The sequence below is a fragment of the Doryrhamphus excisus genome, linkage group LG5 (assembly GCF_037039965.1).
Source record: "Doryrhamphus excisus strain RoL-2023G ecotype Guam linkage group LG5, RoL_Dexc_Guam_v1.1, whole genome shotgun sequence".
Taxonomy (NCBI): Eukaryota; Metazoa; Chordata; class Actinopteri; order Syngnathiformes; family Syngnathidae; genus Doryrhamphus; species Doryrhamphus excisus.
The window spans coordinates 518068-662246 of NC_136361.1; the positions used below are offsets into that span (position 1 = coordinate 518068).

The 144179-nt window shown below is 45.6% G+C and overlaps 4 protein-coding genes and 1 long non-coding RNA gene across 8 annotated transcripts; 3 read left to right on the top strand and 2 right to left on the bottom strand.

Moving 5' to 3' along the window:
- Window positions 1-28462: 28462 nt before the first annotated feature.
- On the bottom strand, window positions 28463-42219 carry cul2 (cullin 2). The gene is made up of 21 exons (XM_058060567.2): window positions 42046-42219; window positions 40039-40177; window positions 38864-38966; window positions 38688-38782; window positions 37388-37493; window positions 37202-37284; window positions 37028-37124; window positions 36803-36913; window positions 35205-35367; window positions 34972-35096; window positions 33844-33951; window positions 33686-33745; window positions 32432-32560; window positions 32185-32271; window positions 31945-32097; window positions 31793-31870; window positions 31650-31716; window positions 31033-31235; window positions 29946-30047; window positions 29253-29369; window positions 28463-29110 (listed from the first exon to the last, which is right to left on the bottom strand). The coding sequence occupies exons 2-21, from the start codon at window positions 40155-40157 to the stop codon at window positions 28979-28981; spliced, it is 2238 nt and encodes a 745-aa protein (XP_057916550.1). The 5' UTR covers window positions 40158-40177; window positions 42046-42219; the 3' UTR covers window positions 28463-28978.
- Window positions 42220-45088: 2869 nt separating this feature from the next.
- ccny (cyclin Y) lies at window positions 45089-57868 on the top strand. Of its 4 annotated transcripts, XM_058060128.2 has the most exons (11): window positions 45089-45777; window positions 49311-49385; window positions 51668-51702; window positions 51801-51824; window positions 51969-52069; window positions 52174-52209; window positions 52406-52463; window positions 53372-53491; window positions 54066-54232; window positions 55261-55423; window positions 56189-57868. In XM_058060128.2, exons 1-11 carry the CDS (start codon window positions 45624-45626, stop codon window positions 56303-56305), a joined length of 1050 nt encoding a protein of 349 aa, XP_057916111.2. In that variant the 5' UTR covers window positions 45089-45623; the 3' UTR covers window positions 56306-57868. The 4 variants fall into 4 exon arrangements, with proteins under 4 accessions (XP_057916111.2, XP_057916113.2, XP_057916115.2 ...); XM_058060130.2 differs by lacking the exon at window positions 51801-51824; XM_058060131.2 differs by lacking the exon at window positions 45089-45777 and having other exon boundaries at window positions 49312-49385; window positions 52179-52209; window positions 56189-57867.
- A 171-nt stretch (window positions 57869-58039) lies between these two features.
- gjd4 (gap junction protein delta 4) lies at window positions 58040-60563 on the top strand. The gene is made up of 2 exons (XM_078790523.1): window positions 58040-58586; window positions 58663-60563. The coding sequence occupies exons 1-2, from the start codon at window positions 58523-58525 to the stop codon at window positions 59805-59807; spliced, it is 1209 nt and encodes a 402-aa protein (XP_078646649.1). The 5' UTR covers window positions 58040-58522; the 3' UTR covers window positions 59808-60563.
- Window positions 60564-63684: 3121 nt separating this feature from the next.
- Window positions 63685-66178, bottom strand: fzd8a (frizzled class receptor 8a). Its single transcript, XM_058060123.2, has one exon. The coding sequence runs from the start codon at window positions 65874-65876 to the stop codon at window positions 64125-64127; it is 1752 nt and encodes a 583-aa protein (XP_057916106.2). The 5' UTR covers window positions 65877-66178; the 3' UTR covers window positions 63685-64124.
- Window positions 66179-118194: 52016 nt separating this feature from the next.
- LOC131108874 (uncharacterized) lies at window positions 118195-123388 on the top strand. Its single transcript, XR_009120553.2, has 4 exons — window positions 118195-118325; window positions 119217-119307; window positions 119516-119947; window positions 123216-123388. It is a non-coding gene; the product is annotated as an uncharacterized LOC131108874 (long non-coding RNA).
- Window positions 123389-144179: the final 20791 nt, after the last annotated feature.

Genomic DNA, 144179 nt, shown 5'->3' on the forward strand with positions numbered 1-144179 from the left:
GCAAGGACTTTCAAATTGGTACATGTTGGAAACTTTTCTTCTCCCTGAGAAGAACTGAGAAGACATGATTAGATATTCTGTAGGTTCCACCATGGAAAAATGCTCCCTTCTTTTGTAGGTGGAAAGGTGGAAAGAGGAGCAGTATGTCCTAGAGCTAATGTCATTGGCTTAGACTTGCACAGATAGGTCTGTCGCCATCTCTGAGATGATCACATCATCAACTTTTCATCAACAATTATGCCTCTTTAAGCATGACTGTAAAATATCTTTCAAAAGAGGACCTGAAGCTGATGAAGAAATAAAGTGCAGTTCTTCCACTAACTCATGAATACACCTTTGTGGTACATTGAATATGCTTTCCATTTTCAACAGCAGGTGGGCTACATTTTTTTCAATGAAGTTGCAGTGGCAGTTCTCTCATTTCTTCATCTTCAGGATCTTCACTCACTGTAACCTCCATATCCTCGTCAAAAGGATCATATCAAAAGGACCCCTGTATTTGAAAGATGAACATACAGTACCTCTGCAAGAGCTCAGGCTTGAAGTCATCCAGGGAATGAGGAGTGTGTTTCCGGCTCCTATGAGAGGCAAATGTTCCAGAAATGTTTGTTTTGAGAGCAAGAGCAATTTTCAAAAACACAAGACACTGTTTCCTGCTTTTTTAAATGACGGCCAATGTGTTCAAAGTATTCTCTTTCTGTGGAGATGGTGTTTAAAGAGCAACATGAACATTTCAAAGACAGAACTTCTCTGCGTGTCCCTGTCTCACGAGTTGAATGGCTTCTTGACAGACGGGTTCTCAGGCTGCCCCATGTTTTAAACGAGCAATAACGCTCCCAATAACGCTCCCAATGGAGGCAAGGGAGAAGTTCTCCACCATGGCCACCATGGTCTAAGCCTATAATGCTTTCAAAGATCACTTTTTCTTGACACAAGTTTACAGGTCCAATTCATTTTTAAAACTAAACAAAGCTCTATTTAAACGGCTTTGAATTTTTTCATGACATTTGGAATTGTTTAGTGATTCATAGCTTTAGTGCTTACAGCGTGTGCAGCATGACTTGGAAAAATATATTGCCTATGATGTGTTTCTAAATTGAAGATGGAAAAAGTGTGAAAAATGTGCTTGCAACCAACTGCACAAAAATGATCCTTTGTCTTGGGTTCTAAAGGATTTGAAATATGGTTGAACTGCTTCACAATATTTTGGACTTTTAAAGTGAGCTAAATGAGAAAAAAAAAACACTACACACCACTATACACACATTTTGTGTGTATACATTCATTCCTAACTTCAGAAAATGCCACCTGTCTCAATAGCAAAAGAGAAAAATAGCCAGGCCTACTGCAGCCTTACTAAAAGGAAACTTGTTCTATGGCGTATCTACAACTAATGTGGGTGCCTTAACCTCTCATAGACACACACCAACACGTCACTTAAAACAGAAACTACTAGCTGGCCAAACTTCATCAATGTAGTCCAAACTTGGAAAAAATGTGAACAAAACAATACACTCATTTCTCTTACCTTGATAAGAGTGATATACTAACTAACGTTTACCGCTAATTCAAATCGTTCGGCTGCCACAGACGTCTTTGTCTGACGATAAACGGTCGAGGGGCGGCGCTGGGCGAGAGAGCGCGGGCAAAAGGACATTTATGAACAGCTTCAGTTCTAAAGTTTTGTAACATGCAGTTATAGGCAGCTATGAAGCTACCATTTTACAAAATGGCTACATTAGCTTCATTTCAATGATGTCTGCGTTAACACGAATTAGTGCAACATTTGCTGATACAGTTAGTAGCCGTTATGAACAAAATAAAGCAAAAACAGTTACTTACCTCGTATTGCTCCATAGAAACTCTTGTTTTTTTCTTGGGATTTTGGGGATTTTCCAACAGGCATTAATAGCAGTCGCAGTCTGGCTCCTCTCTGTACGTGATTGCAGGATAAAACCAGAAGCAGGAGCAGGAGCAGAGCAGCTTCTGAAAGCTGTTGAACATTTGGCTCTAGCTGTGGGAATATGTCATTTCATCAAGTTTTAACAACCTTTTAAGTGAGAATGTGACCCTGTAGCTTACCTTCATCCAGAAAATTCGGAGAAACGTTTGGTCCTGACATCTCGGAGACATCGTACAATAGAACGTCTTCCCTGTTTTTTTCAAAATAAAAGCTCCCATTACTATGAACATGAAACATGAGCGGTGCTCTTGTTTTGAAACGGCATGTTTAATGTGGCCTTTGAATTACCCCTGGGGACAGATAAAGTTTTTGTATTTGAATTTGTTCAAAAGTTTGCTTCAAAATATACATACATATTTAAGTTAACATTTCTATTTTTCTATTTTCAGCTGGGCCAACTTCTTCAAATAAGTTAACAACTTGTTTTAATAAGTCAGTGACACAAGTTTATCGTTTTATGTTGAAAAAGCTCTTGATTTTAACTCAACTCAACTAACTAAGCCCATATTTTCAGCTGGACCAACTTCTTCAAATAAGTTACCAACTTGTTATAATAAGTCCATGTAACAACCTTATTCTTTTATGTTGAAAAAGCTCTTGATTTTAAGCTCAACTAACTAATCCCATGAATCATTTTTAGAGTCTAGTTCTCTCAGTATTATAAAATGACCATTGTTGGTATTTCATGATTGTAAAATGTTTGGAGAATTGTCAAATGAAAATAGCACTTTACAGCATCTAGTGTGCACTTGGGCAAGTTGCAATATAGTAATACGCATGAAACACATAACCTTGCATGTTTTATGAATAATGTGATTTATATGTTCAAAACCAAGCTGCCAATGGGAAGTGCAAATTAGCCATACGGCTATCATCTCCCATGTCCCATTTTTTCAAAAATCAATCAATCTACACATTTCTTACATATAGTACCTTTAAGACTGACAGCACTCAGTCTGTGACCATCGCTGTCTATGGTCCTGAAGTCTCAGACAGGTCACAGCCCAGAAGGTCCTACAATCAAACACATAGGATTTCTGAACATTTACACCTCTGATCACAACAGTCATAGTACATAGTACATAGTACATAGTACGGCTGACTTGGGGGCGAGAGGCGGGGTACACCCTGGACCGGTGGCCAGTACACCACAACGGTAATGTATTACAGTAAGTATTACAATATCAAATTGCATTTTGTGAAAATGTAGCATATACGTATGAGAAATGCAAGAAAAGGTCAAGATGAATTAAATACAAGTACGGACTAGCTCAGAAGATCTATGCTCGGCTCTAGGGAGGTTGAGGTACAGTAATATCACACAAGACACAAAATGTACTTTTAAGTGGCTTGGTGCCTTATTATTTGCTTTAAGTGCAAACAGTGACAAATTATTGACAATATTTACAAACGGCAGTAAAATGGTATAGAGGTTTTGGGAATTCCTATAGCTGTTTGATGAAGTGCACTTCAGTCTTTCAATCTAGTTCATTTGTTTCTTACAAATAAAGAAATCACAATTCAACAGTGGTTCAGCACAGTCCAGGGTGTAAACGCCCTTCAAATCACACAAAGCACAAAATCACAGTATTCACAATAAAGGGTCAGTGGCCACAACAATGTGTGGAGCGAATGTCCATCTCATAGGAACCCAGAGTCCATGGTATATGTGGAAATTGTCCATGATCGCGCGCAACAGAGTTCATATGTGAACAGATAAAGTGACCAGTGCATAGGTGGGAGAGAACTGGCTGCCAACACCCCTACCAGACCGCAGGAGGATGTTGAAGTGGTTCGGTTCTCTTTGGGTCTAGCTCGCCTCGGGGTCCCCAACCAGGCACACCTGGCCTGTATATCACAGACAGGACCACTATCAGTAAATCAGTCATAATTATCATCAGCTAGCTCAGTGTACACAAATCAATGAATCAGTATGCAAAATCAGAATATAAAAATACATTTTCAATGATCAACCCCGGTTTAGCTTTAAAGAGGATTGTTTTAAAATGCAATTTAAGGTGCATAACATTCAGAATACACAGTAATCAAAAGCAGTGGCTCAATATTTAAACAGTTAATCAAGTTAAAAAGTTTGATTATCGTTTTGGGGGTTAGCATAACAATGAATCGCATTACAGCAGCGAAGTTGGTTGCCGATCGCATTGATATGCTAACGCTACATAAGCTAACCACACGCAACAATAGCATCCAGACTCACCGATTCCCTCGTAATTCAGTCCCCGCTAGAACCCAGATGTCTGCAGCGACGGCACGCGGCTTCTACAAGTTTTATAATGCACAAAGTTTTAGAGAACGATCAACAATATATATAAGTTGAAGTAGTTTGTTCGAGACTAACCGTGTTAGCAGCGTCCTGTAGCCTGTCTCCTCACCAGTGTGTGTGAGGGAGAGCGCACCGGTGTATTTGATTGCGGCCCTGGCGAACCTGATTGGCTGAGACGCAGCGCAAGCGGAAGAACGTTCCGTCTTCCGTCATGTGACTGGGTTGCATTCACGGACGTTATAAAAGACCGGGGAATATTTTTATATGATAGAAATATTCATCATCATCATTTGATTATAAAATATATTTTCATTATTTTCCAAGGATGCATAACTTCCATGTGGGTTACAAAAACAAACTAAATGATGCTGTAAATAGTACAGGCTATAGACATTAAGCAAAACATCACATTAAAACATAACCATCTCAAATGATCCTTACTAATAACAATTCATGATTGGCAATGTTTACAAACATTAGGCCTAGCGTGCTGGAGGCTCCTAGCGTACTGCATAAGAGAGAAAAATGCAACATGGACATGTTTGACAATCTAGCGGACTCAAAGGTAGCACCAAACCAGTGGTATTATATGAATCTTGAGATTTCAACCAATCCATTGACACCAAATACATCATGCTTGCTGACCGGGAAAGGAGTGAAAAGTTGTTGCAAAGTTGAACTGTTTTACCGCGACGTGACCATAGACTTTTATTTCAACTGTATGTGGTGCAGCTAATTGTTTTGGAGTATCATGCTGTATAAGAGGAAAAAAATACAAGAGTGACACTTTTGACAATATAGCGGACTGAGCTTTAAAACTACTGCCAAACCATCATATATCTTGAGATTTCAATGAATTCATCCATACAAAATACATCATGCTGACTTACCGGGAAATGAGTGAAGCTTTACGCAAACCCGGAAGACACCGGACTATTATTATTATTATTATTTACCCCCCCTCAAATCACTGACTAGTGAAACGAGAATGCCTAGTGGGAGAAGCAATACACGGGACAAAGATAAGGACACGGCAGCAGCTGACGACATGGAAGAGATTAAAAAAGCATTGAATTTTATGTCTGGTGAGCTTGCAAAGCTAACATCACAACAGGAACGACTAATTGGACTGGTGGAGGAAGTAAAAACCTTGAAGGCTATGCTAATGGAAAAAGACAGAAGGATTATTGTGCTGGAGCAGAGGGTGGACGAATTGGAACAATACACGAAAAGAGACAACTTGGTACTAACAGGTCTGGAAACGCGACACCGAACTTACGCACGAGCTACAGCTAACTTGGAGACAACAGAAGATGCACCACGGGAAGAACTACTGACACTGGAGCAACAAGTAGTGGGATTTCTGCACAGTAAGAACATAAGCATTCAAAGTGCTGATATATCTATCTGTCACGTATTACCCAGAAAGACAGAGAAGGAGAAACCGGCTATCATCATAAGATTTATCAGTAGAAAGCATAGGAATGAACTGTTAATGCAAGCAAAGAAACTTAAAGGTACAAATGTATACTTAAATGAGCACTTGACAAAGAAAAATGGGGACATTGCACGAGAGGCAAGGATACTAAGAAAACAAAAAAGCATTTTCGCAACATGGACCAGAAATGGCAACATATGGATAAGAGAACAAGAAGGGTCACAGCCGAGGATGATAAGAGACTTGAAAGACCTTGAACAACTTAGAAGAAGGAAATGAACAATTGTTGTTATAATTGATTGAAAGACAGGCTATGGACAATATGTTGTGGTGGGATATAGAAAATGGGCATATATTAGAACATGGATGCATATATAAATATAGATATTGATATTATGAGTGAAATATATGAGGTAAATGAGGGTATGAACAAAAGTGCATTTATCCCAAATTATAACTGTGTTTATATGATACACTATGATGCCAATAATGGAACTGAACAATGAATATAGACTTCCCTTCAGTGATTTAGACGATGATGGACTGATTGAGACTGTGGCAGACAGCGTGAGCAGTGAACATCATGATTTAGAACAGCTGAATTTGGAAACTTTTGCATACACTGAACACAAGATGTATGATATAGACAATAGTATTGATTCAGAAAATCATCATTATAACACAATTAACTGTAGCTGTGACTACTACACAGATGAGACATTTACAGAAAAAAAATTAATGGATGGAACCTTTTCAGTCATACACTTCAACAGCAGAAGTTTGAGTAGAAACTTCACCAAAATCAGGGACTATTTAAAACAAATTCCTACCTTTAACGTGATTGCAATATCAGAGACTTGGTTGGACAGTGAGAAAGAAGCTGATGTTAGTTTAGATGGGTATGAATTATTTACCACAAATCGGAGCAATAAGAAGGGAGGAGGAGTTGCCCTATTTGTGAGCAGTGATTTAAAGTATAAAAAAATTGAGCATATGTCAGTGCAAATAGAAAACATCATGGAATGTGTCACAATAGAAATAGATATGGGGAAAACCAGTAACATAATAATAAGTTGCATCTACAGAACACCAGGATCTTGTATAGATGTATTTAATGATAAACTTATTGAAATGTATCATAAGATGAATGATAGAAAAATGGTAATTGTCTGTGGTGACTTTAACATAGATCTATTAAACCCACATAAACACAATAAGACAAAAAGCTATATTGAATCACTGTACAGTGTAAATTTATTTCCTACCATATTAAAACCTAGTAGAATAACAACAGACACTGCAACACTAATAGATAATATATTTACCAATGCAATGGAGAAAAAAATAGTAAGTGGACTTCTTCTTAATGACATCAGTGACCATTTACCTGTATTCATAACAGTACAATGTTCATATGACACCCAAACACAGGCAAACTCTGATACCTACAACATAAGATATAGAACAACTGAATCCATAGAAGCACTTAAGAAGGACTTAAAAGAGCAAAGATGGACAGGTATTTACTCAAACAATGACCCTAATAAAGCATACGAAGAATTTCTGGCAACTTTTACCAAATTATATGATAAACATTGTCCCATTACAACAAAAAAGAAGAAAATACAATGTGAAAAGCCTTGGATGACAAGGGGTTTGGAAAATGCGTGTAAAAAGAAAAACCTACTTTACAAACAGTTTCTGCAGTCAAGAACAAAGGAAGCTGAGAATAAATATAAAAAATATAAAAATAAATTAATTAGCATATTGAGAACCAATAAGAAGGATTACTATCATAGACAATTAGAAGAGCACAAAAATGACACACAGAGTTTATGGAAAGTGCTTAATACTATTATTAAAAAAGGAGTTACTAAATTATATTATCCTAATTACTTTACTAAAGAGAATCAGCCACATATAACCAAAGCTAATGAAATTACAAATGGCTTTAACAACTATTTTGTGAATATGGGCCATGACTTGTCAAAAGAAATTGTACACCCAACAGCAACTCAAGATGTAGATGAGAATATTATTAAGGTAAATCCAAATACCATCTTCCTCAAGAAAATAACTGAAAGAGAACTTGTGGATGTGGTAAATACATGTAAAAACAAAAAATCAGTTGACTATACTGGCATTGATATGCAATTAGTAAAAGAAGTTGTAGATTGTATAGCTACACCTCTGACCCATATTTGCAACCAGTCATTTCAAACAGGCATATTTCCTAATCAAATGAAAATAGCAAAAGTCATTCCAATATATAAAACCGAAAATAAACATATATTCGCTAATTATAGACCCATCTCTATACTTCCACAATTCTCCAAAATTTTAGAGAAACTTTTTAACCATAGACTTGATCACTTTATAGAAACACAAAAAGTACTAACTGAACATCAATATGGGTTCAGATCAAAGCGATCTACGACATTAGCAGTCATGGAACTTACAGAAAAAATAGCGACAGCAATAGATAATAAGGAATATGCAATTGGTATTTTTATGGACTTACAAAAAGCATTCGATACTATTGACCACAACTTATTAATAAAGAAGCTGGAAAGATATGGGATCAGAGGTATAGCACTAAGGTGGTTACAAGATTATTTAAATAATAGACAACAATATGTGCAACTAAATGATAATAAATCTGATCTACTGAATGTGACATGCGGGGTACCACAAGGTTCTGTGCTGGGTCCTAAATTATTTATTATATATATGAATGACATCTGTAAAGTGTCTAAGCTGTTACATTTTGTTTTGTTTGCCGATGACACAAATGTATTATGTACTGGTGGGGATCTGGAACATCTCCTGGTTACAGTGCAGAGGGAGCTCGGAACCATAAAAAGATGGCTCGCCACAAATAAATTATCATTAAACCTACATAAAACCAAATATATTATATTTGGAAACTATAAAAAAATAAAACAAACACAAATTAAAATAGAGAATACGGAAATTGAACGCGTAAAGGAAAGCAAATTTTTAGGAATTATTGTAGATGACAAACTCAACTGGAAATCACATATAAATCATATAAAAAACAAAATATCAAAAGTAATCGCAATACTATATAAACTAAAGTATATCCTCAATAAACACTCTCTACAATTACTATATCGAACTTTTATAGAGCCATATATTGTCTATGGCATTGAAATCTGGGGACACACCTACAAAACCATTGCAAAACCAATTTACATGATGCAAAAGAGAATAATAAGGATAATCAATCAAGCTGCTTACCAAGCACCAACAAGTAAATTCTATTTACATTCACAAATTGTAAAATTTTATGACCTAGTTGATTTCAAAACTGCGCAAATGATGTTTAAGGTAAATAAAAGCATGCTCCCAAATGTTGTCCAGGGGATGTTTCAGATTCGTACTAGTCAATATGACCTACGAGGAATGAGTGTGTATACAAAAGGGAAAGTACGAACAAATGTAAAGCAAAGATGTATGTCAATCAACGGAGTAGATATATGGAATAATTTAGATTTAAAGATGAAAACTTGTGATACGCTAAATAGATTTAAACAACTATTTATAAACAATCTTATGAGTAAATATGAAAGGGAATCATGAGTACCAGAAAGCAAATTGTAAACCGCATTGTATAGATTACATAACAGTTGCTGTGAGCCAAGTTGCAACAAATCCAGTTGTTATGTTTACATCATGGTAACATCATTTATAGGCAGACAACATGAGGGGGGGGTGATGTCGGGCATCTAGGTGAAGCTCTGGGAAGGGCGGGAGTGTGCTGTGGCCTCGTAAAGTGGACCCTGCCTTGTCTGGCCTCCCCTGGCTACTGGGGGTGTGAGTCTGGGTCTCAGGTGCTTCAGCAGCTGCTTGCTGCTCTCTGGCGGGGCTGGGGCCTCAATAGCCGCAGATGGCGCTGTGGGCGCCCGGGCTTGGTGGGTGCTTCTTATGGGAGCATTCCGTGTGGCCTCACAATAATGAGGTAAATGATGGTTGGACATCGGGTGTCACGTTGACCACATGTTGGTAACATGTCTGTGGCACGAGGAAGAGGTCTGTTGGATAACAGAACAAACAATCCATCCAAATGTAGGCCCGCCCAGGGATCACACATACTTGTGGGTTCAGCCAAAATGGCGTCTTATTGGAGGGCAGCGGGGTGTGCGGGGACTGCTGGGGTGCTGGGCACTCGGTGGGTGCACTCAGGGGCTAGGGGGGTCGGGGCCAGGTGGGTTGACTGGCGGGGTTGGTGGTGTGCTTCAGCAATGTTCTGGGGTTTTGCTGGGGTGTCCGATGTTCCCACTCTTCTTTTGTTGTTTTGTCATAAGTGTGGAATAAAAAAGCAAACAAAAAAAAAAAAAAAACTTATTGAATTGGTAACTGCTATGGCGTGGAGAAGGGGTAGGATTTAATAAGCTTTGCTTCTTCCTGCTCCTTTTCAGACATGTGTAGTAATGAGGTGTTGTGTGTATGCATGTATGTGTATGTGTATATATGTATATATGTATGTATGTAGATATTTGTGTATGTATATGTATGTATATATTTGTGTATGTATATATATATATATATATATATAAATAGATATTGTAAGTGCATATGTGAGAAAGAATAATGTAACATAGTATTCATGTCTGAAATAAATTAAGAAGAAGAAGAAGAAGAAGGGCCAGCTTAAAGGGCCAGCCTTAAAGGGCCAGCTTAAAAGGCCAGCCTTAGAGGGCCAGCTTTACAGGGCCAGCTTAAAGGGCCAGCCTTAAAGGGCCAGCTTAAAGGGCCAGCCTTAAAGGGCCAGCCTTAAAGGGCCAGCCTTAAAGGGCCAGCTTAAAGGGCCAGCCTTAAAGGGCCAGCCTTAAAGGGCCAGCTTACAGGGCCAGCCTTAAAGGGCCAGCTTAAAAGGCCAGCCTTAGAGGGCCAGCTTTACAGGGCCAGCTTAAAGGGCCAGCCTTAAAGGGCCAGCTTAAAGGGCCAGCCTTAAAGGGCCAGCCTTAAAGGGCCAGCCTTAAAGGGCCAGCTTAAAGGGCCAGCCTTAAAGGGCCAGCCTTAAAGGGCCAGCCTTAAAGGGCCAGCCTTAGAGGGCCAGCTTAAAGGGCCAGCCTTAAAGGGCCAGCTTAAAAGGCCAGCCTTAGAGGGCCAGCTTTACAGGGCCAGCTTAAAGGGCCAGCCTTAAAGGGCCAGCTTAAAGGGCCAGCCTTAGAGGGCCAGCCTTAAAGGGCCAGCTTAAAGGGCCAGCCTTAAAGGGCCAGCTTAAAGGGCCAGCCTTAAAGGGCCAGCTTAAAGGGCCAGCCTTAGAGGGCCAGCCTTAAAGGGCCAGCTTAAAGGGCCAGCCTTAAAGGGCCAGCTTAAAGGGCCAGCCTTAAAGGGCCAGCTTAAAGGGCCAGCCTTAGATGGCCAGCCTTAAGGGGCCAGCTTAAAGGGCCAGCCTTAAAGGGCCAGCCTTAAAGGGCCAGCCTTAAAGGGCAAGCCTTAAAGGGCCAGCCTTAGAGGGCCAGCTTAAAGGGCCAGCCTTAGAGGGCCAGCTTAAAGGGCCAGCCTTAAGGGGCCAGCTTAAAGGGCCAGCCTTAGAGGGCCAGCTTAAAGGGCCAGCCTTAAGGGGCCAGCTTAAAGGGCCAGCCTTAAAGGGCCAGCCTTAAAAGGCCAGTCTTAAAGGGCCAGCCTTAGAGGGCCAGCTTAAAGGGCCAGCCTTAAAGGGCCAGCATAAAGGGCCAGCCTTAAAGGGCCAGCTTAAAGGGCCAGCCTTAGATGGCCAGCCTTAAGGGGCCAGCTTAAAGTGCCAGCCTTAAAGGGCCAGCCTTAAAGGGCCAGCCTTAGAGGGCCAGCCTTAAAGGGCCAGCCTTAAAGGGCCAGCCTTAAAGGGCCAGCCTTAGGGGGCCAGCCTTAAAGGGCCAGCTTAAAGGGCCAGCCTTTGAGGTCCAGCCTTAGAGGCCCAGCCTTAAAGGGCCAGTTTAAAGGGCCAGACTTAGATGGCCAGCCTTAAAGGGCCAGCTTAAAGGGCCAGCCTTAAAGGGCCAGCCTTAAAGGGCAAGCCTTAAAGGGCCAGCCTTAGAGGGCCAGCTTAAAGGGCCAGCCTTAGAGGGCCAGCTTAAAGGGCCAGCCTTAAGGGGCCAGCTTAAAGGGCCAGCCTTAGAGGGCCAGCTTAAAGGGCCAGCCTTAAGGGGCCAGCTTAAAGGGCCAGCCTTAAAGGGCCAGCCTTAAAAGGCCAGTCTTAAAGGACCAGCCTTAGAGGGCCAGCCTTAAAGGGCCAGCTTAAAGGGCCAGCCTTAAAGGGCCAGCTTAAAGGGCCAGCCTTAAAGGGCCAGCTTAAAGGGCCAGCCTTAGATGGCCAGCCTTAAGGGGCCAGCTTAAAGGGCCAGCCTTAAAGGGCCAGCCTTAAAGGGCCAGCCTTAGAGGGCCAGCCTTAAAGGGCCAGCCTTAAAGGGCCAGCCTTAAAGGGCCAGCCTTAAAGGGCCAGCCTTAGGGGGCCAGCCTTAAAGGGCCAGCTTAAAGGGCCAGCCTTTGAGGTCCAGCCTTAGAGGCCCAGCCTTAAAGGGCCAGTTTAAAGGGCCAGACTTAGATGGCCAGCCTTAAAGGGCCAGCTTAAAGGGACAGCCTTAAAGGGCAAGCCTTAAAGGGCCAGCCTTAAAGGGCCAGCCTTAGAGGGCCAGCTTAAAGGGCCAGCCTTAGAGGGCCAGCTTAAAGGGCCAGCCTTAAGGGGCCAGCTTAAAGGGCCAGCCTTAAAGGGCCAGTCTTAAAGGGCCAGCCTTAGAGGACCAGCCTTAAAGGGCCAGCTTAAAGGGCCAGCCTTAAAAGGCCAGCTTAAAGGGCCAGCCTTAAAGGGCCAGCTTAAAGGGCCAGCCTTAGATGGCCAGCCTTAAGGGGCCAGCTTAAAGGGCCAGCCTTAAAGGGCCAGCCTTAAAGGGCCAGCTTAAAGGGCCAGCCTTAAGGGGCCAGCTTAAAGGGCCAGCCTTAAAGGGCAAGCCTTAAAGGGCCAGCCTTAGAGGGCCAGCTTAAAGGGCCAGCCTTAGAGGGCCAGCTTAAAGGGCCAGCCTTAAGGGGCCAGCTTAAAGGGCCAGCCTTAAAGGGCCAGCTTTAAAGGGCCAGCTTAAAGGGCCAGCCTTAAAGGGCCAGCTTAAAGGGCCAGCCTTAAGGGGCCAGCTTAAAGGGCCAGCCTTAGAGGGCCAGCTTAAAGGGCCAGCCTTAGAGGGCCTGCTTAAAGGGCCAGCCTTAAGGGGCCAGCTTAAAGGGCCAGCCTTAAAGGGCCAGCCTTAAAGGGCCAGCTTAAAGGGCCAGCCTTAAAGGGCCAGCTTAAAGGGCCAGCCTTAAAGGGCCAGCTTAAAGGACCGGACTTAAAGGGCCAGCCTTAAAGGGCCAGCTTAAAGGGCCAGCCTTAAAGGGCCAGCTTAAAGGGCCAGCCTTAGAGGGCCAGCCTTAAGGGGCCAGCTTAAAGGGCCAGCCTTAAAGGGCCAGCCTTAGAGGGCCAGCTTAAAGGGCCAGCCTTAAAGGGCCAGCTTAAAGGGCCAGCCTTAGAGGGCCAGCTTTACAGGGCCAGCGTAAAGGGCCAGCTTAAAGGGCCAGCCTTAGAGGGCCAGCTTAAAGGGCCAGCCTTAAGGGGCCAGCTTAAAGGGCCAGCCTTAAAGGGCAAGCCTTAAAGGGCCAGCCTTAGAGGGCCAGCCTTAGAGGGCCAGCTTAAAGGGCCAGCCTTAGAGGGCCAGCTTAAAGGGCCAGCCTTAAGGGGCCAGCTTAAAGGGCCAGCCTCAAAGGGCCAGCCTTAAAGGGCCAGCTTAAAGGGCCAGCCTTAAAGGGCCAGCCTTAAAGGGCCAGCCTTAAAGGGCCAGCCTTAAAGGGCCAGCCTTAAAGGGCCAGCTTAAAGGGCCAGCCTTAAGGGGCCAGCTTAAAGGGCCAGCCTTAAAGGGCAAGCCTTAAAGGGCCAGCCTTAGAGGGCCAGCTTAAAGGGCCAGCCTTAGAGGGCCAGCTTAAAGGGCCAGCCTTAAAGGGCCAGCCTTAAAGGGCCAGCTTAAAGGGCCAGCCTTAAAGGGCCAGCCTTAGAGGGCCAGCTTAAAGGGCCAGCTTTAAAGGGCCAGCCTTAAAGGGCCAGCCTTAAAGGGCCAGCCTTAAAGGGCCAGCCTTAAAGGGCCAGCCTTAAAGGGCCAGCTTAAAGGGCCAGCCTTAAAGGGCCAGCTTAAAGGGCCAGCCTTAAAGGGCCAGCCTTAAAGGGCCAGTTTAAAGGGCCGGCCTTAAAGGGCCAGCCTTAAAGGGCCAGCTTAAAGGGCCAGCCTTAAAGGGCCAGCTTAAAGGGCCAGCCTTAGAGGGCCAGCCTTAAGGGGCCAGCTTAAAGGGCCAGCCTTAAAGGGCCAGCCTTAAAGGGCCAGCCTTAGAGGGCCAGCTTAAAGGGCCAGCCTTAAAGGGCCAGCTTAAAGGGCCAGCCTTAGAGGGCCAGCCTTAAGGGGCCAGCTTAAAGGGCCAGCCTTAAAGGGCCAGCCTTAAAGGGCCAGCCTTAAAGGGCCAGCCTTAGATGGCCAGCTTAAAGGGCCAGCTTAAAGGGCCAGCCTTAGAGGGCCAGCTTAAAGGGCCAGCCTTAAGGGGCCAGCTTAAAGGGCCAGCCTTAAAGGGCCAGTCTTAAAGGGCCAGCCTTAGAGGGCCAGCCTTAAAGGGCCAGCTTAAAGGGCCAGCCTTAAAGGGCCAGCTTAAAGGGCCAGCCTTAGATGGCCAGCCTTAAGGGGCCAGCTTAAAGGGCCAGCCTTAAAGGGCCAGCCTTAAAGGGCCAGCTTTAAAGGGCCAGCTTAAAGGGCCAGCCTTAAAGGGCCAGCCTAAAGGGCCAGCCTTAAAGGGCCAGCCTTAAAGGGCCAGCCTTAAAGGGCCAGCTTAAAGGGCCAGCCTTAAAGGGCCAGCCTTAAAGGGCCAGCTTACAGGGCCAGCCTTAAAGGGCCAGCTTAAAGGGCCAGCCTTAGAGGGCCAGCCCTAAGGGGCCAGCTTAAAGGGCCAGCCTTAAAGGGCCAGCCTTAAAGGGCCAGCCTTAGAGGGCCATCTTAAAGGGCCAGCCTTAAAGGGCCAGCTTAAAAGGCCAGCCTTAGAGGGCCAGCTTTACAGGGCCAGCTTAAAGGGCCAGCCTTAAAGGGCCAGCTTAAAGGGCCAGCCTTAGAGGGCCAGCTTAAAGGGCCAGCCTTAAGGGGCCAGCTTAAAGGGCCAGCCTTAAAGGGCAAGCCTTAAAGGGCCAGCCTTAGAGGGCCTGCCTTAAAGGGCAAGCCTTAAAGGGCCAGCCTTAAAGGGCCAGCCTTAGAGGGCCAGCTTAAAGGGCCAGCCTTAGAGGGCCAGCTTAAAGGGCCAGCCTTAGAGGGCCAGCTTAAAAGGCCAGCCTTAAGGGGCCAGCTTAAAGGGCCAGCCTTAAAGGGCCAGCCTTAAAAGGCCAGTCTTAAAGGGCCAGCCTTAGAGGGCCAGCCTTAAAGGGCCAGCTTAAAGGGCCAGCCTTAAAGGGCCAGCTTAAAGGGCCAGCCTTAAAGGGCCAGCTTGAAGGGCCAGCTTAAAGGGCCAGCCTTAAAGGGCCAGCTTAAAGGGCCAGCCTTAAAGGGCCAGCCTTAAAGGGCCAGCCTTAGAGGGCCAGCCTTAAAGGGCCAGCCTTAAAGGGCCAGCCTTAGAGGGCCAGCCTTAAAGGGCCAGCTTAAAGGGCCAGCCTTTGAGGTCCAGCCTTAGAGGCCCAGCCTTAAAGGGCCAGCTTAAAGGGCCAGCCTTAGAGGACCTGCTTAAAGGGCCAGCCTTAAGGGGCCAGCTTAAAGGGCCAGCCTTAAAGGGCCAGCCTTAAAGGGCCAGCTTAAAGGGCCAGCCTTAAAGGGCCAGCTTAAAGGGCCAGCCTTAAAGGGCCAGCCTTAAAGGGCCAGCTTAAATGGCCAGCCTTAAAGGGCCAGCTTAAAGGGCCAGCCTTAAAGGGCAAGCCTTAAAGGGCCAGCCTTAAAGGGCCAGCCTTAGAGGGCCAGCTTAAAGGGCCAGCCTTAGAGGGCCAGCTTAAAGGGCCAGCCTTAAGGGGCCAGCTTAAAGGGCCAGCCTTAAAGGGCCAGCCTTAAAAGGCCAGTCTTAAAGGGCCAGCCTTAGAGGGCCAGCCTTAAAGGGCCAGCTTAAAGGGCCAGCCTTAAAGGGCCAGCTTAAAGGGCCAGCCTTAAAGGGCCAGCTTAAAGGGCCAGCCTTAGAGGGCCAGCCCTAAGGGGCCAGCTTAAAGGGCCAGCCTTAAAGGGCCAGCCTTAAAGGGCCAGCCTTAGAGGGCCAGCTTAAAGGGCCAGCCTTAAAGGGCCAGCTTAAAAGGCCAGCCTTAGAGGGCCAGCTTTACAGGGCCAGCTTAAAGGGCCAGCCTTAGAGGGCCAGCTTAAAGGGCCAGCCTTAAGGGGCCAGCTTAAAGGGCCAGCCTTAAAAGGCAAGCCTTAAAGGGCCAGCCTTAGAGGGCCTGCCTTAAAGGGCAAGCCTTAAAGGGCCAGCCTTAAAGGGCCAGCCTTAGAGGGCCAGCTTAAAGGGCCAGCCTTAGAGGGCCAGCTTAAAGGGCCAGCATTAAGGGGCCAGCTTAAAGGGCCAGCCTTAAAGGGCCAGCCTTAAAAGGCCAGTCTTAAAGGGCCAGCCTTAAAGGGCCAGCCTTAAAGGGCCAGCTTAAAGGGCCAGCCTTAAAGGGCCAGCTTAAAGGGCCAGCCTTAAAGGGCCAGCCTTAAAGGGCCAGCTTAAATGGCCAGCCTTAAAGGGCCAGCTTAAAGGGCCAGCCTTAAAGGGCAAGCCTTAAAGGGCCAGCCTTAAAGGGCCAGCCTTAGAGGGCCAGCTTAAAGGGCCAGCCTTAGAGGGCCAGCTTAAAGGGCCAGCCTTAAGGGGCCAGCTTAAAGGGCCAGCCTTAAAGGGCCAGCCTTAAAAGGCCAGTCTTAAAGGGCCAGCCTTAGAGGGCCAGCCTTAAAGGGCCAGCTTAAAGGGCCAGCCTTAAAGGGCCAGCTTAAAGGGCCAGCCTTAGATGGCCAGCCTTAAGGGGCCAGCTTAAAGGGCCAGCCTTAAAGGGCCAGCCTTAAAGGGCCAGCCTTAGAGGGCCAGCCTTAAAGGGCCAGCCTTAAAGGGCCAGCCTTAAAGGGCCAGCCTTAGGGGGCCAGCCTTAAAGGGCCAGCTTAAAGGGCCAGCCTTTGTGGTCCAGCCTTAGAGGCCCAGCCTTAAAGGGCCAGTTTAAAGGGCCAGACTTAGATGGCCAGCCTTAAAGGGCCAGCTTAAAGGGCCAGCCTTAAAGGGCAAGCCTTAAAGGGCCAGCCTTAAAGGGCCAGCCTTAGAGGGCCAGCTTAAAGGGCCAGCCTTAGAGGGCCAGCTTTAAGGGCCAGCCTTAAGGGGCCAGCTTAAAGGGCCAGCCTTAAAGGGCCAGCCTTAAAGGGCCAGTCTTAAAGGGCCAGCCTTAGAGGACCAGCCTTAAAGGGCCAGCTTAAAGGGCCAGCCTTAAAGGGCCAGCTTAAAGGGCCAGCCTTAGATGGCCAGCCTTAAGGGGCCAGCTTAAAGGGCCAGCCTTAAAGGGCCAGCCTTAAAGGGCCAGCCTTAAAGGGCCAGCCTTAAAGGGCCAGCCTTAAAGGGCCAGCTTAAAGGGCCAGCCTTAAGGGGCCAGCTTAAAGGGCCAGCCTTAAAGGGCAAGCCTTAAAGGGCCAGCCTTAGAGGGCCAGCTTAAAGGGCCAGCCTTAGAGGGCCAGCTTAAAGGGCCAGCCTTAAGGGGCCAGCTTAAAGGGCCAGCCTTAAAGGGCCAGCTTTAAAGGGCCAGCTTAAAGGGCCAGCCTTAAAGGGCCAGCTTAAAGGGCCAGACTTAAGGGGCCAGCTTAAAGGGCCAGCCTTAGAGGGCCAGCTTAAAGGGCCAGCCTTAGAGGGCCTGCTTAAAGGGCCAGCCTTAAGGGGCCAGCTTAAAGGGCCAGCCTTAAAGGGCCAGCCTTAAAGGGCCAGCTTAAAGGGCCAGCCTTAAAGGGCCAGCTTAAAGGGCCAGCCTTAAAGGGCCAGCTTAAAGGGCCGGCCTTAAAGGGCCAGCCTTAAAGGGCCAGCTTAAAGGGCCAGCCTTAAAGGGCCAGCTTAAAGGGCCAGCCTTAGAGGGCCAGCCTTAAGGGGCCAGCTTAAAGGGCCAGCCTTAAAGGGCCAGCCTTAGAGGGCCAGCTTAAAGGGCCAGCTTTAAAGGGCCAGCCTTAAAGGGCCAGCTTAAAGGGCCAGGCTTAAAGGGCCAGCTTAAAGGGCCAGCCTTAAAGGGCCAGCCTTAAAGGGCCAGCCTTAGAGGGCCAGCCTTAAAGGGCCAGCCTTAAAGGGCCAGCCTTAGGGGGCCAGCCTTAAAGGGCCAGCTTAAAGGGCCAGCCTTTGAGGTCCAGCCTTAGAGGCCCAGCCTTAAAGGGCCAGTTTAAAGGGCCAGACTTAGATGGCCAGCCTTAAAGGGCCAGCTTAAAGGGCCAGCCTTAAAGGGCAAGCCTTAAAGGGCCAGCCTTAAAGCGCCAGCCTTAGAGGGCCAGCTTAAAGGGCCAGCCTTAGAGGGCCAGCTTAAAGGGCCAGCCTTAAGGGGCCAGCTTAAAGGGCCAGCCTTAAAGGGCCAGCCTTAAAGGGCCAGTCTTAAAGGGCCAGCCTTAAAGGGCCAGCTTAAAGGGCCAGCCTTAAGGGGCCAGCTTAAAGGGCCAGCCTTAAAGGGCAAGCCTTAAAGGGCCAGCCTTAGAGGGCCAGCTTAAAGGGCCAGCCTTAGAGGGCCAACTTAAAGGGCCAGCCTTAAGGGGCCAGCTTAAAGGGCCAGCCTTAAAGGGCCATTCGATCTTTCGATCCCACAGCCTTACCTGCTAAAAAGCCTTAAAGGGCCAGCTTAAACGGCCAGCCTTAAAGGGCCAGCCTTAAAGGGCCAGCCTTAAAGGGCCAGCTTAAAGGGCCAGCCTTAAAGGGCCAGCCTTAGAGGGCCAGCTTAAAGGGCCAGCTTTAAAGGGCCAGCCTTAAAGGGCCAGCCTTAAAGGGCCAGCCTTAAAGGGCCAGCTTAAAGGGCCAGCCTTAAAGGGCCAACTTAAAGGGCCAGCCTTAAAGGGCCAGCCTTAAAGGGCCAGTTTAAAGGGCCGGCCTTAAAGGGCCAGCCTTAAAGGGCCAGCTTAAAGGGCCAGCCTTAAAGGGCCAGCTTAAAGGGCCAGCCTTAGAGGGCCAGCCTTAAGGGGCCAGCTTAAAGGGCCAGCCTTAAAGGGCCAGCCTTAAAGGGCCAGCCTTAGAGGGCCAGCTTAAAGGGCCAGCCTTAAAGGGCCAGCTTAAAGGGCCAGCCTTAGAGGGCCAGCCTTAAGGGGCCAGCTTAAAGGGCCAGCCTTAAAGGGCCAGCCTTAAAGGGCCAGCCTTAGATGGCCAGCTTAAAGGGCCAGCCTTAGAGGGCCAGCTTAAAGGGCCAGCCTTAGAGGGCCAGCTTAAAGGGCCAGCCTTAAGGGGCCAGCTTAAAGGGCCAGCCTTAAAGGGCCAGTCTTAAAGGGCCAGCCTTAGAGGGCCAGCCTTAAAGGGCCAGCTTAAAGGGCCAGCCTTAAAGGGCCAGCTTAAAGGGCCAGCCTTAGATGGCCAGCCTTAAGGGGCCAGCTTAAAGGGCCAGCCTTAAAGGGCCAGCCTTAAAGGGCCAGCTTTAAAGGGCCAGCTTAAAGGGCCAGCCTTAAAGGGCCAGCCTTAAAGGGCCAGCCTTAAAGGGCCAGCCTTAAAGGGCCAGCCTTAAAGGGCCAGCTTAAAGGGCCAGCCTTAAAGGGCCAGCTTACAGGGCCAGCCTTAAAGGGCCAGCTTAAAGGGCCAGCCTTAGAGGGCCAGCCCTAAGGGGCCAGCTTAAAGGGCCAGCCTTAAAGGGCCAGCCTTAAAGGGCCAGCCTTAGAGGGCCAGCTTAAAGGGCCAGCCTTAAAGGGCCAGCTTAAAAGGCCAGCCTTAGAGGGCCAGCTTTACAGGGCCAGCTTAAAGGGCCAGCCTTAGAGGGCCAGCTTAAAGGGCCAGCCTTAAGGGGCCAGCTTAAAGGGCCAGCCTTAAAAGGCAAGCCTTAAAGGGCCAGCCTTAGAGGGCCTGCCTTAAAGGGCAAGCCTTAAAGGGCCAGCCTTAAAGGGCCAGCCTTAGAGGGCCAGCTTAAAGGGCCAGCCTTAGAGGGCCAGCTTAAAAGGCCAGCATTAAGGGGCCAGCTTAAAGGGCCAGCCTTAAAGGGCCAGCCTTAAAAGGCCAGTCTTAAAGGGCCAGCCTTAAAGGGCCAGCCTTAAAGGGCCAGCTTAAAGGGCCAGCCTTAAAGGGCCAGCTTAAAGGGCCAGCCTTAAAGGGCCAGCCTTAAAGGGCCAGCTTAAATGGCCAGCCTTAAAGGGCCAGCTTAAAGGGCCAGCCTTAAAGGGCAAGCCTTAAAGGGCCAGCCTTAAAGGGCCAGCCTTAGAGGGCCAGCTTAAAGGGCCAGCCTTAGAGGGCCAGCTTAAAGGGCCAGCCTTAAGGGGCCAGCTTAAAGGGCCAGCCTTAAAGGGCCAGCCTTAAAAGGCCAGTCTTAAAGGGCCAGCCTTAGAGGGCCAGCCTTAAAGGGCCAGCTTAAAGGGCCAGCCTTAAAGGGCCAGCTTAAAGGGCCAGCCTTAAAGGGCCAGCTTAAAGGGCCAGCCTTAGATGGCCAGCCTTAAGGGGCCAGCTTAAAGGGCCAGCCTTAAAGGGCCAGCCTTAAAGGGCCAGCCTTAGAGGGCCAGCCTTAAAGGGCCAGCCTTAAAGGGCCAGCCTTAAAGGGCCAGCCTTAGGGGGCCAGCCTTAAAGGGCCAGCTTAAAGGGCCAGCCTTTGTGGTCCAGCCTTAGAGGCCCAGCCTTTAAGGGCCAGTTTAAAGGGCCAGACTTAGATGGCCAGCCTTAAAGGGCCAGCTTAAAGGGCCAGCCTTAAAGGGCAAGCCTTAAAGGGCCAGCCTTAAAGGGCCAGCCTTAGAGGGCCAGCTTAAAGGGCCAGCCTTAGAGGGCCAGCTTTAAGGGCCAGCCTTAAGGGGCCAGCTTAAAGGGCCAGCCTTAAAGGGCCAGCCTTAAAGGGCCAGCTTAAAGGGCCAGCCTTAAAAGGCCAGCTTAAAGGGCCAGCCTTAAAGGGCCAGCTTAAAGGGCCAGCCTTAGATGGCCAGCCTTAAGGGGCCAGCTTAAAGGGCCAGCCTTAAAGGGCCAGCCTTAAAGGGCCAGCCTTAAAGGGCCAGCCTTAAAGGGCCAGCCTTAAAGGGCCAGCCTTAAAGGGCCAGCCTTAAAGGGCCAGCCTTAAGGGGCCAGCTTAAAGGGCCAGCCTTAAAGGGCAAGCCTTAAAGGGCCAGCCTTAGAGGGCCAGCTTAAAGGGCCAGCCTTAGAGGGCCAGCTTAAAGGGCCAGCCTTAAGGGGCCAGCTTAAAGGGCCAGCCTTAAAGGGCCAGCTTTAAAGGGCCAGCTTAAAGGGCCAGCCTTAAAGGGCCAGCTTAAAGGGCCAGCCTTAAGGGGCCAGCTTAAAGGGCCAGCCTTAGAGGGCCAGCTTAAAGGGCCAGCCTTAGAGGGCCTGCTTAAAGGGCCAGTCTTAAGGGGCCAGCTTAAAGGGCCAGCCTTAAAGGGCCAGCCTTAAAGGGCCAGCCTTAAAGGGCCAGCTTAAAGGGCCAGCCTTAAAGGGCCAGCTTAAAGGGCCAGCCTTAAAGGGCCAGCTTAAAGGGCCGGCCTTAAAGGGCCAGCCTTAAAGGGCCAGCTTAAAGGGCCAGCCTTAAAGGGCCAGCTTAAAGGGCCAGCCTTAGAGGGCCAGCCTTAAGGGGCCAGCTTAAAGGGCCAGCCTTAAAGGGCCAGGCTTAGAGGGCCAACTTAAAGGGCCAGCCTTAAAGGGCCAGCTTAAAGGGCCAGCCTTAGAGGGCCAGCTTTACAGGGCCAGCGTAAAGGGCCAGCTTAAAGGGCCAGTCTTAGAGGGCCAGCTTAAAGGGCCAGCCTTAAGGGGCCAGCTTAAAGGGCCAGCCTTAGAGGGCCAGCTTAAAGGGCCAGCCTTAGAGGGCCAGCTTAAAGGGCCAGCCTTAAGGGGCCAGCTTAAAGGGCCAGCCTTAAAGGGCCAGCCTTAAAAGGCCAGTCTTAAAGGGCCAGCCTTAGAGGGCCAGCCTTAAAGGGCCAGCTTAAAGGGCCAGCCTTAAAGGGCCAGCTTAAAGGGCCAGCCTTAAAGGGCCAGCTTAAAGGGCCAGCCTTAGATGGCCAGCCTTAAGGGGCCAGCTTAAAGGGCCAGCCTTAAAGGGCCAGCCTTAAAGGGCCAGCCTTAGAGGGCCAGCCTTAAAGGGCCAGCCTTAAAGGGCCAGCCTTAAAGGGCCAGCCTTAAAGGGCCAGCTTAAAGGGCCAGCCTTAAAGGGCCAGCCTTAAAGGGCCAGCTTACAGGGCCAGCCTTAAAGGGCCAGCTTAAAGGGCCAGCCTTAGAGGGCCAGCCCTAAGGGGCCAGCTTAAAGGGCCAGCCTTAAAGGGCCAGCCTTAAAGGGCCAGCCTTAGAGGGCCAGCTTAAAGGGCCAGCCTTAAAGAGCCAGCTTAAAAGGCCAGCCTTAGAGGGCCAGCTTTACAGGGCCAGCTTAAAGGGCCAGCCTTAGAGGGCCAGCTTAAAGGGCCAGCCTTAAGGGGCCAGCTTAAAGGGCCAGCCTTAAAAGGCAAGCCTTAAAGGGCCAGCCTTAGAGGGCCTGCCTTAAAGGGCAAGCCTTAAAGGGCCAGCCTTAAAGGGCCAGCCTTAGAGGGCCAGCTTAAAGGGCCAGCCTTAGAGGGCCAGCTTAAAGGGCCAGCCTTAAGGGGCCAGCTTAAAGGGCCAGCCTTAAAGGGCCAGCCTTAAAAGGCCAGTCTTAAAGGGCCAGCCTTAAAGGGCCAGCCTTAAAGGGCCAGCTTAAAGGGCCAGCCTTAAAGGGCCAGCTTAAAGGGCCAGCCTTAAAGGGCCAGCCTTAAAGGGCCAGCCTTAAAGGGCCAGCTTAAATGGCCAGCCTTAAAGGGCCAGCTTAAAGGGCCAGCCTTAAAGGGCAAGCCTTAAAGGGCCAGCCTTAAAGGGCCAGCCTTAGAGGGCCAGCTTAAAGGGCCAGCCTTAGAGGGCCAGCTTAAAGGGCCAGCCTTAAGGGGCCAGCTTAAAGGGCCAGCCTTAAAGGGCCAGCCTTAAAAGGCCAGTCTTAAAGGGCCAGCCTTAGAGGGCCAGCCTTAAAGGGCCAGCTTAAAGGGCCAGCCTTAAAGGGCCAGCTTAAAGGGCCAGCCTTAAAGGGCCAGCTTAAAGGGCCAGCCTTAGATGGCCAGCCTTAAGGGGCCAGCTTAAAGGGCCAGCCTTAAAGATCCAGCCTTAAAGGGCCAGCCTTAGAGGGCCAGCCTTAAAGGGCCAGCCTTAAAGGGCCAGCCTTAAAGGGCCAGCCTTAAAGGGCCAGCCTTAAAGGGCCAGCCTTAGGGGGCCAGCCTTAAAGGGCCAGCTTAAAGGGCCAGCCTTTGAGGTCCAGCCTTAGAGGCCCAGCCTTAAAGGGCCAGTTTAAAGGGCCAGACTTAGATGGCCAGCTTAAAGGGCCAGCCTTAAAGGGCCAGCTTAAAGGGCCAGCCTTAGAGGGCCAGCTTTACAGGGCCAGCGTAAAGGGCCAGCCTTAAAGGGCCAGCTTAAAGGGCCAGCCTTAGATGGCCAGCCTTAAGGGGCCAGCTTAAAGGGCCAGCCTTAAAGATCCAGCCTTAAAGGGCCAGCCTTAGAGGGCCAGCCTTAAAGGGCCAGCCTTAGAGGCCCAGCCTTAAAGGGCCAGCTTAAAGGGCCAGCCTTAAAGGGCCAGCTTAAAGGGCCAGCCTTAGAGGGCCAGCCTTAAGGGGCCAGCTTAAAGGGCCAGCCTTAAAGGGCCAGGCTTAGAGGCCCAGCTTAAAGGGCCAGCCTTAAAGGGCCAGCTTAAAGGGCCAGCCTTAGAGGGCCAGCTTTACAGGGCCAGCGTAAAGGGCCAGCTTAAAGGGCCAGCCTTAGAGGGCCAGCTTAAAGGGCCAGCCTTAAGGGGCCAGCTTAAAGGGCCAGCCTTAGAGGGCCAGCTTAAAGGGCCAGCCTTAGAGGGCCAGCTTAAAGGGCCAGCCTTAAGGGGCCAGCTTAAAGGGCCAGCCTTAAAGGGCCAGCCTTAAAAGGCCAGTCTTAAAGGGCCAGCCTTAGAGGGCCAGCCTTAAAGGGCCAGCTTAAAGGGCCAGCCTTAAAGGGCCAGCTTAAAGGGCCAGCCTTAAAGGGCCAGCTTAAAGGGCCAGCCTTAGAGGGCCAGCCTTAAGGGGCCAGCTTAAAGGGCCAGCCTTAAAGGGCCAGCCTTAAAGGGCCAGCCTTAGAGGGCCAGCTTAAAGGGCCAGCCTTAAAGGGCCAGCTTAAAGGGCCAGCCTTAGAGGGCCAGCCTTAAGGGGCCAGCTTAAAGGGCCAGCCTTAAAGGGCCAGCCTTAAAGGGCCAGCCTTAAAGGGCCAGCCTTAGATGGCCAGCTTAAAGGGCCAGCCTTAGAGGGCCAGCTTAAAGGGCCAGCCTTAGAGGGCCAGCTTAAAGGGCCAGCCTTAAGGGGCCAGCTTAAAGGGCCAGCCTTAAAGGGCCAGTCTTAAAGGGCCAGCCTTAGAGGGCCAGCCTTAAAGGGCCAGCTTAAAGGGCCAGCCTTAGATGGCCAGCCTTAAGGGGCCAGCTTAAAGGGCCAGCCTTAAAGGGCCAGCCTTAAAGGGCCAGCTTTAAAGGGCCAGCTTAAAGGGCCAGCCTTAAAGGGCCAGCCTTAAAGGGCCAGCCTTAAAGGGCCAGCTTAAAGGGCCAGCCTTAAAGGGCCAGCCTTAAAGGGCCAGCTTACAGGGCCAGCCTTAAAGGGCCAGCTTAAAGGGCCAGCCTTAGAGGGCCAGCCCTAAGGGGCCAGCTTAAAGGGCCAGCCTTAAAGGGCCAGCCTTAAAGGGCCAGCCTTAGAGGGCCAGCTTAAAGGGCCAGCCTTAAAGGGCCAGCTTAAAAGGCCAGCCTTAGAGGGCCAGCTTTACAGGGCCAGCTTAAAGGGCCAGCCTTAAAGGGCCAGCTTAAAGGGCCAGCCTTAGAGGGCCAGCTTAAAGGGCCAGCCTTAAGGGGCCAGCTTAAAGGGCCAGCCTTAAAAGGCAAGCCTTAAAGGGCCAGCCTTAGAGGGCCTGCCTTAAAGGGCAAGCCTTAAAGGGCCAGCCTTAAAGGGCCAGCCTTAGAGGGCCAGCTTAAAGGGCCAGCCTTAGAGGGCCAGCTTAAAGGGCCAGCCTTAAGGGGCCAGCTTAAAGGGCCAGCCTTAAAGGGCCAGCCTTAAAAGGCCAGTCTTAAAGGGCCAGCCTTAAAGGGCCAGCCTTAAAGGGCCAGCTTAAAGGGCCAGCCTTAAAGGGCCAGCTTAAAGGGCCAGCCTTAGAGGGCCAGCCTTAGAGGGCCAGCTTAGAGGGCAAGCCTTAGAGGGCCAGCCTTAGAGGGCCAGCCTTAGAGGGCCAGCCTTAGAGGGCCAGCCATAGCTAGCCTTAAAGCTCCAGCCTGAAAGGACCAGCCTTAAAGCTCCAGCCTTAAAGGGCCAGCCATAAAGGGCCAGCCTTAAAGGGCCAGCTTAAAGGGCCAGCCTTAAAGGGCCAGCTTAGAGGGCCAGCCTTAGAGGGCCAGCCTTAAAGCTCCAGCCTTAAAGGGCCAGCCCTAACCCGAACCCTAGCCCTAGCCCAAACCCACCCTAACCCTAGCCCTAAACCTAACCCTAACCCTTACCCTAACCCTAGCCCTAACCCTAACCTAGCCCTAACCCATGCCTGCAACCCTAACCCTAACCAACCCTAACACATGCCTGCAACCCTAACCCTAACCCTAGCCCTGCCCCAGCCCTAACCCTAGCCCTCACCATCTAACCCTAGCCCTAACCCTAAGGACCGTGCGTTTCCCTCCTCCTCCTCAGCCAGAAGGGGAGGAGCTTACTCAAAGCCTAACCCTAACCCTAGCCCTAACCCCTCCCCTAGCCCTAACCCGAGCCCTAACCCCTGCCCTAGCCATAGCTTGCCCTCACCCTAGCCCTAACCCCTAAGCCAGGGGTGGGCAAACTTTTTGACTCGCGGGCCGCATTGACATGACAAAATTTACGGGGGGGGGGGGGGCAGACTATATATTTTACACGTAACAGTCCACCTGGTATTATTGTATTGTATTATCTGTAAAATTGTCATGCAATCTGCTATTATTATTTATTATTTTATATTTATATTTAAATATTTTAAAAATAATAAAATATTATAATAATTACAATAAACTTAAAATAATAATTATTATATTATTATTATGTAAAATATGCAAATATAACAATAATATTATATATAATTAATATAATAATTAGCATTAATATAATAATTATAATAATCATAATAGTTCTAATAATAATTATAATAATCTAATAATCATAATAATAATTATTATTATTATGTGCTTGTGTCCCTTTTTTCAGGAGCACTTTGTAAACAACAGACCATGTCAAAAAACGAAATTGATAAAACCATCAAAAGGTTGGCTCAGGCCATGATGTCAGGTTGTACGTTGAGTTTAAATGAAATACTTTGGAAAGATTGGGCGGGCCGTATCCAAACACTTGGCGGGCCAGATGTGGCCCCCGGGCCGTAGCAGTTAGGGCCTAAGCCTTCATCTTGTGGCCACTTAAAATTACTGCTACTCTCCTTGGCTAATTCTGCCATCTAGCGGCCACTTTTAATTACTGCTACTGTACTTGGGAAATTCCACCATCTAGTGGTTATACAAAGTGTGGTATTATTTGTAAGTACTTACAGGACTAAATTCCTGCCAAATAATACTTCCATTGTTGTCGTTCCATTGATTTTCACGTCAACCAAAATATTTCAACATAAACCACTTTTAGCTTCAGTTGTCATTGACTATGATGAGGGTAGAGAACCCCACTTTTAAAAAGTCGGTGTACATTTGTCCCAAAGTCGTTCGCATTATGTTACGGATTGCATATGAACCGGTTGAAACAATTGCTTCCGTCATTTCGAGCATTCTGCGCGCCAATTATGTCCACAAAATGGCGACCTCGGCTTCAGCTCCTCAACTTCGACGTCGTTTATATCCTGTATATTGTCCTACTGTCGGAGCGAAACGCCACTATTTGTGCGTCAACGTGACTTAAAACTTTAAAGTTAGATGGCAACTCCGGGGTTCTCCGTCAGGGTGTTGGAACCGACTCCATACCAAATTAAATTGGCGCCAATGAAAACAATGCTGTTGCAAGACAAACCGTTTACTTCGGCACTTCTTCACGGTGGTGGCGGTGTGAAGTGTCAGTATTTTCAGCCCCAAAGCGTGTTAAGGGGCGGCCTGACTTCGTCAGAGAAAGAAACACGGTTGCCGGCTGCTTCCGGTCAACTTTTTCGACTACCCAGCAACAAGACAACAGCGCGCGCGCGCGCACGAGATCCCCGCACTTCCTGGTTCACGCTCAACCCGCCCCACATAGCTGGCCAAACACATGCCTGCAACAGCGTTGAAAACTTCTAAAAAGCACCTTGGGCACCGTTCGTAGGGTGCTGTAAAAAATGAGGTTTTATTTGATTTGTTGGTTATCACGTATCGTCACCGCTTACTGGCGGATCAGTACGGTGGCCTGTGACGGACATACAAAGATGATATCAGCCTCTATCGCCCTCCTGTGGCCACTTTGAAAACACACAAACGTCTTTTTGAAGTGTACTGTATTTTGGACTAACAAGTATATGTTGAGAGCACACAAATGACACATGATACAAATAACATAGCCAAGAGTTGCTTCAAATTAATTTTTAAGGAGAATAAATTCAAGAATTGAGACCCTTAATTGACATCCTCCCTCGCCCGCATCATAATCAGCAGTTCCTTGTCCTCTTCATAATGTAGCATCGATAGTCGCACATCCCAGCGTGCTTTGTGGTACTGTCTGTGAAAGAAATAGCTGTTAAATTACTTGTTTTAAGCCACGTCAATAGGTTATTCTTGCACACGACGAGCCAAGTCTGTTCTAAATCTATCTTTTGTGTTGATGTTTGATGGGATTTTTTCATGACACCGTGACTGTAATTGTGCTGGGCAATCGTATACTGTGTTTTCTCAACGGTGAAGTGGTGGCTTACGTAAGTTTCGTCTTACTCTGCTGAAGCTTGTGGGACAACGGACTGACGGCGACAGGGCCGTCGTGGGACTGCAGCGGAAGCGGGGCCTGAGGCGAGGCGAGGCGAGGCGAGGCGAGGGGAGGCCGCCAGGTGACAAACAGTCTCATCCATCCAAACAACAGGCTTGCCTCACATTGAATGGCAACGTTTTAAAATCCTTGCAAACCCTCTGCCACAAGAATTGCCGGCTGGCAGATACTAGAGGTAGCCCAGCGACTACGGTGTCCTTTATAGGACAACGGTCTATTTTACTATTTACTTGTATTTTTAGATAACTTATAACCTTTGTGTGACTATGTATTTGTATATGTTAAAACTTTACATTCCATGAGATAAAACTCAACTATTAACCTTTATGTGTGAAAGGCTGACATTACATTGCCCTTTATAAACGAAATTGAAGCCATTATTCTTTTTGGCCACTAGAGGCCGCCAGACTGCTGAGTACAAAAAAGGTTTTATGCTGTGAAATCGTTACGGCTGACTCGACGGGCCTCTATCTCATTGTAGTGTGCGCATCGCCACTTGCCACTGGACCGAACCCCATTTGGCTCAGAAAGGCCTGTAGCTTTTAAGGAACGAACATTTATAAAATAGGACATTTAACAGGACACCAAAATACTATAACCAACCGCTGTAGTTAAGGCGGACAGGCCCTCCCCACATAAAGAGTATATAAGATGATGTCCAGCTCTCAGGAGCTCAGCTGGTATGTGAAAGAACTCAGATCCATTAAGACGTTAAATAAAAAGTCTTAAGTGATTTCATTTATTTGACAAGCAGCAATATCATGTTTGTCATTTTTACATCTGAAAGTTATACTGTTTGATTACAATATTTCTTTCCTAACCAGAACATTAAAAAAAAAAACACACACACACACACACACACACACAAGAACTGCAAACGTGAGAAAGCAAAGCCCGTTTTTAAAATGTGTAGCCATCAATGTCACTGATGCCCCAAGATATTATTTTCAGTCCACTCAGAGCACTTTCCTCACAAATATTTATACAGTATAGGCATTCTCTTCGAGTCATTTAACGCACGTCATGCGCGTGGCACTGGTGATGTTGTAAACAGCTTCAAATCACAAGTTATTGTGGAGGCGGTGGCTGTCATGTAGCTTTCCGCTTCGGTTTTATACAGACAGTGACTGTCCCAAACCAAAAAAACGGATGAGTGAGTCGCTTTTGTTATTGTTTATTTGTCTTTTTAAAACCTGCATCTGCCACAATCCCACAGGTGCGGTGGCATTCCGTCTCAGCCTCTAAGCGACGTAACTGTACTCGTCTGCCGAGGTCTGACTTCGCTCGATGTACTGCTTGTCGATGAGGACCTCGATGCACTTCTTGATCATACTGATACTGGGGTTGAACCTGGCTTTGGATTGATTGATGACCTACACAAAGACAGGTGTTCTTATTTTACAGACAATATTGAAGAGATACTACTGTCATTGGATGTGATACGACCCCAGTCATCAAGTGCGTATTCATATTTGGATCACATACATGCACAAGCTGTTGAAACAAGCCACCCACCTCCTGTATGAGTGCGTTGTGTCGGAGCACCTTACGAGCCTTCATGATTCTCACTATAGCGGCTTGTAAATACATTTTGCGGTCTTCGTCTACAGCACTCCGAGTCTGCTCCATTTCCTACACAGAAAACAGGACATGTTAAAAAAGGTGTACGGCTTCCCAGCCAGCGGTTACGGCAGATAACCGGTACAGGGCGCGCTCACACTAGGCCGTTGGCACCGCACCGGACTTCGCTGCGATTCGTCCTCCCTCTGCTGACCCCTATGGCCTGTGTTCTTCAGGCCGTTACCTTGTGCCGCCGCTTGCACGCTTATTTCACAGTCATTTACTGATTAGTGAATGCTTTCTTTAGTGATTGCGCTCTTTAAATGACAAGCCTACGCACACAGCGCACACAGATGTACTTTTACCGGTGTGCTCTCGGTTTTGACTTTTGGACTTCTTACAGTACTTTTCTTTTTTCCTCTTATTAAATGCCGCACTTGTCATTAAGAGTTCACGAGGAGTGACTGAATTACTCTCATTCTATCACCTGCGCTACATCCGTATGCATGCAGCTGTGCCGCATCCTGGCCCGCCTCTGCAGAGGAAGTAGAATGAACTTGTGACTATGCCGGACTTCAGATGCTAAGTCGGCCATGTGCACAGTATGGTCGGCCTAGTGCGAGCCCAACCCCTAGGGGAGTGTCTGACCTGTGGGGTGTCCTTCTGCATCGATGTTGTGATCTTGAACTTTGTCCTTTTACTGACGAACGTCATATTTAGCGAAAACGTGGATTCAGATTCAATATCCTCCTGTTGGCAGAGGGAACAAGATGGGTGACAGGACACATGGATGATTGCAAACATCTGAAAGGTGCCAAATGCGGCATCACAAAGACGGCATTCTCTCGTTTAGCCCAAACGGACAACAACCATAGCAGAAAGCACAATGGCTGTTATTTTCAAAAGGTATGGCTATTTTTATGGAAAGCCTTTTCTTCAGGATTAGGGCCACATTTAGTCATAGTAACTTTTCCTTGTTGTTTTGGCACAGATGAGAACATCCATCCATCCATCCATCTTCTATGAGGCGGGGTACACCCTGGACCGGTCTCCAGCCAATCACAGACCACACACAGATGAACAACCATTCACACACACACACACACACATTCATACCTATGGACAATTTGGAGTCGTCAATTAACCTAGCATGCATATTCTTGGAATGTGGGAGGAAACAGGAGTACCCGGAGAAAACCCACGCACCCACACACACACACACACACAGAGAGAACATGTAACTCCACACAGAGATGCCCGAGGGGGGAATCAGACCCGGGTCTACTTTACAATCCTAATCAGACAGACATGCAAAAAAGCTGTAACATGTATGCCAAACCACTAGATGGTGATATCACTTTGTAAAGAAGGATATGGGCACCAACTGTTTGATGCTGAAGGTCTAAGCCAAAACCATATTTTCAGTACATGTACTATGCGGGGCTTAAAGTGAACCCGTTATGCTTTTTCAGTTTTTCGGACCTATAAGCTGTAGTTGCAATGAGCCCTGAATGAAGTTTGGGATGGCTCAAAAACCCCTCTCTGCCCTCCCCCGAGCTCTGCTTCTCCGTTTACGAGGCAAGCTCAAGCAAAAGTTATTGGAGCGACAGAAATAATATTTTCATCTGTCAACGGCATTTCACACGGGACTTTTTGTCAACATGAACTGGAAATATCGAAATTACGGCTTGAATTTCTAAGCTCCTGTTCATCTATGTCATACGTGACCTCTGACCTTTTCAGAGTTGTGGTTGAGCATCTTCACGTCCAACAGGGACTTGATGGTTTTCTGCAGCTCCTTCTCATTCATCTGGGTACCGTCCTGCAGCTCTTTGTACGTCACTGTCTGGCTGTTGTTGAAGGTGAGGAGCACGGCCATCTGATAGGTGCTCACGATGGGGACGTAGGGTTTGGACAAGTAGTTCATCTTCACTTCGCCTTTGGACAGGGGGTGGGGGCAGTCAATAGATAAATGACACTTACTCATTCAATCTAATGACATCCATGGCTCTTTTTCATTCAGCATCAAATATTGTATGTTGCACATGTGTATGTGTATGTGCATGTGCATGTGCATGTGTATGTGTATATGTATGTGCATGTGCATGTGCATGTGCATGTGTGGACATCACAGTGAAAGCAAAAGACTAGAGATGGTCTTGGGAAAAGACTTGGGAAAAGGTGGTCACGTTTTGATGAAAATGAGCTTTTGGCCTCAATCGTTTCCTGAAAGTCGATGGATCTTCTCGAGTATCAGACCAGGCAAAAATCAGTAGACTTCAATTGAGCCCCAATGGCAAAGTCTAGTTCAAGCTATCCTCCCCCCCCGATGGTCCATGCATTTAAAGTTACCTGTACAAAGGTTGTGCAGCCAGGTCAACTTCCTCCCACTGAAGTGCTGATTATAGAACAACTCAAACTGGAAGCCAAAGTGAAAACAATGCTTACCAATCGGCCACGCTCCTTCAAGCGTTTGCTAAATTAACCGCACTCACCATCTGCACACTCTTCTCCAACTCTTGTGGGATGGCGAATGTGGACGAGGGGACGTGTGTGAGTGGCCACGCACCCGCCTGTAAACACATCTTGTGCTGTTTATTCATTGCGGTAGCTTGATATAGGAAACAAACTTGAAACAACCTTTCACCTGTAGTACGTATATCTGGAAGCTGATACCCAGGTCCACGACGGCCTCCTGCGTCTTGATGAAATTGTTGAACTTGTTGTTGAGGTCGGCGCTTACGCTCATGTCTGTGTACATTCTGTGGAGTTTGCTTGTGAATTCATAGCCACACGCTTGCTGTGGGGATTCAGGAGGAACCAAGGTTTGTGCCTCATTGATGACCGAGTATAACAGGATAGCCAAAGAGGAAGAAGCGAGATTCACCTTGAGTTTGTTGATCATGGCTTCTTCTGAGTCCATTGACAAAGACAACCCATGTATTAATCGCTTTGCTAGCATTCTGGCATAAAACTGGAAACCAGACCAAAACAACACTTCAACTTCTCAAGTCGTTCAAAATGGACACACGGATCTATTTTTAATCACAACTTTCAGCTTAGTCGAGTCAATATAAAAATAGTGTGGGAAGTAGAAAAATTGGAAAAGTCCGTTCTAAGTTTCAGCTTTTTACCTTTTGAAAGATGTCTTTGTCATCAATGTACTTAAAGACTGTAATGAAGCTGGTCAGCTTGTCCTCCACCTCATTCTCTGTCATTCCCTTTGCGGACTTCTTTAGCAGATTGTCACAGTATTTAGCCAGCTGCACAGAGACACCGGGAGAGGAATTGCCCGGTCAAAACATGATATGATATACAACAGGGGTGCCCTGAGTGCAGCCCACAGCTTATTTTTGTATTGTGTTATTGGTCATGCATATTGTACAAATACAACTCATTCATTGTTCATCAGATACAACACTCCTCTTACATTGTCATCTATATGTGGATGTACTGTCTTGGTTGTTTTATTTCTGTATTTATAATGATGTGTGCTGTTGACCTCTTGACCAGGTGGCCCTTGTAAATGAGATTATTGAATTGATTTCACCAGATAAATCTCACACAGTTATTATGCTTCCATGACATGCAAATAGTGACCGACTGGCCTGCTTTGGATTGGTTTTAAAAGGGGACCTATTATGCTTTTTCCACTTTTCTGACCTTTAAACGTACCGCTTACCCTCACGAGGGTCGCGGCGTGCTGGAGCCTATCCCAGCTGTCTTCAGCGAGAGGCGGGGTGCACTCTGAACTGGTGGCCAGCCAATCCAAGGGCACATATAGACAATATAGACAAACAACCATTCCCACCCACATTCATACCTATAGACAATTTGGAGTGGCCAATTGACTTAGCATGTTTTTGGAATGTGGGGGGGAAACTGGAGTTCCCGGAGAAAACCCACACATGCACAGGGAGAACGTGCCAACTACACACAGAGATGGCCGAGGGTGGAATTGAACTCGTGTCTCCTAGCCGTGTGGCCTGCGCGCTGTTAGAATGTTGTATTTGTGTTAAATGATGCCAAAGTTTCAGATAATGATGTTTGCGCATTTTCAAGTGAGTCGTGAAAGAAGTGAGGGACGGCTCTGATCGCTTGCTTTCAGAGAACAGGAAGTCCGGCTCACGGTGACGTCCTCATATGGCCGTTGAAAACAGCGCGATTTGGAAATCCAACTGGAATAGGTGCAGATTCTGGAAGATCTACAAAGCTTTGTGTGCAGGTAATTGTGTGTAGCTGCTCTATAGAAGTCAACAACTCAATACAAAAGGTCCAAAGTTGACCCGAACCAGTTAACCTTCGTAAAATGTACAAAAACTATGAAAGTGCCCCCCTGCATCCTTAATCTCTAATTTTTCTGTATTTGTGTGTGAGCGTACACTGACCAGTTCTGGGGCTTTACAGATGGACTTGGGTTCCCGGAAGTTCACTACAGACGTCAAGGCCTTTGAAAAAAAGTCAATAGAAAAACAATCTAAGCACTTGGGTACTTATTTGTATGGCGGTGACAACCTGGAGCAGGAGCCGAGGTGAGGTCTGTTACCTTATCCAGTGCATTCATGAAGTGCTGGTCTCCATTCAGAACTGTGTTAATGAGCTGAACAAATTTACTGTGAACCTCAAGCACTGACTCCACGAATAACGTTGGCATCTGTACAAAAACAAAAACAAAATATGTCTCTTTAGTGATGATCCGTTATCACACAAGTCAGTAGCTCCTATATAAAGTATAGAAAGTGAACACAATGCTATCATGTGACCACTGACCTCTTCTATTCAACTGCATAGAAGCAAAGGGGAAAGTGGTGGAGTAAAACAATGAAACAATAATTACTGCTGTAAAAACAGCGTACGGTACGCAGCAACAGTAAAGTTAAAGTGACACTTTGCACAACAGTGCAATCAATGTTTGTTTATATTCCTGTCTGCAAAATACACATAATGTGAATGCGCTGGCAGGTAGGCTAATACAGTAGTGAGGGGCGGAAAGTTCTAAACATGATAACCCTTTTAAAATTGTTTGAAGAAGCCAACTGCGCTCTGCTGTTATAATGTCACCTGCTGTGCTGAGCACTCGTTCAGAGGGGACACTTGTCCGAGTTGTGGTGTTGCGAAGCCCTAGTGTTTCCAAACATACCGTTTAAACGTCGCGGGGGGGTTGAAAGATAAAAAAAAAACCTTGCTTCTGTTTGCGTGCGAACCTTCATGCCGTTTTACTAGTAGTTGTATGTGCTTCACGGCTTGCGTCCGTATTCAATACAAAACACGAAATAATGATGGTGCATTGGTTGCACCTGGGGAACAGCATATGGGTGAAGTTGAACATTCATAACATGGCGCTTGCATCGGATTTTACAGATACCCACAAACGCATCGAGATGAATCTAGATGTCACCCGTCAATTGCATCCATACCCGGTGAATGGGCCGATGCACTCGCATCACGCACATGCGTCGATGTATCGATTAATATTGATTATTTCCCACACCCATGCATGGAGTATTTCTATCTACAAATAACATAGAAATAACAACTTGCAAATAAACTATGACAACATGTCGGTCGTCATGTGCTTGCCGATTCCATTTTGATTTGATTTGATTTTCAATGTCCACATTATGGGAAAGCACATTAGATGCTCTTACAGTACAGGTAGTGTTGGAATACTAACGTTTTCCAGAGAGAGATTACTGGTGCCTCGGATGCCTTCGTTGTGGATATGGATCTGCAGCTCCTGGATCATGTGAGGAAAACCGTTGGACACAGCTCGCAGCAGCGTGTACATGTTGGCCATGTCTGGGGAGAAACGCACAAACATTTCTTTCCTCCATAACGCATTCAGGTGTGTCCTTTGCCAAATAATGTAGTATGCATAGTGAAAAGACTGAAATGACAAAAGCCGACCATCTCTTTTCTCTTGTCGAATAATGTTCTGGCACTCTGCATGGAGGAACTGCAGATGGTCAGCCACCATTCTCTGCTGGCATTCATTGATGACTTTGGCGTAGGAGCTCGGGTGCAAATACTTCCGACATCGCATCTCTTCATCTTTCAACCGCCCCAAAACCTGGACAAAAGGAGTCACGTAAAATTGGTGTCCGTGGTCTGAAACGTGCCCATTGTTTTTCCTCATCTTTCCTTGCTGCATGACCGTCTTAACCAGGAGTAAAGACAAGGTCAAATAATAAAGCAATGTAGAATAACAGCCGCATTTAAACAACAGTGCCTTGTGTCGTGGTTGGGGGCCTGTGGCTCCACCTTCGCTATCTTCAGCAAACACTGCCAGCAACATCTGGCCAAGCTTTCAGGAAAAGTCTATTAGAAGGACTGAATGGCCGAATGAGAAAATGGCTCAGCCGGGCCGATTGTCACGCCACAGATTCATCGATTTCGGTGAAAATTGACAGACACAAGCAGCTCTCCCTCTCTCCAGCTGACACCAGAGGAGCTGCGAAACAAACTCCATTTTTTCATACCATGGTACCATGTGACTTTGTAAAACAATATAGCGTGACACTTAGAGAGTATTCAGGCATTTTTAGTGAAATAAAAAAAGATCGATGCAGCTGTTAATTCACATGTCCACCGTTATCCAAGACTATTGCGGCGTTTTAAGGTGAACATGCAAGTGTTAACGCTCATGACCGTCATGAATATAAGATACACAGCGTCCCGCTTCGCTTCCGTGCATGAGTTAGAGAGGGACTCATACATTAACACTAAAGTTCATGTCTTCATTGTAGTCATTTGGAAAATGCTCCAAGTGGTGTATTGACTTGTGATATGATATATTGCATGTTTTCAAATTGTAACATGCACAACAAATGTAGTTTAGTCCTGTGTATTAAGCCTAGTCACGTGACGCATGTTTTGATGATTTCTTATTTAGTTTCTCCTCAGCTTGCTTCAGCATTTGTTTTAGGCTGTTTGTAAATAATCGGTGGCTGCAGATGGAACTTTTCAGTAGTCGATGAGTAAGGTGTGGAGACACTTCACCAACGACTCAACAGGCGTTCGATGCATCATCAGCAGTGCGCAAGGTAGCCAGGGCTCCAGCACCAATAAAAAACATGACAAATTTGCAACGCCTACAAATGAATCACAAAGAGGCATTTAATGACGCACAGGCTGCAATGGCATAGGCCAACGCCTCAAAAACACAGTATTTTTATTTCATATTTTGGGTTATGTTCATGTACAGCATGATATCTTGCGTAGTATATTAATGGTCTTATTTCATGTATCGGCCGATATATCAGATATCGTTTTTTCCTCAACAACAAATATCGGTATCGGCCCTAGAAATCCCATATCGGTCAGACAGTTGATTGACACCCTAAGCTGACTGAAACGCCCCAGGGTGTCTGACAACCAGCAAAGCTCATGATTTCTGTGCACCACAAAGACAGCAGTAAAAGAATGCCAAGGCAAGAGAGGGTTACGTGTTCTCAAACACAAGCTGATGCAGTATTCTCTTGTTAAAAGGTGCGAGTGCAGCCTACCTTCTCCATGTATTGTGAGCAGTTGGATTCTTGGAGTAAATTTGAAGCTTCCTGTTTGTAATAATCTCCCGTTTCAATGACAAACTCTCCTTCGAAGATTTCCTGATAAAACTGCAACACGAGAACAGACTCATTCACAGGCCGATGAGTGCCCACAAAAGCAGACCGTCCAATTGATAGCAAGACATACAAAGGTTGAACTCGCAGCACACCTCGCATCCATACCTTAAGTGGAAACTTGTTCTTGTACTGTTCCACATGGACAAAAGAGTTGATGACCCCGTGGATGACTTTCTGGTTAGGATTCTCACCACAGCGGTCACTAGTGGGAAAATGATCAGAATTTGGTATGAACCGAGAGTGTATATGTCCAGTGGTGAGTTGGCATGGCAACCATACTTTTGGATTTCATTCAGCAACATTCTGATGAGAATGGCTTGAAGAGGCTCAATCATGAGCTTCCTCCACATGTCGAGTGCCAACTGTAGGGACAAGTCAAGAAAAAAAAAAGTCATTATGGGAGCAAAAACTAAATCAAACCTGAGCCCAAATAATATGCACTGGTATGCCTTCATCAGTTAATACCTCCCCGATCTCCATGAGGGGTTCGTTCATGTCCACTCCCCCGTAGCCGTACTGTAGGTCTGCCTCTGTAAGTTTGTTCTTCTTGATGAATTGAGTGTTGAGATACCTAGAGAGGGCAGAGTTAGGAAGAACACCCTTCCGACTTTCATGTATTTCTACACTGTGTTGACAGCCAGTTGATTTCCCATGACGCACCATGCAGTTCTTCGCATAAATACGCCAAGTTTACATACTGCAGTTTCATGCCCAGGTTTTGGGGTTTGTAATAGGTCCGTCTCCATTATCGACTTCAATGAACTTATGACGTTCTTTCCAAATATATGAACCAAATTCAAACACAGCTGTAACATTTCAATTAACTTACCACAAACACTCGGAATCATAAACACTTAAGACGGTGCTCGGTGGGATGTGCTGTATGATATATTGAGCTGTTGTAATATTTAACCCTACAATGTATTATTGATACCGTGTCTCATATCTCATCCGTGGATATAAACGGTTTGATGAAGGACTTTGCAGGATGTTCGAAGGGGCGGCGCAACAAACGCGCACAGCCTCCTGGATGGTCACCAAGGTCGAGGTAAGAGAAATGTTGATTATTCTATGCAAAGACTAAATGTGTTGTTCAATTAAAAGACGTTTAATCGACATCTTGAATCTTTAATTCAATAATGTGTTGGTGCGGCTCCATCTTAGTATTTAGGTCACTCGCTGTCTCTTTGCAGTGAACGACTACTGTCCTATGCTACATATACACTGTCGTGCTGAAAGCTTTTCTTGTTGTCAAATGGCAAAGTATTTTATGCTTTCAGCCTTTCATCCGCACAAAAATGGCACTCTGGGTGCCCTGACGGCGATTTTTGGAAAACAGCTGTACAGAGTTTACTAAAACTATGACGTGATCAACCCGTTATCGTCAAGTTACCAGAAGTGAGCTTTTACAACAAGTTAACTTGAGATGTAAATATTTCGACTGACATGACCCCAGTCCACATTCTCCTGATATTTGTTTGTCTTGCTCTCCAAAATGACTCACGCATGTAATTCCACTTGGTTGGCTGAGCCTTGAAAGCGGAAGACGATGGACTTATGCGCATGTGTTCTTTCTTCATCTACAGTTTGGGGTATCACGTGTATCACCCCCTCTGTGTCTGTGCACAGTGCCATGTGGTGGTGTGCCTTGTGTATGACGTCATCGTCACACAGTGGTCCCTTCCTGTCTGCATGCAGGTATCTGGCCTTTCTGTGACAGGGCTGTTTTCCAAAAACACGTGGAAACACGGTGAACAAGTGTTACCTGTACAAACAGTCCATGTAGTCAGCCCCTTTGCTGTATTCTTCCCAGTATCTGTGGTACATCACTAAAACTTTTTCCTCTGACTCCAGAACCTTCTACAATGCAAGCACAAGCAGGAATAATGTCAGTAAAAGATGCATGTAGAAAAACAATCATGTGTGCAAATGTTCATTCACCTTGTACAAATTCCGCACATGGTTCTCGAGAAATACCTTAGTTTCGGTGTATAATCTCTCACCTAAAGGCTCTGGGTATGCGACGCACAGGGCATAAATGTCACTGGAGTCAAAGTTTAGGCAATGTATATGTCTATATGCTGTATGAAGTACAATTAGGACAACGACGGTGAAAGAAAATATACAAGATGAATCTTTAGGGGTGTCACAATTTACTCGAGATGAGACACGATACTGGCTTCACGACAAGACGAGACAATATTTTAATACGGCTTTTAGGAACGCTACAATGACAAAATATAGGACAGGACCGGCAGGCATTTAGATTTAACAAATCAATGCAGGTACATTTGGAAATGTTTCATAACTTTGCATGCATGACCGAAGCATGATGCTTTTAAATGTTGAAAGTTATTTCCACAAATGCAAAGACAAACTATCATTTAAGCTGATGTGTAGATAGCTACACATAAAGGCTGACTCAAAAGTTCAATCAGATTCTTCTTCTTCTTCTTCCTCTTTCGGCTTTTCCCTTCAGGGGTCGCCACAGGAAATCAACCGCCTCCATCCGACCCCGACTACTCTCCTAGACACTTCCATACCTCCACAGGTATACCATCAGGACAGGACAAGTGCCTTCCCGCTCTTCATCCTTTTCGATGCTCTTCTCGCTTCCTCTTTACCTATATTTGCTACTTCCTGGTCCACAACAGACACCAACTTGGCTTAAATTTAGAATTACTACAACTCCTGCTTGGCCGCACACAAACACTGCGGCGGCTGTAAACTTATGACAAAAATAAAACACAGTCACATGTGGCGAGCGAGTGACACTGGGAACGCTGAGTGCAGGTAGGATTGCAGGGTTTATAGTATGCATAAAGCACCTAATATGCAGTTCCAATCCTACCTTGTGCACTGCTACTTCCATATTACGAGTATCACCTTCATGATTGACATTCTCACAGACCTCTGGCTGTCCTTTTCCTGCCAGACAGCTCATGTCCTCACATTTTAATCTTGCGAGATCTTGTGACACCCCTGAATTACAACTTTTTGGAAAAGTGTTTCTCAGCTTGTGCTCTGGTTTTTGTTACAGTTCATGCTTAAAAAAAAACGGTGGATGAAAAGATTCATCCACCAGGACGGTACCAAACAAATTTAGCACAGGATACGAGAAGCGGTCGTTCCATGTGGCTCTCTCCACATAGTCCAGCATCACAACAGCCTTGATTGTCGTTAGTAACTTGTTCCATGTTTCGTCAAAATCCACCACCCGTGGCTTCAAGGACATTGTGTCGCTTCTCTCTTGGCCTGAGAGACAAAAAGTAAAGTCATTAAAGAGAATCCATGCATGCATTGCTCATCTGTATGTTAGCGCTATCCACCGGTTTGACGGAAATACCACAGTGGAACCTGTTGACCTCCATGCCCCTTCAACATGAGTGGTCCTTGAATGATGGGAAGCAACCACAGTCTTTTGCCAGAGACATGAGGAGAATGGGTGATAATACAGAATTCGTCAATCTGAAGCGGTTCATTTTCATTTGTAGTCTTTGGCTTTCATATGCTATTTTACACTCTTATCAAACAGGGCTGCTGCTGTCATTTCATTGTGTGTCTTGACAACAATGACAATAAGACTTTTGTACATGCACAAATCTTCCTTCACACCAATCTAAAAAAAGGGGGCGAGAATCCATGTTAATCCTGCCATGCTGGTATTTTCAAGCTTCCTTTGCACTGAACATGAAGCTCATCCAGTTCCCAAGCTAACTGGTCCGTCTCCAATTTATTTCTTGTAAATTTAATGACTGATTTCAAACATAGTGGGGATGGAGGACAAAGTTTGTTTGTTTCTTTCAGCTTTTTCACGATTACGGAGTCGCCACACCGGATCTCATATTGATTTTTGGCTTGAGCACTTTATATTCCAGATGCCCTTCATGACGAATAGCAATGATGTTTACTGGTGGAGAGTTGAACCTGGGGCGTTTGTTCCAAAGTCCATAATGCTAGCCACTACACCACGGCAGCGCAGATGAAGGACAAAGGAAGAAGGCAAAACCTATTACGTCCACATGGAATGGGAAGATCACTTTTTTCACTCCATCATAGGACCATATATTGATTAAAATATCGATATTTCTTTCAAGCACGTTATCAAAATCCAACATATGGTTCATATTGATATATACCAGGCCGCATGGTGGCCAAGTGGTTAGCATGTTGGCCACACAGTCAAGACCTGGGTTCAATTCTACACTTGGATATGGAGATCGCATGTTCTCCCCATTCTTGTTTTTTTTCCCCGTGTACTCCCATATTACAAAAACATGCATGTTAGGTTAATTGTCCATAGGTATGAATGTAAGTGTCTATATGTGCTCTGTGATTGGCTGGCGACCAGTCCAGGGACCATTCCCACAGTCAGCTGGGATAGGCCCCAGCGTCCCCCCCTACCCTTGTGAGGATAAGTCATGCCTTTGAATCCTTTAAATCCTTTGTATCCTCGGACTTGGGGACTATAGGAAGGATTGAATCCATCCAGGGATGAAAAATATACGGAAATTGGAACAACTTTCTGAAGAGATGCCAGAGTGGAGATGTCAAAGTGTCTTTGAGCAAGCCACTACGGTAATTCTCTCAGGGGCGTCTTAGCTGCCCCGTCATCTCTCCTCCTTGTCTTGCATATGTGTACGCTGGTTTGTGTGTGAGACATCATGCATGCGATGTACTGTAAATAAGCGAATTTCTCTTCTTGGATGAAACCGTATGCTGCACACTGCTGCTCCCTTTGCTATGACCCACTTCATAACTGTTGTTTATTATGAACGTTACTACGACATGACGTGTGTCGTTAGTAGGTAACTTTATGGAAATAATGAAAGGGTGAGCAGCCAAGTTAAAGTTATCGGGTACCGGAATGTCAATCCCAAAATAGGATGGCTAGCGACACGCTAACTAGCATCTTCTTAGCATGCTACTTCTCCCTGATCGTGTCCACTCAGGCGCCCGCTAATGGCTAGTTGCCTAGCAGGAGGCTACTGGTAGCTCAGCTACCGCTAGCAAATGCTCATCTTCTTTTGCGATTTCCGCGTTTAAGCACTGACAGCCCGCTAAAACATGTTACTAAAGATACACAAAACATGCCAAAGGACTTAAGTGTGAATTGTACCTACCGCCGTACAGAAAATCCTTGTTCTAGAAGTCAGGTTACGCAGTAACAGGCTTGCTGGGTCTGCTGCTCTTCCCTGCCGCTTGGATTGTTCCATTATTTTAAATCGGGGAGTGTCATCAAGTTCTGCTAATTTATTTTAAGGCAGGTCACACATTTAAATACTTTCTAAAATAACCCAATTGACTAGTATATTTACCTAAAATATACCAAAACGCCAATACCACACTGTGTCAATGCGTTAGAGGAAAATGTATTTATGGTATCGTCCAAAACTACGGAAACTGAAAGGTATCAAGAAAAACCAATGTGTCTACGTATATTTCGATGTGACATAATGTGCAACTTGAATATTTGTGTTGGACGCCAATCAATGTAAATGTCCTTCTTAGTGCAAATATTATCCCTGCAATTCTGTGTAAAATTGGAACAGAAGTCTGTGGGATTTTTCTTTTGCATGGAAAATAAAGTGTGTAGAAAATATGTTTTCGATAGATGACTTAGCTGGACCTCCTGGACCATTACATTACTTAATTAAACATACTTAATTAAGCATAATTATTGTGTTCTGCTGCTTCGGGGTTGCGGAAAGCAGGAGCCGATATCCCAGCTGACATAGAATGACATAGTTGCCAGCCAATCACGGGGCAAATATAGATAAGACAACATTTGACACGGTCCCTGTTTTCTAAATTCTGTCCTGTGATTTTGTAAATGTATCACACTCTTGAGCACATACAGTAGGAGTAAACTTGAAGAATACTTAACCCTAACCCTAAGTACATAAACAGTAAGCTACAAGGAACATGCCAAGAAAAGTATACTTTTTATAAACTTAAAATGTTCCAATTTAGTCTGAAGAAGTATAAAATTTGTATACTTTCTAGTACACTAAAAGTACATCATCTGTAATATACTTTTATACTCAAGTATACTTAATAAAAATGAACTTCATGTATACTACTTTTTGCTAAGGGATCACAGCAGCGTGATGCAGGTTTCAGGCATATGCTAACTAGAAATGATGACAATTAAGATGAAATATGAATTATTGTTTGCAGCAACAAACACCTTAACTGTGTAGATAAAGTACAAACAGCTGAGTAAGGAAAAGGCACTTGGCTAAACAAGACTAAAATAATGTTTATGGGTTTTTTTCTTTCCTTCGTGTGTCTTTGGTATCAAACCCTTGTCAAAGTGGGATGTGCCTGGTAGGTAGTGGCCATGGTAAGGTTTTTGTGACAAAGAATGAACAAAAAAAGAGTATTAAAAAAGACGAATCAACTATTAAATGAGTTGCTGACTATTTCAATAGTCGACATAATTGCAATTTGTGGACTAACCATGGTAGCACTACTTGGAATAGGAAATCAATACTGCAATACAAGCTGTACATGGACTACTCCAGAGTGTAGCCTTTAGTTTGATTTCTATTGTATTGTCGCTAGTTGTCTTTCAGCTTCTCCTATCTGAGGATGACAGAGCCAGTCACAGATACATGATTTTTATTGGACAAAAACTGCTTTCACAGTTCAAGTGACAGTTTACAAAAGAACACACAAGCCGACAGAAGAAAAAAGTTGAAAAAGGGGAATGGAAATTGTGCAAAAGAGACAAGAAACAGCATTAACGCCATTGTACAAACTTAAAGTAATAGCCATGTCAATGCTTCTAATCTTGACTTCCACAGCTCTGCCGCTGACCATAGTTATACTGCACTCTAGTCAGAGTGGAAACTTGGGAAAGGGCCGTATTTCTAGGAAATCCTGGGATATAGGGAAAGTATGACTGTAACTGATGATGAGGGGGATACAGGTATGTTTCCTCATCTTCATTTTATGACTATAGGACACTTGTTTACCTCAAAGTAAACTATGATAGAATATTTGTACTTGATAGCAACAATAACAATGAAAGTGTATTCCTCTTGGATCGTTGAACACAAAAACCATTGTTGCTATACTTGTACTTATTTCAGTCGTAGGGAAAGATGGGTTTAGGCCGTCAGCCTTGCATTCATTCCTCCACTGTATTGCATGCTCCTTCTGTGAAACACTTATACGCCCACGTAAAGCCAATAGCGGCAGTAGCTGACGTCCCTGCTGCAGCTACATTTTTTGTACTTGCACTGTCCAGTCCCGTCTTTTGTGCTGTGGTTTATCGCCCGCTGGTTAAGCAAAGACCTCACGAATGAATTCTCTGAGTTTTTTTTTTTTTTTTTTTTTACAGAAATGATGCTAAAGTTTGATCTGTGGTGACTTTAACATCCATGTCCGACGCACCTCTGAGGAATTGCAGAGATGCTTTCATTCTCTCACCCAGTCCTTGTCATCCCCCATGGACTATCTGTGTCAGTTACTGACATATACGTAGTCTTCCTATTTCCCATCATCCCTCATCTGCTTCCAGGCCCAGGCCGCTCGGTTCTCGCCTCCTCAACAGCCGATGACTTTGCTGCTTTGCTCCACACCTAAGCCCTATAACCGTCCGCTCCTCCTTCCACGCCACATGTCCCCAGATCCTGGACTCTGTAAAAGTATTTAAGGGAAAAGCTGTGCGTCCTGGATTGCGTTAATTACAAGAAAATACAGTATAATGCATGCATATTATACAGCATACAGTATGCAATCCGGCAATACAGACTTTGGGGACACTGTGCATGAAGGTTTATAGTCCTGGTCAAAAGGTGGCGCTGCTGCAATGTAAGATATGGATGCCTGCCGTTACCAATGAAAAAGAAGAGGCAGTGCCGCCCAAGACCTTAAAAAAGATGATTAACCACCGCGTCCGTAGTACGCCATAGCCGGGACGGCCCGCCATGTTAGTAAGCAGAATCCAGGCAATTGTGTGCGTGTCATAAAATCACTAGATTTCTAACACTTGTATATAGTTGCGTGAATAAAATAAAACTAAATGCATTTGTAAAACAAATGTGTTTTAGAAATTCACTGTCAAACTGTGCCCGGCTCGTTTGCTTACCAACATGCCCCCCATCCAATGTTACGTCACACTCTGTAACACGCATTTGGGTTAAAAGTGGGCAATCTCATTATTGTAGGGGCTTCGGTAGCAAAGACGAACATCCCAAATGCGTTACAGAGCAACACGGTAGCACTGTAACATGTCAGCTACAATCTGGCCCTTCTCAAACGATAGAAATATCTGCCAATCGAGCGACATTTGTTGCTATTCGCATGGGCTGCCATAGCGTGATTAAATGTTGTGGTGAAAAAGGAGTAGACGCTCGCTCCGGAATAACAAGACGAGGAGAGTCGTCAGAGAAAGCTAAGTGTTTTACATGGAGGCACCTATCTGCCATCGCCTGAAGGTTTTGAAGGGAGCGCGGGGCGACGCGTCACCTCAGTTATCTTAACAAGAATCTTGGCCTCACCATGGCTCCGAGTCCGCAGCTAAGCTCATCCTAGACCGGGGAAAGGGCGTGCAACGCGAACGGATAACGGGTCCAGTTTGTGCCTTGTCGATCTATCCGCGTTACCGCCCAGCTTTCCGTCTCTCCCGCACAAAGAAAACCAGGAAATACAAGTTTAGTCCCGCTGCTCCCACTCATTCCCTGCTGCGGACATGGGTAATACACCCTCCTGCTGCGTGGCGTCGAGCCCCAAGCACCGGCGGAACAATCACTCCAGGCTGGAACCCTACCGACCAGAGCCTGAGCTGAGCCGAGAGGACACGGGCTGCAACCTCCAGCACATCAGCGACAGGGAAAATTTGGACGGTAAGTACACGTTGATTCTAAGAAATGGTTCTTGTTGCTTAACGCTTGTAACATCTGTGCAAGGCAGGGGGTGGGCGGGTCGATTCAAATGTCGATGCCGAGGGTAGAATCGGTATCCCCTCGACACCAGCGTCTGTGTTTATTGCCACAAATGTATGTATGTATGTATGTGTGTGTGTGTGTGTTTTGGTCATTTAGTTAATGATTTTACATCATCTATATTGTTAATTGAAAGTCCACTTTACAAATTCAGGGAGTCAAATGATGGCCGATAGTACCTGTTGCCTGTGACGAGTTTTGAACCATTGACTTAATTTTGCTCAGACAAATGTAGAAGGGAATAATGTTATTTTGTTGAAATTATTCACTAACTTATATATAATGTTTTTTATATATGTTTTTTGCCCAATACATTTATTCAGATTATAATCATGATCAACAAATGAAAGGCGATAATTGAAAGATTTTGAAACCCATCCATCCGTTTTCTATATCGCTTATCCTCACAAGGGTCACAGGTATGCTGGAGCCTATCCCAGCTGTCTTCGGGCGAGAGGCGGGGTACACCCCTGACTGGTGGCCTGTCTCTATCCAAACGGGTGCTGTGTGTGTGTGTGTACGCTGGAATGAGCATGTGATGAAAAATTAAAATTAGCCATGAAAACTGCTGACACCGGTGACGCCACAAGTGCACAAGAAAAGAAAAGAAATCACATGGTCTTGACCACAAATCAGAAATAATGGAAGGAAGGGGGTTGGTGAAAAATTCATCATTTGGACTTTGTTGGAGCTGTCCGACCATCAGCAAAAAATCACACTACGGTGTGTGTGTGGTGTAACAATTCCAGCAAAGAGTATTGGAGAGTAATAGCACCAATTGGTATTACAAGCGGAGAAGACACCACCTTGACCTTCTTTGAATTTTGCCTTCTGTACTCTCATACACAGCATTCTGTCTATTCAATGGCTTTATTCTCGAGTAAAAGTATGTCTGCCATCTGTAACTGTCATGCCTGCCACCATCAAGTCGCCTTTCTGACCATGGCCGTAAAGGGCAAGTCAAGGATTGCCACAGGAAATGGAATGTGAAGCACCCCCCCTTAGATGGGAAGCTCCTGTCACTGAGCACCTCCTACAAGATCAATACCAGCCATGGTGTCTGTATACAGGAATTCAACGGATTCCCAATTGAAGAGACATCTTTTTCAGTGGTTGGAAAAGATACTAATTGCATACTAATTGCTAGGATGGCTACAATTCCACCCAGTAACATACTCCTATGTAATATTTGCTTCATGAATTCCGCAGCTTTGTAAATGGAATGCACATCATAGAAATTAAGTCGTTTTTTTCCTTTTGAGAATAAGATCAACATAGCAGCGCAAGAAGGCTAATCTTTAACTGACTGGACTTGCAGTAGACGCTAGCAGCTCAGGGCTATTTTTTTAAAGGACCGATTGTATCGCTGTGTAGTAGCAGGATACCTCATGGTACACCAACAATCAATGGTGTCCAGTAATACAGACAAAAGCCTCTCACAGTTAACGTTGACGTCTGTAAATGAGGAATGGCTGCAGGCCCCGACTTTCCCCTCTGTCTTTCTGGTGTTAAAGTTCATTTGGGGCGCACAGACACACACATATTGATTGATGTTGCTGGCTGGCTAATTGAAATCTGCATATGGATTATTCATGCCTGGGGACTCTCCAAATATGAGTTCCAGACGGGTTGACCTACATCTACAATATACATGGGTATACTTTGATCTCCATTTTACCACATTACTGTATTACCTTATCATTTTTTGATGTTTCTATGAGCAAAGAGTACATTTGTTATACAGGAGGTGAACAAATGTATTGAAATTGATGAAATGAGCTTTGATCCTTCCTACTCCTTTTTGGAAATGTACAACGGTGAATTGTACCATGTGATGTACTCCAGTGTAACTTGGATGCATGTTAAAAATAAACTCATTTACTGGTTGTTAAGTAACTTAATGCTGGCACAATCAAGGTGGAGCATTAAAGGGCAGCACCTGTGGGAGGGTCGCGTCACGTGGGAACGACGTGAGGTCTCACGATAGTGGCCCTTTTTATATTGACAATAATTACAATAAACATACAATAGGGAATGTACATATGGAATGGTAAAGGGATACAATACAGAAATATAATCTATATATAAAATATAAGTGTAATAAATACGCTGGGTTACAATATACATACACACACATATGTGTGTGTATATGCATATAAATGTACGTTTTAGATTCGCTAGCTTTGCCACTACATAACAGTTTGGTAGTCTTCTTGCTTCATGCTCTGCTGGCTGATGGAAAAACATGAAATTAATGATTTCATCAATGAACTGCAACCGAATATTCTTAGATGGCCAACAAGTGTTTCTCCCTCACTCTTGGTTGAGTCTGCAACTCTAACAGTGTCTTTTCATCACGCTAAAATGTCATTTCCTTTCTACTTCCTGAAATGCAGGAAGTTGTAGGAAACTTGACCTGCAGTTGGAGGAAGGGTATAACCTTGTGGGGTGTAGCCACAGCAAAGGTCACTGGGACCAGCGTCCATAGACGCTTCCTGTCTGAAAGAATCCAGCCATTGATTTACACTGTCAAAACAATGTTGTAATTATTCAGGCATCATTTGCTCACTGCCTCTTCCTACGCACCCAGTTTTGTTGCAGCATCGTGTCACTTCCTCCTATATTGTGTGTGAGTTGGTGTGTGTGTGTGTGTGTGTGTGTGTACTTGCATCCTTTGAGGCCCTTCAAGTGCCTCTGGAACACAAAAAGACAGCAGTTCAAAAGAGTTTGGCACAATAGCTGTGGCTCGCATGGATAACCTGTTGTGTGATCTTGGCTGTGTTATTGTTAGCGTTACAGCAAGTTCTCGTTGATTCTACAAAGGAGCTGATAATCATTCTACCATATTCCCTTTCGGTGAGCCCCCTGCTTGCTGCAGGAGTGTTGCAAGTTGTAGTGGTTTCCTTTTGCTTTTGTTCTTTAGATGATGTCCATCCCCTTGCCTGTCAGCGCACATGACTTCTTCATGCTTGATTTAAACTGGAACGCAAGAAACATTTTTTCAGGAAGTCCAGAAACCACCATGAAACAACGGTAATGCCAATCATCATGCCTGTGTGAAGAAAACTTGCATCTGCTAGAAACTAGGGCACAAGATGGGGGCTCATTTGTTTATCAGCTCTAAGGCCATCTCCCATTGAGAAATGAATCTATGAATCTATGATTACAAAAGACCCAATGGCCTTTTTCTTTTACTATGCTACCTCCTGTGGTTCCAACCTGGCCTGCAGCCCTAGTGACATTTTGATAGGTTGTACCCCAGGTTGTATCCTGCCATTGCAAAGCATGAAGCATAGAAGCTTGTCAAAACAAGAGCACTGTGCTAACTTTAAGAGCAATCCCAGGAGGGGCCTATCCCACTATTTGAGAAGCACTGGTGTACTGCTAATCCTTTGTTGTGTGTTGATAGTTTGAAGTTTCCTCTTTATTTTCAGACCTGCCAATGGAGTACAATCCCTCTGACCATCCTCGGGCCAGCACCATCTTCCTTAGCAAGTCTCAGACTGATGGTGAGTTCTGCTGGATTGGTCGCAACCATTGTCTTGTTTACTTGGGAGCTCCTTCATATGTAGTAAAGAAAGTGCTGTGGCCAGTCTTAAGTTATAGGGTATGCAAAGGAACTTTTAATCAAATGGTTTCTATTAGGGCTGTCAAAGTTTACGCAGTCGTTTGACCCTCCACCGTAGTTTGGTTGAAGCACGGTAACTCTGTAGCCCCGAACTGGAACAAATATTGATGGGAAATGGAGAAAGAAAAGAGTATTTAGATTGGTAAAGTTAGCTTCAAAGCCCTGGCAGGTGGGTCTTGTAGCAAAACCAAAGTTATTTGGGTCTACGTACTGTCGCTGTGTTTGACTTATGGCGGATTCCATGGTTTGCCAGAGACTGGAGCAGTGCAGCTATTATTTTTAATGTCATATACAGTGATACCTTGGCATAAGAGTGTATTTGCTGAACGTTTGCGGGCGAGTTTAAGAGCTAATATGCTAATAATAAAGAAAAATAGTAATACAAAAATATGCTTGCTGACTGTATTTTTTAAAAATAATGTCCTAAAGTTCCCAAATTGATATCTCCTACAAGATATAAGTCCTACAAGTGAATGTCATTTTGAGGTGGTCATGATGCATGAGATACTCACAAGATGTACACTCTCCAGTGGCAGCGTGATGTTCTGCATACGCTGAGCATTGTTTGGTCTGCTGACAAAACAAGCGCGAACGCAAACCAAAATGCACAAAAGTGACAACCAACTATCTTTTTGACATTTTTGGTCCGGACCAGAGTACCGGACTACAAGCATGAAGGCATGCCATGTTCCATGCTAGTTTGTTATCGAGCAGGTAGATGGTGCTATATCAAGATTTGCCATAGCAGACATGGCGGTGTTCATCTTTACACTGCAGCGCTTCTGAAAGGTGGGAGCAAAAACAAGAGTTCTTGGTGGGGGCTTATATTTAACACTGCAGATAGAATTCTGACACTGTGTAAATTTCAGAAATTCAAATTGTGCTTTCAATTCTGATTTTTCTAAATCATTAAACATGTTGTATTGTAATTTCATTCCTAAAAAAAAAATCCATTCAATTAAATCACAAAGAGTCCCAAATGAAAAAGACCTTCAAGCGCATGAACATCTGAATGGAACTGTATGTCAAGACAAACATGGCCACAACTTAGACTTTTGTTTTCACAGTCGCTGTGCACAACAGGCGAGGTAAGCGCGACTGTATCGCAGAAGCCTCTTGCTCCTTGTGCTTTGCTTCATGGTTGCTTCTTGTTGTCTCCTCGGCTAGACTTTGTGCTCAAATGTATCATGCAACTGTTTGACTGTATTTGTGCATGTTTGGTCTATTGTGAAGTGGGATTTCCTGTGTCATTTGAACACACTTTTACTTGGAGAGATGGTTGAGATTTTTTGACATGAAGTTGGACTGTTATCACCGTTGATGAAATGGACTGCACTTGTCACAAGGGGGTGGCGAGAGTCGGTCTGGAACCCAAACACAGAGACACTTTCGTGTAAGAAAAAATGCTTTATTAACAAAGGTAGTGTGCTTGGGGAAATGACAACACAGGGCGAAAGTAAGGACCAAAAACTGAGCTGCACAGACTCCAAAAAGTACAACACAGCAGAGAAAAAAAACACGTCACACAGGCAAAAGACAGGAAGCAACAAAAATCCCCAGAGTCCAAAACTAACGGGCAGGTACTTCCAAAAGGTTGCTAAAAGCCAGAAGGCTAGGACACAAAGGACGAACACGTTGCAGAGCAAGCGTAGGCCGTGTAGGATGAGGAAGGTAGAAGTACGATCTGGTGACCCTAACCGTCTCCTACCAGCCGGAGGTGCAGTGCAAAGAAAGGACAGAAGGTGGCAGCAGAGCGACAACACGGATGCTGACAGCACTGCTGGTGTCATACAACTAAATGACAAGTATGATCACATGAAAAACGGTCTCATTCTTTTGCAAGTGTTTACAGATAGGGACTCAAAGAACAAGATGTGTGTGCTGCGGCCTCATTTCTACAACAACTCCAAAGAAAGAGGTGACATTAGCAGAGTATGAAATAGCTGTGCTCATTACGCCGGGTGTCATAAAAAGGTTATTTACGGAGGGCTAAGTAGTGGCATATCTAATCGACAGGAAACAAATGTAATAGCAAGATTTGACCAATCCAGTTCATACTGTCAGCTTCACTGAGAGAACTGTTGCTAAGATGAAGAAATGGCACTTGTGCCACCCCCAAGTTGCACTTTTCCTTTCATCTTTTCCTCTTTTTTTACCTCTCAGTTCGAGAAAAGAGGAAGAGCCTTTACATCAATCATGTAAGTATGCTGAAACAACTGCTTTTTCTTAATTGCCGATACAAAGTGGAAAATGGATGAGTGCAAATGGTAACTGTTTTCTCCTATGTTTTTGCAAGTTTACACACATTTGGGAAAACAAGGTAAAGATGAGAAAAGTAGCATTGCCATTATTCAAACTCCACGATTTCTTGTGTGCTTCTTCAGACAGCAACAATTCCATCTATGTAGCCGTTTGTGGGTCTTGGAATTCCCTGTATGATTATTATTGATTTCCTTTTTGTCAGCGTCATCCAGCCCCGCTGAGACGAAAGTACAGCTCCTGTTCCACCATATTCCTTGATGACAGCACCGTCAGTCAGCCCAACCTCAAATACACCATTAAATGGTAACTCCTTCAATAGTTCTTTCAAATGGATTTCATTACCTTTGAATACATTTGACCTCCAAGTGAATGGACTTTGCTGTGTGTACTGTGTGCCTTTTTTGCAGTGTAGCCCTGGCAGTATTCTATCACATACGCAACAGGTAAGAAAGCTCTCTCTGTCCTAGTTCCTTGCCAGCATTAGCAAAAAGTCCACCTGTGTCACACTTAAGAAGACAACAGCTGACTTTGTTTGTGTCTTTTAGTGCCAAGCTAGGCTATTATTCGACGTGCAACGTGATAGAACTTGGAGGCATTTATTGGATGTAGTTTGTCTTCTTGCTCTCTCTGTCGTTCCAGAGAGGTTGATGGAAGAATGACCTTGGACATATTCGATGAGAAGCTGCATCCGCTCTCGGTAAGACAGTAACTGCATATATATTTTCCTCATATTTCAATCCAAATTCAGCCCAATTATTTTTCATCGAGGTTGAATGGGGAGGTACGTCCAAATAACATGTAAGTACAAAGCTCTGAACTGGTGATATGAGAATCTCTAGTTGTTTAGAAATAGCTCCAAAAGATTCAGATATTGACACACGGGTCTGTGCGATTGTAGGTCCCTTTCACAAAGCCCAAAGTTTGTACAGTCAAACTTATTATTGATGTGAAATTTGCTCCGGTTTTCTTTGAAATGTAATTTCAGTGGCAAAATAATCCTGGACTCACACGGAATCCGTTGCCGCTCGGTTGCAGCTCAGGGTGGCTACCAAAAGCATTCCACAAAATAGAAATCCCCGGTGTAGGCTCACACTCGCTCCTGAGTCTGTGTGGGGTCTGTCTTTTTTCTCCCAGATGCCGCTGCTGAAGCACTGTCTCGTCAAGCTAACAGGAATATTGCGAGCTAAACAGGAAGTCAGATGCCTGGAGGTTGAAACTCCTGGTGAATTCCAAAATAAAATCAGTGTGAATCCAGGCGTTAAATCTTTTTATTGCCTGTGCACCGGTGTTACGTCGGAAATGTAAACATGACACATAAAGTGTGCGGCAGGCCATCAAATATTCAACATTGGATGACGAGAGGGACATCTTGGTAATGGAAAAGCACAGCACTTCCCACACCGTGGCTGTGCAGGCAAATACGGCCATTGTTTACTGTATACGAACGTACTGTCTAAGGGACTAGTTATCATGTCATCATCTGCTGATGCTGATGTGAGCCCGGCGTAAGCGTGTTGTAGGGCAGTGGTTCTCTACTTTCTGTCATGCCCACACTTGGGGACAGAAGCCATCCCTGATGCCATCTGCTTCATGTCTTCCTTGCAGAAGTCTGAAGTTCCTCTGGACTACGATAAGCACGACCCTGAGCAGAAGCAGATTTATCGCTTCGTTAGGACTCTCTTCAGCGCGGCACAGCTCACAGCTGAGTGTGCGATTGTGACATTGGTGAGAGCACTGTACAAGTGTGTGTGCTTGTGTGTGTGTGTGTGTGAGTGTTTCAGTGCTGACCCATTGCTATGTTATGATACTAATTGCTGCCCACTCCTTCATGCCATTCATTCATATGTGTGTAGTAAGGATCCACCTACACATCAGCCGGCTGATATATCGGGCCCATATTTGTGTTTTATCCTTGAATCCGTATCGGCCGACATGTGTGTGGATTCTCCAAATTTATAAAAAAAATTATTTTATAATTAAATTTATAAATTTATCCACCGCATGATGTACAGTCAGGCATTTGTCGGGGCAGCTCTGTGTCGCCCCAAGGGCGGAGGACCCCACCCCCACTGTTGAATCACGTCTAGGGCTAGTATGAAATCTGCTGTGTTTCTTCCTGCTCCTTTTTGGACATGTGGAACTGCAAATTGTACTATGTGATGTATTCCAATGTAAGTAGTATGCGCGTTGGAAATAAATTCATTCATTAGCATCTAAATGTTTCACTTCTTAGGCTGCTGTTCTGAAACGGGGTCATTGTCTTACCTTAGGGCTTTTGTGCCTGTCTTTTGTGAAAAAGGTGTATTTGGAGAGGCTCTTGACCTACGGTGAGATTGACATTTGCCCGGCCAACTGGAAGCGTATCGTGTTAGGAGCCATCCTCCTGGCATCCAAAGTCTGGGATGACCAGGCAGTGTGGAACGTTGACTACTGCCAGATTCTCAAGGATATCACGGTGGAAGACATGTGAGTTACTCTGCAAATACTATATGCCGTATATATTATGATAGTGTACTCTGAATTGTATTGAAATATGTCCATAGAGAAATGAGATATTTCCACTATGCAGAAAGGAAATGGAACATCGTTCTAAATCCACATGCCATCTATTTTAGTTGTGGGCCACTTCTGTGTATTCTTCATTCATAACTATATACAGTATCGCTGTATGGACCACAGCTGCATCCGTTCCCACCACATTACTGTATGAACCACAAGTGCTTGTCAATCATAGATAGATCGATGGACTTCCTTTATTGTCATTGCAAAGTAACACAGCAGTGAAATTATAATAATAATAATAATAATAATAATAATAATAATAATAATAATAATAATAATAATAATAATAATAATAATAACAATGTGGAGAATAAATAGATGACATCAAATATGAACAACAATGTACATCAGCTTTCATCAACGGTTGGTGTGAAGCACCGCCTTGATTTTAGTCGATAACTGATAGAAGAAACTTCTCTTGAAGGGTCTGGAGCCCATCCACCGACCTACGTATATTCCGTATGGGTCTTAATGGGAGGGAATGATGAATGTATTTTCTGAGATGGAACATGATACAGCAGACGTGTTGGCACGCTAACCCTTGCTGTACTCCCACACCCACATCCCTCATGTGCACGGGTGGGTCTGTGTGTCCGTCCTTGGCCTCAGAAATCTGTCAGCAATGTCTGTAAAACAGCATCATATAGACTATATACTCTTTGGGGATCAGTTTCCCAACAGATGGTGAGGACCAGATCTAACCTCAGCTTGTCTTGGTAAAGAAATACTCTGGGACACAAATAGCTGGGTGAGGGTCACAGTTACAGTTGTCATGGACTCTGAATTTAGCTTGTGTGTTGCTGCACAGCAGTAAAGGACTGTGGGCAGCAATTAAAGAGAGCAGAAATGCATTTAACAACACAAGTCAAAAAGCTTCTCCTGCAGCCAAAGGTGTGTTCCATTGCACATTATCTTGTCTTTTTCCCTTCAAGGAACGAGCTGGAGCGGCAGTTTCTGGAGCTGCTGCAGTTCAACATCAATGTGCCATCCAGCGTCTACGCCAAGTATTACTTTGACCTGCGTTCTCTGGCTGAGGCCAACAACCTCAGCTTTCCTCTGGAGCCCCTCAGCAGGGACAAGGCACAGAAACTGGAGGCGAGTAATATCAAGTTTAACACATGAGACTCACTTCCCTTCCTGCCCTGTCACAATTGTCGCTCTCTGAAAAGTATTTTATCTGGACACTGGCACAGACATTGCATGTACAGTAATCCATGAAACGCCATAGTGGGATTATCCTGCTTTGCTTGGGTGGCACGTCAAGGTCGTGAGCTTCATTCTTTGTATCTTTCGCTACAACTGCTCAAAGGTGCTTACGTCCTGCATGGGGGTGCTATCCCATTGCTCCAATGCTGCATGCACACCCCCACAAACTCCTCATGTAAACGTGGCTAGTGATGCTATCACCCTCCCAGCAGCTTGAGCTCATTGCTAGCGCTAGATCACCAACTGATGTTGAGTAGTTCACCATAAATAACTTTAGAAATATCAAAATATCAATCAAAATAAAAAAAAGTTCATTCATAAATAAGTGAAAGGCCAGCTTCAAAAACTCCTGGAGGGAACCCTGTGTCTGTCCACTTTCATGTCTATTTTCCCTTCACCTTCTTTTACTTGACACCTTGCCAGCGGAAGAGCCTGCGTCACGCGGGGAGACATGATGAAGGGAATAATGTTGAAGAAAAGATTCCTCAGTGAAGCGACGCCCATGTATTCCACCAATGTTACGTTCCACAGCGTGTAAATAGAGGTCTGCCTTGGCAGCGTCACAACTGCTCATTTTAGTTTTGGACGTAGTTAAGACACTGAGGTGGCTGTGCACGTTCCTTCTGCTCATCTGTCATTCTGTTTTGATTCCAGGCTATCTCTAGGTTGTGTGATGATAAATACAAGGACCTGAAGAGGCTAGCCAAGAAGCGGACAGTGAGTGCAGACAACCTGGCAGGCGTGCACTGGTGTCCGGCCATCATTTCGTAATGGCAGCTGACCAAGGAAAGCGGCCGTCCAGTGAATGTGGGGGTTTGTGTGTGCCTGGTCAGACGCACACAAACAAACCCGACACTTTTATGAAGCAAGATTGCACACCTCTCTGGTTGTAAATAAATGAACTGCGCTGCACTGAACCAGACTGAGCCGGGCAGAACCAAACTGAGGTGTGTGAGCGCAACAAAATGAAGGATGAAGGAACTACAATGTGAGATGTTAATGTTGGAAGGGAAAACTAGCTCAAGGGAAAGTGCACTTTTTTGGAGTTTATCCCATCATCCACAAGCCTTATGTGAAACATGAACACATATTTCCCTCCCTTTTCTGTGCGTTCTAGCGAGAGAAAACAAGTCACTATGAGCTAGCTAACAATGCGCGTCACAGGGAGCTACCTATTTCAACTGCAAAGCCCTGATAAAAACCAACAAGGTTTTATAGTTTGATATCCATGCTGTGACCATGCATGAACATGCACATGTTTCCTAGTGCATTGATTTAGCCCAGGAGCCCACGCATAGAAACATGGACAACACTTCAAATGGGATGTCCGTGTCTGCCAGCACGAGACGTGTGCTCCGGGCCTCGGGTCAAACATGCTGACAGCAAAGCAGCATCTTGGTGAGCGTTGGTCACCAAATGGAGAGCTAGGTATTCGCTCTTCCGTCTGTGAGTGATGCCGAGACGAGCGGCGGGCCAGGCGTCGTGTTACTCGGACAGATCAATGTATATTTTTGGTGTAGAATAGCTTGATTAATATACTGGTCACTGATGGAAAATGGGACACTTTTGCCGTTTTGAGTTTTTTTTGTCAGGGCCCTGGCATCAAAATAGGTACCTCTCATAATGTTTATTGTTAGCTAGCTCGTACCGACTCCTCTTCTCTCGAAAGAAGGCACAGAAAGGGGAAAGAAATTTGTTCATGGTTCACATAAGTATTGTGCATGAAAAGTAGCAGCTTTGCTACATTTCTAAACTTCCTGCTATCTTTCTAAGCTTCATTTGAAGAGTTTACAGACACATTTTTAATTGCTCACGCTCTTCCATTCCCAATTCTATTATTGCATATCAGCACACTGTTGTTGATGATTTAACAGCCTTATACCTGACATTCCTGCTCAGTGAGCCAAAGAAAATCAGTCTTGGTATACTGCAGTTCACTTCAAGCAATATTCAGTCTGATGTGAAACGTACCGGAGGTCATGTTGTACTTTTTTCACTGCCGTTGTCTGACCCGTGGTCCTTGTTCTGAGCCACTTCAACACTTGACACTGGAGAAAACCACTCACTGACAGATAACGTCTTTTTTTCTATTTCTGGCGACTAAAAACGTGACTCTTCAGGTCGTATGTCCTGGGGAGAGGCTGAATGAATGATTACACAACACTGCTCACACCAGATTGTATACCTTTTGCTCATGTGTGTCTGTATAGTGTACATACAGTGCCAGTGTGCAACATCTGCTTGTGCTCTTTCTTAGAATATTTTTATTCCTTTCTACTGTACATGAGGTATTCAGAGAAGTATAAAGATTTCAAATGGGCAACGATACCCTCAATTACTTGTTTCTCCATGTCGGCATCCTACTAGAATGTACATAGGTACTACATGCAGTCACACAAACATACACGGCCACCCGTTAAGCTGATGGAGGTACATGGATGTGCTTCTCTAGAGACACTGGTTCCACGGATCCCACCTGTGGGGGAATGAGGAACAGGTGGACAGTCACACAGTACCTTGGACTTCTGTTTGTATTTATAAAACCGATTAAGTGTTGCATCCTTCAGCATGCAGTCACCATTAACGGGTCTGCTTTACCACACCAAATGTTTTCATTCCCATTACTACTCTCTTCCTTGATCAAACATGCTTGACATGTGCTTGAATTTAGAACTCGTTAGCCCTGAAGACTTGTTCTCCTGCAAGGACGTCCTGCAGCCCCCTAAAATATCTCTGCAATGCCACGCAGGACGGCAGTATGCCTTTGCAAGTGTGTTAAGAATAGATCCACAATAGGGCTCGCGCCCATCTTCTGTTGTCTGCAGGGGGGCTCAGGGAAAGGGAGCATTGCCCCTCATTGTCACTCCTGTCCTGATTTTAGTGACCAGAACCTTGACCGTGGTCCACCTGTATGAGGTCTACTGTGGGACTTAACCGGCTGGAGGTTATTTGGTGTTACTTAAGGTTCTGCTTGTGGGATCAGCAAACATGATGGGATCAAGTCCTTTGGAAATCATTTTTATCTCTGTCAATCACAGCATAACCTTACTGGGTGAGTGGAGTCCCTGACCCCTGAAGGTTCTATCTAAAAGGCGGCATTTCCAATACAGTTTCTGCTTCCTTTTCAGGAAAGGTGTGGCTCATTGTGATGATCTTTCTACGCGTCCTCATCCTCCTTTTTGCTGGTTACCCTCTTTACCAGGACGAACAGGAGCGATTCATTTGCAACACCATTCAACCCGGATGCACCAACGTGTGCTACGATATTTTTTCTCCCATCTCTCTTTTCCGCTTCTGGCTGGTGCAGCTTGTCACTTTATGTCTGCCCTATGTTGTCTTTACCATCTATGTGGTCCATAGGGTGTCAAACGGACTCACTGTGGTCATGGGGTCCTCCAATCAAAGTAAAGACGTAGAGCTTTACAAAATCCAGCAGGAGCTATCCGCAAAGAAGATACCTCCAGGAGTGGAGAAAGGGTGGCTGCGATGCTTCACAGGAGCCTACATCCTACAGTTGATATTTCGGACGTTGCTTGAAGCTGGATTTGGGGCGGCTCACTACTATATGTTTGGTTTCTACATCCCCAGGAGGTATCTGTGCCAGAACCCCCCATGTACCACCCAAGTGGATTGCTACATCTCTAGACCCACGGAGAAGACTGTGATGCTCAACTTCATGCTCGGTGTGGCGGCTCTGTCCCTTTTCCTCAACGTTCTGGATTTCATTTGTGCCATTAAGCGATCTGTGGAGCAGAAAAGTAAGGCAAAGATGATGGAGGATCTTTATGAGGATTGCTATGGAGACTTAAATACCTCCCTGGATCAACAAGCTGGACAATCTGAGGCTGGTCGAAAAGGAAGTTTCGGGAAGAGGCAAGGCAGCAGGGGTTCTAACAGAGGGATTGGATCAAGTCAGGATGCAACCTCTATGCCTTGTTCCTTGGAAGCTCCGGGCTGCAACACCAACGGGAACAACGGCTACTCTGCCCCCCAAGAGGAGACTCCAGAGACGGAAGGCAGTGAGGTGGCTCTCTGTCCCACGGGATCTCCAAAAGCTATTTGTGTCGATAATCGCAGCAGGCTCAAGCCTCCGCCGCCCCCAAGACGAGGCTCGGGTTATCACGCTGCGGCGTCACCAAGGCCTCTTCGACATGATTCCATGACAACCGCAGCCTGCACCAGGAGGATTGGTCAGTACACGTTGGTGGAGCTGGGTGGTGGGGCCGAGCTCTCCAATGATGAAAGTCGTGAAAAAAGGTCAGAGTGGGTGTGACTTGCTTCTTTTATTGGAGACGTTGCCATGCAAGAGCAACATGAGAGCCAGCTCACGTAGGAACAACTGTCAGAGTGTCGCCCAGCTACCTTGTCATGCTTAGTCAGCGCATTTGCCTCCTGATATTTGCCAGCAGATCACATTGCCTCGGTTTCATGTGAAGTGACAATGTCCCGGCGTGAAAAGAAGCCTTAACCGCCCTTGAGCGCATGTTAACCTTGAGTTGAATCTAAACCTGCAGGCCACCTGTTTCCACGCCTCACTGTCCACAAACAAGGAGAGGCCTTGACCTGTCCCACGTATCTCACCTCATGTGGTCAAAGTTGATCTAATGAGCCTTTGGGCCTCTGCTGGGCTGCTTGTTTGACCGTTTGGTTGGTGTGGAAAAGAAAAACAATGTACAGGCTGAGCTGTTGAGACCAGTTTGATCTTTCATGCTGGTGGCATCTTTTTTTTGAAGGTGGAAACCAAAGCTCCAGGCCTTCTGGATTCCCAATGCTGCTCTCTGGTTGACTCGAGTGACTGAGCAGGAGGGACGACTGTCAGTGTGTCACGACACACCTTCTACCTGCTTCAGTTACAAAAGACTCCCTCTTCGTTTGCTCAAAACTGTAGATGTGTTGTTCACCTGAAAGGCCATCATTGCCTTCTTAATGCAACTATATATTTAGTATTTGTTACTTTTGAAGCATTCAGCACCTTTAGATAAAGGCTCCTTTCTGTGCAACCTCTGACGGACTGGTGTGCTCCAGATGTAATAGTAAAGCACATTGTCCAATGAAAATACTGTACAAAACACGCGGGGAACACCAACTCACCATCAGTGTGAGCCTGGACTTGAACAGAGAAAAATGATAACGTCTATTTTGCTGCAGAGTATTGTTTTGGTAGTAGTATACAGAACACGCACTAGCATGTATTATTATACAAGTCGCTTCCCATTAGCCTGGGATGGTTCTCAGCCGTTAACGACATGGTTTGTCTCTTCTACACTCACTAAGCAGTTGTGATCGAGTGTGTGCCCAACTTTGAATTTGAGGTGACGTCGCTGTGCAATTTATTCATGATTATTATTTCAGGCAGAAAATACAATCCCTTTATCTATTTATTGTTTATCTATGTACAATGTGTTTATTAGCAATGCATGCTGATATAACATATACACTCCTGATCAAAAGGTTAAGACCACTGTGAGCATGTACATTTTCCACCGTAAGGAGGTTCCAAGTAGAGATTCAGAATGCAAAAAGAAGAAATGGCCTTCGATTGCAAAGAAGCATTCAGGTGGAATGGGCTTTTCATCACCAGGCGCTGAAGATGGCGTCCATGAAAATGAAGTGGATCAGTATAATCAACATATTACCGTGTGCGTATGTGTCTGTTTTCTCCTCTCTCGTCTCCCAACAGGCAGGAAGGGGGTTCACCTCGGCACATTTGTTCCACAGAACAAGGGCATGAACAGAGTGAGCCCTGTTGTCGCTGGCTTGGGCTTGGTGGGTGGAGGCGGGGCCTTGAGCATACACACGGTGCTGAAGGGTGTAAGCGTGTAGAAATTAAATGATGGTGACATCTGGCTTAATACTCATACTGAACTCACCATAATTCTTCTAGTGTACTGATTGTACAAATACTGCATCTGACAAAGGTGTATGCATGATGTCCCGTTTCTCAGCATATGCAGGGCTGCTAATGTGTCTTTTTCACATGCAAAGCAGGTCCTTAGGACAAGCAGGACCAGCTCTACCTGGATGTGCCACATATTGTTGGGTGAGTACCATGTTTACTTGTAGTCTAAAAGTCCTGACATAACATGATATGGCTTTCTTGTGCTTTGAAGGGTTGACAGGTCTTTTTCCTGTCATTTAGATACAGCATCCTGCTACGATGGTCTTTATTGACACGTACAAGACATTTTCCATTGACTGTTATCTTGGCTGCTTTGTTGTGTTGCAAACCTGCATACATTCTCGAGTTTGATAACCTGTTTTATACTGTTCCACCTCAGCAATGGTTTGTCTTTGCAAAACAGTTAGAGCCTTTTCAATTTCAACTTTTAAATGACAAACAATACAAATCTGACTTTTTTCAATCTTAAAAAGCCCATGACGAAATACGTACTTGGAGTTCATGAAAGCAAGGTAATTAGGCTTTAAGCGCCGTTCTTCTTTAGTCACAGCAGCGCAGAAACTTCAGTAGCAAGGGCGTCCTCTGGTGGACAAAAATGTCAGCCACTTCAACCAAAACAATTGTCCCATTCAGAAATCTGTCATATGGGTGGGTAGCACCCTCTTATGGTGAATACATGTCATAGCAATTCGTAGAGCTCAACAGCATGGCTTGTGACTGCCTGGGCGGGGCGGACCTGCCCACACAAAATGCAGAATACGTGTATTAATGTTCACCATATTACAAGACTCCAGTGAAAGTCGCTAGATTTGTTGCTGGTCGCGTTTAGGTTTAGAATGTGGCCAATGTGGCCAGATCCAGCAAAAAATCGCCAAGCTGGCAACACTGCTTCTTCCTTGCACATGCCACCCTTTACCAGTAGCAGGCGCTGTTGCAACACTTCTGCCATAATTGAACATAGCACAGCTACATTCTTATTGTATGATAGATGGACTTTCTTTATTGTCATTGCACAAAAACACAGCACAGAAATTGCCAACGAAATGTGGATTACAATCGTTATTAGTACTCGTCTTTCCTGCATGTATTTGGGTGCAGAAACGCAAGTTTGGAAAAGGTCAACAAATACATAAAAAATAACGACAGTAAAAAAAAGAATAGAATCATAAAACATATCCTGACACCAGAAATGACCTGCATCTTTATGGCTGCGTGAAACAAACCAACATCCGCAATTTCATAAAAGACATGTTAAGTTTAAAATCCAGAATGAACCGAGAGACTATAAGAGAGACTGCTATCTTATTATTATGAGAACATTTCCAAGGCGTGGAGTGTAAAGAGCCCGGTTCCTACAAACTGCAGCAACAAACACGCTGCTCTGCTTTCGAGGACTTTACGGATGGCAGAATAACAGCTGTACTGCGGCGTTTTCAACACTAGGTGGTGCTCATAGCTAGAGCTGAATTGCAAGGTGCTGCGGCGGTCATTTCAAATCATGCATGCAAACAGGGTGATTTTGTGTGAGCTCCACTTCCAGAAAAGCTGCCACTGTAGAGCAGATGTTGCATTTCTAGGCATGTTACACAATATCATCTTCTAAAAGCACTTGGGCTTCCTTGGGGACCACCAGGAGATACATTTGTTGCATTAAAAGGCCTTGATTAGAAGGTGCAACATGTGAGATCATCTGTACAGACCACCTGTGGCTCCTTCTTTGCAATTTCACAATCATTCATGAAAAGGTCTCTGCTCTCGCTGGCGCAGCTTGAGCTCCATGGAGTGATGTTTCAATTCAGGCCTGGAGAAAAAGAGGATGGAAAAAAAACCCCCTAAACACAAGATCCAGGGCCACTGGCGGGTTTCAGTCCTGACAATCGCCCAAAATGCAAGGCTTCCAAAAACGCTCTTTCAACGGCCATCAAAGCCTGCAAATGGGACATTTAGGGACCTCTGGCACATCCTCACACACGGCACCTTCATTGGCTGCTGTTAGGAAAGAAAGATCAAAGTTTGCCCAGATGAAAAGGGTCCATTCCCTGCATTTCCACCACATTCACCCAGTGCCCCCCCCCCATCCCCCTCGCCTTTTTTTCACTAAACGAAGAAAGTGGGCTTCTGCAGGCATGTGAAGAGGACTGGAACAATTATGGAGATGCTCCAGCTCAACCCCGACCTCTAATTACAAGTTCCTGGTGATGAAAAGGAACTCCAAAAAGCAAGCATACAACGCACTGAAATTTATCACGTTTTATTGTCAAAATAAAAGTCTTTTTTTTTTGGCTCTTCCACAAAAAAACATCTACACTTTGTACAAATATACAATACTTATAAACTTTTCTTTTATACACAAATATACACAAGCTTTATATAAATAATTGTTTGTTTTTTTCAATCACAAAATGAATGACCCGTAAAATCATCCCGAAAAGCCACAGGGGGCGTTATTAAGGCTTAATTGATCTTTGACAATGTGACCTGTTACCAAGATGGGTGAAAACATCAAAAAGCTTGTTTCGAATGGTCTTTGTGTGACGCTAGCTAAGAAGCTACAAGAAGTAATGCCCCCAAGCTGGAGATGAGCTAGACCGTTTCAGTCTCCTCCTCACACTTCATTCCGATGCAAATGGCTTAAGACGGGGCGTGATGGGTTATTAGCAGTCCTCATAAGCTGCTTCTGGCCTTCTCCATTCAAACCTGTGACAAAGGCATCTGCTTGGGGCAAGACACAGAGCTGGCCGTGCCAGACCGCCACGTCAGGCCCGTGCTCACGTCGCTGTACATGGAACCACCGGTGGGCTTGCTTCCCCAGCAGCACCTGGTGCAGAAAGTCCTCCAAGAGTCCAAAGTCTTTCCTGACCAGATCCACACTCCGGATGTGATGCCCACCAGAAGGCACATGAAGTACTTCAACATGAAGACAGCGTAGTCTGGCCTGCTGTGGTCCCGCTCGTGTAAACAGTTGGAGCAGTTGTGGGTGGTCTCCCACTTCTGCCTGTTGTGCTGCTCATAGAAGAAACAAGCTACGATAACGGTGGCTGGAACCGTGTAGAGCACCGTGAAAATACCGATTCTGATCATCAGCCTTTCCAGTTTGTCAGTCTTAGTGCCACCTTGCTTGATGACGTTCCGGATCCTGAACAGAGACACAAATCCGGCCAAAAGGAACATGGTTCCAATGAATAAATAAATGACCAACGGGGCCAGGACGAACCCGCGCAGGTTGTCAAGGTTCTGGTTGCCCACATAGCAAATCCCAGCCACCGAGTCCCCATCCACAGAGCTCAGGGCCAGAACGGCGATGGACTTCATGCTGGGAATGAGCCATGCGGCCAAGTGGAAGTACTGGGAGTAGCTGGCAATGGCTTCGTTGCCCCATTTCATCCCAGCGGCAAGGAACCAAGTCAGGGACAAGATGACCCACCAGATGGAGCTGGCCATGCCAAAGAAGTAGATGAGCAGGAAGACCACCGTGCACAGTGCCGGTCCGGTTGTCTCATAGTGGATGTGCTCCACGTCGTACTCCCGGCTGCAGGCCACCTTCTCGTGGCCGGCGATCAGCCGCACGATGTAGCCGACGGACACAAACATGTAGCAGGCAGAGAGGAAGATGATGGGTCTCTCTGGGTACTTGAAGCGCTCCATGTCGATGAGGAAGGTGGCCACCGTGGCGAACGTCGAGACAAAACACAAAACGGACCACAGCCCAATCCAAAAGGCGGTGAAGGCCCGCTCGTCGTGGGTGAAGTAGGGGCTGTGGCACGGCATGGCACAGTTGGTGATCAGTCCGGTTTTGACGCGGTTGTGAAGTGGGTGGCGCTCTGTGCTGACAAGCACCATGGGATCCAAACAGGTGCAGCCAGGCTCGCAGGCTGCTGCGGGCGGCTTGTACTTCCGAGGAGCACCGGGTCTTCCCGGCTTCATCTTGGGGGGCTGGTACCCTTTCCCGGGGTGGTTGGTGGGCTTGGAGAGAACAGGTGACGCGGTGGTGGCGTCGGTTCTGTTGTAGTCCATGCACAGTGTGTCGGGGTTACCCTGTGTCGGCAGCAGGTCACACTTCATCCGGTCCGGCCATGGGAAGCCATACTGCCTCATGAGGGGAGCACAGCCAGCCCGGGCTCTCTCGCACACGCTCCTGCACGGCGGGAGCGGCTTCTTGTAGTCCTCCAGACAGATTGGTGTGTACATGCTGCACAGGAAAAACTTAAGATCGGGGGAGCACTGGATCTCGACCAGGGGCCAGAACTGGTGAACCTCCAACCCAGCCTCGTCCTGCGTGTCGTGATTGAACTGATTGGGCATGTAGGTGTAATTGTAGCCGATGCCTCTGCATAGGGGCACGGCTATTTCCTGGCAGGTGATCTCCTTGGCGGTGGTGCAGCTGGATCTGGGCAGGAGCGCGAGTGAGAGGAGCAGGTAAATCCCGATCAGATCTGGTTCCATCTCTCAGAACAGCGTGGCCTGTCGTGCCGCAAAATCCTCCTTCCGCTCGGGTCAGATTCCACGCAGCGAGCCCATGCCGCGTCTCCGTGGAGCTTGCATGGAGTTGCGAGGCTGTGTTTACCAAGATGGCTGAGAGGAGAGTCCGCCGTCTTCTATCGCGTCTCAAACTATCCTCTCAAACAACGATCTGCTGCTGTCGTGACACATACACAAAAGATGGTGTCTTTTCCTGCTCGTATTTCTTCAAACAACATTCACCGGGCTCGTTAAATCCTTTTTAGGCGGCTTCTCATTCAAATCGGTCGCTGCCTGACCAAGTGGCGCATTTATACACAAGAGGCAGGCGGGTCACACCCCCGAGCTGTTCCACCAATCGCAACGCGACAAGGGCGGGGTCTCAGGCAAATCACTCAAGGTTGGACAGGCCGGAAATGTTTTGGTGCAAACAAACCAATAAAACAACACAGTTGTACTTTAGTCGAAGCGAACAATACTTCTTTTTTGTTTTGTTTTGTTTTTTATTATGGTTGGTGTGGCGATCATAATTATAATTCGTTTTATTCATATAGCGCTTTAAAGACATTAAACTAAAGACACCAAATTAAATAAGAGTGAACAATACAAGGGTAGCCTATATTTAAATAACACACCAAAAAACATTAAAAGCAGCAATATGGGACCATCATATTAGAACACCACCATAATAACTATATTATTAGTCTATTGCTATTGTAAATGAACAGTCCATATTACATAGTGTACTAGCAAGCAAATTGTGTGTGTGTGAGAGAGAGAGAGAGAGGGAGAGAGGGAGAGAGGGAGAGGTAAATTGGCTCATTTGTGCATGATAAGACTACCCAGGGAGCTGTCTGTCCTTGTGAAAAGCTGTTTTATTTTTCAAATGGGGTGCTAATGTTTCGTTTAGCGCTTGCAAAGATCTCCACAGGAGGCGTAATTGCAAGCTTTAACAGAGGACCTCATATCTGTGTTAACATGCTCTGTGCTGCACTAATATTTAGTCTTTGCATGATTTCTTATTCATGATTTCATTTTGTTAACTTGGGTCTACTTGATCACAGCTTTAGTTAATATTAACACATTTCACAAAAGCAAATGACAAACATGACCCACATACTTCTTCAGGAACACCTCTCTTCCAGCAGTATTTTTCATATTATATTATAAACTATTAACATGATTAGAACATGGTAGCCAGCAGTTGGACGATACTGCTTTTAGGACAAAAAAAGGGTCATGTTAAAAAATAAAAAGGGATGGCCGGACGTGATTTTTCTTCAATGGGGTCAGCTGGGAGAGCAGCTGGTGTGAATATCAAATGCAATGAAGCAATGCTCCTTCAAGAGGAAAGGGTAAATTATGGGAGTGATGTTGTAACATGAATGTTATGAAAACTATTTACTAAAGCTTTTTTTATATATAGATGTATGTATATGTCTCATTCTAGTCATTTCTATGAATAAGGATTTTATAGCAGTAAGATAACTGCAATACCACAAATTAGGGAGGGGGGGTTGATCCACTTATCGATACCACTGATAGCAAGGGTAGTGCAATGCGGCGTAAACAAAGCTATGGCAGTATTGTGGGCGTGTACTCTGTATGGCAGCCATCACCAAATGGCGGATTGGGACCCAGTCTAATAATAATAATAATATAATAACGTGTAACCATGCTCGATTGCAGCGGCCGTTATTACTTCAGTTGTTAGGGCAAAGTTGAGGTTACAGTTGTTGAGGGCAAACAATGTGACGTCAAAATGAGCCAATGAAACGTTAGTTTGTTTACTTGGCTCGCGAATGACAACCATCCATCCATTTCCTATCCTGCGTAATCCTCCAAGGCTTGCTCAAAAGTAAAACAGTTGATGGAGAAAAGCCAACATTTCAAAGTGAAAGGACGGACCCATATGTCTTCATTCTTCCAGAATCCAGTGCCAAAGCGCTGTGTCTCATGTGCTGTGAAACTGGAGAGCCCAGTGTGACAACTGGAGGAGAGTCGTAGCACATTCACCAACGATTGGATGGGTATTTCAGCAAAACATCTTTTGCTGACAGGAGAGTGCTGCTGCTGCAGAGCCCTTACTCATAGGTACACACATGTAGGTACACACACGTGTACACACGTGTACATGTACTGCAGCATTTCTGTTCAAGATACACAATTATTATTTCCTATTATTATATCAGCGTAACGGTGCATTTTCATTTAACTTCATAGTAAGCTGCTTGTGTTCATTCATTGTTTGTACAGTCAGACGTTTTACTATTGATGTGAAATTTGGTACTGTTTTCTTCAAAGGCAATTTGGTTGACAAAATAAGTGTGTTGTTGGTCTCAATTCCTTTGTGTCATGTCCCCAATGGGACCCCCCCCCCCTGCCTCTTCCACCCCCTAATATCAGCGTAATATTCCAAGTGATGTGACATGATTGCGCCAAATCGTCTCGCTAATGTCTTTGATACTGTAAGTCATAACCCAGAACAAAACCAGAATGCTTTGGTGTAAATCAGCTTTTTATTGAATCAAGTCCCTGCCGAGGTGTTCAGGGCGCGTCTGACCGGTAGCAGTTATATGCTGGGAGGTGAATTGAGCGAGCCAGCGCTGTGCTGGTTTATGCATACAAGGGATGGTGTTAAATCGCCCATTATGTGTAAATAATACCATATCTGCTCATCAGCTGTTGGCCTCATGCTGTGAGAAAATATGAGCTCGACCAACATCGGGATCCAATGTTAATGTGTTCCACTCAAACGGCAATTCCGCCTGGCAGAATGAAGAGTTCCAAGAGGAAGCCCATCAAGTGTGACTGCTTCCTAGAGCCGCGACTATATGAGAAGGCGAGATGGAGTTGTGCTAATGCCACTTTATCTTGTAAAGGGGAAAAGTTTGGAGGAGATTTAGCCTTTATCTGCTGGACACAATTCCAAGAGCTTGGGTGGCATTTAGCGGGCTCACACTAACCCCAGACTTCATTAGCCGTGTTTGCTCAGACCTCTTCTCTGCTAAGAGGTGGAGGAAGGCTCCCCGGGCTTCGGCCTATAGACTCTCCATACTGGGCTTGTTTGCTTATGGCTGCCCCCGGTTAATCACTTTCAGGTGGAGATGAAGTAGATGGAGCAAGGCTGAGGGGGATTTGGTTGAGAGCGGCTTTTTCTAAATGAGGTGCTCCTGAGGTGACAAAGTGTGGAGCGTGTACCCTGTGAATGAGCTCACCTAGGGCCCATTACCTTAACAAACACAGCCGGCCCCTCCAATCAGCCTACTGCTGGGAGTACGGCCCCTGTAAATCCTCCTTTCCAAGCACTGTCCATGTGTGACTGACCACTGGCTGTTTTCTTTTGAGTCGGAGGAGCTGGCAAGTTCTGGCAACAAAGCTTTGCTTTAAAGCTGGACATCCCCTCCGCTAAGATTTTACAGTGATTAATACACTAGCAGGGACATTGTTTTACGATCATTTGCTGCGCTTACTATGTACACGTAAAAAGCTATAGCCAGCTTGGAAAACAGAAAACCATCCTTGTTAGTTGGCCCGTCCATTCACACTCACTTGGACGTTTTCAACAAGAAACACTTGAGAGGATTCATCTTGCAATGTTGTTGGCTGACACGTTCTTCTTGCTCTTGCCATCCCCCGGTGGGCCCAAATTGTTCTGGTGGTGAGGCCTGTTGCCAAAAGATCACATTGATTGACTTCGCTCTTGCCTTTGAATACGTGCATGAATTTATTGTGGCCTGTTTTTACTTGATTATTTTGTCTTTCTGTTCATTTCAATTTTTACAAAAAGTCTGCAAACTATCCTTCCAGGATCTGCCATGAAGACAATGGAAGTTTCTTTCCAGCAGAAGAAGATAATGAGGAGTCTTGTCTAATCTGATATCACACCTCAGGAAGGGGTACATTTTCCGGTTTATTGCATGTTGCAGTGTTGATCTGCTTCCAGTAAAAGAAGCATCGTGTGTTGGGGGGAAGAGCTGCTGCCTATACAGTATGTGTTGATATCGATATCGGTGATGCAGTGCTGGACAATATGGGAACTTTGGAGCAGCTACAGGTTATTTTTCAAGCGTGATTGATGTGGTCCAAATGACAACGTGTAAGATTCAAAACATGACATTGACTGCTCAGCTTCAGCCAAACGACTGACTGCTTTTGGCTGCCATTGCTAAGCCAAGCAAGTGTGTGTGTGTGTGTGTGTGTGTGTTGGGTCATTGTTTGGAGTTTGCAGCCATCTGATGCCACAAGAATGTGGCCAGCTCGCAGGAGTCTGCTCTTGGCTGCCGTGACGCCTGCGACTTGACACTCCTGACAGATTTATCTCCCTCTTGTAAAACAGCATGCAACTTGTCCTTTCCGCTCAGGAAGATTTGTTAGCCATACACCAACACGTGCACACACACACACACAAACACACACACACACTTGTACTTATGCAGAGCTTGGAATTATTCAAATATTGAAAAGCATGGTTACTATAGATATCACTAATATCTGTATAGGATCGATACTAGCAGGATGATATCAGCGTGGTTAACCATGGGGGGAGACAGGGAAATAGTGCAGACCTGTCATGTGTATGTATATATATATATATATATATATATATATATATATATATATATATATATATACACAAACATATTTGATGCATCAGATTATTTTTAAAAGAAAATATTCAGTTTTGATATTAGTATTTGAAATGGATGTATGTTGAAAATGTAACAGAGAGGAAATCATCAGATGGATCCAAAGTTAGTGATTGGACTAGTGATACTAGGACGGCGCCCGTCTCAGAAATGGTCAGGTCCCTGTCTCCACCCTCTTTCTCATCTCTCACCCAATACAGCCATCATCATCATCATCATCATGATGTACAGTGGGTCTTGAACACCACTCCCCTTCACCTTCATTAGAAGTGTATTTTTTCTGCAGTGCGCATTTCGCCATTCAGGTTTTTTTCTACATCCCCTATGTATATTTATATATATATACTCTGTGTATGTATATATATATATATATATACACACACAGAGTATATATATATATATATATATATATATATATATATATATATATAAGGGATCGACTGATATGTTTTTTTGGGGCTGATGCCTATTTTTTTCCATCTCCCTTAGCCGATGGCCGATTTTGCGTGGGCCGATATTTGTGGCCGATACTGCTTTTGATCCTTCAATTTACATGAAAAAATGACCATGATAACAAATATAACAGGTCTCATGTTTAAACAAATATTTATTGAAACGTAAACACTGAACACAGTAGGATTCAGCTTTCTTAAACACACATTCAAACAGCATTATCAACTTTAAAAGGAATAAATATTCAACCATGTGCAAAACATTTCTGTCATAGTTTAAATTTATCTAACATTGATGTGATGACTGCTCCTCCGCAGCGTGACGCGCACTCCCCCCCCCCACCTCCACACACATACACATCACACTGACACAATTTAGTAAGATATATAACATTTAACATTTATCTCAGAATTAAAGTTCGTGTTGTGCACGCTAAAGACCTCTCATAAGCAGACACGGCTGCTCCAATTCCTTCTGTGTGTGTGTGTGTGTGTCCGAACACGCACACACACATAACACCACACGCATTTCACCAAACACGGGACTGAATCGCCAACGTTGCCATTAAAGCGGTGTTGGCAACAGATGTACATATTAGCCTCCAACTACATCAACAGCTCCCTAATTCCAACGATAAGCACTTTTAAAGATGAAGCATTCAGCAGCATTCCTGGTTTTCAGACCCAAACTAAACTATATAGTAGCGTCGCTGGGAGCACTTCCTGGTTCCCGGCGTGCTTTGCGGCACCGTCGATGTAAATAGTTCGTCAGTTTGTAGTTAAAGTTGCATAGTTGTTCATTCTTGTTCTGCTCAACGAGTGAGAGTGCTTTTATTGGTCTGTTGCGTTGGTATGTGATGTTTTTGGGCATTGTTGTGGTCACACCGTGACTTAAACTGTTATGCCCAGCGATCACCCGGGGAAATGTGATGGGCTGGCCAAGGGTGTCTAAACCAGGCAATCCCTATGGCTGTGAACCCGCGTCCTTTGTTATATTTAACATCGGGAATGGGGTCCTCTCCTGCTGGGGCAACATAAAGTTACCCAGCAGATATTGTACTGATGAAGCTGTGCGCGCTTTATCCTAGAATTATTATTAATTTTATGTGTGTGTGAATGTAAACAGCACGTTATTTTTCTCAATTGATCTCAGTTCAGTCAGACTATCTAAAAGATTCCAAAAGGGATGGAAAATGAGATGTTTCATATGGGACAACGTGTTGGACATATTTCTGTATTGCCATACTGGCTCCTGGAAATGGAGTCCACCGTTTCCTAGCGTGTACGCTTTGTCCAGCGTTTCCTAGCATGTATGCTTTGTCCAGCGTTTCCTAGCGTGTACGCTTTGTCCAGCGTTTCCTAGCGTGTACGCTTTGTCCAGCGTTTCCTAGCATGTACGCTTTATCCAACGTTTCCTAGCGTGTACGCTTTGTCCAGCGTTTCCTAGCATGTACGCTTTGTCCAGTGTTTCCTAGCATGTACGCTTTTCCCCATTCTTCCTCCGGTGTTGTGCTCCATGAGCTAGCTCTTTCAGACCTCCTGTCCAGCCTGCGTAAGAAAACAGATGGAGCAAGCGAGGATGAAGGGCAGACGGAAAGGAGGGAAAAAGGGCTCGGCGGGGAAATGGGAACGCAAAGCAGGGTGGGATGACAGCAGATGTGTAACACAAATGGCCTTGCAGAGTTTGCAACTCCGATGAAACTCCCAAGTCTTTCTTGTCATGCAGGTCAGAAGCGAAGCAATGCCCCGTTGAGCCTCCCTGGCATCCTATAGTCCTCATTAGCCGTGATTAAAAAATGATTATGTACGTAAACAAAGGTACAACCTTCATGTTCATACCTTCAAATTCACACACACTATATTTGAAACTATTCACTATAAACAAGAGAAAACGCCACAAGGCCAAATAGTGGAACATGGGTGACCTTATGTTGTGCATAATTCCATAATTCCTCATGACAATGAGCTCAGTTCCTCCTGGTGGTCAGTGAACACCCACATATGGTATTTTTGTACATCATTTTTTACATCACTGGGTGGGCAAACTCCAGCCCGGGGGCCACATGAGGCCAGCCAAGCATTTGCATCCGTCCCGCCTGTGTTATTTAACAAAGCAGCTGGCAACACAGCTTCTGAGATGAGCTTTGGATGCTTGAAGTGGCTTTCTGGAACCTTCACATACGCTCAAATAGTCCACCTTGTATCCTTCATAGTTGATATTGTAGCACCCCCAATTCTATTTTTCTATTTGATGTGCTCTGGTTCAAGTGCAGAATGCACGGTGAACGAGTGGTTAGCACACAGGCCACACAGCTAGGAGACCTGAGGCCCCTCCAAATTGTCCATAGGTATGAATGTGGGTGGGAATGGTTGTTTGTCTATATGTGCCCTGGGATTGGCTGGCCACCAGTCCAGGGTGTACCCCGCCTCTCCCCAAGACAGCTGGGATAGGCTCCAGCAGCATTTCACGAGGAAAACAAAGACCATTCAGATGAAGTGCTCTGAGATAGACAGGCTCCCAGCCCAGATCACAAACACACTCGGGGTTGCACTGTCAACGCCAAACAGACTTGGTGACTTGGTGTGTGTTTGTGTGTGTGTGTGTGTGTGTGTGTGTAGGGGGCTGGGGGTGCTGACAGGTGAGTAAACACAATACTCTGAAAGTCCAAGTGAACATTCCTAAAAGGTCTCAGGCAGCGTAGCAAATATTCCACACTAAAGTATAAATCCTCTTTGTGGGGGCTGGCCTTTAAGACCTTTAAGACCTTCCACACCCCTACGCCCTGACACGACTCTGTGAGGAGCTATCACTGGACTACGCTTTATTGTGGTTTTTAGAGTACTTTCCTACCTACCTATACTGACCTACCTACACTGTAAAAACATTTTTTTAGCTTTTAGTTCCGTTAACTTAACTTTTGTGCATCAGGTCAAATAAATTTAGCCAAAAAGTTGAGACAACTAGAAATTTTTGGTTTTGATTCTCCCAACTAATCAACTAGTTCAGTCTACTTTGAAATGTGGGTGTGGCCAACTTGTACAAGAGTGTGATGGGTTTTGCACATGCTCAGACGCTTGTGATGGTGCCACTCGTACATGCACTCACACACACACCGCAGTGTGACCTACCCCCCCCAAAATACAAATACATCACACTGAGACAATTTAGTACGATATGTAAAACATTTCTCTCATCATGAAAGCTAAAGATCTCCAATTTTATTCGTCTGTTGCGTTGGTATGTGATGTGGGGAGTTCTTGTTGTCACACCATGACTTAAACTGCTATGCCGAGCAATCACCCAGTGACATGTGACGGGCAATGTATGGTGTCAGAAGCAAACTAATTCCTATACTTGATGCTCTTGTTGCCTGTTTCAAAACAGGTGCCAGTAATTAAAGGAGTTAGCAGGCTAATTAAAACTTGACAACATGCCCTTGTTATGAAACTGTGGCAGGGTTAGACTTAGAATGTGTGTTGTTGGGTTCTGTGGCATCGTGTAGTTGCCCGACGGATGCCTGTATGCAAATCATGCGGCAACAAAATATAACGCCAATCTCACCCCTGTTTAGGCCGATACTTATTCCGTAAAGAACGAAAATATCGACTGATCCTGAGTATCAACGACGTAAAATAAGTAATCTCAACTCATTTTCAAATCAGGTTAACAAATTGATGCAACAAAAATATTTGTTTATTTGTGAGTTGAAATTACTTGAAATAATTTGTTAGATTTAATCCAAATTATAAGGCAGCGAGGTTACAAATTATTTTAAATGGAATCAACTTGGATTTTCTTACACTGTACCTATACCTATTTACCACGGTCACTTCTAAATGGGCCAAAATAGCTTGAAATGCCAGAGCAGTGTGTGTCAAGTGGATAGCCCCCCGCGCCCCCCGCGCCCCCCGCGCCCCCACCACCTTAACCCTGCAAGCAATAATGCTGAGCTCCCCAGTGGACGAGGCCTGAGCATCTTTTATTGTCACCTCAGGCTGCATCCATATTCTCAGAAGGTAAAATGTTCTATGACTAAACCGTAGCTTTTAATCCGGGTCTAACCCCCCCCATCTCCCCTCCCCCATCCGCCTTTCTGTCTCTTCATTTCTCCAAGCTCATGTGTCTGTCATTCTCCTGGCTTTTGTGTCTTCTTTTGGCCGTTGAATGCTGCTTTCTCACCGTTCCCCTCACCCTCCATCTCTGCTTCCCCCTCACACACTCACTCGTCCCTCATTCACTCTTGGGCCTAATTATGACTTAGCTGTGAATAAATACATGGATTTTGATCCTGAACGGCTGTGGGTGGGGTCGGAACCCCATGCTCTATTTTGCTGAACTCTACACTCTACACACGAGGTGCGCCTGCAAAATGGATGGCAGATTTCCTGGGCGCAGTAATTGTGCCTCATTAATTCTCACTGTAATGGTGCCTCGCTAAACAGGCTACTCAATTAGGGGCCTTCAATAGGCTGGCTAATCAGGGGACAAAAGCGGCATCTCAGAGGCCATTAGGCCTGGAGGACGAGCTTCCACTGTAAAGAGTGGCCTGTGATGCCTTCATCTTCCACCAATCAGGTGGGAAAGAGTGGGGCTGGGCGGGGGGGTGAGTAGTAGCTCCAGCTTTAGGCTAAGCGGCATTAACCCTTCCACTGCAGCAGATGAGCACATCTGCCCAACCATAATAACTCTAATATTTATGTCATATCTTATATTATTAGATTATTGTATTATTTCAGTCAAAATACACTTCAGTTTTTTGTGTCAAGAAGTTTTGCCAGGATTTTGCCCCAGGAAGCAAACATTGCATTGATAGAAAGCTGTATGCTGTCCTGGCTGCTCAGTACTTCCAGGAAGTCACCTCCAGTTTATGTGAAGGCGAACAGGCAGCTGCAAGTATTTACGGTAGCTTGCCTTCACTTCCATCTTCAACATACTTCCACCTCTTGTCGCCAAAGTATGGTTTGATCTTCTTCTTTTTCAGCTTTTCCCTTCAGGGGTTCGCCACAGCAAATCAATCTCCTCCATCCAACCCTTCTTCTGCATCTGGTTGATCTAATGGTTTGATTGAATGAAATACAACTTCTTCTACACTTGTAAGGCTGCTCTGAACCTTGGCTGTACAATATACAGTACAGTAGAAAACTTGAAAGTACACACTGCTTATGACTAATAGTGCATATAGCGTACCGCATCTTTTCTCCTTCAACCAAGCTTTCACCAAGCCTTTGACAAAAAGGCTTCACTTTATGAATTATTATTCATGAAAATGTTCTGTCCCAAACAGCAGCCAAGCTGTCCAGCAAGCTGCTCTAAATACTGACAAGTACCAGCATGTTAGTGTCGTGTACTTTGATGATGCAAAAGCCACAGACACAGCAGCGTGGAACTGGTGTTTTTACCCACATTCTCTTTGGCCCTTGAAGGCACCATGTCTCCTGACTGCTCACCTGGGTTCAATGATTCAATTGCCAAGACACTACATCGTAAGCTGCGCTGACTTCATGCTCCTCAGTTGCGGGGGACGAAAAGCCACGGACAGTGACTGCAGGTCAGCGTGTTCAAACATCTAGGTCTTTGAAGCATCATGTGGGCTTAGTGTGGCCCGGACACCTTGTGTTTGTTGGATCTGCTGAACGGAATATTTGACTGCAACTGTAACAAAGCCACCGTGTTAGCATTTGTCACAATGTTATGTGGCAAATGTCTTCTTGTTCTTCTACAGTATAAAGCATAAAGCATATTATAGCAGCTTCATTTGCTTTGCTGATGTGAAGTCAGCACAAGTTAGCTTGTTAATCTATTTGACGAATGGTGTGACGTGGATTGTTTGGTCCATGCAGGACAGGTGCCCAGCCTGTGGGATCCACCGATGGCAAGCCAAGAAGCAAGGCCAGGAGGCTGGACATTCCCTGCTTTGAGTCAACGTTCTATGCCTGTGGTCTGGTAGGAGGCTGTGAAGCCTGTTTTCCACAGCAGTTGGTCACACTTAACCCCACACTAACTTAAAGGTACCAAATACCACCCAGGAGTGCATCCAATTCTACCCAAGTTCCCAAGCCTTACCTAGTTAACCGTTTAAAGCCAATGTGAACGTTCCACTGTCAACAGCCTTAATGTTAGCAAGCTAAGGCTAACAGAGCCAACAAGGGAACGCCCAACCTCAGAAGTAGAAACTAGCAACTACATGCAGCCCATCGGAATCGTCTCCCGGTCAAACGCCGCTATTGCTGATAGTTGAAAACAGCGTCTGAACCCCAGTTGAGGTGAAAGGTCGTATGTTTACAAAGCAAAATACAGATGCAACTCAGTTGAGCCTCCGCAGACTGCTCTGTTGCTGTGTCCCCGCCCCCGACTGCTGAACGCCAGTCACCATTCCATTGGCCAAGAAAATCAGCTTTCTGATTGGATGTTGTCATTGTTCCCCAGTACTAATATTTTATAAAGCATTTGTTCTAAACACGTATTCGGGTTCGGGTTCGGCTCCACCCCTAGTAACCCTGATGTCTGCCACAGCATCATGCACAGCAGAAATAAAGCCACACATTTTGGGAGAGACGCTTGATGAAAAAGTGGGCTTGGAGTGCATGTTGGTCAAATCCGCATTTCACTGCAGCACAGCAGCAACTTGACAAGCTGTTTACGCTAAGCTCCGCTAAATCAAATTCCCTCCCCACTAATCTCATTTTGTTTACTGCTAACAGTAAGTACATTAGCAACTGCAAAGCCTGTCTGGATTGACTTGATTTACCTTCACTGAAAGGCTGAAGTCCCCACCGGGACTAATACTGAGGAATGCGGCTAGCCAGCTGTACATTCATCAACTTCTTTTTCAGTCTGACGCTTTTAAGTTGGGATGGGTCCAGGCTGAGATGTACGAGTCATCGGCTGATTTAAAACACTCACCTTCTTACTGAATCGGATCTTGCGGGTACCAGTCTCCCTTGTGGCACTTGGTTCACTTGCGCAGCCTGGGGACTGGACTGTCATGGCCCCATGGTGGCTCTTTGGGCATCTGCAGCTCAGCTGCTGGACCTGTTGTGCATATGCGATTCTTCTGCACATGTGCTGCAATTCCTCTTTGGGAGGGAGTCACAAGACAGGGACTCAAAAGGAATGGAGTTGCCCACCGCTGCTTCAGGCTGCTGACCAATATGACGTGGTTGGTGGTTCACAGGACAAAAGTGCTGCTGAGAACATTTATTCTCCCAACAAAGTGTACATGTCCCAAGTAACATGGCTTTCTATATTCGGCACATATGAACTGACCAGTTTTGTGTGGGAGGACAAGTGACTTGTCTTTGGAACTTGTCTTTGGAATTTGTACAAAGTTGAGTATTTGCAGCAGGTACTTCACTGATATTCCTGATTCTAAAGTTATTTCATACCATTTGAAAAAGCCATGACCTGTACGTCTGTATAGAAAATACAAACGCCTGTGAAGTCTGGATGTGTGAGAACATAAGCATGGTCAAACTTTATATCTTCATCACACATTCTCTATTTTCCCGCTTTCCCTTGAAACTTTGCAAGAGCACAACAGTGAATAAACGTTGTAAAATATTCATAGGGACGTCAATGTCTGACATTCTTTGTTTAATATACAAGGCCAGGAAGAGAAGCACGACTAACTTGCTTCCACGTGTTCTTCTGCTTTCCTTGAGTTCCTGTTGCCGCTTGTTTCTAGACTTGTGCTTAATTGCTACCTCGGTTGCGCTCCTCCGAGTGTAAACAGGGTAGCACACCTCAAATAGAACATTTCATCATTTTGCACACAGTTGCCCACAGCAGTAAAGGCCGTTAGCCCCGCTAATTTGGTGGCAATCTAATCAGGCCAAAATGGAGACGGACTACCACCATCACGTCTATTCATTACGTTCCTACAAGAACTTCCTTCTGTATTGATGGGAGGCATTCCCTGAAATCCCATTTTTCAGCTCTGGTATGAAGATCCACTGGATGATTTGGAAGGTGGTGCAAGGCATCGTCTGCAATTCCAAATATCTAAGCTAAGCTTTGCTTTTGGTCACATGCATAGATGTGCGCATCTCTCCTCTTCTCATACACAAATAACTTTTTCACCATTCCCAAAATCCTATGATGATCTGGGAAAAAACAAGCAATTCAGTCATCATGAATCCCGGCTAAATATGGACTGGCATGTATGTTCGGGGAACAAATAATTGTTGTAGGGACTTCCTTGACGATTACGTGATGGTTTCACCTGTGGCAAAGCCTCTATGCTGTCCCAGTGGATTTTCCAGCCTGAATGGTATGGAAAGATAAGTCATGAAAGAGGAATGCAGCTTTTAGTCATTCATCATTGGAATTCATGCTGTATCGACACACGCCTCTTCAGCAGGCACAAAGCAGACTGACAGGCTGTCAGAATGCTTTTCATTGGGACTTCATCTCGTTCATTTGCTGGATGGGAGCGCGGGTATTTGCCCTGTGGAAAACTAAACACGCTGGCACTTTATTGCTTTCTTTCCTGAAACCAACCCCCCACCGCATCCCACCTGGCCACAGAAGCTCGGCAGGCAGCGTGGGCCCACTCGTAGCCTGGGGTCATATCAGACCCAACAGCCAGGCTGGAGTCAATATGGCCGCAGGCGAGGAAGAAAAAAAGATGGCCGATTCGGTCCCCTCAGTCCGAGACCCTTGATGGACAGATACGGAGCGCTACACTGAAGTTCCGTCCACTGGCCTTCACCATCCAAAGCCAATACACCGTAATGCACGCTTCCAAGCCTTGGCCTCTGCCACCCCTCCCATTATCACTCCCCTTCACCACGTCCAGCACTTCCTTTCCAAGGCTGTGTGTGCGTGGATACGGGCATGCACGCATGTGTTTCCGCAACTTTGATTGGGCGACATCTCTCCAGTCTGACTGGCCCCTCCAGAGAAAGCGCTTTATGAAAGTGGATGTATGGGTTGGTATTCTGTGGCAGTTGTCACTTGCCGTCTGCATGGAACATTTTCTTCCCATTTGGGAAAGACGGCCAGCCAATGGCAGGGCACATGTAGACAGGCAAGCACTCATGCTCACATTCATACCTATGGATCTTTTCATTTGGATACCAATGAAGCTAACATGCATGCTTTTGGAATGTGTGTGTGGGGGGGGGTTAGGGAGAACATGCAAACTCCACGCAGAGATGCCCAAATGGAGATCTTCCACATCTCCTGACTGTATGGCCAAAATGCTAACCACTGGTCCAATGTGCGGTGTAAAAATGATCTAGTTTGATCAAATCAAGTGTCTTCTTCAGTGTGTGATCTGAAGTAGAAGAATGTGTTTGACACTTGGAATGGAAATACCGCAATAAAACATGTTTAGCCAGACAGTTTTAAGTCTACATGAACGCAGAGAATGCTGAGCATCTGTTGGTTGAAAGGTGAAAATGCTCAAAGTTGATCAATAGCTGCTCGTGAACGAGCTGCTCCTGAACAAGGTCAAGCAGAATCCCCAACATTCTTGTTGAAATTGAAAGGCAAAATAACCAAACTCTCTTCTTTCACAAAACGTTGTTATGGAAAAGCCCCGTCGACTCCTCAAAGAGAATAGGCAAACACAAAGTGCTTTATTCTAGCGAGTGAATGCTGCTGTCAAATGTCTGTTTACTTCCTTGCTGCAGGTTCCCATGGCACAAACCTCTCCACACACCAAGACTTTTCCATCTGAAGGATGTCTTCAAAACGCTAACATTTTGTACTTTGCTACTCAAAATGCAGCAGCGTCGCGTCCAACTTTCAATCAAAGGAAGGGCGGATTGTGAGATGAGGCTTGCGTACTTCTTTACTGTACGCTTGCTCCTTGTCAGCAAGGCAACAAGTTGCTTTGAAGGGATGCTTCTTCAGAATAATTACAGGATCCAAAGATCCCACCAGGAAGGGATGTATTTTGTGATATGCACTACATAGATGGGTGTACGCTGTCAATATGTGACCAGTCCAGAGTGTAAATCTTCAAGCAACGTAATTGTAATGCCCTGCTTAGCTGCTGCCAGCGTGCAGCGTGACCCCACCCTTGATAAGCAGTCGAAGATGGATGGATAAAAAGAATTTGACATTTGATGTGTTATCTGTGAGCGTGAATGGACAAATACAGTACATACTGTATATAGTATGGATGTGTACACTTTATACGAGTGTCTCTTCCCAGATGTATGGATGTCTATTCATTTAGATATTTACATTTAGGAAACATGCCAGTGACCTATGTGAATGGACAGATTTGGGCACTATATTTTATGTAGCGGTATAGAGTCTACCAATAATAAGAAAATGGCTTACACCAATATAAATGATAATTGGGAACAGGCCGATACATAAGACATGCTGTCATGGTGAGGAGAGGGAACATTTGTGTAGGGAAGTATTTGCTCGGACTATAAACACTAAAAAGATTGAAATGGCGAAGGTTGGCGACACCTCAGAGACGGGTTAGGTTGTATTTGTCATTGCAATCTTTTCAAATGCTCTGTTTCCTTGCTTGCAATGCGCAGCTTTTAAGGGCCGGACTCGGCATCTGTACTGTAGGGTTACTTTCAAGCCTGTCTGTTTGCCTCAATGAGATCGGGAAGCCATGTGATGTATGACATGCACTGCTGCAGATGATTACATCAAAGCGAGCACGGGCCTGCTTTTGGCTGTGATTCCCAGCTCTTTGCTGCCACCCCCGGTGAGTAAAGGAAACAATCGCTCTGTCGCCCGACATGCCCAGTATGAACGTCAGCACGACTGAGGATGCAAATGATGCACCTCCTTGCTCTTCAATGAACACATTCCACAGTTTCTACATTTCAGAACTGCTCTCTGCTCAACAAAACAAAAGAACTGAGAAAGTCTGAGATACTGCAGCAATTGCTGAAACGGGCATTTAGTCCAGGGATTTTTATGCTAACAATCCTCGGGAACATTTTGAATATCAGCATGAAACGGGTAAAACAAGCCATTAGCAATGTGCGTGTCGCTTGATGTGCTTTGTACTATGAAAGACTTCAATAACCCTGGAGGAAGAACACTTTTTAGCTTAATACAACACCTTGTCCCTCTGCCAGCCAGCTTTGGGGTTTTCTTGCCTTCACTAATTCTTTTATCAAAAGCACCATCCTTTTTTTTTTTTTTTTTTTTTTCCCAATGACTATTGAACAATTTTTTTCTGCAGCCCAAAGCCCAAAATAGCTTTAGGAATAACAATAGGAATAATATGAAATGAAATCCACACATTTCAAGTGACACTTTCATCAGGAGCCTTGAAAATCACAAAAGCTCAAGAAGGTTTTCTACCCTCGGATCACCTTTGCATTCAACTAAAAGGACTAGATGGCAAGTTTCCTGTTCTTTCCAATCACCCCCAATAAGACCCCCAAAAACTGGCTCCAGGGTCTGGCTGTGGAGGTGGAGTGAGTTTAGATAATAAAAAAAAATCAAAGCAAAATCAGCAGTGTAGTCTCAGAGGCTGCGGCAGCGTTGAACCGAGCAAGCCAAAGTCCTGTGAAAAGAAATGGAGACAGCCTGAATGCAAATGAAATCCCCCTCGTTCCAGCAAATATTGTCTTAGCCATTAGCGAGGGCCGACTAGAAAGGAGTGGTCCCAGTCATTGTCGCTCGGCCAGAGCGAAGTCAGGGAAAGAATTCTATTCAGACGGCTGTCTTGGGGCTCAGTGCACTCGGGTGCTTGTTTGGTACCATTCAATGGCCACAGACCGTGGCAACAAAGAGCGCTTTCAGTGTACCTCACTGTAAAAGCATGTGAAAAAAGAAGAAAGGAGGCGGGGCGGGCAGCATGACTGGAAAAGTTTACTTGTATGGGAGTCGGTGCTTGGATGCCACCTTTTTAGTGGATGGTTTTATTTGGTTTACTTCATGATCTTGTCTTTTACAACTGAAGTCTGGACCATTGGCTGAGGAGCTGTGCATTATTGAACATCATCAAAAAAACGAAATAATTGAATTTGTATTTGATTGAGGGAAATAATTATTTGATCCCCTTGCAAGCAGCACATCCAAATTAGGTCTTCACATCTCTCACTGTTCGCAAAATGAAAATTAAACACTATTCAACTATTTCAGATTCAGAAAACTTGATTTATCCCCAAGGGGCAATTCATTTGTTGCTCACCAGCCATACATCCATCAATCCACGATCACAGCAGACTGACAACAACAATAGCGCAAAAATAAATATCATCCTTTGTCGTTAGATAATCTAAACACACACAATATTTGCCACAATTATTATTAAAGTGAGTTACATCTGAGTTCAGCAACTCAATACCTGTAGCAGAAGGGATGAGAGACATTGAGTAACGGTTAGTTTTTGTTTGCGGGATGTTATAGCACCTCTTTGAGGACATCAGACAGAATTCTGTGGCCAAAATGTGCTCTGGTTGCTCATTATCCTCCTGGCCTTTACTGTCACGCGCTCTCCCCAAATGACACCCAAGTCCTTCTGCTGACCTCCAAGAATATTGGACAAAGCTGACAATGCTATGCTATTACAGCGTTTCTTCCTTCGTACACAGCCCATTGAACCAGGTAATCAAAGAAAAAGTTAAAAGGATGACACAAATTGCACAAGATGATGTTGCGAACATTAAAAGAACTGAGCTTTCTCATTAAATGGATTCTCTGTTGACCCCTTTTGGTGATCGCATCTTCAGCTGAGTCAAATTTGGTGCTCAAATATTTCTTAAGAGTCAACCATCTCTATGAAATCCATAATTAGCTCTTTAGCTTTAGAGACGTTAAGGACCAGTGAGTTTTAATCACACCGTTCTACAAAAGCATCCAGGGCCTGTCCATGGCCCCCGTTGGGACCCTGGAGCGTAGTTCGAAGGGCAGTATCGTTCCTGTGATGATCTGCAGCCATCTGTGTGCAGTGTTGGAAACCTAATGACCACGGGTGTAAATGTGCGTCATTGTACTTCAATGGGAGTGCTAGCGGTCCAATGTACTATATCTTGGCCTCCCCATTCAAGGCCTGAAAGCATTCGGTAGAACTCCTAATTGTGAAGACTGTAGACATTTTCTTTTGTACAATGTTTTTTTTGTCATTTGGAGTCAAGGTGGCATCTTGAACTCAACAAGAAAGGAGAAATATGAGTTAAACCGAAAACACTTATAATCTCGGACTGATTGTGTGCATGTTCAAGATGAATTAAACCATAACTTGTATGTTTTTAGGCTTTTGTGTATTTTCTATTTGAAGATTTTGGGATAGCTCGCTGATTCTAGTAGTATTTTTTCCTCCTAAGTACACACTGACAAAATTGGTGGTTTTAAAAGGAGACCGCATTATTACACAAACAGCCAAATTCCAAAGCCCTACGCCTAAAACCTGAGCCCTGGTGAGAGGATGATTTGTGTTCGAATCCACATGACCAGGTTGAATCTGTAATGCACAAGTGGATGGAAGACAAGGAGACGGCAAGGTTCCAGCCTGCCAGGCTTCAGCTTCATCTCCGTCCCAGCCGCTTCTGCAGCCGGAGCATGGAGTGGTTCCGGTAGTAAAGAATTACTGCACAGCTTTGTGCGTGTGTGTTTAGGTGCTTGTGGGTGTGCTCTGAGAGTCAGACTGGCCTTGACACCCCACATTTGTTTGGGTTGGTGCATTTACAGCTGCTGCATAGCATGGGCGAGGAAGGGCCTGGCCAAAGCAAAACAACCAAACTCTTATTTTTCATTTCTTCCCCTGCGTGCCCTCGGAGGGAAGGCTCATGGCCAGTCAGCTGTGTAATCACGCTTTTTCCACTGATATTTTATTGATAACTTTGTTTTTCACAGTACTTGGGAGAATGTTGGTAATGTTGGACGACAAAGCTTTGTGTGTGACTGCAAAACCCAAAAGAGAAATTTCAAATCTTACCTGTGTCATGCTTGGTCACAAAGTTCTCCCTGTACGTTAAAACACACAACTTGGGGAAAATATGCTTTCATAGTTACACTTTTCTGTTGTTCATGCATCTGATCTCAGCATGCCGCCACGCCAAAGCAAAGGCCCACAACAACAGTCAAATCACACCTGCTTCCCGTTTATCATCTGCATTATGTTGTGGCCTTTGGAAGAAATACACCTCAAGAGCTTCCCTTGCGCTGCAAAAACAGTTGAGGATCGTGTTGGACCACACATCGCATCCAGAGGAAGCATCATGTGGGCAAGAGGGGACGGCAGGATGCTGGTGACTGATGGCACTGAGTTGAGATGTTGGTCCTGATGATGGTCCAGAGATGGACCATTCTCAGCCGTTCTGAGCTGGTTCTCAGCAAGACAAAAGGTATCCAAGTTGAAGTTGAATATGTTCATGCATAAGCTGTCTCGTCCCCTCTTTTTCTCTCCTATTTATGACAATGACACAATGATAAGATTCACTCTTGTTGTGCTGCGATTACTCTGATATAACACACAAGTATGCTTCAACTGTCAGTAAGCAAACATAAAGAGCTGTGATCGCTGCTTATTTATTATAAGGCCATAGTATTCTTTTTTTAATATTGTACATTTGAGGACACTGTATGCCTTTCAATGTTCTTATTCATGCTGAAAATAACAAGATGAACACGTGCTAAAGCATGACATCATGCTTTCATTGGCTGTTTGGCTAAAAACAAGCCCACCACAGGCTGATGGGCTTTTCATTGGCTTGTGTGAATTAGGCCTTAGCTATTCATGTTTTCGAGCCCATGGACCCCAGTCCAGGCGGCTCTATGGACGCAAGGTTTGGATGACTAGCGTACATGGGCTATACATCCACGTAACCACAAGAATGTCAGCTAAAAGAAAAACAGAAGACAATTCAGGCGCCTCAATAGAAAAGAAGCATGCAACTGGAGGCCAGCGGGTGTCAGGAATAATTTCATAAAGCAAAACGACAGACTTTGCAGCGTGAGAAAGCTGACCCTTCCGGTCGTATCATTCTTCTCCTGCTAAACGTCACTGAATAAGCAGCTTCATTCACCTCACATTCACATGATGTCCATGTTCCCTTCATCCATGTAGACTTTGTACAGGAGCTGATGTGGTATGTACTGTAAGTATGCAACATGCTTGTTTCCATGGAGGTGGACTTGGACCCTTATTTGTAAATAGTATTTGTAAATATGGCACATCTGGACATCCAACGCCGTTTATCTTCTCCCCGACTCCCACCAGCGTGCTGGTCTGTCCACCTTGACTACTTCCCCTGCAGCAACGACATGATTATGTCTGACATGATTAAGGAAGTGGCAGTCAAGCAATGAGACAAGACACACACACACACACACACACACACACACACACACACACACACACACATTCCTGGCAGCGGCACTGCTTCAGTAACCTGGGACGGAGGGGCAGGTTTCTGCAACGTGTCTGTCAGGCTGTCAGGCTGCTCGTGAATGAAATGAATGTGCGGATGAAGAGGGAGATGAGCCAGGAGGTTTTAGTATTCACTCTGTTATCTTTACAGATGTCGGGGGTGGGGGGGATGTTGGCCAGAGGAACAATTAGCTCACTCTGTCAAGTGGAAGTGTGGAGACGGGTGAGCATTTATTTAGGTGTTGGCTGATGCTGATGAGAAGGTGTGTCTCCTGTCTGCCAAGAATATGATGGACAACTCTTTGGAGGAGAACATTCACTCTCCAGCTCAGTGTCTCCATCTTGGATATCACAACAGTGGAGCCTAATTCCTGGAAAATGGCTGAATTGATGGCTTGCTTTCCTGAATGACAAGATAAAATGAGCGCAAGAAAAGAGAAGATTGGGAGATTCGGGTTACACTGCAAAAGAGAGATGGGCGGTATGAAGGGGCTTTGGGTCAGTAATGACAGTGTCCAGTACAACAGAAGCGCCTTATATCCCATTTCCTGTACTTGGGAACTCCCAGCTACTCCCAGTAGCTGCTCTTTAAGTTGACATGTCGGAACCTGTCCATCCTCTCTGATACAGGCATGACACACACGCTTCCTGCCGTCACTTTTTATATGAAGTCAGGGCGCAGAAAATCAAAGACATTGAAAGAAGTTCAGAGCGTCTTTGAAAATCACCTTGCCACTGGTGAAGGGTTTGATTTGTGGTTTGAGAGTTTAATTGGGGCATTTATCCCATTCACATAGAAGGGTCCAAACGGATCATCTTCACACTCTGCCCACCAGACTTGCACTGCCAGGTGTGCACACGGGAAAGCATTTTACCAGAACATGGACTTATAACACACCAGGCTACCGATTTGTGCTACCATCTTTGCTCGCCTAAATCTGCAAGTACAGCGCTTTATGCCACGGAACATGGAAAAGCCAAGATGTACAGTCAGTGAAATCCATTCCCAACAATGCGAGGTACAGCCCTTTGGGTGCAACTTGCAAGTGTCTAGAACAGAGGTAGGGAACCTATGGCTCGGGAGCCAGGTAGGGCTCTTTTGATGACTGTATCTGGCTCTCAAGCATTTCTTACCACAATAAAAATGTATTTTTGCTAACATTTTAAAGTAAACATCACAGAAATGACTGTTAAAAATAATATTCAAAATCAACAACTTTTTTATGCATTTTAATTGGTCCATCTATATTCTGCTGCAATACGGCCAACCATATTTTTTCAAAATATATTTATGAATAAATCATCGCTGTTTCATAGCTGGCTGATGCTTAGTCCAAAATCTGAACGTTTATTAAGCAAAGTTTACATATTTATTCTAAATGTGGCATTTTTCCGCATTGCACTGAGCAATACGTTGATGTGTAGTATTCTCCACTGGTAACTAGGGGTTTGCAATGGGACCGTAACGCCCTGCTGATGTTCTCAAATCTGACGTTCATGAACACACCTTGCCGTTAAGGAAGTATAATCATCTAACCTCAAGCATTAGCTGTCTGAATGTTTTCCTCTTTTGTGGGTGTTATTCTTGGCCTATTTTGGATGATAATAGATTGCGGTTCTGGTAAAGACCACAAAAGTCCTCCCCAATGAGCGTGTGTCCTGAAGACGTCTTTGCACTGAGGCCAAAATGAAATGTGGCTTTGTTATGCTTGCTTGAACAAACCAGCGTGGCTTCTTCATGTGGTCGTTTCCAGAGCAGCTCATTTTTGCCTAAATATATTTTAGAACACCACTACATCATCTTGGCCCTCCGTGAGTGAGCCCATCCTAACCCAAAAGATCACGGAAACTTCAATACTGCATATTAGCAAGTAGTGGGCTCATGTCCTTGCCAGGGAGCAAGTGGGGCAATTTATCCTTGACATGGACTCCAAGACTGCTTTTTCCAACGCTGCCTCAGATAAGTTTGTCCAGTATGTCAGCTGCTCCATTGCTTCAGTGACACACAGTGCCAAAACTAATATTTCTCCATTTATGTTAGTGGGTGCCTTATTTTGGGTCTGATGGAAAGTCTAGCATGAAAGGATTCAACTAGGCTGTGAAAATGTCGAGCCAATAGAGTACGGCTCTCGTGTTGATGCTCCTTTAATGCATGCAGAGGTTGTATACCATGCAGCAAGGCATCAGAAGAGAAGTCCAAGTGTTTGACCAGGGAACTCGACCACTTCAATGACTGCCACGCTAAATAAAGATTCCCAATCGCCCTTCACTCATGTGGAGAAAAATGCTGTCCCAACAACGGTTCGCTGTTGTCTCCAGCATGCGCCACGAGCGTCTGTCATCAGACGTCTGCATTGTTTTTCAACAATTGGCACTAATTTGCCATCTGGTTGGGGGAGTCTTTGTTGCCCAGGAAGGGAAGCATTGTGCAGTTATCAATAGTGAGTCCACTTCAGGGACCCAAGGGTGGAAAGAATACAAACAAATGAGGAGACGGTGCTCTTTATCTCAGTTCTGCTCTGGTTCTCTTACTGACGTCGACTGTTTCTCAATGCATTATACATTTTATCTTCCAACATGACTAATTAGGAAGCATAACGGAACTGCTTTACCAATGAACAACAAGAATATATGTCACTTGGAGATGGAAAGATGGACAGTAGCATGTGGCTTGCTTCCTGGTGGGACACCTTTTTCTCTGGAGGCGCCGCTTTGGTGAATCATTTCGGACATTTGGCGAGCATTCTTCCTGAGCGTTACGTTGACATAATCATACAGGCTAACATCCCGACATACACACATCCTCATTTACTGGTAGAATTATTGTTTTGGTATATTGAGTGTAGTAATAATAATAATGAATATAATAAAATGAATAATAATAATGAAACTACATCCCCAATAGTACACAGTCACTAAGCTATTACTCATAATACGCTTTATGTTTGTTGGTTAGCCGTTGTAGGAAGCTGGCTTGTTTGTAAAGCAAAGATCTCCTGTACAATAAACATTCCTTAATAACAATAATCAGCTTTGTTAACCACAAGTAGTCAAATGTTCAAGGTCAAGCACAGTTGCAATTGGAAAATGAATGTATGATAATGGATAGCGTTCAGCTCATAGACACCCCCAAAAGTTAGGAAGTCCACCTTAACTTTACTAGTTTTCTTCTCCTCGTTCCTCTCTCATCGTCCTGAGAAGGATGGAATTGACATGGCAGTGACATCATCATAGAAACGCTCTGGTGCCTCGTTTGTCTCTTTTTCTGTGTCTCCTCCCTTCCATGTACCCCCCCCCCTCCACCACCATGGCCATCCTCTTCACCCCGATCCATTTTGCAGCTGGGGCCAGACGAGATGAGAAGCGGGGGGGGGGACTTTCTCTCTACAAATCAATAGGCTTTACTCACCTTTGAGAAACGGGAACATCATCACTGCATTTGGCCATTCAGTGTGTGTGTGTGTGTGTGTGTGTGTGTGTGTGTGTGTGTGTGTGTGTGTGTGAGAAAGAGAGAGCGTGAGCGAGAGGGGTTGGATGGTGGCGGTGAAAGGAGGGGGATGATCGGGGGGGCCCTGCGGTGCTGACTGGCCTGTCTAATGCATTATTGAGGAGCATATCTCAGCCATCATTTGCAGGCAGGAGGCTGAAATAGTTCTCAAAGACCGCAGCAGAATGCGTGTACTACATTTGCAATTGAATATCATATTTTGGATTTTAGAAAAAAACAAAGCACATCATATATAATGTTATTGCGTCACAGTGTATAGTGTAATAGTGTTACTCCGGCTAACATGTGCGTTAGCTTCATTGTCCACTCCAAATTGTCCATAGGTATGAATGTGAGTGTGAATGGTTGTTTGTCTAGATGTGCCCTGCCATTGGCTGGCCACCAGTCCAGGGTGGACCCCGCCTCTCATCCTAAGTCAGCTGGCATAGGCTCCAGCATACCCGCGACCCTGGTGAGAATTAGCAGCATAGAAAACAGGTGGGTGGAGTGGGACAGACACAGAGCCGTCATATTTAAACGCTCCAGTATCCAGTTTTGTAGATTTCTAGTAGACTTGTAATAGTAGACACGAGATGTGTGAAAGTTTGACTCTGCCTTTATTCGCTTTGTATGGACCTCGGGAGCAAACTACAAATGAAAGGGTTGAAAAATGTACCCTTTTATTTTTCCACTCACTCAGTCTAATTTCTGAAATACATGCACGGTACAGCCCTGTGTACAGTCGATGGTTTTTCCTTCCTCAAAGCACAACAAAACACATTCCCCTTCTGTTTCCTAGTCCTGTAGGAACAAGGCAGACAGGGTTCCGCCCAGAGGCTGAACCCACGTTGACCTGATAAAGGGCCTGAGGGTGTTGTCCAGGTTATGGATAGTTCTCCTCTGCCCTGCTGACCCGCTTCTGATTTTGATCTGATCTGATTTCACACGTCCTTGCAATGGGAAGTGCCAGCAATCACACTTCTTCAGTATCATTAACCACTGGATGGTTCCTACTGGATGATTCCCACTGGATGATTCCCACTGGATGATTCCCACTGGATGATTCCCACTGGATGATTCCCACTGGATGATTCCCACTGGATGGTTCCCAGTTTATATTGGCGATCCTTTTTCCCCATGTTAACTGGCCATCAGTTTACATGGCTTACAAGGGTCACATCGTGTGACACGTCCTTCAATGAAAATAAAATAAAAGATAAAAATGACCAGGCTATTTGGAAACAACCTTCTATGTCAGGAAATACTACACCTAAAAGACTTCTATGCAACAGCAACGCAAAAAACTTGCAGTATTTCAGAATGTGGAATGAAATGATTGAGCAAGGAAGTCAAAGCACCAAAATGAGTGATTTCAATAAACAATACAAGCAGCTGATGTTTGCAAAGTGCAAGGAAGAAGAGTTTTGAACCACTGTGTACATAAAATATAAAATACTGAGTAGTCCAAATACGGTGTGTGACACAGTTGAGCCACAACTCCTGTTTTCACAGAAATCGGGCCATACTATATAATTACTACGTATATATAAATATAAATATGCATCTAATGTGATATGCAGCTGAAGTTTAACTTCAATTGTTGAGTAAGAGTTAAAGGATGGGGTGTGCAGCAGTATAAAGATGTCCTGAATTAACGCGAAACAGGCTCGGGAGGTCCAAACCCCCAAAGGGGTCCATTCAATCAATGTAAGAGGTCCAAATGTAAATACACGTATAAAATGGTAGGCTCGTCCGGGGAGCCTCAGGGAAATGGAGCAAGAAAAAGCAAGCAAACCGTGACCTGAAGTGATTTGTACCTCTGTGGTTACTTCATTGGGATGGTCAGGGTGCACACAATGCAGCGTATATTGGATTTGTTTACACTTCACTTGCCCGCAAAGGCCGCCACCACGGGTGGTGCAGGAGGGAGGGTCAAAGACAGGGATCACGGCGCCATTTGCAGATTGAAGGCTTCTTTTCAACACAGACTTGAAGTCTGTTCTCTCTGCTCCCGGTGAGACGACAGGCTCAGAAGTGATTTGGGATCAGGAGGATGGCAGGACACAATCAGGCTGCAGACTGGACTTGACTTTGGGGCAATTCAACAGCGATGATGATGAAGAAAGTATGAAGAAATGATTGAAGAAATGATCCTCAACTTTGGCAATGTTGAAAGGGCAGCCTAGAAATCACTTCTATTCTACTGTGCATTTGACAACTGAAAGTACAGTCCACTTGAAATTAGGGTGTAGTTGTTGTGTTTCATGGAATGATTTATGGAATTGTACATATTGATTTGAGATGGTTTTCTCAAGTCGGCTTCTCTTCCGTGAGGCGCTTTGCGAATGAAAGCATTGTGCTTGCCTTGCGCTGCCTTCCCCACTGTACCTCCACACGCGCCACGCCATCACCAGATGACATGACATCATCATCATCATCATGAATTGAAGTGAAAGGACGAGCGAGTCAGTCCCAAAGTGTGGAGCAATGTGGATTGAGTGGAAGCATGTTGTTGTTGTGGGCTTCAAGCGCGTCTGCAGGCTGCCAGCACAAATGCAGCTGCAGGGCTTAAGGAGCCGGAGGCCCGGCTATAAGAATGCATCAAGTAGCGGTTAATTGGCGGCCCCCTCTTTCTGCCACTAGTTGAGCTCCTCCCCCTTCCCGCTCGCCCCTCTCGTCCTCCTGTTCTCCCTCTTTTGGAGAACACATGCAACATTCCTGCCATCAGTTATCTACTCTGCTGACAGCCCCAGTGGCCCGTGAAAGACGTCCCACCCTCCCCCCTGCAACCCGTCCACTCCAGGAGGAGGCCTGTTTACACAGCGCTGACTGGGAACGCCCTGCACTGCCCTTGTGACCCCCCCCCCCTTCACATTTCTACACTACTATTCTTTCTTGGACCACCCCACAACCCCCCTTCTCTGCTTATTGAACCCTCCAAAACCCTCTGGTGATCTCCAAAGCAGCACAGGCAGCGCTCCTCTGCGGAAGCCCAGGCGGCAGGGATGTAAATCACTTATGGTTTTTACAGGACCTCAGTAAGTGGGCGGGGGGGCAGAGTGGGTCTCGGTGGTAGCTGGCCTAGATTTGCAACTTTGTCACAAACAGAATGACTTTTCTTCCACGTCTTCTACTCTTAACTACTCACTTTCAACAATTTGAATTGGAAGACTGATGATGCCTTCCCGAAGAGTGGAACAACAGCACTCGGAATAAACACCACTGCAAGCCAATACTATCTACAGTCGTGTCTCGCCACGTTTGGCAGCTTCACTCCATCACGCTTTTTCAAACATATTCATCAATAAATGATGCGGTTTGATGCTTGACCATGGACAAAAATCTGCCAATTGGCAGGGCCAGGAAAGCTTTACAGTATATTTAGTCTATATTCAGTCTATTTGTTTGCATTGGTTATGTTTAGCGGCTAGCACTGTAACAAGATGTTCTACAATGAAATGTGTGTGGATGTCATCTGCATACATTTCCTATCTCCTACTTACTTCACTGACTATTAATTATTCAAATCAACAGTATTTCCAACTTGGCAATAAGCTGACTCCGCTTTCCCCCCCCATTCCAAAAACATGTTAGGGTAATTGCTGACTCCAAATTGTCCATAGGTATGAATGTGGGTGGGAATGGTTGTTTGTCTATGTGTGCCCTGCCATTGGCTGGCCACCAGTCCAGGGTGGACCCCGCCTCTCGCCCAAAGTCAGCTAGGATGCATTCCAACATCGCGGCACTAGTGAGGATAAGCGGTACGGAAAATGGATGGATGGACAATATGCTGGTCATGAATAGTCATGTGCAAAAGTAGAAGACCAGTCAGCATGCAGGTTACAGTATGTTACCAAAGATTGGCATTCACAGACAGCTTTTGTTTCCTGCAGCTCATTTTTCTCAGCATTCCGGCATTTTTCTCTAGCAATGTTCTTTGGCTCCTCTGCTTAGTGTCCGCACACCAATCTCATGGTGGCGGAAGAGAAAAACAAGAGTTGACTCTAAGAGCAGACGGTTGGCAGAATAACTTCACTATGCTTTTCACTTCCAGTGGTGAACATTTTGCCAATTTTGAAGAGGGAAGGAAAAGAATGTGTGATAGGAGAGGAAGAACATGAGCTGTGTGGGTCCATTCCAAAATCTTCTCTAATTGTAGATGATCAATAACTACTACATGTGGACAAACTGTTTCTGTGTTCCTGAACGAGCAGAGCTGGTGAGCAGTGCTCTCTTGTTGCTTGGTAATGTTAGGAGGTCAGAGGGAGATAAAGACCTGACTGACGGTAAGCATGGGCCTCGTGTTGGACGGGTGAAAGGTCAGATTTATAGCGTCTTGGATTCTAGGCTGAGGAATGGGATCAATTCCATAAGACGCTGTTTGCGTGTGTCCCTGCAAGGGATAAAGGAGCGCTACTGCTTTCTCCCCGAGCGGCTTTCTCCCGTGGTTAGGAGCTGGAGATGACTGGTGCTGCAAATAGCAGCACGGTGGCTTGCTCCGCTGTTTGCCTTTGCCCGTTGGATTTGACATCCTAATTGCTACATGCAGCAACAAAATACTCTGAGGTTCCCCAAATTGAAGTGGATGTTGAAGCAAGCAGGCTATGTTTAGTGGGTTATCTGAGTGGAGGGCCTACATTTGACCAAAAGCTCACACATCCTGATTCTGCCCGTGTCTATATTTTCATCCTTATTTCCTCATGAATGTAGGTACACGAGAAAGCGTAACAGTTTGACTGGAGGAGACCTTCACGAGGAAGAGTTGGCAGAAAAGCAGTTAAGGCTGGAAGGGGGATCTGCAGAAACAAATCGGTTGATCACAGCTTCTGATGCAACCCTCCAGAAAAACTCCCAAGCAGGTCTGTTTTCCTTCCTTGCCTAGCCGTCCCTCAGCCTGTCGCAGCAGTGGGCAGCCCAGGCAGGTGGAAGCCTGCTAGACTGGAATAATTACGAATGGCTGTCATGACAGCTCTTATTCAATCTGGCCCACAAAATGCTTTTTCTTCACCCAGTGAGAGATGCCTGCCTGGGTGGCTGGGTGGCATTTGCAGGATGAAGTAAGAGAGGGCAATGCCTCATGTCTCTGTGATAATATTGTACTAGTATATACACATGCTGCTGAAATACACCCCAATGCATGGGAGATGTTTGAGATGTTTGGGCAAGGGAACTTTCATATATGGCCAACGCCACAAGGTGGGTGGAATACAATCAAACAGACTGTCGTCACGGGAACCATGAAATGCAAAGAAATACAGCTGAATAGGTGCAGATTCTGGAAGGACTAGAAAGCTTTGTGTGCTGGTTATGGTGTGTAGCTGCTCTATAGGAGTCCACAACTCAACAGGACAAGAGTGTCTGACTTTGACTTCCCAACATTTGCCAAAGCATTGAGATCTCATCTCCCTAACCCTAACCCTAACCCTAACCCTAGCCCTAACCCTAACCCTAACCCTAACCCTAACCCTAACCCTAACCCTAACCCTAACCCTAACCCTAACCCTAGCCCTAGCCATAACCCTAACCCTAACCCTAACCCTAACCCTAACCCTAACCCTAACCCTAACCCTAACCCTAACCCTAACCTTAACCCTAACCCTAACCCTAACCCTAACCCTAACCCTAACCCTAACCCTAACCTTAACCCTAACCCTAACCCTAACCCTAAAGCAACCAAAAGTCTTAGTCTTAATAAAGAATAGTCCCACAAAGAGATATAGAACTCCACTGGAGCCGACATGTCATTCATGGAAGCATCCACCCCCAAGAATTATCATGGCACCACCCATTAGCGTGCAACATTTCTACCAACGTGTCACATTGTACAAGTACAAGTACAAGTATAAGTACAAGTACAAGTACAGCACGCTTGATGCTGGCTGAAGACTTTTGCAGTTCCATCAAAAAGTGTGGTGTGTACAACACCCTAATGAAAGCAGAACTTTGTTGATTGAAGAAATGTAAATTGCTCCAAAGCACTTCTTGTACATCAGACTTATTGGGTGTAAATATTCAAGATGGATTGATGTATTGCCCGGAGCAACAGCGTGTGTCAGCCCAGGATAAGGATGCAGGCGCCCCCTCTGATGGAGCAGCAAGGTCAAGGAGGTGTGACTTCATAGTTCAGATAATCAGCAAATTTACTGAGGCAGCCCTTCACTTGCTTTATCCCCTGCTGAGTGACCCCAAAAGCCTCTGGCGGAGTCTAGGCTCCTATGGCTAAACGGGCGTAAACACTCACTCATATCACGACCATACGAGTGGACCCTGTGGACAGAGGTAAACTTGCTGCTGCTATGCATATAGCATGTGTGTACATGTCTAGCACAAAACAAAACTTAGCCAAAGGCAAGCAAACACACACACACACACACACACACACACACACACACTAGTAATGGAAAGCCAGTCTGATGGATGGTGAGGATAGAGATGGATGGATGGTGAGGATAGAGAGGATGGATGCATAGATGGACGGTGAGGATGGAGATGGATGGATGGTGAGGATGGAGCTGGATGGACGGTGAGGATAGAGATGGATGGTGAGGATAGAGATGGATGGATGGTGAGGATAGAGATGGATGGTGAGGATAGAGATGGATGGATGGTGAGGATAGAGATGGATGGTGAGGATAGAGATGGATGTATGGTGAGGATAGAGATGGATGGTGAGGATAGAGATGGATGTATGGTGAGGATAGAGAGGATGGATGCATAGATGGACGGTGAGGATGGAGATGGATGGATGGTGAGGATGGAGCTGGATGGACGGTGAGGATAGAGATGGATGGTGAGGATAGAGATGGATGGATGGTGAGGATAGAGATGGATGGTGAGGATAGAGATGGATGGATGGTGAGGATAGAGATGGATGGTGAGGATAGAGATGGATGTATGGTGAGGATAGAGATGGATGGTGAGGATAGAGATGGATGTATGGTGAGGATAGAGAGGATGGATGCATAGATGGACGGTGAGGATGGAGCTGGATGGACGGTGAGGATAGAGATGGATGGTGAGGATAGAGATGGATGGATGGTGAGGATAGAGATGGATGGTGAGGATAGAGATGGATGGATGGTGAGGATAGAGATGGATGGATGGTGAGGATGGAGATGGATGGTGAGGATAGAGATGGATGGTGAGGATAGAGATGGATGGATGGTGAGGATAGAGATGGATGGTGAGGATAGAGATGGATGAATGGTGAGGATGGAGCTGGATGGATGGTGAGGATGGAGCTGGATGGATGGTGAGGATAGAGATGGATGGTGAGGATAGAGATGGATGGATGGTGAGGATGGAGCTGGATGGATGGTGAGGATAGAGATGGATGGATGCATAGATGGACAGTGAGGATAGAGATGGATGGTGAGGATGGAGCTGGATGGACGGTGAGGATAGAGATGGATGGTGAGGATAGAGATGGATGGATGGTGAGGATAGAGATGGATGGTGAGGATAGAGATGGATGGATGGTGAGGATAGAGATGGATGGTGAGGATAGAGATGGATGTATGGTGAGGATAGAGAGGATGGATGCATAGATGGACGGTGAGGATGGAGATGGATGGATGGTGAGGATGGAGCTGGATGGACGGTGAGGATAGAGATGGATGGTGAGGATAGAGATGGATGGATGGTGAGGATAGAGATGGATGGTGAGGATAGAGATGGATGGATGGTGAGGATAGAGATGGATGGTGAGGATAGAGATGGATGGTGAGGATAGAGATGGATGGATGGTGAGGATAGAGATGGATGGTGAGGATAGAGATGGATGAATGGTGAGGATGGAGCTGGATGGATGGTGAGGATGGAGCTGGATGGATGGTGAGGATAGAGATGGATGGTGAGGATAGAGATGGATGGATGGTGAGGATGGAGCTGGATGGATGGTGAGGATAGAGATGGATGGATGCATAGATGGACAGTGAGGATAGAGATGGATGGATGGTGAGGATGGAGCTGGATGGATGGTGAGGATGGAGATGGATGGATGGTGAGGATGGAGCTGGATGGATGGTGAGGATGGAGATGGATGGATGGTGAGGATGGAGATGGATGGATGGTGAGGATGGAGATGGATGGATGGTGAGGATAGAGATGGATGGTGAGGATAGAGATGGATGGTGAGGATAGAGATGGATGGATGGTGAGGATAGAGATGGATGGTGAGGATAGAGATGGATGGATGGTGAGGATAGAGATGGATGGATGGTGAGGATAGAGATGGATGGTGAGGATAGAGATGGATGGATGGTGAGGATAGAGATGGATGGTGAGGATAGAGATGGATGGATGGTGAGGATAGAGATGGATGGTGAGGATAGAGATGGATGGATGGTGAGGATAGAGATGGATGGTGAGGATAGAGATGGATGGATGGTGAGGATGGAGCTGGATGGATGGTGAGGATAGAGATGGATGGTGAGGATAGAGATGGATGGTGAGGATGGAGCTGGATGGATGGTGAGGATAGAGAGGATGGATGCATAGATGGACAGTGAGGATAGAGATGGATGGTGAGGATGGAGGTGGATGGTGAGGATGGAGCTGGATGGATGGTGAGGATAGAGATGGATGGTGAGGATAGAGATGGATGGTGAGGATAGAGATGGATGGTGAGGATAGAGGTGGATGGTGAGGATAGAGATGGATGGTGAGGATAGAGATGGATGGATGGTGAGGATAGAGATGGATGGTGAGGATAGAGATGGATGGTGAGGATAGAGATGGATGGTGAGGATAGAGATGGATGGTGAGGATAGAGATGGATGGTGAGGATAGAGATGGATGGTGAGGATAGAGATGGATGGTGAGGATGGAGATGGATGGATGGTGAGGATAGAGATGGATGGTGAGGATAGAGATGGATGGATGGTGAGGATAGAGATGGATGGTGAGGATGGAGATGGATGGTGAGGATGGAGATGGATGGTGAGGATAACGATGTAGAGAGCTGCTGCCAAATTCCAGGCCAGTGGTTTGCTAAAACAACCATCACAACCCAGATCCACTCCCTATCTATTTGTGATTCTATTTTTTCTTTTTCATCCTGGTGAATGATCACCTCTTTTGTGGATGAGAAGTATACTAAAGGTAGCTCTCATCATCTTTAGACAGACAGCAGACGCATCTTCCTATGTTGCCCTTCCATATGGTTGAGATAAATATTCACAGAGGAGGGTGCGTGTTTGTTGCAGGACAATGACTGGGCCCATGCCCCCCATGAAAGCAGCAGCCTGGAGGCCCGTGGATTAGGCTGAATAGGCTGTGCTCCCCAGGTACAGGATTTGCTTTACATTAGCGGGCTTTGCCCTTGGCTGCCACTGCTGTTCAGGCCACTAAGTAGCAGCTCAGCATGCAGGACACTTGTTTTCCTCACACACCTCATACGTAATGTGTTAGCATTTACATGTGACAATTTGAGAGTGCGGAGGGGAAAACCTCTCACTTTCCAACAGTGTCGGTGGGGGGCATGTACATATTTCTGCTTTGCCGCATTTTGAATCAGGATACATAAAATGATACATAATGATACATAAAAAGATACTGTAAAAATTGTACTGTATTCTGAGCAGCATGTGCCACTGGATGGGATGAGTGATTACCATCCTTGTTCCATAAATATTTCATTCACACCAGTGACAGTGGTAGTGGAACTGTGACAGATGTCCATTCGTTTCAGTGCGGGACAGTGGAAAGGAGCGCAGGGTGACCTATGCCACCCCAGAGCTGCTCTGCCCATCTGGTCGCCTCCACAATCTCCACCTTCCTACTTGCCATACTCGCCTCTCTGAATGCCATCTCCAGCTAACTTCTTTTGCCCCCCCCCACCACCATTTGTTTAGCTCATTTTGTAAACTCTGTTCCCGAGTTGCCCATCACTCCATTGACCACGACAGACCTTACAGACCTTTGATTCAACCATTCTAGAAGACTGGTGATGGTGAAATGAGGAACCACACGCGTTCCTTTTTGGAAAAGGCTTCCTTGTGATCCTGACAAAACATAAAAAGACATGCAGATAAAAACATGCTGAGCTTTGGCATGGCTACTGGGAATGCTCATCCATGCGGTATGGAAGTGGCAGTGTGCCAGGCGGGATTGGAAGTGCATGTGAAGTGTGCATGCACACTGTAAAGCTTGCAATCCTACCGACCTTGGTCTTCCCAGCGTCGATGGTCGTTCCAGCTCGCAGCTCGTGGCTGCTTTTCTTGTCATTTCATGGGGGTGTCCAAGCAGACGCTGTAGGGATTCTACAATGGATAAGATAAGATACTTAAGATTTGTCAGATCAAAATAATCGTAAGACTTCCATCGAAACATCTTTAAAAATTATTTATATTATTTGAATGCTTCCCTGTAGTACACTCAAAGCTAATGCACTACAATTGTACTGTACTCAGTATTGTTATGTAGTTTAAATAACTACACATCGACATCAATGATTAGCAGCAGCTACACAAGTTATATTCCTCATTTTGATTTATTATGATTAATATTGTCAAGGTTCTGTTTGGGCTGCTCTGCCGCCTGAGTCCTTGGGAGGGGGTCTCCCGGCTCTCCCGGCTCTCCCGGCTCTCCCGGCTCTCCCGGCTCTCCCGGCTCTCCCGGCTCTCCCGGCTCTCCCGGCTCTCCCGGCTCTCTTGTGAAGTGTTCTTTGCTGTGTCCTGTGCCTCCTTACCTGTAACCTCGCCACAACTTCTGGTCATATCTTACTGTGAGTACTTTGTTCCCTGCCAGGCTTACATGTGAGCAGAGTTGATTTTCCATTTCAAGCAAGTCGGATGAAAACTTCATCCTGCTTGACATGAAGGCTGCATGATGCAACAAAGCCATCAACTCCTCCGCTAAGGTGAGGTGACCTCCCGTTACCCGTGACGGTGTTCTCAAAGTGTGTTTTTGAGTGAAATGATGTGAATAAATGAGGTTGGTGGTAGCATTTAGATCGTGTGGGTACTCTTCCAGACACTTCATTAAGTAAATGCAATGAGATCCCAAATCCTTTTTCTTTACAAACAGAAAGAATATTGCATAGAAATGATGGGGATGTACTGGATGTACTGCAGTGGCCACACACATGGCAACACACATGGCAACACACATGGCAACACTCATGGCAACACTCATGGCAACACACATGGCAACATTGGGATATGCAAACCTGGGACATTTTTAGACGAAAGAGTTTGAAATCTTATTTGTCACTTTTGCTGTTTTTAATGTGGGTCACTTGTCAGCTCGGCATTGCTCTACCCGCCATAGGATGCCTGCAATGCTGCACTCTCATAAACGCTGCAATTGCCACAAAGTTAGGGCATCGTGTTACTCAGTTCAACTCCACATTGGATCCACAAGAATGAGAAGAGACAATATTTTAAGGTTACACTAAATATAGCGTGTTTTATTTATTTACTCTTTTATTTGATTTATTGACTTATTTACTACTACAACGGGGCGGGGGTGTCTGGTGCTGCAGCACAGACCCGAATCCAATGTGACAATGAGGGTGGGGCGTGAGGCCCACTGGTCAGGGTGTCCCACAGAGGGTGTCCGATACACAACATTTTAAACAGCGCAACAGTTGCTAAAGCGCATACACGGAAGAGGTCAATAGGTCATACTGAGACAAAATACTACATACTAAGTTGGACCAGTAGCGAACGCCACTAAAAACTACAGAAAAAACTATCTAGTTAATCACACAAAATAAATGACCAAAAATGTGTTGAAATAACGGGTTCGTACTAAATAGTTATGTTTTGGCAACAAAATTAAATCATGTTCATATTTCATGATTTCTCCATCTTCTATCATGTTAGACTTTTGTTGAATATTTGGACTTTTCTTACATTAACTGAACACAAATCCATCATATTACATAACAAACATCTCATCATTTGAATTGGGGGAATCCAGCCCCACCCACACACACATCCATCCATCCACCCCCACCCATCCATCCACCCCGACCCACACATCCATCCATCCACCCCCATCCATCCATCCACCCCGACCCACACATCCATCCATCCATCCCCCCACCCACCCACACATCCATCCATCCATCCATCCACCCACCCACCCACCCATCCATCCATCCACCCACCCACACATCCATCCATCCATCCATCCATCCATCCACCCACCCATCCATCCATCCACCCACCCACCCACACATCCATCCATCCATCCATCCACCCACCCACCCATCCATCCATCCACCCACCCACACATCCATCCATCCATCCATCCATCCATCCATCCACCCACCCATCCATCCATCCACCCACCCACCCACACATCCATCCATCCATCCATCCATCCATCCCCCACCCACCCACACATCCATCCATCCATCCATCCACCCACCCATCCACCCATCCATCCATCCACCCACCCACACATCCATCCATCCATCCATCCATCCATCCATCCACCCCGACCCACACATCCATCCATCCATCCACCCACCCACACATCCATCCATCCATCCATCCATCCACCCACCCACCCCCACCCACACATCCATCCATCCATCCATCCATCCACCCACCCACCCCCACCCACACATCCATCCATCCACCCCCACCCATCCATCCATCCACCCACCCACCCCCACCCACACATCCATCCATCCATCCACCCCCACCCACACATCCATCCATCCATCCACCCCCATCCATCCATCCACCCCAACCCACACATCCATCCATCATCCACCCACCCACCCATCCATCCACCCACCCACCCACACATCCATCCATCCACCCCCACCCATCCATCCATCCACCCACCCACCCCCACCCACACATCCATCCATCCATCCACCCCCACCCATCCATCCATCCATCCATCCATCCATCCACTTTTCCATGGAGCGTGCCTTACACTGGAAATGTCGTGTGGATGACGATCTGGTTTCCATTTTCCAAGTCAAACCAGTGGTTTAGAAACACTTAGTATATTCCCTCGTCTCTTATTTTTAATAGAAATTGAATTTGTCAGGTGAAGATGAGGGAAAAAATGCGGCGAGCATATAGGCTGTGTGTGTGTGTGTGTGTGTGTGTGTGTTTCTCCTCTTTATTTGGAGAACTAGAGCAGCGTCTCGGCGCTTTGCGATTCCCCACTAATCAGGTTCTGCCAACCTGCCAGCCAAGTCGCGATGCGAGGCCTTTCAAAACACCCTGCTAATTAGGAAGCCCCCGATGCCTCCCTGCCACTTCTCCAGCACCGGCACATCTGCCATAGCCACGTTGGAAAGGAGAACAAGCTTATCACCAGCAGCGTGAGTGGACTGAGGCACTCGGCTTGAAAGCACGTAAGCGTTTGCTGTGCAGCTGGCTGGCGTTGCCATCGTGTTATAATTACTGTTTACGTGTGATTCAGACCTTGGACATCCATGCGACTCGTCTTTTACACCCCTTTGGCCTGATGACCTTCAAAAGTGCTCATTTTCTTCACACAAGCCCGCTCTTCTGGGAAATGTGACACAACTCTTCAAGTTCCTGTGGAGATGGCAGAAATATTTGCTTGATGATTGATGTATTTTTTCATGGCTAAATGTCAACATCACACACCGCACATTACTGCACTCCCTGTACATTGTATTTTTCTTTTTAGTATATCTGATATATCTATATTATCGTTACTCCCTTATTGCTATTTATGTGCTGCAGGCAATTTCTACTACTTGACAATTTTCTGACATTCTATTCTATTCTATTCTATTCTATTCTATTCTATTCTATTCTATTCTATTCTATTCTATTCTATTCTATTCTATTCTATTCTATTCTATTCTATTCTATTCTATTCTATTCTATTCTATTCTATTCTATTCTATTCTATTCTATTTCTTGTCCAGTCCAGTCCAGTCCAGTCGGGTCTATTCATAGGTGAGAGAGTGCAATACCTCCAAGTGCAATGCTCTTCATTCGTGTGCTGGGTTTGGCCCACGAGCCACCAGTTGAATTTTCGCCAGCGAGTATATGACATATATGCACAGCGTGTGACTTGCAGACATGGAGGCCGATAGCCATCCTTCTATTTCTTCTACGTGCCAGCCTGATGGTGCTGCTCGCGCTTGTAGACTGGCATGCTGCGATTGCTGCCAGGACTGCGTTTTTTATCTTCGCTTGTCTGCGATTTTAACATTGCTTGACAAACATCATTTGATTTTGATAGCCAAAGAATCCCGAGATTTGCTTGGGAGACCTGGGAGGGTGACCTGGGAGGGAGACCTGGGAGGGTGACCTGGGAGGGTCGGCAGCCCTGTACTGGGCTCACAGCGTGGACATGAAAAGCGAGGCGGAGGAGCAGTGTGGGAACTTGGGAATTGGGTATTGTAATTCACGCCTTGATCATTCACACGGGCTTTGCACGTTTAGACAATGTCAGGCTTTCTTGCCGAGCTGCAGATGGCATCGTAAAGAAGCAGGGAAGAAGCAAAAGAGGCAAACACAAACAGCAGCGACCCTCCGAGTCAGCCATCCATCTCCTCTCCTGTTGCATGCTTATTGTTTCGAGAAGATCAGGGCGTTTGCACGGACCTCATGTGGTGGCGCTATTGTACACGCCCACTCTTGAGATGTACGCGTATCTCTCCCTGCTTTTCTTTGGACTTGGTACGTTCATGATCGCTTTGCTCCTCAACTTTGTCTCTGCTCCACCGTTCAGGCTCGTTTGTGTGGGTCCTTCTTGTCCTTCTTGTGGCAAAGGTACTACAGAGGTACTGTAGAGGTGGCAAAGGTACTACAGAGGTACTGTAGAGGTGGCAAAGGTACTACAGAGGTACTGTAGAGGTGGCAAAGGTACTACAGAGGTACTATAGCGGCAGCAAAGGTACTACAGAGGTACTGTAGAGGTGGCAAAGGTACTACAGAGGTACTATAGCGGCAGCAAAGGTACTACAGAGGTACTGTAGAGGTGGCAAAGGTACTACAGAGGTACTATAGCGGTAGCAAAGGTACTACAGAGGTACTGTAGAGGTGGCAAAGGTACTACAGAGGTACTGTAGAGGTGGCAAAGGTACTACAGAGGTACTGTAGAGGTGGCAAAGGTACTACAGAGGTACTATAGCGGCAGCAAAGGTACTACAGAGGTACTGTAGAGGTGGCAAAGGTACTACAGAGGTACTATAGTGGCAGCAAAGGTACTACAGAGGTACTATAGCGGCAGCAAAGGTACTACAGAGGTACTGTAGAGGTGGCAAAGGTACTACAGAGGTACTATAGCGGCAGCAAAGGTACTACAGAGGTACTGTAGAGGTGGCAAAGGTACTACAGAGGTACTGTAGAGGTGGCAAAGGTACTACAGAGGTACTGTAGAGGTGGCAAAGGTACTACAGAGGTACTGTAGAGGTAGCAAAGGTACTACAGAGGTACTATAGCGGCAGCAAAGGTACTAGAGAGATACTGTAGAGGTGGCAAAGGTACTACAGAGGTACTATAGCGGTAGCAAAGGTACTAGAGAGGTACTGTAGAGGTGGCAAAGGTACTACAGAGGTACTGTAGAGGTGGCAAAGGTACTACAGAGGTACTATAGCGGTAGCAAAGGTACTAGAGAGGTACTGTAGAGGTAGCAAAGGTACTACAGAGGTACTATAGCGGCAGCAAACGTACTAGAAGGGTGTACTATAAAGGTACCGAGAGGTACTATAGAGGTAGCAAAGGTACTATAGAAGTAGCAAAGGTACTAGAGAGGTACTATAGAGGTAGCAAAGGTACTATAGAAGTAGCAAAGGTACTAGAGAGGTACTGTAGAGGTAGCAAAGGTACTACAGAGGTACTATAGCGGTAGCAAAGGTACTAGAAGGGTGTACTATAAAGGTACCGAGAGGTACTATAGAGGTAGCAAAGGTACTATAGAAGTAGCAAAGGTACTAGAGAGGTACTATAGAAGTAGCAAAGGTACTACAGAGGTACTATAGCGGTAGCAAAGGTGCTAGAAGGGTGTACTATAAAGGTACTGAGAGGTACTATAGAGGTAGCAAAGGTACTAGAGAGGTACTGTAGAGGTAGCAAAGGTACTACAGAGGTACTATAGCGGCAGCAAAGGTACTAGAAGGGTGTACTATAAAGGTACCGAGAGGTACTATGGAGGTAGCAAAGGTACTATAGAAGTAGCAAAGGTACTAGAGAGTTACTATAGAGGTAGCAAAGGTACTATAGAAGTAGCAAAGGTACTAGAGAGGTACTATAGAGGTAGCAAAGGTACTATAGAAGTAGCAAAGGTACTAGAGAGGTACTGTAGAGGTAGCAAAGGTACTACAGAGGTACTATAGCGGTAGCAAAGGTACTAGAAGGGTGTACTATAAAGGTACCGAGAGGTACTATAGAGGTAGCAAAGGTACTATAAAAGTAGCAAAGGTACTAGAGAGGACTATAGAAGTAGCAAAGGTACTACAGAGGTACTATAGCGGTAGCAAAGGTACTAGAAGGGTGTACTATAAAGGTACTGAGAGGTACTATAGAGGTAGCAAAGGTACTATAGAGGTACTGTAGAGGTAGCAAAGGTACTACAGAGGTACTATAGCGGTAGCAAAGGTACTAGAAGGGTGTACTATAAAGGTACCGAGAGGTACTATAGAGGTAGCAAAGGTACTATAGAAGTAGCAAAGGTACTACAGAGGTACTATAGCGGTAGCAAAGGTACTACAGAGGTACTATAGTGGTAGCAAAGGTACTAGAAGGGTGTACTAAAAAGGTACTGAGAGGTACTATAGAGGTAGCAAAGGTACTAGAGAGGTACTATAGAGGTAGCAAAGGTACTAAAGAGATAGCAAAGATACTAGAGAGGTATCAAAGGTACTAAAGAAGTACCAAAGGTACTACAGAGGTAGCAAAGGTACTAGAGAGGTACTATAGAGGTAGCAAAGGTACTAGAGAGGTACTATAGAGGTAGCGAAGGTACTAGAGAGGTACTATAGAGGTTGAGAAGAAGTAGCAAAGGTACTAGAGAGGTACTATAGAGGTTGAGAAGAAGTAGCAAAGGTACTAGAGAGGTACTGTAGAGGTGGCAAAGGTACTACAGAGGTACTGTAGAGGTGGCAAAGGTACTACAGAGGTACTATAGCGGTAGCAAAGGTACTAGAGAGGTACTGTAGAGGTAGCAAAGGTACTACAGAGGTACTATAGCGGCAGCAAACATACTAGAAGGGTGTACTATAAAGGTACCGAGAGGTACTATAGAGGTAGCAAAGGTACTATAGAAGTAGCAAAGGTACTAGAGAGGTACTATAGAGGTAGCGAAGGTACTATAGAAGTAGCAAAGGTACTAGAGAGGTACTATAGAGGTAGCAAAGGTACTATAGAAGTAGCAAAGGTACTAGAGAGGTACTGTAGAGGTAGCAAAGGTACTACAGAGGTACTATAGCGGTAGCAAAGGTACTAGAAGGGTGTACTATAAAGGTACCGAGAGGTACTATAGAGGTAGCAAAGGTACTATAGAAGTAGCAAAGGTACTAGAGAGGTACTATAGAAGTAGCAAAGGTACTACAGAGGTACTATAGCGGTAGCAAAGGTGCTAGAAGGGTGTACTATAAAGGTACTGAGAGGTACTATAGAGGTAGCAAAGGTACTAGAGAGGTACTGTAGAGGTAGCAAAGGTACTACAGAGGTACTATAGCGGCAGCAAAGGTACTAGAAGGGTGTACTATAAAGGTACCGAGAGGTACTATGGAGGTAGCAAAGGTACTATAGAAGTAGCAAAGGTACTAGAGAGTTACTATAGAGGTAGCAAAGGTACTATAGAAGTAGCAAAGGTACTAGAGAGGTACTGTAGAGGTAGCAAAGGTACTACAGAGGTACTATAGCGGTAGCAAAGGTACTAGAAGGGTGTACTATAAAGGTACCGAGAGGTACTATAGAGGTAGCAAAGGTACTATAAAAGTAGCAAAGGTACTAGAGAGGACTATAGAAGTAGCAAAGGTACTACAGAGGTACTATAGCGGTAGCAAAGGTACTAGAAGGGTGTACTATAAAGGTACTGAGAGGTACTATAGAGGTAGCAAAGGTACTATAGAGGTAGCAAAGGTACTAGAGAGGTACTGTAGAGGTAGCAAAGGTACTACAGAGGTACTATAGCGGTAGCAAAGGTACTAGAAGGGTGTACTATAAAGGTACCGAGAGGTACTATAGAGGTAGCAAAGGTACTATAGAAGTAGCAAAGGTACTACAGAGGTACTATAGCGGTAGCAAAGGTACTACAGAGGTACTATAGCGGTAGCAAAGGTACTAGAAGGGTGTACTAAAAAGGTACTGAGAGGTACTATAGAGGTAGCAAAGGTACTAGAGAGGTACTATAGAGGTAGCAAAGGTACTAAAGAGATAGCAAAGATACTAGAGAGGTATCAAAGGTACTAAAGAAGTACCAAAGGTACTACAGAGGTAGCAAAGGTACTAGAGAGGTACTATAGAGGTAGCAAAGGTACTAGAGAGGTACTATAGAGGTAGCGAAGGTACTAGAGAGGTACTATAGAGGTTGAGAAGAAGTAGCAAAGGTACTAGAGAGGTACTATAGAGGTTGAGAAGAAGTAGCAAAGGTACTAGAGAGGTACTATAGAGGTTGAGAAGAAGTAGCAAAGGTACTAGAGAGGTACTCTAGAGGTTGAGAAGAAGTAGCAAAGGTACTAGAGAGGTACTATAGAGGTAGCAAAGGTACTAGAGAGGTACTATAGAGGTAGCGAAGGTACTAGAGAGGTACTATAGAGGTTGAGAAGAAGTAGCAAAGGTACTAGAGAGGTACTATAGAGGTTGAGAAGAAGTAGCAAAGGTACTAGAGAGGTACTATAGAGGTTGAGAAGAAGTAGCAAAGGTACTAGAGAGGTACTATAGAGGTTGAGAAGAAGTAGCAAAGGTACTAGAGAGGTACTATAGAGGTTGAGAAGAAGTAGCAAAGGTACTAGAGAGGTACTATAGAGGTTGAGAAGAAGTAGCAAAGGTACTAGAGAGGTACTATAGAGGTTGAGAAGAAGTAGCAAAGGTACTAGAGAGGTACTCTAGAAGTTGAGAAGAAGTAGCAAAGGTACTAGAGAGGTACTCTAGAGGTTGAGAAGAAGTAGCAAAGGTACTAGAGAGGTACTATAGAGGTTGAGAAGAAGTAGCAAAGGTACTAGAGAGGTACTATAGAGGTTGAGAAGAAGTAGCAAAGGTACTAGAGAGGTACTATAGAGGTTGAGAAGACGTAGCAAAGGTACTAGAGAGGTACTATAGAGGTTGAGAAGAAGTAGCAAAGGTACTAGAGAGGTACTATAGAGGTTGAGAAGAAGTAGCAAAGGTACTAGAGAGGTACTATAGAGGTTGAGAAGAGGTAGCAAAGGTAGTAGAGAGGTACTATAGAGGTTGAGAAGAAGTAGCAAAGGTACTAGAGAGGTACTATAGAGGTTGAGAAGAAGTAGCAAAGGTACTAGAGAGGTACTATAGAGGTTGAGAAGAAGTAGCAAAGGTACTAGAGAGGTACTATAGAGGTTGAGAAGAAGTAGCAAAGGTACTAGAGAGGTACTATAGAGGTTGAGAAGAAGTAGCAAAGGTAGTAGAGAGGTACTATAGAGGTTGAGAAGAAGTAGCAAAGGTACTAGAGAGGTAATATAGAGGTTGAGAAGAAGTAGCAAAGGTACTAGAGAGGTACTCTAGAAGTTGAGAAGAAGTAGCAAAGGTACTAGAGAGGTACCCTCTAGTACAGGTACAGAAGAAGGCTTGGTAGAGCCAGCTCCTATGGCCATTTTGAAATAAAAAACAATATTTGTGACAGCTCAGATCAGAGGATTTCTCTGGCACATTCATGGCACACCTTTGAGTTAGTTTCCTTGCAAATCCTGATTGAGTGAAATATACTTCATTTAATGTCGGAGGGTACATGATGATGGCATTTAGGGCAACCTGGTACACGGATTGTAATTGGAAGTATGGTTTAGGTCAACATGGCTAATTTTTCTGGGTAATATGGCTTTGTGTTTTTTGCTGGTGGATTTTTATATTTCAATCCCAGAGAAATGCAGATATTTTCCACAGCCCGGCACTGACTGGGGTAACGATCCAGCATGGTGTTGACTTCTTTTTCAGCCTGTCGAAATTTCATGAATGATTAAAAACGTTGAGCCCAGACCTGCTCATAAATAAACAGCAGGCGAGAGGACGGAACAGGCTTCTCGTGGACACGGAGAGCTGACAGACTGCCTTCCAAATCATAGCACTGTGTGCTAATCCACTGCTTCTAGCATTTCTTCATGCAGGAGTCATGCATATGCACTAGGACTGGGGAGGATTTGTAAAAGTAGCACTTTTTTTGCTTGAAATTGTGAACAAAAGAGAACGTGAGTGGGTTTGCTTTTAGAGGTGCCATGCAGTCTCTTCCAGATAAAATGTCATTCACATGTGCCATTGACAGAAATGCAGCAAGCATAATGCTCCCGCTTGGCTGCATCATGTCCCGGAGTGCCGGAGTACCGGAGTCCCTGAGTGAGTTGAAGGGTCACCGCTCCAAATGAGAGTCCAGGTTCCACCAGGCGACTGTCTAGCTCAGTCTTGCTGCATACTGACGAGAGCCGGTCTGCACATGCTGAACTTTGGCTTTTGATCAACCAATCAGCCAATGTGGGCTTCAGCCGGAGGTCAGGAACTAGGAAATGGATCGACATTTATCATCAAGGACATTACAGTATGGATGCAAATAGCTGGACATGGAAAGACGCTCGGCTGGGCAAAAAGTCATGACTTTATTCTAAAATGGCTTCATTCATTAGCATTAGCATTAGCATTAGCATAACATTGGCAAATAAGAATCCCATGAAATAAAGCTGCTCATTTCTATGTGGCACAAATCTTACATTATTCTTTGAAAGTGCCGTTGCTAACATGCCAGCCGCTTTGCCAGTGACGTACGGCAGCTGTTTTGGCTAAAATAGTCTCCATCCATCCTTCTTCTATGCCGCCTATCTTTCCAAGGCTTGTGGGGGCATGCTAAAAAACTGTATTTGCACCAAAAACAAATGTGGGCAATTGTATTAAAGCTATGTTTACAACCAGTTGGAAAAGTACAAAGGAGAGATGGCTGAGCCGCCCACGGTTGGTCTATGTGCAAATAAGCCCAGGAAACACACAAAGGGCACACGTGTGACATCGCTTCGTCATGGCAAACCAACTCCCCGAGCGCTTCCATTTTTTCCAGTTGCAAGACAAACTCACATACTTGGAGGTCTTTGTGTGCCGTCCATACGGCCATACGGCCAGTGTCAGTCTGTCCTATGTTTTCAGTACCGTGTCGTGTGGGTCTTATGTGGGTCATGCGCCTCACGTGCACCCCACATGCTTCATTAGTGCAGCCAACACACCTTCAGATATTTTGTAGATCTCCCTCCCTCATGGCCACCACAGCTACGTTCTCCACAAACAAAAACAAACAAAAACCCTGCAGTGATTTGGGGAACATCATCCGCCCGGTTGTGAGTACACACGGAACGCTAAAGACCAAACAGAGAGAGAAGATTGTGTGAGAGTGTGGCGAAGATGGCATCAGCGGGTATGTTGCAGGCTGAGATGTCAAATAGTCTTCCCGTCATTGGTCAGTGGGAAATGTCATCTGGCACGCTCCTTTTCTTCCTCTGATTTAGCGTATCACTGGCAGCACGTTTGTGACACAAATTGGGATATGATGACAATGCCCACAAGGGTTAGATGTTGTTCACCAAACACTGGCTGGTTTCTCCTGCTTCCCCGTCCTCCCCATTCTCCTTTCAGCCCATTATGTCACAGCCCCAAACCTGCTGAACACATTTCTAAATGACACTTAGCACCACTCTCTTCAAAGAAAGCTCCAATTGTGGCTTTTCCACGCCTCATGTGACATTTTGGGCCGTGCAGGAGAGTGAACGCCAATGGGGGGACAATGGTGGTTTGTTTTGGGAATGGCAGGGAAGGGGTCAGGAATCAGAATGTGGGGGACATTAGCAGGCAGCAGATTGATACGGAACCATTGATTCTCCACTTCTTTTATACTTTCCTCCTGGACACCATCTGCATTGCAAATGGAGGTTCTGTCAAAGTGGCCTTTTTATGGAGTCGGAAAGGGCGGGGGTGGCTGGAGGGAGGACAAGGTTGAGTGGGGAGATTGGGGTAGCCCCCTTGACTCCATAGACCCAGACCCCTCCCTGAAACCCCAACGCTATTCCCCTCCTCCCAGAGGAGCCCCTCTGGCCCTTGTCTCAGGATCCCACCACAGCTGCCTCTGCCGTCTCCCAGGACCGGCTCTTACGGCTGGGGAAAGCACAACAGGCTCATTGTTCAACAGGGTGGAGGCACAGAGCTTTGCCGCCTGCTCCGAGGTGTATCGTCCACGCTCACAAGACCCAGAAGGTGGGAAGGGGACGCTAAATCAATGTGCCAAAATGGAATACTGGTCTGCTCCCAAGTTGAACAAGTTCGAGTTAGGTCACTATGATGGCAACCTTGGCTTGTGGGGGCAAAGATCACATGATTCTGGCTCTTTGTGCGTTTATCTGGGGCAAGATGAAATCGTCCTTTCCATCCGTACCAACATTTTCAGAAAAAATAGAACTTTTAATGCAGTAGGAATTGAAGGCGTCACATTCCCTGAAAGTTTGGAGTATGACGTAAAACCTCAGAATGCCTGACAAAACATCCTTTTTACAAAAGGATTCATTAGTAAGTATTTAGCTCCACCAGAAAGCATGTATCCGGCTATCCAGAATTCAGGGTTAGGATTCCCCCTGCAGCCGCTGAAAGCATATTCATTCATATAAACACGTCACCATCGAGACAAATACATTTACCTCCATATTTTCCCCTTTAGAATAAACATGATCTCAATGGATTCAGTTTTCTGGAGTTGTTTGATTTGGAATTTATAGAATGTGAGCATTGGCTCCCTGATTCCTGTCTTTTTTAATATTTGCTTTCACTTTGGAAGACTCGAACGTCAAAGTCAGCTTTAACCAGGCCTGGCTGTGTGTTTCTTAGTTTTACTTTTGGGTTTGTCATTGAGGGCCCTGCCTTTGAATTTAGAGTCGCTGGCGGCGAGACACGGTCCCACAGCCTGTGGTGTTTGCCATCCTAATCAGCCGCATTGTCTCAGAGATGACCCAACTCTTACCTCGAGCCGCCGAATTCAAGGCTGCTGCCATGGATAGCAAGGCTGTGTTTGCGGCAAAACCCTGATCTAAATTCATTAACCCTCCCACAAACACTTTCCCAAGGTTTGTTTCCAGGGCTGGGCACAGCATCTGAAGGAGTGCTAGACAAGTGGTCTCGGAGCCGTCAATGGAAATCCTTGTGGTTATATAATTGGAGCTTTGCCGAGAGGACGGCGAGCACGAAAATCAATAATTAAAGAATTGCTGCCGCGAGTGTTCCCCCTGTCCGTGTGTGTGTGGGGGGGGGGGGGGGGGGGGGGTGCAGGGGGGGGTGCACCCCAGCTCTAGCAACAAGGAAGGTGTTTGACATGGGCCCGATTGCTTGCAGCAGCGTTAGCTGTTGTTGTTTGTGTTCATTTATGGCCTGCAAGAGAATAGACACTGGAAATGATTGTGTAGTTGTCCTCTATGCCCTCCAACTTGCTGACGCATAGCAGACATATTCCCTTATATGTACAGTACATACCGCAGTTGCCTTACCAAGCACTTGTACAATGTGCTGAGTCACAACATCGTGCTATGAATAAAAAACAAGCTGAGATTGAGGCCTTCAGTCGTAAGCATGCCAAACATAAATTCTACCCAATCAGAATCATCCTGTCATCCTGTCAACAAGAAGCAGGAAAATGTCAATTGGGAATCTTGCCAAAACAAGCCTGCTGCCAGGAGGACGCCTCGGACGTAACGTTGTTATTTGAGCGAGGATGGTCGACCTCCAAGTGTTTCTTGGCCTCTGCTCGTTAAAGTGAAGCAATATTTGGGTTTGCAAATGCAAACAAGCAAAAGCGCTTGAAAAAGAGTTAAGCACCTTATTCTTCAAATATTTTAACAAACAAAAGAGCGACATTCATCCACAGACTCCACATTGTCCACACGTGCGGATGATGGCGGCTTGCAATTGAAGGTGTTTAAGGTGTAACCCACCTTTTACCCAAAGTCAGCTGGCAGAGGCTCCAGCTGACCAGTGGCCCGGGGCAGGGTAGGTGGTATAAATGAATGACGCGGGATTAGTCGTGGCAGGCATAGATGGATTGGGATTGTGATGCAAGAAGCCTGTCTTATCTCATCTAGTAGCGGTGGCGTCATGCAGGGGGACATGGTGCGTGGTGGCATGAGGGGCATCGTAACGGAGAGTCCAGTAATGCCAGCTTCCTGGGGCACAGCAAGCGTCCCAGCTGCTTAGAAAAAAGCTCTTGGTTGTCGGTCCTTTGGGAACGATATCGGGGGAGCCAGAGAAGCGCTGATGCCTTTAAGGCTTGTCAGGGTCTTTGACAGAAGCTGTAAATCTAATCCATGGACCTGCTGGGATGCAGAGGAGGTGAGCAGAGGGAAAGCTTTTCCTGCTTCAAGGACCTCGGCCGGCTGCAGAATAGATTACCCGAGGAGCTTTAAACCTAAGGACACCTTTGTTTTGCTCAGCTGCAAGCAAAGTCGGCTGCAGGAACGCGCCAGACGGGAAAGTTGACTGTTCATTGAATTTTGTTTCTAATGTCCGTGAGAGTCTGCCATTAAAGTTATTTGGGTGAAGAGGAAAACCAAAATCTCTTTGAGTGACTCTAGTCGTGGTTACACTTTGTGTGTCGTAGAATCCCCAAAGTGATCTCTCTCCGTGTGCGCCGCTGTGGAGGTCCATCTCGCTTGAGAAGCATTTTGATTGATGTTAATTCTCCAGAGGCCGACAGTCGCTGAGATGACGCACGTGCCGAGGGAAGGGCTTTCACAGCCATGAGACCAGCGGAGAGCAGTCGTGGTGTCGCTGGAGGCCTGCTTGGAGACTAGATTAGGAATTTGTTTGGATCTGAGGCTTTGCCCTCCTCTTAATGTCGGGGCCATGCTAATCGCTGGGTGCGCCTCCCGGTGGAGGCGAAATCACACTGGTTTTTTGAAGTGGTCACACCAAATCTATAGTGATGATAACCATTCAAATGGAAGAGGGTGGATTTTTCTTTCTCTCCGCTCCTGCCGCAGCATAGCAAACCTCTCATGCCATTTTTGGGCCTTCTTGGATTTTTCTCCATCTGAAGTTAATAAATGACATGCTTTATGAGTTGACTTTTACCTCTGACTTCATCAATTTACCTGTGAAAATGATTTCAGGATCTTCACACATCGACAGACAAGAAGTGCTGGAATGTCATCTGAATAAAATATGGCTTCCCTCTTGCATTCTTCATCAGACTTTGGCGCTCAGTCCTTCCTTCTGAGCTTTCAATCACTGAGCCCCAGGGGGTTTGGATACCTGATCTTTCAAGTGCTCTGGAAAGTCACCATGTAGGTCACCATGTAGGAAGAACCTGTCTGCCGCCTTATACATACCGTGTATATATATATATATATGTGTGTATATATATATGTATGTATGTATATGTATATATATATATATATATATATATATATATGTATGTATGTATATGTATGTATGTATGTATGTAACTTTGCAGTAACCCGTGGCTACCTTGATGCTAACTTGATGCTAACTTGGGGCTAACTTGCTGGTAACCTGTGACTAACTTTAGTTGTCACTTTAGGGCACTTGGGAGCTCGCCTTACACACGTTTGAAAAGCTTCAGTCCAATTTCCTACAGGACTTGGTGAAGAGAGGAGTGCTGTTGACTTTGGCACTTTCATGCGGGGGGGGGGGGGGGGGGGGGGTTGGAAAAAAAACAACCTCGGGCTGGAGGGAGATATTGTATGCATGTATGCTCAAGCTCAAGGTTTGTGGCCAGCTGCTGAAGGATTTTTCTGGGGAGTCAAGATTATCCACACAGTCAATAGAGCGACGGGCGGGGTGGGGGTGCGCTGGGGTGCGGGGGGACTTGTGCCAGCTTCTGCAAGTGCAACTCACTTCTGCTGTCAGCTTTGTTTTCTCCTTTTTTGTTGCTTTGAAAGCTGCTGTACGTTATGGAACACGCATTTGACCTTTCACACCTACAAGCGTTTCCATAGCGTCAGTACCAGTACCAGTCAGTACCTGAGTACCATGCACCTGAGACCGTCTAATGTTTGTCCACCTCCACTTTAGCAGCCACTTTGTGGTCATGTGAAGATCATGGCAGACCAGGATCATGACTTGGTCCACATGGACGGATATAGATAGGACTTAAGTGTATCAATCCTCCTTTCATCCATCACTCGGTCGGTTTTCACTCAAGGATTAACGGTGCCACACGGGACTCCTTTCGAGTTCCGGAGGTTCAAGTTCTCCAGGCTTCTTTAAGGCTACTTCAAGTGAGGTGTGCACACAATTAAGAGAGTGTCGTCGATGAGGAGCAACATTCGTTCCTTCTGGCTTGAAGCGAAGCGGAATAAGAGCTGTTGCCAAGGTCGCAGCTCTGCATTTCCACGGACATGCTTGTCAGAGGCTGAAAGGGCTCCAGCCTTCCAAACACCTTCTGGCGAGCTCCTTCATTCTGCATGCACTGAAAGTGCTGAAGGCAACAGAGAGACGGAGCGTGCACGTGGGAGGGAGAGACTGCGGCAATGTGGGGAAGACAACGGCCAAGAGGGGAGTCTGCTTTTTGGAGATATCAAACCCTCGCACCACGCCACCAGACGTTGGGTGATTGTGAGGGTCGGACTCGTGGGCACCTGAGCCACAATTGAAGGCTTTTCTCTGGCCTTGACAGCAAAGCCAGTTATACCTACGGTAGCTAAAGACCACAGTTCATTTTGAAACCTCAACCCAGAGCCCCACCTGTGCCCAAAGATATGACGCATTCCAAATGTCGAAACATTTGTTTGACGGCCTTGCATGGCAGATGGGCAGCCTTCCAATGGCTTTGGCCCAGTCTTTCAGACCTGAAGGAAATGCATGGAAAAGCAGCATCTTCACTTTCTTCTGCCAGGTTTGATACAATACTAGCTAGACAGTAATACATATTGACGGCTTATCGCTTCAACCGCTTAGCTAGCCATTGTCCAATACAGTCGCATAATCTTAGCCATCATACATAAGCAGATGGAACCCTCCCAAACAAAAGCAGCTACTGTAAATAAGAAGGATCGCGCTCAACCACTAAGTGTTGTATTCCTGCAGGGCACGCTGGGAAATGTGGGAAATGTGAAAATAGCCCAGAGGTTCCTGGTATTATTGGAGGGATGAAACCACAGTGGGATGGTGCCGGACCAGGCTTTGTTTGGATAACTGCGTTGCCAGATGATGTGGTTTGCCAAAATATAGCCACTTGTTTTCACTTGTTCAAACACTGGGGATGTTTTTCCTTGAAATTGCATGCATTGGAAATATCCTTGTTCCTTGATGCCTCATCCATCCATCCATTTTCTACGCCACTTGTGCTCACTTGGGTCGCGGGGTCTGCTGGAGTCTACCCCAGCTGACTTTGGCCAAGAAGCAGGGAAAATGGCAGAACATAAAGAAGAAAAATGGTTGTGGTAATGGTTGAATTTAAGTTGAACATGCATCAGGTTATGCGTGCGTGGGTTTACTCCGGGTACTTGCGCATTCCAAAAACATGTTAGCTTCATTGCCCCCCCCCCCCTCCCAAATTGTCCAAATTGTCCATAGGTATGAATGTGGGTGGGAATGGTTGTTTGTCTATATGTGCCCTGTGATTGGCTGGTCCCCGCCTCTCGCCCCAAGACAGCTGGGATAGGCTCCAGCACCCCGCGACCCTCGTGAGGATAAGCGGTAGAAAATGAATGAATGAAATAAATGTTGCTACTGATCACATACTTGACATACATTGACATACGCACCCAAAAACGGTCATTTTGGGGCATAAATAGTCCAAAGCCAAGTGAAAAACTAAGCACTGCGGACATATTAGCGCCGTCTTGTAAACTTCATCGACAACCCGAGGTTTGGTCAAATGAATATCGAACGCACAGGATCATGACTAAAGTATGATAAAATGATATATTCAAGTGCTGTGTTGTGTTTTTCATGTACCTTTAGTTGGGATACCAATAAATGATATCGCTCAGTGTCATATCACATAACACTTTTTCATGATGGAAGGATGAAATATTTTATTGCTCATTTATTTCTTACATACGTATGATTTCATCTCACCACACATGGCAACATCAGTAATGTAACAATATGAGCAAATAAACAAATGCGGGAAAATAACCAAGAACTGACAAATCGGCTAGTATGGATCCTATACTGATACCACACTCGGTATCAATATCAATATCGATATCGATATTTGGATGATCAACCACTAATCAGCAGGCCAGCAGCACCTGCCGCTAACAGTGCCAAGCTAACAATGCCAAGCTAACGATGCCAAGCTAACGATGCCAAGCTAACGACGCCAAGCTAGCGACGCCAAGCCGGAGATGCCAGCTCGGAAGCGACGGGACTTCGGTCAAAGTTCTTCAGCCCGTAATGGCAGCAGGACCGCTGGACGTCATCGATTAGGTAGTCGATATTTTGAACATTTCGCCTGCGGCTGGCCGTAAAGGCTTCTGCTAAATGTAAACATCGTGAGAGTCCATGATGCGTCGGATGGCACGCAAACGCAACACCGCCGTCGTTTGTGCAACAAATGTTTTGTCATGTTTGACTAAATGTGATTCTCATGTACACAAGGGCTTTGGGGCTTTGGGCAATCGTGTTGTATTGTCTGCTACTGTCCGAGGGTGCCCAAAGTGCGGCCCGCGGGCCACTTGTGACTGCTTTGGCTTTCAACACATTCCAAAACATAATTTAACAAGCAGTAAATTGTCCTTTTTTATATGAAGTAATTTATTTTTACTCTACCCTGTTCAGTATGACTGTGGTTGTCATCAACCTTTCACATTCATATTCATATGCATGTTCCTTGTCATGCTTTAATGCTATTGTCTCACGCCGCGCAATCAAAGAGCTTTGATTTTGTGTAACACATTTGGAGATGTGAAAGAAGGCTTGTATTTTCCATGTGCAGTAAGCTGCCTTCCCATAAATTGCATGCAAGGTGCCCTCAGAGTTTGAAATGACTGATTTGTGTTTGCATGTTCCTTGGTGAAGATGTTCCGTATTGAACATGTGCTTTGAGACTTGGAGCAGCTTTTGCACCACTTAAACAGTAACAGTACATTTGAAAGCAATTCCTTTTTGCTGTGCGTGCGTAGAAAGACTGTCCGTGAAGCCCACATGAGTCGATGTTCATGCACGTGGGAGTGATGTCTGTGACATGCTGCCCATCACCCACGACGTTCTCCATCATATTGGCACCATCTGCGTATTCTTAGTGATGATCCTGCACCCAGCTGTATTGTGTGAAGGTATGCTTCATTTGCATGACAGACCAGTGTTTCTCTATTGCAGGGACACGGGGGTCCGGCATGGGCTTCGGGTGTGTGGGGTGAGTCCGAGGTTGTCCCAGCGTCCATGTGCATCAATAACTGCCTGCTTCACGGTGAGCGTTCCTTTCTTCTTCTTCTTCTTCTTGGATCATGTTTGTCCATGTTTTGTTGATGTCGCCATATTATACTGAGCAGCCAATACACGCGTTGCTGTCCTTAGACTCCCACCAGCCCTTCCATCTGAACGCACCAGTATGAAACGGTATGTCTTGGATGATGTCAGCCATGTTGTTTTTTTTGGCAATCTTTTCTTTTCAATAGCCCCTTTTCCTCCATGGGAACGTCCATATTTACCTCCGTACCTTCTACCTGGGTTAAAAAGTTCTTCCAAGCAACGCTGTCCTTTTAGCAACGTTCCAGGACGTGTTGCGGGGTGGGCCGTGCTGATGAATGTTCATTGGTTGTACACACTTTGTTTCTACTCAGCCGCCATCTTGAAAGAAGCAGTTTCATGTAGATGAGCAAAGCAACACCAGAGGAATATATTCAGCATGAGGTTGAGACATCTGTGATTTTTATGGAGACTGTGAAAGAATAGCCAACAGGATGGGGGATCGAAATGTAAGATTGGTGAAAATCTGAAGTGAAGTGATATGATCCAAGCCACCAACCAGCCGTATGAACACCAGCTGAGGACTCGGCATCTCCTTCCTTGCTTGGCGATGGTGGAAGCAGTGAACAAGTGGAATGAAGGTAAGTCCTATCCAATATTCCCTATTTATTCTGTTACATGGCACGCTAGTTGTTTAGCTGCAAAAGCTAAGTCGAACTGAATGCTAATGCTAACATTAATTACAAGTGGATGTGATGGTACTGTTGATGTGAGCTCATGATTAATATTTATTTCTTACTGTATGTATTTCCAGCCCAAATGCTAATGCTAACATTAAATACAAGATGTGTTGGTACTGTTGATGTGAGCTCATTGATATTTATTCATTACTGTATGTATTTACAGCCCAAATGCTAATGCTAACAGGCTAACATTAAATACATGTGGATGTGATGGTACTGTTGATGTGAGCTCATCATTGATATTTATTCATTACTGTATGTATTTACAGCCCAAATGCTAATGCTAACAGGCTAACATTAAATACATGTGGAAGTGATGGTACTGTTGATGTGAGCTCATCATTGATATTTATTCATTACTGTATGTATTTACAGCCCAAATGCTAATGCTAACAGGCTAACATTAAATACATGTGGAAGTGATGGTACTGTTGATGTGAGCTCATCATTGATATTTATTCATTACTGTATGTATTTACAGCCCAAATGCTAATGCTAACAGGCTAACATTAAATACATGTGGAAGTGATGGTACTGTTGATGTGAGCTCATCATTGATATTTATTCATTACTGTATGTATTTACAGCCCAAATGTTAATGCTAACAGGCTAACATTAAATACATGTGGATGTGATGGTACTGTTGATGTGAGCTCATTGATATTTATTCATTACTGTATGTATTTACAGCCCAAATGCTAATGCTAACAGGCTAACATTAAATACATGTGGAAGTGATGGTACTGTTGATGTGAGCTCATTGATATTTATTCATTACTGTATGTATTTACAGCCCAAATGCTAATGCTAACATGCTAACATTAAATACATGTGGAAGTGATGGTACTGTTGATGTGAGCTCATTGATATTTATTCATTACTGTATGTATTTACAGCCCAAATGCTAATGCTAACAGGCTAACATTAAATACATGTGGAAGTGATGGTACTGTTGATGTGAGCTCATCATTGATATTTATTCATTACTGTATGTATTTACAGCCCAAATGCTAATGCTAACAGGCTAACATTAAATACATGTGGATGTGATGGTACTGTTGATGTGAGCTCATTGATATTTATTCATTACTGTATGTATTTACAGCCCAAATGCTAATGCTAACAGGCTAACATTAAATACATGTGGAAGTGATGGTACTGTTGATGTGAGCTCATCATTGATATTTATTCATTACTGTATGTATTTACAGCCCAAATGCTAATGCTAACAGGCTAACATTAAATACATGTGGAAGTGATGGTACTGTTGATGTGAGCTCATCATTGATATTTATTCATTACTGTATGTATTTACAGCCCAAATGTTAATGCTAACAGGCTAACATTAAATACATGTGGATGTGATGGTACTGTTGATGTGAGCTCATTGATATTTATTCATTACTGTATGTATTTACAGCCCAAATGCTAATGCTAACAGGCTAACATTAAATACATGTGGAAGTGATGGTACTGTTGATGTGAGCTCATTGATATTTATTCATTACTGTATGTATTTACAGCCCAAATGCTAATGCTAACATGCTAACATTAAATACATGTGGAAGTGATGGTACTGTTGATGTGAGCTCATTGATATTTATTCATTACTGTATGTATTTACAGCCCAAATGCTAATGCTAACAGGCTAACATTAAATACATGTGGAAGTGATGGTACTGTTGATGTGAGCTCATCATTGATATTTATTCATTACTGTATGTATTTACAGCCCAAATGCTAATGCTAACAGGCTAACATTAAATACATGTGGATGTGATGGTACTGTTGATGTGAGCTCATTGATATTTATTCATTACTGTATGTATTTACAGCCCAAATGCTAATGCTAACAGGCTAACATTAAATACATGTGGAAGTGATGGTACTGTTGATGTGAGCTCATCATTGATATTTATTCATTACTGTATGTATTTACAGCCCAAATGTTAATGCTAACAGGCTAACATTAAATACATGTGGATGTGATGGTACTGTTGATGTGAGCTCATTGATATTTATTCATTACTGTATGTATTTACAGCCCAAATGCTAATGCTAACATTAAATACATGTGGATGTGATGGTACTGTTGATGTGAGCTCATTGATATTTATTCATTACTGTATGTATTTACAGCCCAAATGCTAATGCTAACAGGCTAACATTAAATACATGTGGAAGTGATGGTACTGTTGATGTGAGCTCATTGATATTTATTCATTACTGTATGTATTTACAGCCCAAATGCTAATGCTAACATGCTAACATTAAATACATGTGGAAGTGATGGTACTGTTGATGTGAGCTCATTGATATTTATTCATTACTGTATGTATTTACAGCCCAAATGCTAATGCTAACAGGCTAACATTAAATACATGTGGAAGTGATGGTACTGTTGATGTGAGCTCATCATTGATATTTATTCATTACTGTATGTATTTACAGCCCAAATGCTAATGCTAACATTAAATACATGTGGATGTGATGGTACTGTTGATGTGAGCTCATCATTGATATTTATTCATTACTGTATGTATTTACAGCCCAAATGCTAATGCTAACAGGCTAACATTAAATACATGTGGAAGTGATGGTACTGTTGATGTGAGCTCATTGATATTTATTCATTACTGTATGTATTTACAGCCCAAATGCTAATGCTAACATGCTAACATTAAATACATGTGGAAGTGATGGTACTGTTGATGTGAGCTCATTGATATTTATTCATTACTGTATGTATTTACAGCCCAAATGCTAATGCTAACATGCTAACATTAAATACATGTGGAAGTGATGGTACTGTTGATGTGAGCTCATTGATATTTATTCATTACTGTATGTATTTACAGCCCAAATGCTAATGCTAACATGCTAACATTAAATACATGTGGATGTGATGGCACTGTTGATGTGAGCTCATTGATATTTATTCATTACTGTATGTATTTACAGCCCAAATGCTAATGCTAACATTAAATACATGTGGAAGTGATGGTACTGTTGATGTGAGCTCATCATTGATATTTATTCATTACTGTATGTATTTACAGCCCAAATGCTAATGCTAACAGGCTAACATTAAATCCATGTGGATGTGATGGTACTGTTGACGTGAGCTCATCACTGATGTACTGTATACTGTATGTATTATTTACAGCAGAAAAGGAGCATCAGGACTGGTTCCACCCCCTCTCAGAGATCATCATTGACATCATAACTATTGGACACCGTGGACATAAACCTTTGGCAACAAGATGCTTAAAAAATGAAATGTCATTCACTGACTTCTTTTGTAAGTTTTTGATTTCTATTTTATCTACTGACACGTGAATGAAGGTAAAAACAAAGCTAATTTTGGCTGTTTCAGGTTGCATCAGTGTAGAAATGTACCACTTCCACAGTTGAATGAACTTTCCTGAACTTTAAAATAATATAACTACACAGGGACCTTTTACTTACCGTTACCATTACTAGGAACTAGTAAGGGGTTAGGGTTCCTGAAACTTTGGTGGAAAAGGGGCTCTTGTACGACATGTTCCATGTTTTTATTTGCTTTAATTTGTGAGAATAAGCTAGCTATAAAGGACTGGTGGATGGACAAGCTTGATCACCTTTTGAAATCGTCCTGATCCTTTCACCGCCTGAGAAAGCATTGGCCAGATAAAAGTGAACACAAAGAAGTACAGAATTATGAACTGTGAGCCTCCTAGTGGTAGAATTATAGATCTGCGCCAATGTTTGTCCTGATGATGACAGATGAGGTGTAAGCGCAGCATGCCGCTGCCATGAAAGTCACATGAAGTCTTGAAACGGAAGGCGCACTCAGCCAGTCAATCTGTGTTTTGGCAATATGGCTTCATGCGATCTTCTCATTCTATTGTGAGGCATAAAACTCCTGGCCTATCTTGCTTGTGTAGTACTACCATTACCTTACTTACTACTACTTATTTGTATACCAAACTTACCATTGAAGACATTTGTGCATGTGTGCCCTGAATCTTCTCTGGACTAAGTACTACCAGAAAGTACTTCATGCGCAGACAAAACCCAACTCATCGTAAGTACAGTGAAACGTGGCTTTGTGGTTTCATAGGATTGGGTTGTTGACAATTGTTCCAGAAAAGATGTTCTAAGGCACTTAAAGTATATGCTGTATGATTTCCTTACACGGACACTGTGCCTGACGAACCAATCAAGTAATTGAGTGGAGTCTCTGTGAAGAATGGATAGGGCTTCTTTTAGAGCTGGGACACTATAGACAGATTGCGGTCATTGAAGTCTTTCATCCTGGTTGTGTGTGTGTGCGCGCTTTTTATCAATGGACGTGGTGGGAGGGCGTGGAGAGGAGAAAGCTCACCTGGAGGCGGCTCTGGCAAATGGAAGCAAGAAAGTTTCATCATAATAGCTACATACGTATGTGCTCCCATCCCCAAAACCTTCACCAATGGTATGGCCAGGGGCCGGCCACCGCCCTCTGCCCCAATTCAGCGACTCTCAAACACATCTTGAGCATTTGTAGGGCCTGCCTCACACAAGGCCGCTCCACCTGGAGGCAGGAGTCTGGCAGCAGCCCCTGAGAGCAAGAGGACCGCCATCAACTCCTTGCCCTGACAGCTGCCAATTTGTGCCAACATTTGTTGGAGTGGCACAGAAACGGCCCAACCACCCCGCTATCAAACCGGAGGCTGGGCAGGAAATGGCCACAGCATGTCAACTCGTAGTTCGCGCAAGGTTCCTGTGTTAATGCTGGAGTAACATTAGCTCTTTGAATAGAAAAAGCCAACGTTTCTGAATCCTGTACCGTCAAGGAAACAAAGGATACTTTCAAAAAAGCCCGACCCATGTTGAGCCCCCACAGCCCAATTCCATGATAAATCTGTAGGGGCAGTTCAACTCGTACTATGTGGTTATTCTGGGCCATGAAATAGAAATTACATTGACTCGGGGGAGCCGTGATGCTTGCTGGTAGGCAGCTGTGTTTTTAATGAGTGGGGGATTTAATTACCCCTTAGTGGGTAAGGCTCCAGTGGTGCAATGACAAGGGATATATAACCAGGAATAACGCTGTATTAACTCCGTAATAACTCGTATTGTTTTCGTTCGTCCAGTCTTTGATTGCTTCCTTTTTTAAAACTGAAGAACGTCTGGAGCTGCGTGTTACGTCATATCTGAGCATGCGCTGAAAGAACGCACCCGGGATAAATTTAAACAGGAAAAGATAAAATTCAGTATTGCTAATATTTCATAATTAAACTCGGAACATGTTTCATATAGATATATATTTTCTTTTTGAATAAAAACTGGACTTATATAAAAGTATAGAAGGCTGTAGTCTGTTCCACAGGTGGCGGCATCAAGTTGAACCCAATCCAATCTACCATAAGATGAAGTGATAACATGATGAAAAGAATTCATTTATTGCCTGCATAGAAATCCTTGGAGTTGCTCCTTTTCACTTTACTTATTTATTGATTTGCGTCTCTTCATAATTTACAACCCAGAAAGTAAAAATTCAATTGCGCTCCAATTAGAGATTTCACCTGGAGCTAATGTTTATATTATTCAAATACCGCCATGGATTCCATTCCCTCCTATCATTATAGAGCTCCTCCTGCTCTCCAACTTGGAGTCATACGTGAGAACAGTTGGGGGTTCCATGGGGTTTTGAGAAAATGAAATTGGTTTATGCCAATCAATGTGTTGGTTGAGGGGTGAGTGGGAGTCGAGGAAGGGAGGGAGAATGAGGAATGAGGAGATATGCAGGAAGAAAACCTAATGAGGGATAAACTGCAGTCATGATTGGAGTGACAGTGATGGAGAGGAAGAGGAGGGAAGGCGGGAGAAGGCAGCCCAGTCAGTTCATTTCCAGCTTAACAACCACTCTGCCAACCTAGCCAATGTCTCTCCTTCATCACGCCCTCCTCGCCTCCTCGCCTCCTCGCCTCACTCATTTACTGTGTTTGTATTTGGCAGACTTAAACCCTCCACCCCATCCCCCAGCCAGCAATGAATCACATGGAATCCAGCGACCCGAGCCTGCCAGGGCCTCCGGATGACTCCCAGCCCGACCATAACAAGTGGCTGACAGCTCTATTTACATAAGAGCAGCAGGCAGAAACAGTGCAGTTCAAATTATACACACACACACAGCCGTGGTCCGAAAAGCAGCTAGGTCTAGGTCTGCAAATCCAGGAGATGCACGGTCGATTCATTCTTTGGCCTTATGGCGCAGACCCCAACATTTTTTCCACATGAGTGCTGCGGGTGGAGGGGCCCAGGGGATGCGGGGGCCTTTAGTCCTCTATATCCGCTGGAGTCGTACGTCTCTCATCACTGCATAGCAAGAAAAGCAGAGTGAAGTATAGCTCTGCTGATGGATGTCTAGAAGTTAAATGTGCCTTCTTGACCTTGCCTGCAGACACGAGCGCTGACCCCTCCCGCTCTAATCGCACATCTTTCTCCTTCCAAATATAAACAATCAGGACTTGAACACATCATCTGCTTTCTGTATTTCCAACTTGACTGAGCTATAGGCAGACCAGTTCCTGTTTTGAGTGCTGCTGCTTATTTACCCCTGAATGCTGCCTCCAATGCTGTTTGACTGACAGCTGGAGAGAATGTTTATGAAATAAACATAGACCTGATGCAACGCTCAGAACCCTGGCCGGCATTGGCCTTTATCACAACCCCCCTCTCTCTTTCATTGTTTGACTCTCTCCGCAATACATCCATACATGATTCCCTGGGAGTATAGATCCAGTGGTGCTCATGGGCCTAATGGTGTCAACCAGACTGCCAATCTATTGGAGCCCCTCTCTTTGGGAGAAGTCTCCAGGGGGACGGTTTGTCATTGAAGTCCCCCGCATGGTTCTCCACACGAGCAAATGTATTCCGATGTTACAAACCCTGAACCACTCAGCGGGGGCTCCAGATTGCAACTGAAGACAAAGTGGCTCAGATTGCGTTCATGGCTTGGAAGTTCTTCCTAAAAACCTGAAAAGGCGACCCGAACAGAGAGGATAAACTGAACACCACCTTAGAGGTGTCACACGTAACGGTGCTTTCCATGCAAAATGGCCGCTATGAACCGTGACGTAATCCATCCTATGATAGTCAGTCATAAACCTGCAAACCTTCTTCCTCCTTGTGCTGCTGAAAGCTGCCAGCCCTGAAGTTAAGGGACGGTCAGGTTTTATCTGAATCCGACTATGACCCAGCCATTCACTCGCTCAATCTCAGCCACTTTTCAAAAGTCATCCCTCTCAGTAGCCGCCATTCTTGGCGATTTTGACTGTTCATTGTTGTATGCAGCGATATATAAACATGATATCTACCGAAAGAAAGATTAGACTCCGATTGCATCCCAGAGTTGGTTTCCGTTCCATGTTTATGTACAGTATGTGTATCTTGGAGCCTGACCGATTAAGGTGGCCGATTATCACAGATTAATCCATGAAATTAATGAAATGTATTAATTATGGGTGAAAATGGAGCTAATTCATTAACTTTTTACTGTGCCGAGATCTCTCTCTCCCACCCACGTCCACCATTATCTAAGACTAGCCTTTTAAGGTGTGTGTCTACTCACATACACACAGAGCCAAAATATGCAGACTATGCCACAGCATAAACACAACAAATGTGTTTTAATATGGTTAAACTGCTGTTTATTCACACATAGTACAACACCATCCACATACAACTTTCCCATTTGGAGTCAAACTGTGTGTGCACGCCTTGAAATGCATAACCTCGTGCAGGCTACTCTGCGGGATACTTCCTGTTTCCAGCGACTGAGTTAAAATACACAACTTCTTCCGTGGTAGGTCCCGGCAAGCTGGAGCACAATCCCGGTGGGATTGCCAGTCTGTTGCAAGCCTTTATTCAACAGAGCTGACCAAGTATTCTATATGCTCTTGTCTTCCTGTCATCAGGTTGTTGTGGGGTGTTCATGTTTGTGGCTGGAAAAAAGCAATTTGGGATTGACAATCAATTCCCGATTTGACCAAATTCTTAATGAATCAATGTATTTGTTCACCTTTTTGCTGAAGGGGTAGTTGGGCGCTTCACTTCTCTTTTCCTTGCAGAATGAAGCCTAAGCAATTAGAATGTGTGTGTGTGTGTGTGTGTATGTGTGTGAGGCATGCCCATTCGCTTCGGGACGTATAGAAGATGGGGGCACCTCAACCTGGCCCAGCTCCAATTGTCCTGTACTAATCTTTGTCCCGTACGCCCAGCGATGCATGCAAAGGCACCGAAGGAAAAAAAGCCGTTGTTTCAGAGGTTTGAGGACATTGAAGATGACTCTTGATGCCATGTGATTAAATCTAGCCTTTTCTACTACCAGAGAATTGTGGAACAGCACCCAGGTTGCCTACAGCCCGATCCACGTTGGCTGAGGCTGGAAAGTGGTGAGGCTACCTGAAGCATGATGTGGATCGGACGTCTAGCCGCTAGCCTTGCGCTTAGCGAGAATGTTTACTTATCCTTTAATTCCATTTTTTTATGGTGGAGTCAGACAAAAGCGAAGAATGATGTCACCGTTAGGCTGGAACGTCACCAAGTGGATATATTTAGAAACATCTACTACAGCTTCTAACATGAAGAAGAAGAATTGTAAGTCGAGGCCTGCATGGTTTATCCGTCAAAATGACAGTCAATAGAAAAGACCTTTTCTGTGGCGCCTTTCCTCACTGCCAAGCGAAATCGTCTCATTAGTCATGACCTCACAGGATTGCTGGCGTTCATGATTTAGTTAAGGCACTCATGGCATTCTGGGAAGTGATGGAACTGTCATAAAAATGGATTCTGTTACATCAGTGTCTAGATTTGTATTTGCACACACTTATGTGCATGTGAGTTTAAGGCAGGTACTTTCCATGCTTTTACTGCTTTTGAAATAGGATTTCTCTTACAGATGACAGTAAAGCAGTTGTTATCTAGACCTGAGAAACGATTGGAAATAATTGGCGTGTATGATAGCATTTGGACACGGACCGTTTGTGCGACTCGTACTATAGTAGGCATACCTTGGCTCCACGTGGTTTTGTTTCATTCCAAGTTTTATACAGTTCCATCTCAATACAAATGAATTTTGAATGAATGAATTCGGCTTGTGGAATTGAAGTACATACATTGCTGAGATTTCATTCACTGGAGGAGAAAAAGATCCAGTTGGCAAAAGTTCCCAATTTCATAAAAAGCATCGGTGAACGGTCACACTAGTTGTGATGCAGTTTATCCGTAAAACTATAAAATTAAGGTAAACACGTGTAGACTCGTTTAGCAGAAATTGGAAATGTACACTTTGAGATAAGGATTTGAACTAACATTTCCATATATGTAACACATATGTAACTTCATCCAAATATGAGCTACCCGTACATTATGGTTATTTGATGAGGAAATCATGTGCATGATTTCAAAGCACAACAAAAAAGTCAATCATTTAGGAATGAAGAGGAAGTTATAAATCCAACCACAGTCCACAAGCTGTGTATCCTTTGGCCAATGCTTTACTTAACCATCTTTGGGGTGGCAGGAGGGAATGTGGTGGGTTAAGCGTGGGGATAGCGGGAATGTAAAACAACCAACTAAAATAACGTGAGTTCTTGCTGTCTTTGCGGTGTACCTTTATCTCCAACCATTTTCATGCCTAAACAGTGAAGTTTCTGTCCATCAAATGCAAAGCAAAAAGCTACAAAACAAGATGATTGCAAACCAAAGTGCTCAGAAATGTGAAGGATGAAGGCTTCCTTCCCACGTGTCCAAGCACGTCCATGGAAAGACATCCTGTCAGTCGCTTGTGTTGAACCAGATAAGTCCCATTGAACTCGTGAGGGTCAGGCGAGGCCTTGTGGCTCATTTCATCACCATTTACCAGCCCATTAAAAAAATGGCTGTACTCCTCAAATGATGTGATGTCAATTCAGGATTGTCAAGTGTGCTGCACCAAACCTTTAAGACTGCAGCACCACCAGCTGTATGGTCTATCTCTATCTATCTATCTCTCAGACCTTAGTCATAGAAGGTTCTATTCAAGACCAGGAAAATGTTGAATCTTCTCTTCTTGAGGGGACAATGATTGATTGCTGTATATACTCATAAACTATAGCATTTGTCAACACTAGTAAGGCTGTCTCGTCAAACGGTGATGGGACAGAAGGAAAACAAGCACTGAGGCATGTGTTTATTGACATCATGACTGGGGAAAGCTGTCACAGGATACGGTAAGGGAGAGTACCTAAGAAAAACTGAGCATTGTGTTTCAGAGGAAGTGCTTATCACTAGATTGCCCTGCAGGTCATTTCCAAAGAGCAAATGCCCAAGTTTCCCACAGTTTAGTTTGAGAATGCGAGCATCTCCAGCTCCACAAGGACGTGTGCACACTTTCCCCCTTGACCACAACACATGCTGTTCATTTTTAAATGGAATCAATTTCTCCCAAAACTACTGAGTTTTGCAGGAGGGGAGCATGAATGGTGAAATGCCAACCTGTAACCTAACACCAGGCTTTACACTTCTATGTAGCAATTCTTAGTCTTAGGCAGTGTCCTAAATGGGAGTGTAACTGGACTCGAGCGTGAAAGGATCCTGTTACCAATATATTTCACGGGAGCTCAGCGCAGTAGCACCCTGCCGAATGCTGGCGTGTCTTTTATTCAGATATAGACCACGGCTAGTCAGTTCCATAACAGTCATGCTTTGGGAATTGGCCGGTAAAGATTTGACCAAATATGACCTTACATCGCGCACATGCTTTCCTGAATCAGGCTTCCTGTTGATTTGTCATCTTCCTGGAAGTGTAAATAACAGCTACAGTCTTTAGTGTCCATGATTTGTCGAGTGGGAGTTCATACTTGGAGTTTGGAGTCTGGAAATTTGCTGCACATAGAGCAGGGATTTGGTAGGTAGGTAAATACTTTTATTCATCCCCATGGGGAAAAAAATCAACAATGCACAGACTCTTCTGTGTGTTTTCCCGACATGAACCCTAGCGCAGTGTCCCTTCACGCATAAAACATCCACAGCAGGGGAAGTGGAAGTAAATCAGTTTAGTCTCTGAGTCTGTCAGTTGTGGCCCTCAGAGCGCCATTTTTCAACTCCTCAGCAGAATCACTTGTGGGTTGAAGGTGTGGTCACAGGAGCCCTTAGTGGGGTTGGGGATGCAGTGAATCATGTCTTTCCTTATTCCTGAGGCTGGGCAGCCACAGATGGAAATAACAAAGAAACAAAATGAAGACTTTGGAATGGCCTGGTCCAAGTCCTGACCTGAATCATATTGAGATGCTGTGGCATGACCTTAAAAGGCAAACTTGCTGCATGTTTCTTAGAAAGGCTGCAATTGTCGTTTGGTTCTCATTGAGCTTATTTGAGGAAAAATGTCTGAGACATCCGAGGAGTTGAAAGACTTCTGAGACGGACTTACAGCTGCTGGATCATTCAAGGTCAAGTTGACTTTCCCTGTCACCTCCTTTACGTGGCGTGAAAGCAGCAATACATTCTGTTTAATGGAGTGACATAAGACATTGCAGTGGGTTGGCCCAGACGGGTTTGATCATGACCATCCAGCCAGAAAGTTGGCGCTGAGCGGCAGAAAGCACACCAGGAGCCCTCCTTTATTTCAATACCATGTCTGACAAGCCACATTTTGCTGATGGGGACCCAATAAGCCCTGGCGGGTAGTGACCCCGTCCCTGCCTGCTGACAGCCTCCGATACCAGCAGACAAGCCTCTGCTTGAGGCATCAGGCGGCCCCCTCATCAAGGAGGCCCATATGTCTCTTCACATTGGAACAAACTTGACTCTTATCATGGGAAGCCAGTGCTCGTGTCAGATGGGCTTAATGGCTCAATCCATCTGATCAAATGGAAGGGATGGTGCTGGTATGCTTGGAATGAGTGCTGCCCGGGAATTGTGTGTTTTGTGTGTCTTCTTAGTTTTGTCACAGGGAATTTATACACACTTTTTTTATTTGCAGAAAATGAAAGTCACAACCTGCTGTGCACCAGGGGTGCCCACACTTTGCCGCAACCTGCTCTGCACCAGGGGTGCCCACCCTTTGTCGCAGCCTGCTGTGCACCAGGGGTGCCCACCCTTCGTGGCTGTACAGATAACGCCGCATTAGTTATGTAATTATATAATTGCAAGTCTTATGTGACTGTGTAGTTTAGTACACAGTCTGTGTATGTGTGTGTGTACAGGGTGTAGTATGCTCGGCTGATGATACGTATGTATGATACATTCCTTTCATACAGTCCCAGGGAGATGCAGACCCCGTGATGCCACTGTTTATACAATATGTACATGTGCGTTGTTGTGTAAGCTGTTCGAGTTTTATAAGAAAATTCTGTTTGAGAAATTTCTAATTGACAATTTTTCAATTTTTTTCCTGTGCTCCTAAATGTCATCTTTTTACACTTGTGTTACACTTGTGTTACACTTGTGTTACACTTGTGTTACACTTGTGTTACACTTGTGTTACACTTGTGTTACACTTGTGTTACACTTGTGTTACACTTGTGTTACACTTGTGTTAGACTTGCGCTCCTTGTCTTGCTCGTCTTCCACATGACAGTCCACCTGACGGCGTTTCCTTTTGCTATTTTGCATGCTGGATCCTTGTTCCATATTGTGTGTTTGTGTGGCCCAGTTGAGCCATCCATCATCGGTGTAAGGAAAAACAGCGTGGCATTGGATATCCAAAGATCAGATCTCCATCATCCTGTGGCTGAACATCCGATAGGGATGGGATACGCGCCAAGCCGACTGCAATCAGATGGGATCTGACCTGCCATAACTCGGCAAAATACATTCCCAGGGAATGCTCCATACACCGTGACATGGAGGGGGAGGTAACGGTACCTGATATGACTCTTGGTACTCAGTTGGATTCTGAAAGACGGATGGCTGATGGCTGCGAATGTTCATGTTGGTGAGTTTCAGACTGGAAATGGAACTCCAATGCTTCTTTGCACTTACTGTCATTTTGGCATTGCAGTTAAAGTATGTGGCTTCGCGGCGTCCGATGGACAGGATGGCTTTTGTTTAGCATTTGGACGTTGGAGCCAAACTGGGCAACAGAACCCCAACAGAAGAAATTGCCTGTAAATAAAACTCACCCAATTTTCAAAGGATTACTCCGACTGGCTTTGGACCCAGGCGGTATCGCTAGCTAAATGTTCCCTCGGCCACAGAAATGGGGCTTGTGGGTCTTTTGTCTTGTTATTGTCATTAAATTCCCTTCACCCTTTCCGGATAAATGCAGCAGAGAAGGAAAAATCAATTTCACCTTGCACTTGTGTGTGCATGTCGGGTGCTTTCAGCATTGGGAAGCTAATTAAATTACCCTCAAAGGGAGCGGCACTGGAAGCGCGACCAGGCCACTCGGTGCACATGCAATGATTAGCGCATCGATTTATTAAAATTGGCCCGCGAGCCGAGACGGGAGCCTTTTCCCGCTGGGGTCTTGTTTACTCCTCACTGAGAGCTGGAGCCACACTGCTGCAGGAGATAATTAGGTAAGAATGAGCAAGCGTTTCCAAACTTAGATAGAACAGGCTTTGTTTTGTCCATGCAGCTATGGCAATTATGAACAGCCGACATTTTTGTCAACTTTAGATATGGAAATAGCTTTCGACTGATGGTCTGGTGAAAAGAAATGAAGTACACGGGATACACTGGACCAGCCCTCTGCTTCCTTCCATTGTTGGCTCACCAAACTTTATTCCCTTTCAATATCAACACAGGAGAACCAAGGCAGCTTCCGTCAAATGCCAAATCTGCATTGATTTCTGGTTGTCAAACATGAAGTCAGTCTTTGCGCAGGAATTTAGATGCTTCATGGTAGGTGGAGAATAACCTTGTCGTCTTTCACTGATGACTTGGTAAATGATCTTATCTGAACCGTTTATTGGAGCTACATGTTTAAGCAGGAAAAGATGAACAGACAGCCGAGGTCACAGGTTCAGAGTCCACTGACTCCTGTTTCTTAAACCGGGCCTCAGAAAGAATGTCATCAGGATGTCCTGGCTATATCTCATTTGGTCAGCCAGCCTGTCGCCACACCAGACCAAAAACCCTCACTTGGGTTCCTCTCCTGGCTCCTTGCAAAGCTTTTGCAACCTTCTGGATAAGCGTGATCCATCGGTGTGTTGCAATTTGATCCCTGCACGTTCAGAAGTGGAATATTTTCCAGCTACATGTAACGGCGTTCACCCTGCCGGGAAGACGTGCTGCAAGATTCTAAGTTGTTCCTCTGGAATGTGAGGTCCAGGCTTCCTACACAAGTATTTAAATTCCATGCACTTCTAGTTTGTTTGCTCGGGCAGCCGTCTCGTCCTCCAAGCCTTTGTATGAGCCGCATGACCAAGCGATCATCTCCTGGAAATGATATTGCTGAAATGGTCGGGGAGTATTTGCTAGTGTGAGATACTGTATTAACTAAAATACAATAGTTACCCACATACAGTGACAGCTGTCAAAGATCCTTCTATGGATGAAATGGCACCATTGTCCGACCCATGGGGCTCCCAGCCCGCCATACACGAAGGTGTCTGCAGTTCACTTTAAACCAACCACAATTTATGCAAATCAGTTCAGCATTCAGCAAAAAAAGCTTTTCAAAAGGCACGACTTGTTCACGAATGTCCCATCGAGCATGTGCCAAACTCACGGTCCCCGCTCGGTTGGATCACATCCGTTTTTTTTTTTGCTATTTGGTGGCTAGATCAGTGTTTTTCAACCTTTTTTGAACCACGGCACCAAATGTTATAAAAAGACACTGTACAGTAAATTTAATTACAATATAATTTCTCAATCATGTATACTCACTCCGTGCGAAGCCTGGCCTGTTGGGATGAAACCAAAGCCGATGTCCCGGCAGGAACAAAAAAAGTGATATTGGATCACTCCTCACAGCACACCTGATGATTTGTCATGGCACACTAGTGTGCCGCGGCACAGTGGTTGAAGATCCCCGTGTTAGATGACGCCTTCCCAAGGCTTCACCCTAAGTATGACGTTCCCTGCCTTGCATAAAGGACCTCCGTCTGCCTGTCAGCCAATCCACAAATCACCGGCTAATATTTCAGGATCAGCTGAATCTGCCCCGTGCCGGTGCTCACTGACGTGCGCATGTGGAGCGGGCCAGGGAAGGAGTGCGAGGTATGGGAGTAGAAGTTGTCGCCATGCAGGGTGCACCGTGTACGTGACAGAAACCGTGTGCGCGTCAGCCAGGAAAGAAATATTTAAATGTGGCGGAGTACGATCGCAGGCAGAAAATGTCAAGCCATGAACACCTAAATCAAGGAAGGCCACGTCGACTCGGTCCACTGAGTCGTTTGGCTCCCATCTCAGCACAGGCGGTCCTGGCGCAAACCGTCACAGACACAAAGTTATTTGACCTCACTGATGGTTTAGCATATGAAAGTTTTTCAAGAAATGAGGAGAACAAGCGAGCGCCAAGGGCCGGGTCTGAGCTTTTGTGTTGGCTGTCGTACGTGCTGATGGACTTTACACGGGTGCCCCCTGCTGTGAGACAATACAGAATAGTATAGAAAGTAAGTCGGTACTACTGTAATCAGCGTGAGACCCCCTTGAGCGTTTTGCGCTAACATGTGTTAGCATCAGAAAAGTCTGAAGGCCATTGCATCTTTGTATGAATCCTGACCTAAAACTATCATTTTAATGTCTCCAGACGTGGGGCACTTGGCAAACATCTCACCATGCGTCCCTCTTTGTCCTCATTGGGCTCTGACATCTGATGGGCTCCCGACATAACCCGTCAAAGCAAAAGCATGTTGGACAAAACGACAACATGAGGAGTTTGAAGAAATAAAAAGGATGAAAATGAGAGAAACTGAATGGTCTTTTCCAATTTGCTCTTGTAGAGCAGTTTGCAATTTCACCCGATTTTTTTAGCAGCTTGGGGGGGGGGCGGAGCTACGGAGGAGAGCCAATCAGAACTGCTGTATGCACCCTATGTGTTGCCTTCCACGCTTCCAACACGTCAGGCAGCAGGTCTTCACTGTCCCATTTTCCAGAGCCTTGAACATTGCAGTCCTGATTTTGGTCTTTATTTCTTACTTGGTCCATGAAGTTCGTAACGCTACTATGTACTCTAACGCTAGAAATGCTACTTTGGTCCTAATAAGCAGACATCAGCGCCGCATAAAAGAATGGCTGGTGGAACCTGTCACTTTGCTATGAACTGCATCTTGTGTTACTAAGCAACAGCTGCGGCATCCGCTATGAAATGTTAGTTTCCAGGATCCCAGTGTCAACACTCCCCAATAAATGCCAAGTGTGTTTGAATACTTCACTTAATACTTTGTTTCTCCCCACTGTTGTCCTACATGTCTCCAAACTTCCAGCTGAGCAGAAGGCACCTCCTTAGTGTCGACTTAAGCTGCAGTCCTGTGCATGTCTACTTGATGGCCAATTTGGGGATGTACCCTGATGCCCCCCCCCCTCCCCCAGTGCATGCTACTGCCTTACACTTGCTTAGCTTAAGTGCTTCAGTTATTTAGACCCGGATCAGTACTACTACAATACACTTGTGTAAGGAATGCAGGCGGACGGAGGGCGGGAGGGAGGTGGGATCAGGAATATGGATTTGTATCAATTTGCCTGGCCACTCAAGCAAGAAATGTGTGGAAAGCACAACCAAGTGGCAGCGCTGGATGGCTCAGACCTCCAGTCCATTCCAACTCCTCTTTGCTGTCTTGTTTCCTAGTTGGGCGCAATTAGTCCCCAGCCGGCCTGCCAGACGCCACTCGTCACTTTAATGAAGCCAGCCTGTATTATCCTCTTTTCCCTCCACTTGGATGGGTTGTGTGAAGGAAGACTGTCCTGACAAGAGCACCGGAGAAAGTTTATGGAAAGACTGCTCTTTCCTCTTGTGCTTTGGCTCCCCCTACTGTTGCCCTGAAGAAGTCACACAGTGACGGCTGCATATAAGGTCATGTTGGATCTTCAATGGTGTCCAAAACAATGCAGCCTCATTGAGGAAATGATCAGGCATTTTTGGAGTACACAGTGTGTGTGTGTGTGTGTGTGTGTGTGTGTGTGTGTGTGTGTGTGTGTGTGCATGCTGCTGCCCTCAGTGGAGGCTCCGGTGGACTCGGGCTGGCACCGCTTCAACTGGCCGAAATATGTTTGTATATCTACACTGAAGGTCTTAGCTGGGTTCCAGTCAAAAGGCAGTGATCTAAGGCGAGGGCCAGAATGAAAAAAGCTTTTCAAATAGTGTACGTTCAATCCTATCGCCAAGAGGCCAGACATGTCCTTTTAAAAAAGCAAATTATAGAGTTGGTCTACATAGAAGGGGTGGAATCGAGGCTTTGTCTGTCGAGGTTCTGTGGACTGACGGCACAAACCCAAACATGCCTTTCAGATATCTTCTAAAAGTTATTTTCAGTTCCAAGTCAAAGTTCTATTGGTAGACTCAAATGTACAGTATGTAATCCTTCCAAAGAGAAACCGCCTCCATCACGTCAAACAGCCATGTTTAGGTTGAATAGCGGTATAGGATCTATACACCCCCATACTTATTCCACAAAGTGACTTTAGACGAAATCCCAGCCAAATGTGCATGTCAAGTTGTTTTTATTCAAATAAATACTTAACACGTGGATTTCCTTCATATTTGATTGTTTATGACAAGAAGCACATTCAAAAATCTTATCTAAAAATAGCTGATACAGTAAAGGGATAAAGGAGGGTTCCCGACTGAAGGAATGATTAAGGGTGGCTTTACTGAGCAGCATTCCTAAACGCAACTTTTTCTTTCTAGTGAGTTCTTTCATGTTGCTCCCCTCACTGCTTAGATTTTGCTGACACCTAGTGGCCATGGACTAGAATGCGCCCTTTTGGTTTTGGATCCTTTGGACCTTGCTCGGTGTGTATCATGTATGATGTACTGCTAGGTGTACTAGCCCATGTACTGCTAGGTGTACTAGCCCATGTACTGCTAGGTGTACTAGCCCATGTACTGCTAGGTGTACTAGCCCATGTACTGCTAGGTGTACTAGCCCATGTACTGCTAGGTGTACTAGCCCATGTACTGCTAGGTGTACTAGCCCATGTACTGCTAGATGTACTAGCCCATGTACTGCTAGATGTACTAGCCCATGTACTGCTAGGTGTACTAGCCCATGTACTGCTTGGTGTACTAGCCCATGTACTGCTAGGTGTACTAGCCCATGTACTGCTTGGTGTACTAGCCCATGTACTGCTAGGTGTACTAGCCCATGTACTGCTTGGTGTACTAGCCCATGTACTGCTAGGTGTACTAGCCCATGTACTGCTTGGTGTACTAGCCCATGTACTGCTAGGTGTACTCGCCCATGTACTGCTAGGTGTACTCGCCCATGTACTGCTAGGTGTACTCGCCCATGTACTGCTAGGTGTACTCGCCCATGTACTGCTAGGTGTACTCGCCCATGTACTGCTGTATTAGCCCATGTACTGCTTGGTGTACTAGCCCATGTACTGCTTGGTGTACTAGCCCATGTACTGCTAGGTGTACTAGCCCATGTACTGCTAGGTGTACTAGCCCATGTACTGCTTGGTGTACTAGCCCATGTACTGCCTGGTGTACTAGCCCATGTACTGCTAGGTGTACTAGCCCATGTACTGCTTGGTGTACTAGCCCATGTACTGCTAGGTGTACTAGCCCATGTACTGCTTGGTGTACTAGCCCATGTACTGCTAGGTGTACTAGCCCATGTACTGCTTGGTGTACTAGCCCATGTACTGCTAGGTGTACTCGCCCATGTACTGCTAGGTGTTCTCGCCCATGTACTGCTAGGTGTACTAGCCCATGTACTGCTAGGTGTACTAGCCCATGTACTGCTAGGTGTACTAGCCCATGTACTGCTAGGTGTACTAGCCCATGTACTGCTAGGTGTACTAGCCCATGTACTGCTAGGTGTACTAGCCCATGTACTGCTAGGCGTACTAGCCCATGTACTGCTTGGTGTACTAGCCCATGTACTGCTAGGTGTACTAGCCCAAGTACTGCTAGGTGTACTAGCCCATGTACTGCTTGGTGTACTAGCCCATGTACTGCTAGGTGTACTAGCCCATGTACTGCTTGGTGTACTAGCCCATGTACTGCTAGGTGTACTCGCCCATGTACTGCTAGGTGTACTCGCCCATGTACTGCTAGGTGTACTCGCCCATGTACTGCTAGGTGTACTCGCCCATGTACTGCTGTATTAGCCCATGTACTGCTTGGTGTACTAGCCCATGTACTGCTTGGTGTACTAGCCCATGTACTGCTTGGTGTACTAGCCCATGTACTGCTAGGTGTACTAGCCCATGTACTGCTTGGTGTACTAGCCCATGTACTGCCTGGTGTACTAGCCCATGTACTGCTAGGTGTACTAGCCCATGTACTGCTTGGTGTACTAGCCCATGTACTGCTAGGTGTACTAGCCCATGTACTGCTTGGTGTACTAGCCCATGTACTGCTAGGTGTACTAGCCCATGTACTGCTTGGTGTACTAGCCCATGTACTGCTAGGTGTACTCGCCCATGTACTGCTAGGTGTTCTCGCCCATGTACTGCTAGGTGTACTAGCCCATGTACTGCTAGGTGTACTAGCCCATGTACTGCTAGGTGTACTAGCCCATGTACTGCTAGGTGTACTAGCCCATGTACTGCTAGGTGTACTAGCCCATGTACTGCTAGGTGTACTAGCCCATGTACTGCTAGGCGTACTAGCCCATGTACTGCTTGGTGTACTAGCCCATGTACTGCTAGGTGTACTAGCCCATGTACTGCTAGGTGTACTAGCCCATGTACTGCTTGGTGTACTAGCCCATGTACTGCTAGGTGTACTAGCCCATGTACTGCTTGGTGTACTAGCCCATGTACTGCTAGGTGTACTCGCCCATGTACTGCTAGGTGTACTCGCCCATGTACTGCTAGGTGTACTCGCCCATGTACTGCTAGGTGTACTCGCCCATGTACTGCTGTATTAGCCCATGTACTGCTTGGTGTACTAGCCCATGTACTGCTTGGTGTACTAGCCCATGTACTGCTTGGTGTACTAGCCCATGTACTGCTAGGTGTACTAGCCCATGTACTGCTAGGTGTACTAGCCCATGTACTGCTTGGTGTACTAGCCCATGTACTGCCTGGTGTACTAGCCCATGTACTGCTAGGTGTACTAGCCCATGTACTGCTTGGTGTACTAGCCCATGTACTGCTAGGTGTACTAGCCCATGTACTGCTTGGTGTACTAGCCCATGTACTGCTAGGTGTACTAGCCCATGTACTGCTTGGTGTACTAGCCCATGTACTGCTAGGTGTACTCGCCCATGTACTGCTAGGTGTACTAGCCCATGTACTGCTAGGTGTACTCGCCCATGTACTGCTAGGTGTACTAGCCCATGTACTGCTAGGTGTACTCGCCCATGTACTGCTAGGTGTTCTCGCCCATGTACTGCTAGGTGTACTAGCCCATGTACTGCTAGGTGTACTAGCCCATGTACTGCTAGGCGTACTAGCCCATGTACTGCTAGGTGTACTAGCCCATGTACTGCTAGGCGTACTAGCCCATGTACTGCTAGGCGTACTAGCCCATGTACTGCTAGGCGTACTAGCCCATGTACTGCTAGGCGTACTAGCCCATGTACTGCTAGGCGTACTAGCCCATGTACTGCTTGGCGTACTCGCCCATGTACTGCTTGGCGTACTCGCCCATGTACTGCTTGGCGTACTCGCCCATGTACTGCTAGGCGTACTAGCCCATGTACTGCTAGGCGTACTCGCCCATGTACTGCTAGGTGTACTAGCCCATGTACTGCTAGGCGTACTAGCCCATGTACTGCTAGGTGTACTAGCCCATGTACTGCTTGGTGTACTAGCCCATGTACTGCTAGGTGTACTAGCCCATGTACTGCTAGGTGTACTAGCCCATGTACTGCTAGGTGTACTAGCCCATGTACTGCTAGGTGTACTAGCCCATGTACTGCTAGGTGTACTAGCCCATGTACTGCTAGGTGTACTAGCCCATGCAGTGGGGGGGCAAGAAAAGAAAAGCAAGACCCTTGTTGGGGTCACGAATGACATTTGGTGACCTTTCCATAGAATAGCTTTAGAAATGTCACAAGCAACAACTTCAGCGCCATAGACAGCAGCCATGGTCGCTTGTCGTCTTCCCTGGCATTTCCCCAAAAGTCAGATGGCGGCGATGGCGGCGATGGCGGCGATGGCGGCGATGGCGGCGATGGCCGGGCCAGGGAGGGAGGCTGCTGGTTCTTCTTCTTGTTAATGAATATCAAAAGCATAAATCATGCTGAATCAGCCTTTTCGAACTGAAATCCTTACTCTGCTGTGAAAGAAAAAGAAGTTGATTGAATTTGGAGCCGTCAGCGTCCCAGTTGCGTACGAAGCAGTTACGGCCGTGCTCCGCTAGGGGGGGCTGGATTACAATGAAATGCTGAGGACATGCTGAAGATGCCTGCATCATATTGTCCACAAGTCCTGGTTTCGTCCTTCGCCCTTCATCGAAGACCAACCGGGGGCTCTTGAGGCAGCATAACGGTCCAGTAAATGTATAGTATAAATATTGGCTCCGCCCACATTCACACCAACAACAATCCTTTCTTCTTCACACTTGCTGCCTTGATTTGTCCCAAACCTTTGACATGTCATTCTTTTATGGAAAGAAAACTGCCAAAACGGTAGAACATGTGACCCGATTGCGTGTGATGGAGCTCCAATGAAATGCAATGTGACATCTTCCTGCTTTCCACGCCGACTGTTAAAGTGGGACGAGGTCTCTGGGTAAATGTCTTCACATCACATCTCATCATGATTCCCACATTTATTCAATTAGGATGATTTATGGCCAGCAGGACATTACCTCAGCCAGCATCTAACACGTTCGCTTCTCACCTGGCAGCACGGAAAAGGAAGATGCAACTTCTTTGTACACCTTAGATATTGCATGTGCTTGTCATGTGTCATGTATGTCCACACAATGTCCACACGTTACAACGTTGGTATCTGCCGTGAGGGATGGATGATCATGCTACCAGTCAGAGTAACGAAGCTCTTTGCATCAACACCAGGCCTTGCTAGTGTGTGGCCAACTTTGTGAAGATGACGTGCATCGTGTATGTGCTAGGTGTAAATAATGCAAGGCAGCGCGCATGCAGCGCAACATATCGGTGCTCTGCATCCAGGCATTCCGGACTAGCAGCAGCAGCAGATTCCTCGGATGAATATAAAGAAGTGAGCATGCTGAGATGCATAAATGAATGCCAATGTTCTCCACGCCGACGCAACATAATCAACTAGCCGTGTTCCTTGATTGTTCACAGCAGAGCCTCTACTGAATTCAAAGTGGCCTTTTTATAATCCATGCAGTTCACCTGAGACGTGTGTGTGCGTGTGTGTGTGTGTGCGTGCGCACCCAAAGATGCAACGTGGGGACCTGATTTTTCCCCCGGGTCGTATGAGACTTGGCTAAGCCTGCGTGTGGGCTCTACAGGCCCCTCCTGTGCTTGGGGGAGGTTACGCTCCCAGCTCCATGACAGCAGTTGATGCACCGACAGGGAATGAAAAAGGAGAGCATTATGATGTATCCACTTTGTCTGCATCCATGCCCCCCCCCCCCCGCCCCCCGAGCTGACAGCGCTGTTCATTCCACTCGGGGTGATGATGAGGATGTGGGGAATTGTATTGGCAGCTGCCAATGTGGATGCAGAGTTGTGGAATGATGCAGTGTTTCACACAGTATCTTAATGTCATTTACGAGGCTCTCTGCTTCCTGGCCAGACAGGATGCTGCAGGGTCAGCCAAAGTCGAGGAAAGAAAGTAAGTACTACACGGACGCCCTTCTGACGGTCACCGTTGAAATGGAGCAGGCGAGGGAGGTGATTGAAGATAAAGTACTTGTCAGATGCGATCACCAGTCAGAGTGTGAGTGGGAGTGACCACATCACCGGGCTAGCATCATAACATACTCAGGCTCCGCCCCAAGTGCCCTTCGCCGCTCATTTCAAGTAGAAGGGCTACCAAACATCAGGTTGGCGTTGATGGTTGCCATCTTGCATACGTCAAGCACTTTTTCAGTTGTCAGCCTTTTCCTCTCGGCCATGTTGGCTGGTGGACCAAGAAGGGTACTGATGATGAAAGACGTGGTGCCTGTCCCCGACCCCGACCCTGACCCCGACCCTGACATCAAGGCACCGCTTTGCTTGCTGCTTTTGGGATTGCTCTGGCCAGGGCTCTCAAGTGCGGCTCAGGGGCCATTTTTGCTCCACTGCCTCTTTTTAATTGGCCCTCAGCATAGGAAAAATGTAAATGTATTATATATGTATATCTCATTAAAATCCTAATTCATGTTGATATTGAGATGTTGCACTACGTGTGATGAAGCTAAGCTGTGGATGTTTGGTTCAGATGGTCTAGCATGGATTTAAAAGCTACCAGTGCCTCCAGTTTTCCTGTGCGAAACCCTCGGTGGCAAGGTCGGCCCCCTGCTGGACTGTGTGAAGTCGTGTCCACTTCAATCAAGATAAGACTATAGGCTTTTTTTCTTCTGGATTGTTTGCAGTACGTAAATCTTCAGCGCTCATGCTGCTTTTTCTCTCCGCCCGACACCTTCTGGCTTGGGGCCGTTAGTCCAGGCGCTTACAAGAGGATCCCTGACACTTTTGGCCATTGGCTGCTGTCACATGCAAAGCGTGCGGCAGACGCTGTTATTTACAGGTGTGGCCTGTTGGCTGCTTTAGTATGCAATTTCCTCTCCACAACGAGGTGATTTCCTCTTCAGGGTGCGTGCGTTGGCGGAGCAGGGAAGCCCACAGTGGGTGTGGCGAGCGGTTGAATTGTTGACTGGGTCCAAACGCATGAGATGAGACAATGTCAGGTTTGTGGCTTTACTGGAATGCTATCAACGCAGCAGGACGAGGCGCATCTTTTTTCACCAATTGTCCTTGTTGATGGGAGGCGGGGGGCGGGGGCTTTGATGCACCAATGATGCACCATCATTGGCCTGTTTGCACTTTCTCTCCATGAAACATTGTTGGGTGAAGGTTATGCCTCTTATCTTGTCCTTTCAAACATCATCTCGCAATTCTCACAGATATTAGCCGCTAGC

What these genes read in the sequence shown, in the direction of transcription:
- cul2 (XM_058060567.2), bottom strand. Translation starts at nt 40,157, where the DNA reads ATGTCCTTGAAGCCACGGGTGGTGGATTTTGACGAAACATGGAACAAG. An exon ending in CCCTCATGGAGATCGGGGAG is followed by an intron (nt 37,285 to 37,387) that starts GTATTAACTGAT and finishes TTGTCCCTACAG; the next exon opens with TTGGCACTCGACATGTGGAG. An exon ending in TCTGTAAAGCCCCAGAACTG is followed by an intron (nt 32,561 to 33,685) that starts GTCAGTGTACGC and finishes GTCTCTGTGCAG; the next exon opens with CTGGCTAAATACTGTGACAA.
- ccny (XM_058060128.2), top strand. Translation starts at nt 45,624, where the DNA reads ATGGGTAATACACCCTCCTGCTGCGTGGCGTCGAGCCCCAAGCACCGG. An exon ending in CTCAAATACACCATTAAATG is followed by an intron (nt 52,070 to 52,173) that starts GTAACTCCTTCA and finishes CCTTTTTTGCAG; the next exon opens with TGTAGCCCTGGCAGTATTCT. An exon ending in AGTGTGCGATTGTGACATTG is followed by an intron (nt 53,492 to 54,065) that starts GTGAGAGCACTG and finishes TTTGTGAAAAAG; the next exon opens with GTGTATTTGGAGAGGCTCTT.
- gjd4 (XM_078790523.1), top strand. Translation starts at nt 58,523, where the DNA reads ATGATGGGATCAAGTCCTTTGGAAATCATTTTTATCTCTGTCAATCAC. An exon ending in TCACAGCATAACCTTACTGG is followed by an intron (nt 58,587 to 58,662) that starts GTGAGTGGAGTC and finishes CTTCCTTTTCAG; the next exon opens with GAAAGGTGTGGCTCATTGTG.
- fzd8a (XM_058060123.2), bottom strand. Translation starts at nt 65,876, where the DNA reads ATGGAACCAGATCTGATCGGGATTTACCTGCTCCTCTCACTCGCGCTC.